This window comes from Diprion similis, chromosome 6 (assembly GCF_021155765.1).
Source record: "Diprion similis isolate iyDipSimi1 chromosome 6, iyDipSimi1.1, whole genome shotgun sequence".
Classification (NCBI taxonomy): domain Eukaryota; kingdom Metazoa; phylum Arthropoda; class Insecta; order Hymenoptera; family Diprionidae; genus Diprion; species Diprion similis.
The window spans coordinates 13,669,670-13,813,848 of record NC_060110.1 but is presented as its reverse complement, the minus strand read 5'-3'; the positions used below and the strand labels follow the sequence as shown (position 1 = coordinate 13,813,848).

Genomic DNA, 144,179 nt, shown 5'->3' with positions numbered 1-144,179 from the left:
TGCGAACACATGATTTTGGACCGAACGAAGCAAGATAAAAACCCATGTACGTATTTTCACAATGGATATCAATCGCTGACTGAAGATATATATTGTCATCAACGTTCTCTATGATTACGTAGATCCATACCACCTCTCACAAGTATACCTACTATTGACTAATATTCCGACAAACCAATTTACGACTCATTCTTCATCAATTTCAACTCCTTTTATTTTCTAGGTTCCAATGACTCTGGAAGTGTCAATTCGTACATACAGCAAACCTCAGGATCGACTTTCTACGGATAACAATTTCACACTCAGCAGTGTTTTCTCGAACGTTGAAAGTAAATCATTCTCATCAATTTAAATTATTTTTTTTCCTCTGATACGTCCATTCCCTGCGTAGGGAAAGGGAGACTGGAAATTTTTTGCACGAAAAAGCAAGCCCAACCCGTTTGTCAGTCACAATTTTTACGATTTTGGATGATGTTGGAATCAAATCTTTGATGCGCTACATCAGAATCATTTTGCAAGAGGAATCAGTTGCGCACAGTCTTGACTCGCTACGGACAACGGATTGAAGGTGAAAAAACATGAAATTTGCGCACCAGGTTATTGAAGACATGAGGAAGTAAAGGGACGAACTTGTAGCTACACGGTTTCATTTCAATTTTGTTTCGGTATGTTTGATCCTGGTACAAGTGTTTGAGTGTCAGTGTATAGTACGTGAATGAGGTGCAAAATGATATGAAAGTGAAAACAAGGAAAAAATATAAAAAAATTATTGTACATTCTATAACGGAGCTGAATATTTTATAAGCGTGAAGGAGTATAATACATTGGAGTGATATCGATTTCGACTTTTCTTTTTTATTGCCCCTAAACTTTTTTTTGATATGTCGAGAAAAAAATTCGATAGGGGTTGTAGCCCTGAATATTCATATTAGGGGCTTTCCCTGGGCGTGAAAAGATTTTCCATTTAAAATGCACGTGAATCAATATATTTTTTTTCAAAATTCAACTCAGTGAAAAATTATGTTATCGCATTATTCTTAGTTGCGATTTACGCAGAACTGAACAATCTTCGAAGGCGTCTGAAACGGTTTGGGTGCCACTGACACGAGTGAGATGGTACAGGTCAATAAATTTGTTTTTTGCCCGAATTCTCGTTTTTTTGCTGTTATCTCAGGAATGATCAACTTCTTCAAAAAAATGTGATGGAAGAGTATAGATACACGGCACTGAATGTCACCAAATTGTAGAATTTTGAAAGAATGAATTTGATTTACCATAACTTGATATGGAAAATCTTTCCGCACCTATAAAAAGTTATAATTAATATTAGGATTGAGGGCCATAACTTTCGGAGAAATTTTTTTTTGACACATCCGACATAATTGTGGGTGGTATCTGGAAAAAAAAGATCGGAAGAAGAGGTAGATGCTAATATGTATAACCAGCAAAACATGGATGAAAACAGTCGGGATAGTAATAGGAGCAATGCGGATCCGCGGGATACAATACGCATAAAATTGTTTTGTTTGATGTGACCTTGATTAAAATACGCAAACAAATAAATTTCTCTTTTCTGTGCATTTTTTCTGCTGAAAGACCTACGCTTTTTCTCTTGTCTTTGTTGCGTTTCTGGGTGTCGTATTAGCTGAAACAGGGTGATAGAGATTCATTCCCGGGCGAAAGATTTTGGACGAGAAAAAGTAAGGCTCACCCCTTAGGGTTTGCATTCAGAATTTCGACGATTCCGGAAAGTGCTGAAGGTGATTTCATAGCGCGCTATTCCGACGTAATTTTGCGAGAGGAATCGATTGAGCGCAGTCCCAATACGCTGCGAGCAGCGCCTGAAAAGTTACAGTCGAAAAGCTGCAGATTTTCGTCGTCATTTCTCTGCTGTTGGTCCTAGGCCCTTTTTCATGTGTTTTCTGAGTTCCTGGTGGTCGAATTACTCTGGAAAGGGTCATACGAATCGATTCAGAGTCGCAAAATTTTCGGCTTTGAAAATCAAGATAAAACTAAGGCTAACCCCTTTGAATTTTTGTCGAAAATTTCGACGATTTTGAAAAAGGCTGCGATTAATTTCTTAGGGCACTATTCCAAAGTAATTTTGCGAGAGGAATCGATTGAGCGCAGTCCCAATACGCTGCGAGCAGCGCCTGAAAAGTTACAGTCGAGAAGCTGCAGATTTTCGTCGTCATTTCTCTGCTGTTGGTCCTAGGCCCTTTTTCATGTGTTTTCTTAGTTCCTGGTGGTCGAATTACCCTAGGATGAGTCATACTAATCGATTCGGAGACCCAATATTTTCGGCTCCAAAAATCGATAAAAAACTAAGGCTAACCCCTTTGGATTTTTGTCGAAAATTTCGACGATTTTGAAAAAGGCTGCGATTAATTTCTTAGGGCACTATTCCGACGTAATTTTGCGAGAGGAATCGATTGAGCGCAGTCCCAATACGCTGCGAGCAACGCCTGAAAAGTTACAGCCGAAAAACTGCAGATTTTCGTCGTCATTTCTCTGCTGTTGGTCCTAGGCCCTTTTTCATGTGTTTTTTGAGTTACTGGTGGTCGAATTACTCTAAAAAGAGTCATACTAATCGATTCGGAGACGCAAAATTTTCGGCTCCAAAAATCGATAAAAAACTAAGGCTAACCCCTTTGGATTTTTGTCGAAAATTTCGACGATTTTGAAAAAGGCTGCGATTAATTTCTTAGGGCACTATTCCGACGTAATTTTGCGAGAGGAATCGATTAAGCGCAGTCCCAACACGCTGCGAGCAACGCCTGAAAAGTTACAGCCGAAAAACTGCAGATTTTCGTCGTCATTTCTCTGCTGTTGGTCCTAGGCCCTTTTTCATGTGTTTTCTGAGTTCCTGGTGGTCGAATTACCCTAGAAAGAGTCATACTAATCGATTCGGAGACCCAATATTTTCGGCTCCAAAAATCGATAAAAAACTAAGGCTAACCCCTTTGGATTTTTGTCGAGAATTTCGACGATTTTGAAAAAGGCTGCGATTAATTTCTTAGGGCGCTATTCCGACGTAATTTTGCGAGAGGAATCGATTGAGCGCAGTCCCAATACGCTGCGAGCAACGCCTGAGAAGTTACAGCCGAAAAACTGCAGATTTTCGTCGTCATTTCTCTGCTGTTGGTCCTAGGCCCTTTTTCATGTGTTTTCTGAGTTCCTGGTAATCGAAGTACTCTAGAAAGTGTCATACTAATCGATTCGGAGACGCAAAATTTTCGGCTCCAAAAATCGATAAAAAACTAAGGCTAACCCCTTTGGATTTTTGTCGAAAATTTCGACGATTTTGAAAAAGGCTGCGATTAATTTCTTAGGGCACTATTCCGACGTAATTTTGCGAGAGGAATCGATTTAGCGCAGTCCCAACACGCTGCGAGCAACGCCTGAAAAGTTACAGCCGAAAAACTGCAGATTTTCGTCGTCATTTCTCGGCTGTTGGTCCTAGGCCCTTTTTCATGTGTTTTCTGAGTTCCTGGTGGTCGAATTACTCTAGAAAGAGTTATACTAATCGTTTCGGAGACGCAAAATTTTTGGCTCCAAAAATCGATAAAAAACTAAGGCTAACCCCTTTGGATTTTTGTCGAAAATTTCGACGATTTTGAAAAAGGCTGCGATTAATTTCTTAGGGCACTATTTCGACGTAATTTTGCGAGAGGAATCGATTGAGCGCAGTCCCAATACGCTGCGAGCAACGCCTGAAAAGTTACAGCCGAAAAACTGCAGATTTTCGTCGTCATTTCTCGGCTGTTGGTCCTAGGCCCTTTTTCATGTGTTTTCTGAGTTCCTGGTGGTCGAATTACTCTGGAAAGAGTCATACTAATCGATTCGGAGACCCAATATTTTCGGCTCCAAAAATCGATGAAAAACTAAGGCTAACCCCTTTGGATTTTTGTCGAAAATTTCGACGATTTTGAAAAAGGCTGCGATTAATTTCTTAGGGCACTATTCCGACGTGATTTTGCGAGAGGAATCGATTGAGCGCAGTCCCAATACGCTGCGAGCAACGCCTGGAAAGTTACAGCCGAAAAACTGCAGATTTTCGTCGTCATTTCTCTGCTGTTCGTCCTAGGCCCTTTTTCATGTGTTTTCTGAGTTCCTGGTAATCGAATTACTCTAGAAAGTGTCATACTAATCGATTCGGAGACGCAAAATTTTCGGCTCCAAAAATCGATAAAAAACTAAGGCTAACCCCTTTGGATTTTTGTCGAAAATTTCGACGATTTTGAAAAAGGCTGCGATTAATTTCTTAGGGCACTATTCCGACGTAATTTTGCGAGAGGAATCGATTGAGCGCAGTCCCAATACGCTGCGAGCAACGCCTGAAAAGTTACAGCCGAAAAACTGCAGATTTTCGTCGTCATTTCTCTGCTGTTGGTCCTAGGCCCTTTTTCATGTGTTTTTTGAGTTCCTGGTAATCGAATTACTCTAGAAAGTGTCATACTAATCGATTCGGAGACGCAAAATTTTCGGCTCCAAAAATCGATAAAAAACTAAGGCTAACCCCTTTGGATTTTTGTCGAAAATTTCGACGATTTTTAAAAAGGCTGCGATTAATTCCTTAGGGCACTATTTCGACGTAATTTTGCGAGAGGAATCGATTTAGCGCAGTCCCAACACGCTGCGAGCAACGCCTGAAAAGTTACAGCCGAAAAACTGCAGATTTTCGTCGTCATTTCTCGGCTGTTGGTCCTAGGCCCTTTTTCATGTGTTTTCTGAGTTCCTGGTGGTCGAATTACTCTAGAAAGAGTTATACTAATCGTTTCGGAGACGCAAAATTTTTGGCTCCAAAAATCGATAAAAAACTAAGGCTAACCCCTTTGGATTTTTGTCGAAAATTTCGACGATTTTGAAAAAGGCTGCGATTAATTTCTTAGGGCACTATTTCGACGTAATTTTGCGAGAGGAATCGATTGAGCGCAGTCCCAATACGCTGCGAGCAACGCCTGAAAAGTTACAGCCGAAAAACTGCAGATTTTCGTCGTCATTTCTCGGCTGTTGGTCCTAGGCCCTTTTTCATGTGTTTTCTGAGTTCCTGGTGGTCGAATTACTCTGGAAAGAGTCATACTAATCGATTCGGAGACCCAATATTTTCGGCTCCAAAAATCGATGAAAAACTAAGGCTAACCCCTTTGGATTTTTGTCGAAAATTTCGACGATTTTGAAAAAGGCTGCGATTAATTTCTTAGGGCACTATTCCGACGTAATTTCGCGAGAGGAATCGATTGAGCGCAGTCCCAATACGCTGCGAGCAACGCCTGAAAAGTTACAGCCGAAAAACTGCAGATTTTCGTCGTCATTTCTCTGCTGTTGGTCCTAGGCCCTTTTTCATGTGTTTTCTGAGTTCCTGGTAATCGAATTACTCTAGAAAGTGTCATACTAATCGATTCGGAGACGCAAAATTTTCGGCTCCAAAAATCGATGAAAAACTAAGGCTAACCCCTTTGGATTTTTGTCGAAAATTTCGACGATTTTTAAAAAGGCTGCGATTATTTTCTTAGGGTACTATTCCGACGTAATTTTGCGAGAGGAATCGATTGAGCGCAGTCCTAATACGCTGCGAGCAACGCCTGAAAAGTTACAGCCGAAAAACTGCAGATTTTCGTCGTCATTTCTCTGCTGTTGGTCCTAGGCCCTTTTTTATGTGTTTTCTGAGTTCCTGGTAATCGAATTACTCTAGAAAGAGTCATACTAATCGATTCGGAGACCCAATATTTTCGGCTCCAAAAATCGATGAAAAACTAAGGCTAACCCCTTTGGATTTTTGTCGAAAATTTCGACGATTTTGAAAAAGGCTGCGATTAATTTCTTAGGGCACTATTTCGACGTAATTTTGCGAGAGGAATCGATTGAGCGCAGTCCCAATACGCTGCGAGCAACGCCTGAAAAGTTACAGCCGAAAAACTGCAGATTTTCGTCGTCATTTCTCTGCTGTTGGTCCTAGGCCCTTTTTCATGTGTTTTCTGAGTTCCTGGTAATCGAATTACTCTAGAAAGTGTCATACTAATCGATTCGGAGACGCAAAATTTTCGGCTCCAAAAATTGATAAAAAACTAAGGCTAACCCCTCTGGATTTTTGGCGAAAATTTCGACGATTTTTAAAAAGGCTGCGATTAATTTCTTAGGGCACTATTCCGACGTAATTTTGCGAGAGGAATCGATTTAGCGCAGTCCCAATACGCTGCGAGCAACGCCTGAAAAGTTACAGCCGAAAAACTGCAGATTTTCGTCGTCATTTCTCTGCTGTTGGTCCTAGGCCCTTTTTCATGTGTTTTCTGAGTTCCTGGTAATCGAATTACTCTAGAAAGTGTCATACTAATCGATTCGGAGACGCAAAATTTTCAGCTCCAAAAATCGATAAAAAACTAAGGCTAACCCCTTTGGATTTTTGTCGAAAATTTCGACGATTTTTAAAAAGGCTGCGATTAATTTCTTAGGGCACTATTCCGACGTAATTTTGCGAGAGGAATCGATTGAGCGCAGTCCTAATACGCTGCGAGCAACGCCTGAAAAGTTACAGCCGAAAAACTGCAGATTTTCGTTGTCATTTCTCTGCTGTTGGTCCTAGGCCCTTTTTCATGTGTTTTCTGAGTTCCTGGTGGTCGAATTACTCTAGAAAGAGTCATACTAATCGATTCGGAGACGCAAAATTTTCGGCTCCAAAAATCGATGAAAAACTAAGGCTAACCCCTTTGGATTTTTGTCGAAAATTTCGACGATTTTTAAAAAGGCTGCGATTAATTTCTTAGGGCACTATTCCGACGTAATTTTGCGAGAGGAATCGATTGAGCGCAGTCCCAACACGCTGCGAGCAACGCCTGAAAAGTAACAGCCGAAAAACTGCAGATTTTCGTCGTCATTTCTCTGCTGTTGGTCCTAGGCCCTTTTTCATGTGTTTTCTGAGTTCCTGGTGGTCGAATTACTCTAGAAAGAGTCATACTAATCGATTCGGAGACCCAATATTTTCGGCTCCAAAAATCGATGAAAAACTAAGGCTAACCCCTTTGGATTTTTGTCGAAAATTTCGACGATTTTGAAAAAGGCTGCGATTAATTTCTTAGGGCACTATTTCGACGTAATTTTGCGAGAGGAATCGATTGAGCGCAGTCCCAATACGCTGCGAGCAACGCCTGAAAAGTTACAGCCGAAAAACTGCAGATTTTCGTCGTCATTTCTCTGCTGTTGGTCCTAGGCCCTTTTTCATGTGTTTTCTGAGTTCCTGGTAATCAAATTACTCTAGAAAGTGTCATACTAATCGATTCGGAGACGCAAAATTTTCAGCTCCAAAAATCGATAAAAAACTAAGGCTAACCCCTTTGGATTTTTGTCGAAAATTTCGACGATTTTTAAAAAGGCTGCGATTAATTTCTTAGGGCACTATTCCGACGTAATTTTGCGAGAGGAATCGATTTAGCGCAGTCCCAACACGCTGCGAGCAACGCCTGAAAAGTTACAGCCGAAAAACTGCAGATTTTCGTCGTCATTTCTCTGCTGTTGGTCCTAGGCCCTTTTTCATGTGTTTTCTGAGTTCCTGGTGGTCGAATTACTCTAGAAAGAGTCATACTAATCGATTCAGAGACGCAAAATTTTCGGCTCCAAAAATCGATAAAAAACTAAGGCTAACCCCTTTGGATTTTTGTCGAAAATTTCGACGATTTTGAAAAAGGCTGCGATTACTTTCTTAGGGCACTATTCCGACGTAATTTTGCGAGAGGAATCGATTGAGCGCAGTCCCAATACGCTGCGAGCAACGCCTGAAAAGTTACAGCCGAAAAACTGCAGATTTTCGTCGTCATTTCTCTGCTGTTGGTCCTAGGCCCTTTTTCATGTGTTTTCTGAGTTCCTGGTAATCGAATTACTCTAGAAAGTGTCATACTAATCGATTCGGAGACGCAAAATTTTCGGCTCCAAAAATTGATAAAAAACTAAGGCTAACCCCTTTGGATTTTTGTCGAAAATTTCGACGATTTTTAAAAAGGCTGCGATTAATTTCTTAGGGCACTATTCCGACGTAATTTTGCGAGAGGAATCGATTTAGCGCGGTCCCAACACGCTGCGAGCAACGCCTGAAAAGTTACAGCCGAAAAACTGCAGATTTTCGTCGTCATTTCTCGGCTGTTGGTCCTAGGCCCTTTTTCATGTGTTTTCTGAGTTCCTGGTGGTCGAATTACTCTAGAAAGAGTTATACTAATCGTTTCGGGGACGCAAAATTTTTGGCTCCAAAAATCGATAAAAAACTAAGGCTAACCCCTTTGGATTTTTGTCGAAAATTTCGACGATTTTGAAAAAGGCTGCGATTAATTTCTTAGGGCACTATTCCGACGTAATTTTGCGAGAGGAATCGATTGAGCGCAGTCCCAATACGCTGCGAGCAACGCCTGAAAAGTTACAGCCGAAAAACTGCAGATTTTCGTCGTCATTTCTCGGCTGTTGGTCCTAGGCCCTTTTTCATGTGTTTTCTGAGTTCCTGGTAATCGAATTACTCTAGAAAGTGTCATACTAATCGATTCGGAGACGCAAAATTTTCGGCTCCAAAAATCGATAAAAAACTAAGGCTAACCCCTTTGGATTTTTGTCGAAAATTTCGACGATTTTGAAAAAGGCTGCGATTAATTTCTTAGGGCACTATTCCGACGTAATTTTGCGAGAGGAATCGATTAAGCGCAGTCCCAACACGCTGCGAGCAACGCCTGAAAAGTTACAGCCGAAAAACTGCAGATTTTCGTCGTCATTTCTCTGCTGTTGGTCCTAGGCCCTTTTTCATGTGTTTTCTGAGTTCCTGGTGGTCGAATTACCCTAGAAAGAGTCATACTAATCGATTCGGAGACCCAATATTTTCGGCTCCAAAAATCGATAAAAAACTAAGGCTAACCCCTTTGGATTTTTGTCGAGAATTTCGACGATTTTGAAAAAGGCTGCGATTAATTTCTTAGGGCGCTATTCCGACGTAATTTTGCGAGAGGAATCGATTGAGCGCAGTCCCAATACGCTGCGAGCAACGCCTGAGAAGTTACAGCCGAAAAACTGCAGATTTTCGTCGTCATTTCTCTGCTGTTGGTCCTAGGCCCTTTTTCATGTGTTTTCTGAGTTCCTGGTAATCGAAGTACTCTAGAAAGTGTCATACTAATCGATTCGGAGACGCAAAATTTTCGGCTCCAAAAATCGATAAAAAACTAAGGCTAACCCCTTTGGATTTTTGTCGAAAATTTCGACGATTTTGAAAAAGGCTGCGATTAATTTCTTAGGGCACTATTCCGACGTAATTTTGCGAGAGGAATCGATTTAGCGCAGTCCCAACACGCTGCGAGCAACGCCTGAAAAGTTACAGCCGAAAAACTGCAGATTTTCGTCGTCATTTCTCGGCTGTTGGTCCTAGGCCCTTTTTCATGTGTTTTCTGAGTTCCTGGTGGTCGAATTACTCTAGAAAGAGTTATACTAATCGTTTCGGAGACGCAAAATTTTTGGCTCCAAAAATCGATAAAAAACTAAGGCTAACCCCTTTGGATTTTTGTCGAAAATTTCGACGATTTTGAAAAAGGCTGCGATTAATTTCTTAGGGCACTATTTCGACGTAATTTTGCGAGAGGAATCGATTGAGCGCAGTCCCAATACGCTGCGAGCAACGCCTGAAAAGTTACAGCCGAAAAACTGCAGATTTTCGTCGTCATTTCTCGGCTGTTGGTCCTAGGCCCTTTTTCATGTGTTTTCTGAGTTCCTGGTGGTCGAATTACTCTGGAAAGAGTCATACTAATCGATTCGGAGACCCAATATTTTCGGCTCCAAAAATCGATGAAAAACTAAGGCTAACCCCTTTGGATTTTTGTCGAAAATTTCGACGATTTTGAAAAAGGCTGCGATTAATTTCTTAGGGCACTATTCCGACGTGATTTTGCGAGAGGAATCGATTGAGCGCAGTCCCAATACGCTGCGAGCAACGCCTGGAAAGTTACAGCCGAAAAACTGCAGATTTTCGTCGTCATTTCTCTGCTGTTCGTCCTAGGCCCTTTTTCATGTGTTTTCTGAGTTCCTGGTAATCGAATTACTCTAGAAAGTGTCATACTAATCGATTCGGAGACGCAAAATTTTCGGCTCCAAAAATCGATAAAAAACTAAGGCTAACCCCTTTGGATTTTTGTCGAAAATTTCGACGATTTTGAAAAAGGCTGCGATTAATTTCTTAGGGCACTATTCCGACGTAATTTTGCGAGAGGAATCGATTGAGCGCAGTCCCAATACGCTGCGAGCAACGCCTGAAAAGTTACAGCCGAAAAACTGCAGATTTTCGTCGTCATTTCTCTGCTGTTGGTCCTAGGCCCTTTTTCATGTGTTTTTTGAGTTCCTGGTAATCGAATTACTCTAGAAAGTGTCATACTAATCGATTCGGAGACGCAAAATTTTCGGCTCCAAAAATCGATAAAAAACTAAGGCTAACCCCTTTGGATTTTTGTCGAAAATTTCGACGATTTTTAAAAAGGCTGCGATTAATTCCTTAGGGCACTATTTCGACGTAATTTTGCGAGAGGAATCGATTTAGCGCAGTCCCAACACGCTGCGAGCAACGCCTGAAAAGTTACAGCCGAAAAACTGCAGATTTTCGTCGTCATTTCTCGGCTGTTGGTCCTAGGCCCTTTTTCATGTGTTTTCTGAGTTCCTGGTGGTCGAATTACTCTAGAAAGAGTTATACTAATCGTTTCGGAGACGCAAAATTTTTGGCTCCAAAAATCGATAAAAAACTAAGGCTAACCCCTTTGGATTTTTGTCGAAAATTTCGACGATTTTGAAAAAGGCTGCGATTAATTTCTTAGGGCACTATTTCGACGTAATTTTGCGAGAGGAATCGATTGAGCGCAGTCCCAATACGCTGCGAGCAACGCCTGAAAAGTTACAGCCGAAAAACTGCAGATTTTCGTCGTCATTTCTCGGCTGTTGGTCCTAGGCCCTTTTTCATGTGTTTTCTGAGTTCCTGGTGGTCGAATTACTCTGGAAAGAGTCATACTAATCGATTCGGAGACCCAATATTTTCGGCTCCAAAAATCGATGAAAAACTAAGGCTAACCCCTTTGGATTTTTGTCGAAAATTTCGACGATTTTGAAAAAGGCTGCGATTAATTTCTTAGGGCACTATTCCGACGTAATTTCGCGAGAGGAATCGATTGAGCGCAGTCCCAATACGCTGCGAGCAACGCCTGAAAAGTTACAGCCGAAAAACTGCAGATTTTCGTCGTCATTTCTCTGCTGTTGGTCCTAGGCCCTTTTTCATGTGTTTTCTGAGTTCCTGGTAATCGAATTACTCTAGAAAGTGTCATACTAATCGATTCGGAGACGCAAAATTTTCGGCTCCAAAAATCGATGAAAAACTAAGGCTAACCCCTTTGGATTTTTGTCGAAAATTTCGACGATTTTTAAAAAGGCTGCGATTATTTTCTTAGGGTACTATTCCGACGTAATTTTGCGAGAGGAATCGATTGAGCGCAGTCCTAATACGCTGCGAGCAACGCCTGAAAAGTTACAGCCGAAAAACTGCAGATTTTCGTCGTCATTTCTCTGCTGTTGGTCCTAGGCCCTTTTTTATGTGTTTTCTGAGTTCCTGGTAATCGAATTACTCTAGAAAGAGTCATACTAATCGATTCGGAGACCCAATATTTTCGGCTCCAAAAATCGATGAAAAACTAAGGCTAACCCCTTTGGATTTTTGTCGAAAATTTCGACGATTTTGAAAAAGGCTGCGATTAATTTCTTAGGGCACTATTTCGACGTAATTTTGCGAGAGGAATCGATTGAGCGCAGTCCCAATACGCTGCGAGCAACGCCTGAAAAGTTACAGCCGAAAAACTGCAGATTTTCGTCGTCATTTCTCTGCTGTTGGTCCTAGGCCCTTTTTCATGTGTTTTCTGAGTTCCTGGTAATCGAATTACTCTAGAAAGTGTCATACTAATCGATTCGGAGACGCAAAATTTTCGGCTCCAAAAATTGATAAAAAACTAAGGCTAACCCCTCTGGATTTTTGGCGAAAATTTCGACGATTTTTAAAAAGGCTGCGATTAATTTCTTAGGGCACTATTCCGACGTAATTTTGCGAGAGGAATCGATTTAGCGCAGTCCCAATACGCTGCGAGCAACGCCTGAAAAGTTACAGCCGAAAAACTGCAGATTTTCGTCGTCATTTCTCTGCTGTTGGTCCTAGGCCCTTTTTCATGTGTTTTCTGAGTTCCTGGTAATCGAATTACTCTAGAAAGTGTCATACTAATCGATTCGGAGACGCAAAATTTTCAGCTCCAAAAATCGATAAAAAACTAAGGCTAACCCCTTTGGATTTTTGTCGAAAATTTCGACGATTTTTAAAAAGGCTGCGATTAATTTCTTAGGGCACTATTCCGACGTAATTTTGCGAGAGGAATCGATTGAGCGCAGTCCTAATACGCTGCGAGCAACGCCTGAAAAGTTACAGCCGAAAAACTGCAGATTTTCGTTGTCATTTCTCTGCTGTTGGTCCTAGGCCCTTTTTCATGTGTTTTCTGAGTTCCTGGTGGTCGAATTACTCTAGAAAGAGTCATACTAATCGATTCGGAGACGCAAAATTTTCGGCTCCAAAAATCGATGAAAAACTAAGGCTAACCCCTTTGGATTTTTGTCGAAAATTTCGACGATTTTTAAAAAGGCTGCGATTAATTTCTTAGGGCACTATTCCGACGTAATTTTGCGAGAGGAATCGATTGAGCGCAGTCCCAACACGCTGCGAGCAACGCCTGAAAAGTAACAGCCGAAAAACTGCAGATTTTCGTCGTCATTTCTCTGCTGTTGGTCCTAGGCCCTTTTTCATGTGTTTTCTGAGTTCCTGGTGGTCGAATTACTCTAGAAAGAGTCATACTAATCGATTCGGAGACCCAATATTTTCGGCTCCAAAAATCGATGAAAAACTAAGGCTAACCCCTTTGGATTTTTGTCGAAAATTTCGACGATTTTGAAAAAGGCTGCGATTAATTTCTTAGGGCACTATTTCGACGTAATTTTGCGAGAGGAATCGATTGAGCGCAGTCCCAATACGCTGCGAGCAACGCCTGAAAAGTTACAGCCGAAAAACTGCAGATTTTCGTCGTCATTTCTCTGCTGTTGGTCCTAGGCCCTTTTTCATGTGTTTTCTGAGTTCCTGGTAATCAAATTACTCTAGAAAGTGTCATACTAATCGATTCGGAGACGCAAAATTTTCAGCTCCAAAAATCGATAAAAAACTAAGGCTAACCCCTTTGGATTTTTGTCGAAAATTTCGACGATTTTTAAAAAGGCTGCGATTAATTTCTTAGGGCACTATTCCGACGTAATTTTGCGAGAGGAATCGATTTAGCGCAGTCCCAACACGCTGCGAGCAACGCCTGAAAAGTTACAGCCGAAAAACTGCAGATTTTCGTCGTCATTTCTCTGCTGTTGGTCCTAGGCCCTTTTTCATGTGTTTTCTGAGTTCCTGGTGGTCGAATTACTCTAGAAAGAGTCATACTAATCGATTCAGAGACGCAAAATTTTCGGCTCCAAAAATCGATAAAAAACTAAGGCTAACCCCTTTGGATTTTTGTCGAAAATTTCGACGATTTTGAAAAAGGCTGCGATTACTTTCTTAGGGCACTATTCCGACGTAATTTTGCGAGAGGAATCGATTGAGCGCAGTCCCAATACGCTGCGAGCAACGCCTGAAAAGTTACAGCCGAAAAACTGCAGATTTTCGTCGTCATTTCTCTGCTGTTGGTCCTAGGCCCTTTTTCATGTGTTTTCTGAGTTCCTGGTAATCGAATTACTCTAGAAAGTGTCATACTAATCGATTCGGAGACGCAAAATTTTCGGCTCCAAAAATTGATAAAAAACTAAGGCTAACCCCTTTGGATTTTTGTCGAAAATTTCGACGATTTTTAAAAAGGCTGCGATTAATTTCTTAGGGCACTATTCCGACGTAATTTTGCGAGAGGAATCGATTTAGCGCGGTCCCAACACGCTGCGAGCAACGCCTGAAAAGTTACAGCCGAAAAACTGCAGATTTTCGTCGTCATTTCTCGGCTGTTGGTCCTAGGCCCTTTTTCATGTGTTTTCTGAGTTCCTGGTGGTCGAATTACTCTAGAAAGAGTTATACTAATCGTTTCGGGGACGCAAAATTTTTGGCTCCAAAAATCGATAAAAAACTAAGGCTAACCCCTTTGGATTTTTGTCGAAAATTTCGACGATTTTGAAAAAGGCTGCGATTAATTTCTTAGGGCACTATTCCGACGTAATTTTGCGAGAGGAATCGATTGAGCGCAGTCCCAATACGCTGCGAGCAACGCCTGAAAAGTTACAGCCGAAAAACTGCAGATTTTCGTCGTCATTTCTCGGCTGTTGGTCCTAGGCCCTTTTTCATGTGTTTTCTGAGTTCCTGGTAATCGAATTACTCTAGAAAGTGTCATACTAATCGATTCGGAGACGCAAAATTTTCGGCTCCAAAAATCGATAAAAAACTAAGGCTAACCCCTTTGGATTTTTGTCGAAAATTTCGACGATTTTGATAAAGGCTGCGATTAATTTCTTAGGCACTATTCCGACGTAATTTTGCGAGAGGAATCGATTGAGCGCAGTCCCAATACGCTGCGAGCAACGCCTGAAAAGTTACAGCCGAAAAACTGCAGATTTTCGTCGTCATTTCTCTGCTGTTGGTCCTAGGCCCTTTTTCATGTGTTTTCTGAGTTCCTGGTAATCGAATTACTCTAGAAAGTGTCATACTAATCGATTCGGAGACGCAAAATTTTCGGCTCCAAAAATCGATAAAAAACTAAGGCTAACCCCTTTGGATTTTTGTCGAAAATTTCGACGATTTTGAAAAAGGCTGCGATTAATTTCTTGGGGCACTACTTCGACGTAATTTTGCGAGAGGAATCGATTGAGCGCAGTCCCAATACGCTGCGAGCAACGCCTGAAAAGTTACAGCCGAAAAACTGCAGATTTTTGTCGTCATTTCTCTGCTGTTGGTCCTAGGCCCTTTTTCATGTGTTTTCTGAGTTCCTGGTGGTCGAATTACTCTAGAAAGAGTCATACTAATCGATTCGGAGACCCAATATTTTCGGCTCCAAAAATCGATGAAAAACTAAGGCTAACCCCTTTGGATTTTTGTCGAAAATTTCGACGATTTTGAAAAAGGCTGCGATTAATTTCTTAGGGCACTATTTCGACGTAATTTTGCGAGAGGAATCGATTGAGCGCAGTCCCAATACGCTGCGAGCAACGCCTGAAAAGTTACAGCCGAAAAACTGCAGATTTTCGTCGTCATTTCTCTGCTGTTGGTCCTAGGCCCTTTTTCATGTGTTTTCTGAGTTCCTGGTAATCGAATTACTCTAGAAAGTGTCATACTAATCGATTCGGAGACGCAAAATTTTCGGCTCAAAAAATTGATAAAAAACTAAGGCTAACCCCTTTGGATTTTTGTCGAAAATTTCGACGATTTTTAAAAAGGCTGCGATTAATTTCTTAGGGCACTATTCCGACGTAATTTTGCGAGAGGAATCGATTGAGCGCAGTCCCAACACGCTGCGAGCAACGCCTGAAAAGTTACAGCCGAAAAACTGCAGATTTTCGTCGTCATTTCTCGGCTGTTGGTCCTAGGCCCTTTTTCATGTGTTTTCTGAGTTCCTGGTGGTCGAATTACTCCAGAAAGAGTTATACTAATCGTTTCGGAGACGCAAAATTTTCGGCTCCAAAAATTGATAAAAAACTAAGGCTAACCCCTTTGGATTTTTGTCGAAAATTTCGACGATTTTTAAAAAGGCTGCGATTAATTTCTTAGGGCACTATTCCGACGTAATTTTGCGAGAGGAATCGATTGAGCGCAGTCCCAATACGCTGCGAGCAACGCCTGAAAAGTGACAGCCGAAAAACTGCAGATTTTCGTCGTCATTTCTCTGCTGTTGGTCCTAGGCCCTTTTTCATGTGTTTTCTGAGTTCCTGGTGGTCAAATTACTCTAGAAAGAGTCATACCAATCGATTCGGAGACCTAATATTTTCGGCTCCAAAAATCGATGAAAAACTAAGGCTAACCCCTTTGGATTTTTGTCGAAAATTTCGACGATTTTGAAAAAGGCTGCGATTAATTTCTTAGGGCACTATTCCGACGTAATTTTGCGAGAGGAATCGATTGAGCGCAGTCCCAATACGCTGCGAGCAACGCCTGAAAAGTTACAGCCGAAAAACTGCAGATTTTCGTCGTCATTTCTCTGCTGTTGGTCCTAGGCCCTTTTTCATGTGTTTTCTGAGTTCCTGGTAATCGAATTACTCTAGAAAGTGTCATACTAATCGATTCGGAGACGCAAAATTTTCGGCTCCAAAAATCGATGAAAAACTAAGGCTAACCCCTTTGGATTTTTGTCGAAAATTTCGACGATTTTTAAAAAGGCTGCGATTATTTTCTTAGGGTACTATTCCGACGTAATTTTGCGAGAGGAATCGATTGAGCGCAGTCCTAATACGCTGCGAGCAACGCCTGAAAAGTTACAGCCGAAAAACTGCAGATTTTCGTCGTCATTTCTCTGCTGTTGGTCCTAGGCCCTTTTTTATGTGTTTTCTGAGTTCCTGGTAATCGAATTACTCTAGAAAGTGTCATACTAATCGATTCGGAGACGCAAAATTTTCGGCTCCAAAAATCGATGAAAAACTAAGGCTAACCCCTTTGGATTTTTATCGAAAATTTCGACGATTTTGAAAAAGGCTGTGATTAATTTCTTAGGGCACTATTCCGACGTAATTTTGCGAGAGGAATCGATTGAGCGCAGTCCCAATACGCTGCGAGCAACGCCTGAAAAGTTACAGCCGAAAAACTGCAGATTTTCGTCGTCATTTCTCTGCTGTTGGTCCTAGGCCCTTTTTCATGTGTTTTCTGAGTTCCTGGTGGTCGAAATACTCTAGAAAGAGTCATACTAATCGATTCGGAGACCCAATATTTTCGGCTCCAAAAATCGATGAAAAACTAAGGCTAACCCCTTTGGATTTTTGTCGAAAATTTCGACGATTTTGAAAAAGGCTGCGATTAATTTCTTAGGGCACTATTTCGACGTAATTTTGCGAGAGGAATCGATTGAGCGCAGTCCCAATACGCTGCGAGCAACGCCTGAAAAGTTACAGCCGAAAAACTGCAGATTTTCGTCGTCATTTCTCTGCTGTTGGTCCTAGGCCCTTTTTCATGTGTTTTCTGAGTTCCTGGTAATCGAATTACTCTAGAAAGTGTCATACTAATCGATTCGGAGACGCGAAATTTTCGGCTCCAAAAATTGATAAAAAACTAAGGCTAACCCCTCTGGATTTTTGGCGAAAATTTCGACGATTTTTAAAAAGGCTGCGATTAATTTCTTAGGGCACTATTCCGACGTAATTTTGCGAGAGGAATCGATTTAGCGCAGTCCCAATACGCTGCGAGCAACGCCTGAAAAGTTACAGCCGAAAAACTGCAGATTTTCGTCGTCATTTCTCTGCTGTTGGTCCTAGGCCCTTTTTCATGTGTTTTCTGAGTTCCTGGTAATCGAATTACTCTAGAAAGTGTCATACTAATCGATTCGGAGACGCAAAATTTTCAGCTCCAAAAATCGATAAAAAACTAAGGCTAACCCCTTTGGATTTTTGTCGAAAATTTCGACGATTTTTAAAAAGGCTGCGATTAATTTCTTAGGGCACTATTCCGACGTAATTTTGCGAGAGGAATCGATTGAGCGCAGTCCTAATACGCTGCGAGCAACGCCTGAAAAGTTACAGCCGAAAAACTGCAGATTTTCGTTGTCATTTCTCTGCTGTTGGTCCTAGGCCCTTTTTTATGTGTTTTCTGAGTTCCTGGTAATCGAATTACTCTAGAAAGAGTCATACTAATCGATTCGGAGACCCAATATTTTCGGCTCCAAAAATCGATGAAAAACTAAGGCTAACCCCTTTGGATTTTTGTCGAAAATTTCGACGATTTTGAAAAAGGCTGCGATTAATTTCTTAGGGCACTATTCCGACGTAATTTTGCGAGAGGAATCGATTGAGCGCAGTCCCAACACGCTGCGAGCAACGCCTGAAAAGTAACAGCCGAAAAACTGCAGATTTTCGTCGTCATTTCTCTGCTGTTGGTCCTAGGCCCTTTTTCATGTGTTTTCTGAGTTCCTGGTGGTCGAATTACTCTAGAAAGAGTCATACTAATCGATTCGGAGACCCAATATTTTCGGCTCCAAAAATCGATGAAAAACTAAGGCTAACCCCTTTGGATTTTTGTCGAAAATTTCGACGATTTTGAAAAAGGCTGCGATTAATTTCTTAGGGCACTATTTCGACGTAATTTTGCGAGAGGAATCGATTGAGCGCAGTCCCAATACGCTGCGAGCAACGCCTGAAAAGTTACAGCCGAAAAACTGCAGATTTTCGTCGTCATTTCTCTGCTGTTGGTCCTAGGCCCTTTTTCATGTGTTTTCTGAGTTCCTGGTAATCAAATTACTCTAGAAAGTGTCATACTAATCGATTCGGAGACGCAAAATTTTCAGCTCCAAAAATCGATAAAAAACTAAGGCTAACCCCTTTGGATTTTTGTCGAAAATTTCGACGATTTTTACAAAGGCTGCGATTAATTTCTTAGGGCACTATTCCGACGTAATTTTGCGAGAGGAATCGATTTAGCGCAGTCCCAACACGCTGCGAGCAACGCCTGAAAAGTTACAGCCGAAAAACTGCAGATTTTCGTCGTCATTTCTCTGCTGTTGGTCCTAGGCCCTTTTTCATGTGTTTTCTGAGTTCCTGGTGGTCGAATTACTCTAGAAAGAGTCATACTAATCGATTCAGAGACGCAAAATTTTCGGCTCCAAAAATCGATAAAAAACTAAGGCTAACCCCTTTGGATTTTTGTCGAAAATTTCGACGATTTTGAAAAAGGCTGCGATTACTTTCTTAGGGCACTATTCCGACGTAATTTTGCGAGAGGAATCGATTGAGCGCAGTCCCAATACGCTGCGAGCAACGCCTGAAAAGTTACAGCCGAAAAACTGCAGATTTTCGTCGTCATTTCTCTGCTGTTGGTCCTAGGCCCTTTTTCATGTGTTTTCTGAGTTCCTGGTAATCGAATTACTCTAGAAAGTGTCATACTAATCGATTCGGAGACGCAAAATTTTCGGCTCCAAAAATTGATAAAAAACTAAGGCTAACCCCTTTGGATTTTTGTCGAAAATTTCGACGATTTTTAAAAAGGCTGCGATTAATTTCTTAGGGCACTATTCCGACGTAATTTTGCGAGAGGAATCGATTTAGCGCAGTCCCAACACGCTGCGAGCAACGCCTGAAAAGTTACAGCCGAAAAACTGCAGATTTTCGTCGTCATTTCTCGGCTGTTGGTCCTAGGCCCTTTTTCATGTGTTTTCTGAGTTCCTGGTGGTCGAATTACTCTAGAAAGAGTTATACTAATCGTTTCGGAGACGCAAAATTTTTGGCTCCAAAAATCGATAAAAAACTAAGGCTAACCCCTTCGGATTTTTGTCGAAAATTTCGACGATTTTGAAAAAGGCTGCGATTAATTTCTTAGGGCACTATTCCGACGTAATTTTGCGAGAGGAATCGATTGAGCGCAGTCCCAATACGCTGCGAGCAACGCCTGAAAAGTTACAGCCGAAAAACTGCAGATTTTCGTCGTCATTTCTCTGCTGTTGGTCCTAGGCCCTTTTTCATGTGTTTTCTGAGTTCCTGGTAATCGAATTACTCTAGAAAGTGTCATACTAATCGATTCGGAGACGCAAAATTTTCGGCTCCAAAAATCGATAAAAAACTAAGGCTAACCCCTTTGGATTTTTGTCGAAAATTTCGACGATTTTGATAAAGGCTGCGATTAATTTCTTAGGCACTATTCCGACGTAATTTTGCGAGAGGAATCGATTGAGCGCAGTCCCAATACGCTGCGAGCAACGCCTGAAAAGTTACAGCCGAAAAACTGCAGATTTTCGTCGTCATTTCTCTGCTGTTGGTCCTAGGCCCTTTTTCATGTGTTTTCTGAGTTCCTGGTGGTCAAATTACTCTAGAAAGAGTCATACCAATCGATTCGGAGACCTAATATTTTCGGCTCCAAAAATCGATGAAAAACTAAGGCTAACCCCTTTGGATTTTTGTCGAAAATTTCGACGATTTTGAAAAAGGCTGCGATTAATTTCTTAGGGCACTATTCCGACGTAATTTTGCGAGAGGAATCGATTGAGCGCAGTCCCAATACGCTGCGAGCAACGCCTGAAAAGTTACAGCCGAAAAACTGCAGATTTTCGTCGTCATTTCTCTGCTGTTGGTCCTAGGCCCTTTTTCATGTGTTTTCTGAGTTCCTGGTAATCGAATTACTCTAGAAAGTGTCATACTAATCGATTCGGAGACGCAAAATTTTCGGCTCCAAAAATCGATGAAAAACTAAGGCTAACCCCTTTGGATTTTTGTCGAAAATTTCGACGATTTTTAAAAAGGCTGCGATTATTTTCTTAGGGTACTATTCCGACGTAATTTTGCGAGAGGAATCGATTGAGCGCAGTCCTAATACGCTGCGAGCAACGCCTGAAAAGTTACAGCCGAAAAACTGCAGATTTTCGTCGTCATTTCTCTGCTGTTGGTCCTAGGCCCTTTTTTATGTGTTTTCTGAGTTCCTGGTAATCGAATTACTCTAGAAAGTGTCATACTAATCGATTCGGAGACGCAAAATTTTCGGCTCCAAAAATCGATGAAAAACTAAGGCTAACCCCTTTGGATTTTTATCGAAAATTTCGACGATTTTGAAAAAGGCTGTGATTAATTTCTTAGGGCACTATTCCGACGTAATTTTGCGAGAGGAATCGATTGAGCGCAGTCCCAATACGCTGCGAGCAACGCCTGAAAAGTTACAGCCGAAAAACTGCAGATTTTCGTCGTCATTTCTCTGCTGTTGGTCCTAGGCCCTTTTTCATGTGTTTTCTGAGTTCCTGGTGGTCGAAATACTCTAGAAAGAGTCATACTAATCGATTCGGAGACCCAATATTTTCGGCTCCAAAAATCGATGAAAAACTAAGGCTAACCCCTTTGGATTTTTGTCGAAAATTTCGACGATTTTGAAAAAGGCTGCGATTAATTTCTTAGGGCACTATTTCGACGTAATTTTGCGAGAGGAATCGATTGAGCGCAGTCCCAATACGCTGCGAGCAACGCCTGAAAAGTTACAGCCGAAAAACTGCAGATTTTCGTCGTCATTTCTCTGCTGTTGGTCCTAGGCCCTTTTTCATGTGTTTTCTGAGTTCCTGGTAATCGAATTACTCTAGAAAGTGTCATACTAATCGATTCGGAGACGCGAAATTTTCGGCTCCAAAAATTGATAAAAAACTAAGGCTAACCCCTCTGGATTTTTGGCGAAAATTTCGACGATTTTTAAAAAGGCTGCGATTAATTTCTTAGGGCACTATTCCGACGTAATTTTGCGAGAGGAATCGATTTAGCGCAGTCCCAATACGCTGCGAGCAACGCCTGAAAAGTTACAGCCGAAAAACTGCAGATTTTCGTCGTCATTTCTCTGCTGTTGGTCCTAGGCCCTTTTTCATGTGTTTTCTGAGTTCCTGGTAATCGAATTACTCTAGAAAGTGTCATACTAATCGATTCGGAGACGCAAAATTTTCAGCTCCAAAAATCGATAAAAAACTAAGGCTAACCCCTTTGGATTTTTGTCGAAAATTTCGACGATTTTTAAAAAGGCTGCGATTAATTTCTTAGGGCACTATTCCGACGTAATTTTGCGAGAGGAATCGATTGAGCGCAGTCCTAATACGCTGCGAGCAACGCCTGAAAAGTTACAGCCGAAAAACTGCAGATTTTCGTTGTCATTTCTCTGCTGTTGGTCCTAGGCCCTTTTTTATGTGTTTTCTGAGTTCCTGGTAATCGAATTACTCTAGAAAGAGTCATACTAATCGATTCGGAGACCCAATATTTTCGGCTCCAAAAATCGATGAAAAACTAAGGCTAACCCCTTTGGATTTTTGTCGAAAATTTCGACGATTTTGAAAAAGGCTGCGATTAATTTCTTAGGGCACTATTCCGACGTAATTTTGCGAGAGGAATCGATTGAGCGCAGTCCCAACACGCTGCGAGCAACGCCTGAAAAGTAACAGCCGAAAAACTGCAGATTTTCGTCGTCATTTCTCTGCTGTTGGTCCTAGGCCCTTTTTCATGTGTTTTCTGAGTTCCTGGTGGTCGAATTACTCTAGAAAGAGTCATACTAATCGATTCGGAGACCCAATATTTTCGGCTCCAAAAATCGATGAAAAACTAAGGCTAACCCCTTTGGATTTTTGTCGAAAATTTCGACGATTTTGAAAAAGGCTGCGATTAATTTCTTAGGGCACTATTTCGACGTAATTTTGCGAGAGGAATCGATTGAGCGCAGTCCCAATACGCTGCGAGCAACGCCTGAAAAGTTACAGCCGAAAAACTGCAGATTTTCGTCGTCATTTCTCTGCTGTTGGTCCTAGGCCCTTTTTCATGTGTTTTCTGAGTTCCTGGTAATCAAATTACTCTAGAAAGTGTCATACTAATCGATTCGGAGACGCAAAATTTTCAGCTCCAAAAATCGATAAAAAACTAAGGCTAACCCCTTTGGATTTTTGTCGAAAATTTCGACGATTTTTACAAAGGCTGCGATTAATTTCTTAGGGCACTATTCCGACGTAATTTTGCGAGAGGAATCGATTTAGCGCAGTCCCAACACGCTGCGAGCAACGCCTGAAAAGTTACAGCCGAAAAACTGCAGATTTTCGTCGTCATTTCTCTGCTGTTGGTCCTAGGCCCTTTTTCATGTGTTTTCTGAGTTCCTGGTGGTCGAATTACTCTAGAAAGAGTCATACTAATCGATTCAGAGACGCAAAATTTTCGGCTCCAAAAATCGATAAAAAACTAAGGCTAACCCCTTTGGATTTTTGTCGAAAATTTCGACGATTTTGAAAAAGGCTGCGATTACTTTCTTAGGGCACTATTCCGACGTAATTTTGCGAGAGGAATCGATTGAGCGCAGTCCCAATACGCTGCGAGCAACGCCTGAAAAGTTACAGCCGAAAAACTGCAGATTTTCGTCGTCATTTCTCTGCTGTTGGTCCTAGGCCCTTTTTCATGTGTTTTCTGAGTTCCTGGTAATCGAATTACTCTAGAAAGTGTCATACTAATCGATTCGGAGACGCAAAATTTTCGGCTCCAAAAATTGATAAAAAACTAAGGCTAACCCCTTTGGATTTTTGTCGAAAATTTCGACGATTTTTAAAAAGGCTGCGATTAATTTCTTAGGGCACTATTCCGACGTAATTTTGCGAGAGGAATCGATTTAGCGCAGTCCCAACACGCTGCGAGCAACGCCTGAAAAGTTACAGCCGAAAAACTGCAGATTTTCGTCGTCATTTCTCGGCTGTTGGTCCTAGGCCCTTTTTCATGTGTTTTCTGAGTTCCTGGTGGTCGAATTACTCTAGAAAGAGTTATACTAATCGTTTCGGAGACGCAAAATTTTTGGCTCCAAAAATCGATAAAAAACTAAGGCTAACCCCTTCGGATTTTTGTCGAAAATTTCGACGATTTTGAAAAAGGCTGCGATTAATTTCTTAGGGCACTATTCCGACGTAATTTTGCGAGAGGAATCGATTGAGCGCAGTCCCAATACGCTGCGAGCAACGCCTGAAAAGTTACAGCCGAAAAACTGCAGATTTTCGTCGTCATTTCTCTGCTGTTGGTCCTAGGCCCTTTTTCATGTGTTTTCTGAGTTCCTGGTAATCGAATTACTCTAGAAAGTGTCATACTAATCGATTCGGAGACGCAAAATTTTCGGCTCCAAAAATCGATAAAAAACTAAGGCTAACCCCTTTGGATTTTTGTCGAAAATTTCGACGATTTTGATAAAGGCTGCGATTAATTTCTTAGGCACTATTCCGACGTAATTTTGCGAGAGGAATCGATTGAGCGCAGTCCCAATACGCTGCGAGCAACGCCTGAAAAGTTACAGCCGAAAAACTGCAGATTTTCGTCGTCATTTCTCTGCTGTTGGTCCTAGGCCCTTTTTCATGTGTTTTCTGAGTTCCTGGTAATCGAATTACTCTAGAAAGTGTCATACTAATCGATTCGGAGACGCAAAATTTTCGGCTCCAAAAATCGATAAAAAACTAAGGCTAACCCCTTTGGATTTTTGTCGAAAATTTCGACGATTTTGAAAAAGGCTGCGATTAATTTCTTGGGGCACTACTTCGACGTAATTTTGCGAGAGGAATCGATTGAGCGCAGTCCCAATACGCTGCGAGCAACGCCTGAAAAGTTACAGCCGAAAAACTGCAGATTTTTGTCGTCATTTCTCTGCTGTTGGTCCTAGGCCCTTTTTCATGTGTTTTCTGAGTTCCTGGTGGTCGAATTACTCTAGAAAGAGTCATACTAATCGATTCGGAGACCCAATATTTTCGGCTCCAAAAATCGATGAAAAACTAAGGCTAACCCCTTTGGATTTTTGTCGAAAATTTCGACGATTTTGAAAAAGGCTGCGATTAATTTCTTAGGGCACTATTTCGACGTAATTTTGCGAGAGGAATCGATTGAGCGCAGTCCCAATACGCTGCGAGCAACGCCTGAAAAGTTACAGCCGAAAAACTGCAGATTTTCGTCGTCATTTCTCTGCTGTTGGTCCTAGGCCCTTTTTCATGTGTTTTCTGAGTTCCTGGTAATCGAATTACTCTAGAAAGTGTCATACTAATCGATTCGGAGACGCAAAATTTTCGGCTCAAAAAATTGATAAAAAACTAAGGCTAACCCCTTTGGATTTTTGTCGAAAATTTCGACGATTTTTAAAAAGGCTGCGATTAATTTCTTAGGGCACTATTCCGACGTAATTTTGCGAGAGGAATCGATTGAGCGCAGTCCCAACACGCTGCGAGCAACGCCTGAAAAGTTACAGCCGAAAAACTGCAGATTTTCGTCGTCATTTCTCGGCTGTTGGTCCTAGGCCCTTTTTCATGTGTTTTCTGAGTTCCTGGTGGTCGAATTACTCCAGAAAGAGTTATACTAATCGTTTCGGAGACGCAAAATTTTCGGCTCCAAAAATTGATAAAAAACTAAGGCTAACCCCTTTGGATTTTTGTCGAAAATTTCGACGATTTTTAAAAAGGCTGCGATTAATTTCTTAGGGCACTATTCCGACGTAATTTTGCGAGAGGAATCGATTGAGCGCAGTCCCAATACGCTGCGAGCAACGCCTGAAAAGTGACAGCCGAAAAACTGCAGATTTTCGTCGTCATTTCTCTGCTGTTGGTCCTAGGCCCTTTTTCATGTGTTTTCTGAGTTCCTGGTGGTCAAATTACTCTAGAAAGAGTCATACCAATCGATTCGGAGACCTAATATTTTCGGCTCCAAAAATCGATGAAAAACTAAGGCTAACCCCTTTGGATTTTTGTCGAAAATTTCGACGATTTTGAAAAAGGCTGCGATTAATTTCTTAGGGCACTATTCCGACGTAATTTTGCGAGAGGAATCGATTGAGCGCAGTCCCAATACGCTGCGAGCAACGCCTGAAAAGTTACAGCCGAAAAACTGCAGATTTTCGTCGTCATTTCTCTGCTGTTGGTCCTAGGCCCTTTTTCATGTGTTTTCTGAGTTCCTGGTAATCGAATTACTCTAGAAAGTGTCATACTAATCGATTCGGAGACGCAAAATTTTCGGCTCCAAAAATCGATAAAAAACTAAGGCTAACCCCTTTGGATTTTTTTTGAAAATTTCGACGATTTTAAAAAAGGCTGCGATTAATTTCTTAGGGCACTATTCCGACGTAATTTTGCGAGAGGAATCGATTGAGCGCAGTCCCAATACGCTGCGAGCAACGCCTGAAAAGTTACAGCCGAAAAACTGCAGATTTTCGTCGTCATTTCTCTGCTGTTGGTCCTAGGCCCTTTTTCATGTGTTTTCTGAGTTCCTGGTAATCGAATTACTCTAGAAAGTGTCATACTAATCGATTCGGAGACGCAAAATTTTCGGCTCCAAAAATTGATAAAAAACTAAGGCTAACCCCTTTGGATTTTTGTCGAAAATTTCGACGATTTTGAAAAAGGCTGCGATTAATTTCTTAGGGCACTATTCCGACGTAATTTCGCGAGAGGAATCGATTGAGCGCAGTCCCAATACGCTGCGAGCAACGCCTGAAAAGTTACAGCCGAAAAACTGCAGATTTTCGTCGTCATTTCTCTGCTGTTGGTCCTAGGCCCTTTTTCATGTGTTTTCTGAGTTCCTGGTAATCGAATTACTCTAGAAAGTGTCATACTAATCGATTCGGAGACGCAAAATTTTCGGCTCCAAAAATCGATAAAAAACTAAGGCTAACCCCTTTGGATTTTTGTCGAAAATTTCGACGATTTTGAAAAAGGCTGCGAATAATTTCTTAGGGCACTATTCCGACGTAATTTTGCGAGAGGAATCGATTGAGCGCAGTCCCAACACGCTGCGAGCAACGCCTGAAAAGTTACAGCCGAAAAACTGCAGATTTTCGTCGTCATTTCTCTGCTGTTGGTCCTAGGTCCTTTTTCATGTGTTGTCTGAGTTCCTGGTTGTCGAATTACCTTAGAAAGGGTCATACTAATCGATTCGGAGACGCAAAATTTTCGGCTCCGAAAGTCGAGAAAAAAGTAAGGCTAACCCCTTCGGATTTTTGTCGAAAATTCCGACGATTCCGAAAAAGGCTGCAATTAATTTCTCAGGGCACTATTTCGACGTAATTTCGTGAGAGAAATCGATTGAGCGCAGTCCCAATACGCTGCGAGCAGCGCCTGAAAAGTTACAGCCGAAAAACTGCAGATTTTCGTCGTCATTTCTCTGCTGTTGGTCCTACGCTCTTTCTCATGTGTTTTTTGAGTTCCTGGTGGTCGAATTACTCTAGAAAGGGTCATACTAATCGATTCGGAGCCGCAAAATTTTCGGCTCCGAAAATCGAGAAAAAACTAAGGCTAACCCCTTTTGAATTTCGGTAAAATTTTTAAGATTCAAAAAATTCAGAAATCAATTCATCGATGCACAACAGTGATGTTTCTTTGCAAAAGCAATCGATTGTTAGAGAGGTCATGTTGTAGTCAATGTTCGAAATAAACAACAAGAAGTTTGTTTTGTTCGAATTGATAAATGGCTTTTATTTCAAACACAAGAAATCATTACATTCAATTGTAGGTACAATTTGTGTTGGCTTTGGAATCACAATGAATCGTATAAAAAATATATTTTAATTAGGATAACACTTCTTCCTCTAATAATTTCACCGTCGACATCAAATTTGAAATTTTTGCTGATCTGTAATATGATAAAATGAGTCGGGTTATAAAAAAGATTTCATTGCCTGGGAATTACGAATTTTCAGTTTTCATAGTTTGGAGATAACATTGATGAATATAGATGCTTACATTTCCTTCAGGTTAGTCTTGATTGTATCTTCCCGGGCTTTGCTAATAATTATATCTTTGTTTGCGTCGGGTTTATGGCAGCTCGCCAACTGCTCCGATTGATACTTCTCTTTGTTTTTAAGCTTCTGTAGTTGCTGGCCTAGCTCTTTTGTTCTGCTGCTAATTATTTTAAATTCGTTTGCTTCTTCTTTTTCGGCCGCCGACATCGACGGTTGTCGTTGATTCGCCAACCACAAAACTTCTTCGGCCCTGTTACGAAACGAAAAGTTTGTTCAAAGTTTATGTAAAGCATGCATTAACGTACTGAAGTTACCGTTCATTCGCAATCGCATATATAGTTATCTGATTGCTAATCTACTGCCATAAGTTATTTGAATGGACATCATGCAGTAATCATCGGACTCCAATGCAATTATCGAACAAATAACTAGTAATAGAATATCAAGGCCTTTCCGTACCTTCGCGCGAGATCTTCCTGCTGATCTTTCATGTCTTCGTAGCGTTCAGCAAGACGTTCAGCGACTTCCTGTAGCTTTTTTTTCTCTTCTGCCAATAATTCCAATTCTTTGAGCTGATGAGTCTTCAGAGCCCGTAATGTACGGACTCGCTTAGCAATTTCTGTCCGCACTTTGTCGTGACGAGCAAAATGGTCACTGCGAAATACTTGGGTGGATCGCAATAACAGCTGAAGAGAGAAAAACCGTAATATTCAATAGAACGTGACCGAAGAAAATAATGCGACAGTATGCTTATCATATGTTAATGCAACAACAAAACTGTATCTGTATATAAAATGTTCAAATGATTCACCTCCAACACTTCCTGAGGCATCGATTCCGTGGTTGATCCCAACTTTAAGATAGGTTGCGAGACATCATGCCTGAGAAGGCTTTTGATATACGTGTCGAATGCTTCCTTCGTCATCTGAAGTACGTAAGTGATTTAAGTGAGCTTTGTAAATTTTTTATTACTGACAGCGAGTTTTTCCTGTCTTACCTTTTTACTGGGACTTGTGAGTGGTTCAATGGGCCTAGGATTTGGCAAGTAATAAAGATCCACCACAGATAGACTGATTACTGTTCCGGTGTGAAGAAGCGCAATCATGATACATGGTTCTTGGAGTAGTCCGAAGCCCAAAATGGGGGCAGGTTTTAAACTGCTTTTCGTCTTGGTGCATATCAGATACTGGGAGTTAGACTGTATTGATAATGACGGAAGGAAAAAGTTTGCATCATCTGCGTGAATGAGAAAACAGGTTCATATGAATCAACTCTGATTATTTACACGATTACATATTATATGAAAGAATCAAAGCTCTAAACCATTGTCTATTTTATCACTGTGCTAATGTTGCGACTATCAGTGAAATATACTCCGATTTTAAGAAACGGTTATATGTGACATAGTGAATTATGTAAATCATTTTACCATCTGTAGCCTGAATGAAGTCCGCCAATTGCGATACCATTGGCAAATTTACGACGTGAATGCCTGCGTTGTGAGAACAGAAGTACCTGCAGAACAAGTAATGATGGTAATCAAGAGTAAATAATTTTTCACCCTACCACGTGATGATGTAAAGTGTGCGTTATACAAGTTGCTTTCTAAAAAATTTCCAACTCATCTTCAAAGAAGACTTTTTTTGAAAACCACTACAAATATGGTCGTAGTGTTGGAACTAGTTGGCAAGTACAGACTCTACCCTACTCCATAGGATCAGTCTGTATTCGACATATTCAATGAACTCTATCATACCTCGAGCTGTTGCCACGATCAACGTGCAAGTGTACAGGGCATGAGTACTTCTTTTCAATATCCCAGAAGCCAAGTCCCAGCTCCATTTCCACACATTCGTATACGTAGAGAGCGTCTTCCGGCGTGTGAAGACTAAAGGTCGATCCGTACTGTGACCATGACTGTATTGACTAAAAAAAAGAACATGAGTGATATTCTTCCCAAGGTCGATCAATGGTTAACTGTAAGGTGATTCTTTTGATTGATCGAATCTAGAGACTATGGGCGAAGATTTTTCGTACCGTTTTTTCATCGTCTTCAAATTTTTCCCGAAGTAAGATACTGTGGTAGACCTTTCCGGTACTAGTAGCCACAACAACGAGTGGAGGCGTTGTCTGCAGGCACATTATTGAGCAAGAGTCTACGCCATAGTTGTCATCTGTCCTAGGGTATATGGACAACGGACCTGTGACCAGTGGTTTTTCGCCTCTGAAAATGCACGGAGATATTGTTAATCGATCATCTAGGAATGTCGGGCAATCATGCAGCGAGCGCTTGGTATACCTATCGTATAAAGAATAATACTCGGAACGTACTTCCCGGTTAAAGTGTTGCCGTGTACAGCATAGACATCTCCGTTGCCCTTCAGTACCAAAACCGGCCATTCTATATCATTCCAATCCGCATCTTTGCTCTGTAATAATCATGCATTACAAACGTGAAGGTATGTTATAGCGAACAAGCACAGAATTGGTTTTGGTACGGATGCAAAATTTTTTGTAGACTTAAAAATGGGAAATCGTACTTGAATGTCTTTCGCATCAATTCCCGGTCTAAGAGTCGGAGTTGCGAAATCAAAGTCCACTGCAGTTTCACCCAAAGAAGCAGCACCAGGGATTTTTGAGGGCGAGCTAAATGCTGGACCAACAGTCCAGGTCTTGATCAGGGATTGTTTACCATTTGGCTCACATTCGTACAAGCTGGAAAATCAAGTAACGTCTTTGTGGTATTGCATGATACTTTAGACGAGCGTATGTGTTTAAACCAACGACTTACTTGAAAGCGTTCTGCGATGTCAGCACGAGGAGGTGACAGTCTTTGGTGGAAGCTGGATGCCAACGAACACGTCTCACTTCGGTCACACCCGAGCAGTGAAATAACCTTTCATCGAGACTGTGGCTCCTGTAAGATACAAACGATGATCTACAGGTGTTTAGTTGCGGGTTACGCATTTTCTGCTTATCAATTGTTAAAACAGCAATTCTGAATGCTGTTGAATTTCTTCGAGTCATAAAGTGCATAAATTATGAATTAATTAATTTCGAGATAGAAACGCTGATTATAGCAGGAAGGGACAATTGGAAGCATATATTCTTCGCCCCTTCCCCACACGTCTACCCTCTGCGGAGAGTCGTCGTGATACGAGGGCGTAAGCTGAAAATAATAATTATTTTAAAACACAGCGCGCATACGTTGTCCTCGGGCCTCAATTACGTGTGTTTTATTTAAAATTCTGGACCAGTTCTGATTATCTCGCCGCCATACTGCGACGCCGTGTGGAATTCTAATGTTTGATTATTCCCGCTTAGTCTGTTCTCGTCAGTTCTCGCAGTACCCTCTTCCATCAGCACTATGCAGTGCATTCGCTACCCGAATACTGTATTTCGATTTCAAATCGAAAAGAGTATTACGAGGAGTCAGCATTGACAAATACTCAATGTAGAATTGATTCAAAATTTTTGTAACACTATGCACCGAGATTAATTAATCTTTGAGTGAACTTGCAATAATAGTGGAGAAATGAGAAGCGGATTCAAGGCTGACTATAAATATTTGTATGGGTGAGTGAGTCCTTACGTGAGACGTAAAAAAATTTTGAGAGGATACTCTGTATACGTGACAGCATATTCCTGATACTATTTTTCAACATTACGGTGCACTCGTGTTTGGAGTTATTAATACTCGTAACATTGTACACCGGGTATGCAGCACTCACTGGCTATCCGAGTTCTTAATAATTGATAAAAATGAAAGCGTGCATGAAGGGCGGACGCAATATACTCGTACTTTTTATTCGCGTGGGGGGAGAAACAGCCCCGGAGGGTGACGGACCGCAGAAAGCGTGTTTTCCTTCGATCCGTCACAATTTCGGGATTATAAATATTCATATGTATACCTAATATTATTTCAGTATAACGGAAAGATTAATCTCGATCTTCCTGCCACAATCAGTCGAGGACAGTGCTATAAGCGTAGTTTTCCGTTCGGAAACAATTCGTATTAAGTCTAGCATGCGCGTTTACGTATATATTGTGCTTAATAGGGGCCAAGAGACATCCGGGGACTGAAATTTATCGCAATTGTAGCGCTGTTATAAATTATAAATTAGACAAAGGCTGAACAAGTTCGTATACTCGACTCGTACGCCGGCGTTCTATACTGCGCTTCATATGCATATACTTCCATCGCTTTTGCAGGTTGGGCGCATTTACGGTACGGAGTTTTCGTTGGCATACGTAGCCCAGAATTCACGTCATGGTACGCCACTCAGGGCTTTGTAAGGCGAATCAAAGAAACTAGTAATCCAAATGCATGTACGTACATATTTAACGATGGTGGGCCGTGGGGATTCAGACAACAGACGTTGACAAACAAGCTTACAAGCAATCATACAAGCGTGTTTCTATTGTGGGGAAATAATAAATTTTCAACAATTATGTAGTCAAAGTTCCAAAATTTTCTGTTAGGCCGTGGCATCTTCCAATTAAGATTTGAAAAAATTAAGTTTAGGAGTTTGTGTAGATAAGAAGCTTGGAAAAAGAGAAATCGAGGGTAAAGAAAGACGATTGACGGCGAGAATCGTTGGTTCAAATCCGTTACTACTTAAAATAAATTCTATAGTCTGTAGAACATTTCACAATAAAATAAAAGCAACAACCTTGACAGCTCAGGTATTATAATTAAGGACTTTTAACACGGTTGTGTCGCGCAGGGCAGTTCGTAGAAATTAAGAATAATATTCCCTGACAAATACATATATATATATATATATATATATATATATATATATATATATAGGTATATTCTAAGCCAAAGGAGACTTTTGAGTCATAAGTATGATAATTTTCATAAGTATAACGAATGCAAAATAAAGTGTGAAAATTTATAGTAAGACTTGAGGGAAATGTCTAGGAGATGGTTCCAAATGAACTCAGGCTTGCGAAGCGCTAAGTGAGGTATTAAATTTTAAGTCGAAGAATCTCGTTAACTAATGTCTGAAATTACAGAGGCATGGATGAAAATGGCAGAGGCGCGTCTTTTAGCGATTTCTCGAAATGAAAGATTAACGAGTTGATTAGCAATCAGAGAAAATCTTTGCGCCTGAAACTTCTCTTCGAAACGACAGCAAATATTTAATGTCTCAAGCGGTTGAAATTACGTGTGGAATATCTACAGGTGTAAATAGCTACTACATGCGTTTGTTTGACAATTCATATGTACATACATATAGGCAATAGTGACACATCGTACTACCCATAATGACGTTTCGTCCAAAAGATTTGTATGTATTATGTGCGAAGCGTAACGACGGGCTCGATTTGTACAGATATAATATGAACCAAGTCGAGCGGGACGAAACGATTTCAGTGAAACGAAACATTTCCCGACGAATCTTGTGCGGGGTTCTGAAACTAAACGTAAGAAACCGTCATTGAAAAGAATTGTTTTTTGAAAGCGGCGTTGCTAATGATCAATGTCCACCACCGTGGAGCTGTGGAGTTATTCTTTCCCTCTACGACGCACATTCGTCGTATACCTTATATGCATAATACCTACGTGTGCAAATGTGTATTTCTCTGTCTATAGGTGTATGTACACACGTATAGTTGCATGCAAGGGACAGGGATTAGGGATTTGAACGAAGTGGGAAATCGCTGGGGTGTGTGTGGGGGGTTCGCGAGGCGGCGAACAGTTAAGCATTAATGGATTTATAATCTAATGAATTTTTAGGTTACCTCTCGAGTCCCGCGGGTGGACTCCGGTATTTTCGTGGGGATTTATTGCCGTGCGAGAAAATCGTTTATCTCGAGTCTCCGGCGGCGTCGTCGTCGTCGTCGTCGTCGTCGTCTCCCCCCTTATTCTCCACCCTCGCCGACGTGCCTCAAACCGACCACTCGCCTCTCTCTCTCCCTCCCTTTCTCTCTCTGCACGCCAGAGTGCCCACCGTTCTCATTCCCACGGAAATCATTTTCCATATCCACCAAAATATCAAATCTCTCTGAATATTTCCCCAGATTTTTGTCCGCGCGATTTCAGGCTACGTTCGTACCGCGTCTTCAAATCTCTTCCTCAGTCTTTTGACGGATGCTAAAGTATGCCTGAGCCACGTTTGATGCGTCGTGTGTTCAGAGGTCATTACATGGAAGACCATGTAAGATTTTCATACTTTTTACTCGTTTTTTCTTGCGCACATAAAAATGTCAGTCATTCTTCAATTATATGATATAACTGTTGTATGGGCACATCGTTTTCCTTTTTTCTAAATTTTTTTAATACTTGGAACAGGGACCTCAGAATATTCAGGTCCTGTCCACTGCACGGTTGCACTGATGCAAGTTTGATATTTCAGTTCTTTTTTTATACAACTTGGCGCTTTTTTCTCGAAAGAATTTCGCATTCGTTAACCGGCGGTAATGTCACGTTAAATTTGGTCCTCGTTTCGGGAACACTTGGAAGTAGAATCGATTCAATATTTTCTTCGATGCTAATATCACGTTCAAAATTTCACCGCGGTGACATCAAATGATATCTATGAAAGTCTCACATAAGGTACAAGAATTTAATGCATATCGATTATAGAGCGAGTATAAATGCAACTACTTGTGATATGATAGGAGACAAGATAAATTACGGAGAAGAGAGTTTCTTGCAGAGCGGTCCAGGGGTGTTTCAGTATACCTCAGACGGTTAGCCGTATTCTGAAACGTTCTACTACAGATGAAGGTACGTTGCGATGTAGAGCGGTGATGCGGAAAAAGTTGAATTAAGTAACCAGTGAGCGACGAAGAGAAGGCGGGAGAAGATGGAGCGGAAGGGGGCGGTGGAGGGGTGGAGGCAAAGTTAACAATTGAATAACTTTATAATTTTTGGTTTTCTTTAATTCCCGCGATAATTTTGGTCCGCTTCATAATTCTCGTCCGACCAGCAGTCGCTCCTCCACCCCCCTGAGATCCCCGATCCTCGTCTCCGCCATCATCGCCACCGCCAACCCCGCAGTCACCTACAAGGTATGCTCTATATACATGGAACTGTAAAATTTTGTCGCCATTCGCTCCTCCTCCGCTTCCTTCACTTTGCTTCGCCGCTTTCTCTCTCCGTCGCGTTCGTATATGTATATACCTACTCACACAGCGCATAGGGCTGCAAGTTTTCATTCTTTCGAATATATATGTTTTTGTTCTTTTCTTTTCTTTTCTCATTCTGAAGATTTTTATTATTATCCCAAGCACCGAGAGCGGTCCGTTTCTTTTTGTAAGTTTTTGGTTAGGGACGAACGAATCACCGTCGGAAAGTAATTAGAAATATGGCTCGCCGGTGGTAAATGGGCCGTGATGCCTAGGATAACCTCGACTCCTCGCTTCTCCTCTTCACCCCTAGACGGCCACCCTGCAGAGCTCCGAGCATCCGCGGGGTGCATCTTGGATTTAATTCGGATTGTGCAACATACTAATTTCAGTCGCTGCTTAAATCGCCCAAAACTGAGTCAGACAAGGCATCGAGAAAGCTGAGAGAGACATCAGGTAAAGCAGGCTAATTACCAATTTTGGAGTCAATCAATTTACATCGATTGGTCCGGTGAAGTGAAGGACTCGTGGGAACACGATGGGCCTCCAGGTTTCGTTTGTAATAAATTTCTGGTCAAATTCAACCCCAGATTTCGTACGGTTATCTGAAAATGGATCCTCTCGAAGAATGCTGGAATACGACACCACCGCGCCGTGTTCAACACATTCGAGTGATAGTATAATTGACAATAGCTCTAAAGAAGGTGTCTTCGAAGTAGCCCGCAGAGTTTAATTAAAACAAAAGTAATGCCTGCGGGAACAATTGGTCGAGACGCGGTGCAAACGATGCAGGCGCATCCAGATGTAGTTGGAATTCGCGTATTTGCTGTGTCACATTCAGAGAGTGTCAGAGAGCCGTTCTAGCTTCGCCCGGTCGGCAATCGGCCCGAGGGAGCTCTGATATTGCTTCAATTTGTCCGGTAGGAGGTTGCACAATGCTGTTTCAGTATCTTGGCGCTTCGAGGTCCCACGTCTCTCGGCAGGGCGAGGCATTTTAAGGCCGCATCTGGATGCATCAGGGTTTGGAAGAGGCGATGTACATGCCTGCAGGTATACGGGGTACGAAATTCACGTATGAAAGTGGTATACATATAGTCGGAAGTAATAATCCCGCGTGTTAAATTTAATGATCTTTACTTTCGTTGTAATTGCGTCCCCGGCAGACCCCGAGGGGAGAGGATGGGGCGGGGTTAAATCCTTGAAATACGTTAAATATTTCGGTCTAAGCGATAGCTCTGCCTTTCGTACGCTCGCGCATACCTGCCTCGGAGGCACGCGTGAGTGCGTGTGCTCTCGTACATAGCCACGCGCTTCCGCAGGATCCTATTTTATATAAGCAACCGCAATCATGGTAACAAGAGCGGAGCAACGGCAAAGGCAAAGGCAAAGGCAACAGGAACGACAACAGCAGCCAGCAGCCAGCAGCAGCAGCAGCAGCCGGTAATGTAAGATACTAGCAAGGGTGGTCCGCGAGCGTTAAAATACCCAAGGTTTATAATACACACACATATTACAATTATGATATTAGGGCCCGGTATAACACACGCTGAACTCGTACCAGCGGCATATATATAATTGCGGTTTCTAACAATTACGCCACGTTTTCGCTGAATTTAATTATATATGTGAAATGCTCCGCGTTTCGCGTACGTCGCCATCCATGCAACCTCTTCTATAAGGCTTTAGATTTTATTAAGATCTTTACGATCCAAAACTCCAGCCAACCTAAAACCGGACTAACAATAAAGGCACGTGCATACGTGCTCTGTTCAATCCGCACAGTATCGCCAAGTATTATTCGCAGGATCGTTGCGGTCGAAAGATTTATGGGAAAAAACAATCGTTGTACGGTATGATTGCTGGATGCACAGCTTCTGCGAGACTTTCATGATGCGTCATTACCGTGGTTGAGGAATAGAAAAAGTTACCGCGCGGTTATTAAAGAACGTCTTCGTCGAACGTCTACTGTGTTCGCTGTATACCTAGAGACTCGGGTATCCGCTACTGGCCGCAGTCGCTAACAATATTACATAAATATAAAATAAAATATGAACTTTCTTGTGAAGTTTGCGCATAAACCCGCGGAGTGGCTAAGCACTTTCTTTGTGGGGATTCTTAACTTTGTCACCTCTTCCGGCCACTGAGGAAGGCGAAAATTTTGTCCGCGCAAGGGTTGTTCGTGTTCTCTGAGACGGGCTACGCGCCTTAAATCGTCGTCTGCTTCGAATTTTCGCGAAACTAACTCAAGACAGCATGAGGCGAGGAACGACGACCGGAAGTCGGTAAGGAAGTTCGCCAGGTCCGCATCTGTCGAATCGTGAGAAAACGATAAAATTGGACAAAACAATTCCAGTCGGCTGCAGCTTAGCAGAAATGGTGTGAGGGCTGTTTTAAGGCGTAATTTAACATAAATTTGGTGAGCAGAAGGAACGGGGGATGGGCGAATGGGTGGGTACCAGGATGGCCACCAGGATCACTGTGTATCTTTGTACCGGGCGACTTGGCCCTCCGTAGGGAAACTTTTTGATTGTATTACCAACACCAACCTACCGCGGTGTTTAATGTGTTTGCTTTTTCGGTTGGAGAAACTTTTAATGCATTGTAAGCGGTAAATAATAAAGTTTCGTTCACTTTCGGACAAATACCGCGTCTTCTCGTTAGGCGTCAGTTGAGTACCTAAGAATCTTCGTCCAAGTACCTATCCGTTATTAGAAGTCTATCCAATCGGACAACGGACCACCTTAGCAGCGTCTGCTGTAAGGTGAAGTTATTATTCCCCAATTACGCGGATATTCGGCAGAATGTTTCGAGATTTGATTGGATAACGCCGGAATTTAATCAATCCATTTTATTAACAAGTGAAACGATGCATTGGCGGAATAGTATTTGGGATTTGACATTCGCAATGAATGATTCAACATGTACAGGCACTAGTAGCCGATGTTTTAGCGAAAAGTAAAAAAGAAAGAGATGAGAAACAGATTGGATGAAAATCGGAAACCAGCTTTACCGAGGCAAGGCCTGCGGCTCGAAATGTGCTGAGATGTCACACGCAGGTGGTTTAATGAGTTATGTCTAATCTATGCATCGGATTATCATAATGGGTCTCTCTCATTATATCTCGAGCATCCCCTTTCTCTACCGTCTTCCTTACTCCTCTTGCGATTCAAGGACGATGTAATATATTCTAAATAAGGTGATATTACGTTAGACGGCCGCGTACGGCAAACTTAACTTCGGCAACTGTTGTCTCCAAGGGTGAGTTACAGGGCGCCTAAGTAATCGCAAAGAGTAAAAACCACATAAAGTACAGGTGGCGTCCTTCCCTTTCCTCACGCCTTTCTCACCCTCCTCGGCATACTCCTGAAGGACAGTAGTGTAACCCACGTGCCTACACAAAATGGGACAAATAGCAAGTAGATCATTCGCATTATTATAAACAGTAAATTCATTCACCTTGCACAGCAAGAAAATGATGGGGAATCAGGGTTCTTAATTATCATATCAAGTTGTAGCTACAGGATTAACTTCCAATCGATTGTGAGATATCTTGAGCATCAGTCAGTGAAAGTATACCTGCCATAGAATAAAAGGTGATAAATGTCCTGTCACTTAGAAAAAAAATATCGAAGTGACGTCTCTTTTTGGCAACGAGTTTCATTGATCTCACCTAAACTTCTGATCAAACTACAATTTTCCAGGCTGACTTTATTGACACATCGAAAATATCCATATCTATCATAGAGAAAGTTTTCAGAAATGGACTCAGCTCTGTGTTTCATATATATATATATACATATATATATATATATATATATATATATATATTTTTTTTTTATTTGAGACGCCACAAAAATGTATAAACGTGTGTTGTATTACAGGATATGTCGGTAATACGAGGGGATCGAATAAAATCCCGAAATATAAAAAGAGAATGATATTTAAACGCAAGCGAGGATCTAGGTCTGCAGTAAATTGTCTGAGCTACACCATCTGGGACGTGATCAACGCTCTTCGGAGGAGTTCTGCAGTAGTTTGAACTCGGGTCAAAGGGTAAATCCTTTGGCTAGTTACAGCGGTTCCCGCATTGCACTTCGGTGGTATGGATTAGTTTATACCTATACATGTACAGGTACTCACAGTGTGGGTCGTTACGCATCTAGTTAATTAGCAAGTTACGAATAAGTTCTACGAGATTTTCGTATTCACGACGGCGTGTCCTCAAGTTCGTTCGCATCATAGCCATAAAATCAGGATGTTGCACAAAATATAACAGTTACCCTCAAGTTAAGACCTGTTCGCCGAGTTTGCCATAATTTATCCGTGTGCCCGCGTCCTGTGACTCTCGCGTCGTACGGTGGCGGGTTCGCCAGCGTCGCCTGCGACGTTCCCGTCGGCCCCGTCGGCAACTATGCCCGTTAATCCTGCCTAGCGTCTCCGGCCCCTATTTGCAAAGTCCCAGCGGCCCTTGTTGCTTCCCCTGCCCATACACCCCACCACCCCCCTTCTTCCTCTCACCCCTCTGGCTTCCACCTACTGTCCCGACGCCTTCCTTTACACCCCGGGCATGAAATACACGTACGACTTTCGTGTATTTACCTGACCTCTCGCAGGTGTGTATAGTATACCTGCTCTAATTAAAACTCGAGACTTTTGATTTTGTGGACACTTGTCCGAAGTTGTCAGCGATACGTTTTCCCTGTAGGCTCAAAGAATGCGCCCCTTATTGTGAGACGAATGTACGCAAATTCAATTCTCAACGCTGTTCAGTCCTAAAGTTACTGACTCAAAAAGCAATGCAATGTATATGATTAAGTATGGTATTTTTGCCTGTTGATAATATTTTTCCACAGACATCTGGTCATTTTTACCGAATTATTTTTCGTCCCGCGATAAGGATAAAAGCTGAGCATTTATTCTGGAGTGATTTTTAAGATTTCTCGTTTGAAACTTTGTCCGATGGTCTGTATTGCGAAAATAAATCTTCTTCGCTTCACCACTGCAGGGCAAATGGCAAGTGCGCACTCGAGGGCAGAAAAATGATCAAGTAAATTATCACGCTGATGAAAGATGAAGAACGTTTCAAATATGAAAGTCACCATAGTTGCAGTGTATAATCACGATACAAGATGAAAAATAAGTGTCATTGAAGTTTTTATGGACTTGCAAAACGGAAATAAAACTTCCACTCGTTGCATATCATCTGCGGTTTTGATATGAGGTTACACGCGAAGGTGGTAGGCACAAATGTGAAGTATTCTACTCTGTGGAGCGAGGAATAGGGGTTCGCGGAAGGTTGAGTGCGATAGAAATTGAGATAAAAGAATAAAGGTATAAAGGATGCCCCTTTGCTTTCGAAGCGTGCGGATCGCACGTAGGACGGTAATTAAAAGAACCGACAGCTGTCTCTTTCGTCCTGGTTGGCAGCCGTGGTTTGCTTTTATTTCGCTACGTGCGAGGCATGTCTCGTATTTAAATTTTCCCTCTGTCTCTGCGGATTCTTTGATTAGAAAAGGCCGCCGGAGGTAGCAATGAGCTTGTGCATGTATATATATATATATACCTCCGTACAAATACATTTCCGCGAGAGCGCGAGTCCGGCTATATGTATACGTCATGCACACCAGCTCCTGTATCTTTCGTGTCCCGAAAAACCTATATCACTTTTGTATTCTTCCGACGTCCGCGAGGCCGCTGTTGACTCCCTTTATCTACGTGTACTTGTCCAGCTATATCTATGCATGCATCCGCGCCTTCCACTCGGAAGCTTCATATGCAGGATGTGGAAAATTTACTACTTCAAGTATCGAAGGGGAAATATGGTTGTTATTATACTTAGGCAGGGAACGCATGATTTTACAAATTCCGTCATTATTCGATTTGAACTGAATAAATATTTTGGATGCTTTAAGCGGGGCTAGTATGAATCAATTTTGATACAGAGAAAATCAGGTTTGGCTGACGATGTACTTACGGGAAAAATTATAATTTCTGTAAAGCTGTAGTGAGAAGAAAAGCAATTACGGAAGGAAAATTCCAGGCTTTCGATAATGTATTTCGGATTATTAATCACCGACACCAGACGAAAATTGAATCAAAACGAACAAATGATCACTTTTGCAAAAGTTAATTTGCCCGGGAATCAATCGGCATTTGCACGGAAACGTAAGTTTGTACAATTAACCGTTTTAATTTCATGAATTGACGGCGGTGGTGGTTGACTGAAAAATTTCTTTATGTTCATAGAAGCGTTTTTGAGGTGCAGAGAGCTGCGGGAAAGGTGAATGCGGAGGCGGGTTGATGCAGCGCGTATAATATAATATACATACACTCGCGTATGCAAAGTACTTAAAGGCTGCGCCTCTTGAAAAATACGAATTATTCAACGACGTAGAAAAATGTAGACCCGCCGTTATACTACGGCTGTTGCGGTGTGCGTGAACGTGAGGTAAAACCGCTCGACTCACGTTTGAGTCTTGCGGGTGTCAGCCTCAGTACATCAAGTATGACGTTTCGTTGCCTTGCTTTGCTCTTCTTTCCTTTGCGAAGAGTACAGTGGCGCTGTAGACTGCGATTCCAGCTCCGGAATTCAAGTTTGGCTCTGATGTGAGCCGGGATTTAGCCCGGAGTTGGAACTCTGAACCAGCTCAGCCGGTGGTGGTTGGGAGTCTGGCGCGATGAACCGGCTGATTAGCTCGTAAAACTTGCGATTGTTAACCGCGCCGAGATACTGAAAAGAACGTATAATACCGTGGCATCTTCTCCTCTCCCCGAAATCCCTCCCTCCGTCCCTCCCTTTCCACCCTCCAATCTATGTGCATCTACATACCCCGGCATGTATGCGTCCGTGAATGTTCACCACACAGCTACCACCTCTCCAAATTTGACACCCTGGTACTTCGTTCCAAACTTCAATCTGTCGCCCCGAAAGCACGGATCTTATTACATGCATCATATATTAAACTAGAAACTTTTCTTTCACTTTATCTAGTACTCGTGAATTCTGCGCAAAATCTTTTCTTTGCTGTTCTTCCGTTCGCGATCTAGCTATTTACCAATATTTCCTTATATTCGTTTAGATCGGACGTGTTTGGTTGAAATTAGCGGTTTGGGTTTTAGATTTCGTTGGCAGCATGTTCTCGTTTCGATAAGAGACGGTTTTGGGTGTACCGGAGTAATTTCAGGCGGGAGGGTGACGGCGCGGGGCGGCAGGACTACTTGACCACGTGGCGCGGGTTAATTTGGCGAAGCTCGTAAAGAGTGTCGAATTGGGCATCTCTGTAGGTCGTATAGCAGCATCAGCTCTCGGGCTGCGGGCGACTTACAAGAAGATACGGCCCAATCACCGTCCTCCGGCATCCGCGCCCCTCCTTCACGTCCACCTTGTATACCTACGACCCGGCAGAGTTTATTTATTCATTAATTAATTTGTGGGAGGATAGCTGCATATCACCTTGTCGCCATACATACCGGAGGCCCGGGATCTTCGCTGTTCGCCGAGATAGTTACGACTTGCAAGTTGAAGAATATTTTTTAACTATCTCCGCTCTTATACGTGCCCCCACGTTGGATGAGAAGAAGCCGGATGGTTTTACCGCGTTTCGTATACACTTGCTTTATACAGGCGTGTGTACGCGAGAGTACATCCGAAACTTGTATGGGTGCTTGAAACTCTTTCTTCATTCAGGGTAGGTAGTATAAAAGTCGTGCGAAACCACCGGCGACGCGAGAACGTCGGTGAAAATTTAAGAGAGAAGTTAATTTCTCCTTAAGAAAAAAAATTCTTCAAGACCACCTGCAAGAGTAGTTTTACCATTTTTACGCAAGTATTCGCGGTAAAGAATTTCAAGCATCGAATCGCAAAATCTGCAGCGTCTTTCGTCCGATGTAAAGTAACCAACGAAGCAGATAAAAATATGGTCACGAAGTTACCGCTCTAAAATTTTTCCAACAATTGAGCCAGACTCTTAAATAAAAAAAAAAAAAAAAACAATAAAAATTCACGTCGTATGTTATAATTATATAAGTTATTTCACCCTTTCAGGATACTTTGACTAGAACCAAAGACCATCCGCGACGTCACGCCGGTGTTTACTGAATTTTTCCAAATGCGTAAACTTAGTAGCGAAGCGTAGGTGTGCAGAAATTTATCTCTAATCGTTCGAGTCAAGACTTCGAGAGGGTTTAACGAGTCCCGATATTTCACATAGGGCGGAGGTCCCTTCCCTGCAGCTACTTGGTATAACGCGTTTATTTAAAAAATGATTTAACCAAACGGTTTTACATATGTAATCTAACGTAAACCTGGGCTAATCTCGGGGAACCACACGCCGTTGCCTCGTATATTCCCTCTGATAATCCATACGCGAGAGGGAGTCCCGGGCATCCCGCCCACCCCTCCCAGCACTCGCCGTTGACACAAACCCCTTTCACTCTGTCCCCCACTATCTGAACTTTTACCGCATTTTTTTCGATGAGCAAGCAGAGAGTAAAAATCGTCGTGCTGGGTCATTGTTTTGGGTTGTTTGCACACCGTGACCGACACGCCGCAACCCCGTGGGAGTGGCGACACCGCTTTGCAGTCGGCCAGCCGGCGATACAGAACGTGATTTAGTACCGTCGAATGAATTTTTCGCGTGTTCTTTTTCCTTTTTCATAACGCGGAGTAGGATCACCAAATCTGTGTCAATGGACTGGGTTCGGACGGGAGGCCAAAGAGCAAATCCTTGTTTATTCTTCTCTCTTCTTCATTGAGATTTATATCCTTTCGAAATTATCAAATGACGAGCATCGCCCTTTTTCTCCGTAGCGCCGGTGTCCCAAAATAGCCAAGTAGAGAAATTGTGCCGAGCAGTTTACGTCTGCGGCACATCGGATTTCGAAATCCTTCATTTTTTTTACACACATATTATATATGTACATGTATATGTATACATACGAACGATTTATGAATCAGGAATTTATCAGAAACGTACAGAGATTTTCCCATTTCCTTTTTTCTACAAGCATGCGCAGCTTGCACGGTTTGCTTGTGGGGGTTGAAAAATGATAAAAGCAAATAAGAGCATGAAATATCGGCGCAAGGTGGTCTATCTTGATCTCCCATGCGGACAGCTCGATCCGGCAGGGCGACGCCGGATTTCTGGATGCGACCTCGGCTCTCGAAATTTGTCGCTGCAGCATCCAAATTTCCCCTTTCCCCCCACCCTTTCTCATTCGCAACACCTATGTAATTCCTACGAGTGAATAGCTTTGATACGAAAGCGTTTTATGACCGATGATAAAACTCCAATTCAACTAGGTATTTCCGTATACGTATATGTATATGTACAATGCGCGAAGAGCTTCGAACAATATTTTACTATCACGTACAATTAAATATGCACCTGTAACACTGCAGTGAATTTTAATTCGCTTTATTTACTAGCCTGCATGCCGCTTCGAGCGATGCACGTGGTAGGTAATACGGGTATGATGAAATAAAAATTTGTAAAATTTATTAAGGATACAGGAAGTGAGGCTACGGAGTAAATGCATATCTGCGTATCAGAATAAGATTTTTCTTAACCAATGACCGATCGAGTCAGGAGATTTAGTGCACCGATTACAATGCGCTGTAATTCGTTGATATTTTTCATGTGGACTGACATGACGAGCAGGTCCCTTATAGGTTGAAGGTGTTAATCAGGATAGGCGGTTAACCACGTACGTGGCTTTTGCTTTGTGCATGGAATCATCGTATTTCCTTCAATTTTTTCGCGTCGCGCGTAACTGCGCGTTTATAATGAGGTAATTTGTAATGCAGATCTAACTTCTAGGAGGACTGTAACAGCCTCTACCCTACCTTCCTTACAGTCTCCTGCAACCGCCTATATACGTATATTTACTTACCAAGTATAGCCTACGAAATGAAATCTCGCGCGACTAAACCCAACCGCTGCCACCACCTTAGCCCGTAACCCTTCAAGATATTCCGCTAATCTTTTAATGGCCTCAGAAGTAGAAATTAGTCGGACGAGGTCTCAACGCTTCGCGATATGAATAGTTAATTCTCGAGAACCAAAAATGAGAACATTGAAAAAAAAATTACGAAAAACTAAAATCAGAAACTGATTATGCCTTTCGCCAAGGATTATAGCGTTACCTACAGTCTGTACGTCACATCGTCGTAACTGCAGGTATGACGTGCAGAAATCGGATGCGAATTTGAAATGAAAGAAATTAAAAGCAATCCAATAGCAGACGTCGAAAAGTTTTGATAAGAAATAATTGATTGATGTGGTTCGTGCGATGTAACTTACACTCAGTTTTGAATTCTTTTCCCGTGTGCCAGAGAAATGGATGATACCGACGATGACCTGGTAGGCGATCCAGGGGAAGGACCAGACCGGGCCTCGTTCCCCTCACGCGCTCGGCTCATAAACGTACAGATGAAAAAATAAAACGACGCCATCGAGAGAGCGCCATGCATAAATGAAGTGGGACCCCCGCGATTCCCGTCCTCCGACCATCCGCTATGCCAGGTCGAAATACTTTTAGCTCTTTTTCTTATTTTTCCTTTTTTTTGTCTTCTTTTTTTTCACCTTTTTGATCTCTTTTTTTCCTTCTTTACCTTCGTTCGGCATTATTGTGACTTAGAATGCGTGGAGCGGGCATTACGGTTTACGAGGCGAACTTTCGGGGGTTAGGAGAGGCGCGAATTATTCATAAATGGCGGAGGCGAGGTGAAGGTGGCTTTGCCTTGCTATACACTCGGTGAATGCTACCGAATATTACGCCAAGCGTCCTCGCATAATAAACACATAACAGTAATCCTTAAAACAATAATTAGCTTCAAAACCTCGCCCGCCAAACCCCGAGAACTGTTTCTGTATCCGCTAGCAGGTGGGGGGAGGAACGAAGAGCGGATAAGGTGGTGGATGGGAGGTGTACGTCCTCTCCGAAGGGTGTTAATTTCCTATTCGTTTAAATTAATCCGCGTTCGCTTGTAAGCCACTCGATATAAGCCAACCGAGCACGATTCTTTGCTTAGCGCTTCTACGTTTTCATCGCTAGAACTCATACGTATACATACCTAACCTGTTGATATTACAACAAAAATAATTCCAGCTATGAGAAAATTCACAGTTGTCAAGTTATTTTTGAAAAATGATTTTTTATCGGAAAGAATTAATCTATATCTTTTACACGTTTTTTTTTATACAAAAGATTTTCATGCGCAAGAAGGTTGTCGCTGAATATAAGGCTGAAATGGAAGACGGTTCGAATAACTTTTATTACTCGACGATACAACGGTTGATATACCTATATATCGGAGTATTCGTCAAATGGAAATTTTTGGTTTCAATAAGACGTAAAAAATGGAAATGTAAGCTTGGGAGGTCAATATCAAGAGACGATCTGATTTTGAAAATCGTGATTTTGAAAAATCTCTGCAAGAATAACGAATCCTGGTTCCCACTGTACGGAAGCTTGCCTCTGCGTCGACGGTGAAATGGCGGATGGAAGTTCTTAAGAAGAGAACGGGGTTGGGGATGAAGCGGTGATAGTTTTAATCCAGTGTCTTGGGGTCCGCGGATTCCGCAAGCGGTAGTTAGTGGCTGGCAAGTCGCGCACCCGCACTTGCCGCGCTGATATCATAAGCCGAATAATTGCCATTATTGCAACCATTTTGCTAATCCACCGGCAGCCTGGTGCAAGGCGCCGCGCCGCGGTGTTCTTCACCCGGAAGTCAAACTAATGTTTCACGGTTTAAGTATAGATATGTTCATCCGAAGCTCGCTGGGAGAACGCGGGGAAGAAAGATGCATCGTAGCTGTGAGGTTTTCGTTTGTCTTGCAATTCTGAACCTCACTTCGATATCCATCGCGATGTAGTTAAGGATTACGAAACCTTTTCCGCCTTCAGAAATCCCGGATACTAATGTTTGATACTTTGGGGTGAGTGCACCAGTTTATGCGCGATACTCCAGTCACTGCTGTGATCATCGTGCGATGATGGTGCTGGAAATTTCCCGTCTTGCAGCTAAAGATTTGTAGAGCGTGTACGAGAATTAGTACGAAAAAGAATGTTGTAATACTCGGACGAAGCCTCGAGCGCGCGGATCCAAGGTGTATAAAACAGCGGAGCAAAGTGTGATTGTAAAAGTGTGCTCTTTCGCTAAACTGCATGCAGTAGCTCCGGGACAGCGGACCTTAAATCCCTGAGATTTGTTCTAATGGCTGCAACTTGCTTACGAACTATTCGCGTCCTGCACTCCCCTTCCATGTTTCGCGTATCACGTGTATTTACCTAGAAAGTGTATCCCAAATATGTATATGTGTGCACGTTCTAGGTTACAAGGGTGCCTGGGTACAACTGCAGCGGCCACGAGCACAGCGTCGGGGAATATTATACGTCCGATTGTGTAAATTTGGCGGAACACTTACCGTGGCGCTAAAGGAAGAGCGAGTCTAGTATGCAAAAATTTCACTTCTGAATCCTACCTTTGTTTTGTACGTTATGAATTCTTGTGACATGCCAAGTAATGTAATTAGTAAGAACAGTCGGTGTTATAAAAACTTGAAATGACGAAGTTGTTTGTTACCAACGTTTTTGATTTTTGTCCTTCAAAGCAAAGGATACACAGATCAATTAATCAACGTTTCTCACAACATGGTGAAAATATATTTAGATACGAAACTGGAGTGAAACAAAACAATAATGAGACACGAAGGGTTAGAAATATTATAACAATAAATGTGAAATGTTGAAACTAATGCCTAAGTAAGTTGGAAACGTGCGACACGTGAGCGCCGTCAGCAGGATCATGTTCGCGAAAAGATTGGATACCGACAGCATCGCAAGTTGCGGACGGTTATCTCTAATAAGGCCACTAATTACGTGACATTATAATTGCCCGAAAGATTAGATCCTCGGGGGTTGGCCTGCGGGTGGGTGGCATGTGTTGTTGATGAGGCGGTTAGTATTCAGGGCTGCACCCCGCGCAGGACTTTTCAAAACTAACTAAGTAAAGCCCCGTTAATTCCATAAGAGGCTGCCTTATACCTTACATACCTTACATACCTTATACACAGTTACACCTTAGACCTCGTATACCTTATACCTCTCGCCCCGCCCGACGAACCCGACGAGAAGGGCTAGGCGGGACGAAAGGAAGGAAGGAAGGAAGGAAGGAAGGAAGGAAGGAAGGAGGGAAAGCACGGTTTTAAGCATTATTATGACACCCCCGTAATTGCTAGATATTAGAACGCATCGCGAGGCGGTGCGAGAAACGATGCTGTTTCCAATTACGCTTTGGTGTGTTGATAACGCAGCAAACGCAGTTCATTCATATTTTCCATTCCTAGCAACAACCCGGTTAAAATTTCACCTTTGCTCGTCAGCTATATTAATCACGGTTAAAGTGCCATTTTTTTCCCGTCCACTTTCAACTATTTTTTTCTTATTCAATGTATCCAATTAAGGTGCGAATAAAGATCTTCAATGTTATAAACCCACATCATGAAATGTTCACAAGTTTAAAAACGTGAAGACGTGTTAAACGATACGAAGGTGTTGAGACTCACCGGCAGGAAATTTCTTCTTTGCCTCCTTGAAACAACGCGTCTTTTCCCCATCGTTTTGGCAGCTCTACGACAGCTATGCCGCAGTTACCCCAGATTGCAAGTTGCGTTGTGGTCTCATTAATCTGCAAGTTTGTGACTTCAAACGTGGGTGGATCTGTGAGCAGTAATCTCTGAAAAAATACAAAGAAAAGGACGATTATCATTCGACGTTACTGTTGCACTACATAGGGTTGAATCCTACTCGTTTGCTATTCTGAAGTGGAAAGTTTATTTGGAACCAGTGTTTTCGGGACCAGTGTTAGTAGGTACTCGAAAAGATTATATACATTTTGATATTCCAGGCCATTATTTTATGAGTATCAATCGACACGTCGGTTTTCTTCGTCATTCAGACTGTTTTATTACGATATGTCCATACGGACTGTGAGGGTTCGGAGAAAAAAAGGAAACAAAAAACATCAATTAAGTGTTGAAATATGCATGCGAGGTTGCAGAGGGTATTTCTAACTCCGGAATGGATTCGCCGTCTCTTCAAAGATGTACGGTAAGGAGAGGTATACATATACATGTCTTACCTAGCGACGAACGTAACTCACAAAATATCTGCTCAATTATTCACTCTGAGGGGCGGGAGACGTCTTCATTTTAAGAAGAAGTGCACCGTTGTGTGTGTGCGTGCGGCCTTTTACGCGAAATCATATTAGGATATATCTTACTTGGGACTTGAGTGGAATACAGTGAGCTTTGTGGCTTTATTACGAGTAAAAATTTTCCACAGAAGTATGAGCGTTGATATGACGATATTAATACGCGTTTGCGTCTATACGCATTATTATTTGACATAAGATTTCAACGCGCCAATTTGGGGTGAAAAATCTCGTCGCCAAATTTCGCACCAGCAGATATAAATATATTTTATTACGTTATTATTTTTAGCAGGTGGTCTGATAATAAGTTCCAATAAATTATTTTCTAATTCAGACATACGGTATGCTGATATTACTATTACAACAACAACAAGAGCGTTAATAATAATGAAAATAAGTGTAATAGTAACAACAATAACAGTAATGAATAACACTTGCAGCAAAGAAACAACTTAAAAAAACAACAAACAGTTTACTTTCAACTCTTCGACGAAACTTATCGGCAAAATTGAGGCTTGTAAGCCGTCGACGGTTACCGAACGAGAAAGTTACCGCAAGGAATTCGATGTCATTCTCAAAACAAAGTATATTGATTAAAAAACTTTATAATACGAAGTCACCACTTATTCGTTCATTATTTTGATTTTTATGTAGTCGCTGGCGTCTACTTGTGAACATTGTACCCACATCCTCGATATTTAATTTTGCAGAAATTCCAACGTTACCAGTTTCAAAGTAAGTTCGGAAAGGGGCGTCTTAAAGGTATCAGCCGATCGAAGCGCGATTGCTTTTCAGAGCACGGAACTTGCGCTGAATTTATTACTTCCGAGGACTTGAGCAGCCTTTTTCGTTTTACACTCACAGAAAGTACCAAATACGGTTTACACACACGGTATTTTCGCATGAATGAATCGATTCCTGTATCGTCATTAGACTTCGGATTGTGATTGCTTACCTTTGAAACCCAAAAATGATAGCCTAGGCGTTCTATCCAACAACAAGTGTGTAACCCTGCATCCAGACCCGAATTTGCCCGTGATTGGTACTACAAAGTTGAGGAGGTGCTCTGGTCAATTTCGCCGTTGACGTATCTGTCTCCAAATATGTAAGTGACGTATCGCAACTACGAAAAAGGGCATAACAACGCGATTTTGTATGCAATTCCGATCGAAAACACTCCAATGCAATTTCATTTGACAGAGAAATAAAGAAATAATGAAAGAAAGCATGACATTTCTGTTCTGTGATACGTAGACTTAGATATTTGGAGTCATGTACGCCAACGTCGAAATCGAGCAGGGTACCCCGATAAGCCAAAAGCTGGGCTGTGCAATGTTGGTATATCTTCGTGAATATATGAGTATATGAAAATTGAGGGGGAAAATTGAAACTGATACCGTATAGTAATATAATAAGGAGACGAAGAAAAAGTTATTAGAGCTATTATTTCACATTATACTTCGCACCATCCGTAACGTTGATTGAAAATTGAAAAGAGAATCTGATAGACTGGAGGGACCCACGAGCTCACCGCACCGTGAAATTATTAATATTCCGTCCAAACTCTCTTAAGACGGCGAACAACGTACTAAAGAAAAAAAAAAAATCACAGTTTATTATCACCGGGATAAAGGGTCGCGAGACAGCCACCCGAACTTCAAGAACGAACGAGTTTATTACCGAGTGCTGCCAAGGCCCCGTAACCAGACACGATTGTTTTTCTATGTTATCATGAAAATCGACAATCTACATTCTCAAAACCTTTAATCGGCAGATCGCAGTCTGTGTGAGCTGTGATAAATTAAAACTCTAATCGGATCAAATAGCAATATCACCCTCAGACCGATTCCTCATTGAGTTAGGCAGGAATCAATCAATTTCGTTGGCGATCACACGGAAACCATATTTCGCCCTCAGGCAAATTGTTAGCAACCTGATATAAGCAAAGAGCAATGAATTGCTGCTCTCATTTGCCTGTTGGTAAAAACTGACGAATAGATCACGTAATTCTTTCAAATAGTATAATCATTGTATATTATAAGATACGTTCCTTTGAATAAGAGAAAAGACTGCAAGCATATTGCATATTGATTTCATACCCATGATGCTATTCAAAATTCAGTATATAAGAAAGTGAAGTAAATATATATATTTATGTATATGTTACCTCTCAATCGGTCCGTACTATTTGGTTTCATCAGATTCATGAATTAAGCTCTGCATGGGTTAAGAGTCCATGGCGAGATGAATCAATTTGCCTTGAACAGCTGCACGCAGACAGTGTTTGTAGATCTTGATCGCGATGGACTGCGAACGTTGTTGGAGTGCATTTGGTGTTGCCGAATAAAGTTTGTATTCTCAAAAGAGCTTCCCTCGTTAAAACAAATTCCCCGGAGCCAAGAAACAGCGAGCAACGAGCAAAGAGCAAGGCGCAAGGAGACTGTGGATTACCAAGTACCTTCTCTCAGTGCGACGAACACATTTATTAACAGCTTCCACCCTCTGTATACTTTGGTAGCTGTCTACTGTCTTGTCCGGGGTTGGAACGAAAAAAGACGTCACATTGTCGACGCCTTATTAATCCGGAAGCGAGGATGGGAGGTGAGAGAGGACGAGCTTTGAAGAAATTAAAAGAACAGAGCGTATAATGTGAATACATCCATCCACTCCCTCCGCCAGCGCCCCTAACCATTTTTACTTCGCCCCAGCCAAGTGTGAGGCAGATAGACATCTTGAGCCTTGTCACGGTTTAAATGTGATGGTATGCTGGGGTATTTTTAGCGGCAGAGTGATTCGATTATTTCTCACGTCGACTTTCGAGCTCTCGACATTTCGCTTAACTATGCATGGATAGCATGTCCTTGGGGAAATTAGAATTAGGTAAGTACTCATCGATTATTGGCTGTGAATTTATTCGCACACTCACCGTTCTCAAGAGTAACGATTGTCATCTTTCTATCCGCTGGATTCTTAGACTATACGACATTTTATGAATTGAATGTGAACCGGCGAGGAATAGTTTTTTTTTTTTGATTTTTACAGTTTTTCGTATTATACTAAATTTGTTACATAATATGGTGTGAAAAAGTTGATAGCAGGTTACAAAATGAAAGATACTATGAGAGAAGGAAATATGAATGATGGAGATTGATTAGGAGAAGGATGACCGAAGACGAGGGTTGCTGGAAGGAACTATTATCCTAGGGTGTCCAAGGACCTCATGGAACTCCTTGGCTGTGATTGGAGAGGCCTCTTCCACGACACACAAAAGGGGTGCATCGTGGTGGATATTACTCGGGGTTGGTCCCAAGCACTTGGTCCGGGGCTTCGGCACCGGCATGGAAGGACCGCAAAATTTATAAACCTAAGTCCCCGATGCCCGGGCGCTTCCCAGGCTACTTGAGAAGCAGTCCTCAGGTCCTTGAGTCCGTTATCTGTTATTATGCTTGTTCTAAGTTGTTTTAAATTATTCTATTTATTTAGAAATATTTTCCGAAGCAGAATGCCGTTTGGGCAAGGTTTGGCTAGGAGTCAAGGTACTTCAGTCACTCTATACGAACACAAGGGAAAAAATGTTTGTTAAATTTAGAATAAAAAAAAATTACCCCGTTATAAATAACTTACGATTACATTAGATCTACAGTAGCACATGACAACAAGCGGGGAATTAGTTTTCACCTAGATAGATTGACAGAAATACGATTGATTTTTTTCAAATGCATGTACAATGACGTAAATGAGCAAATGCCTGTATATAACTTAAATAAAATGGATAAATTACAAATAAATTTTTCCTTAACTAATATATGAAATTCACAAATCACTTCGTTCCATTCGACTAGGTAAGATAAGACTTTTCCATATATTTGTGTAACACTTCGACGGTACCTGCAGCTTTGGTAATGATGGTAGATTTTTGAAACAGAGAGACATGTGCCAGTGATTTTGTCAATTTTGAACTTCGGCTATAATTCTAATCGGCAGAAAGATAATACAACCATCAAAGCTTTTGCATTCTAAGTGTATATTTTATGAGGACATTTATTTGTGATTTCCTCTTCTTTCAACATTTTATTTGTATACATTGTTCGAATAACGTCGTAAGCAAAACCAAGTACAATGCGCATGCTGGAAGTTGCTCGTGTCTCCATGGCATCAATTGAAGATAGATTATCTTCACTTTGACGATCTGTTTCACAAAGTGGTATTAAATACGATATAGCATTAAAGATAGCTTCCATCGAAGTTCCGGATTTATCAATAGCTTCGATTTCTACGCTATGAGTATCGCATTCAATATCGGTATCGGTTTGTCGATGTATTTTCAATGGAAGAAAAAGAAATTTCGTCATAGCCTGGGCTGCGCAGACTACAACTTTCTGCACGATTTCAGTTTCATCTCGTATTCCAGAAAAATGTCCTTGCTTCATTGATTCCACGACACTATAAGTGAGCGCGATCCATTGTTTTGTTGCGACGATTGTTGAGTACATAGCAGGTTTCACGGCGGTCGAAGTTTCGGGCAGAACTTGTTGAGTTACTTCAAAAAAAGTGCTAATCGAAATCTCGAAGAAACCAAAAGTTTCTTCTATCCAACTATTAATTGGAGAGGTGTTATTACTCGTTTTCTTCATGTTACCAATCATATTCCGGAATGCATTATTGGTCATGGAAAACGATTTTTCCCGGCCCATTTGTATTACAGATAAGCCATCCAACAATCCCGGTTTTTTTCCTTGATTGGATACGGAAAGAAATTGCAATGGGTGAAATATATTAATCGTTAGACTTAGCGCCATGTTGTAGGTTGTATTTTGGGCGATGATGATGCGGGTTGAAATGAGATCATTTTCCATTCGAGTCAGTGGATAGGCTTGATTGATAACGGCGTGAATAGCGCTGTATACTGGGTTACATGCAGTTGCCATTGTCTCAACTGTTCTCGTCTCATATTCGTTAATCGTACTTCCGAGTTGAGTATTGTTTTTTTGGCCAAATGCATTGAAGATATGTTTCATCGCAGCCGTGAAGTTCGAAGTTGCTTGTTCCTGGAAGTCTCTGGCTTCAGGTAGAATTCCAGCACAATCTTGGCAACATACCAACGCGATTGTCTGGTAAATAATCTCAATCGCATTGGTAAAATGGTAATGTATTGCTGACCGTGCCGTTTCAACTGTCGCTGAAGCTTCGGGATTCGTGGTTAAAAATGTATCGATAATCAGGTTGCTTGCATCCATTAATTTATTGACTATTTCATTCACGGTGACCTCTGGAACTGCGATAGAGTAATTCGTCGGCAAATAATATTTACTTCCATTTTGATTGGTGATTATAATCTTGTCTAAGAAATTTTTTATCAATTCGAATATCATCGCGAATGCATTCCGAATATCAAAATATGCTTTCACTTCGTTGGTTTGAATAAGACTAATGGAACTGACTTTAGCCTGGTCAGGAGAATTTTTATTCACTAGAAGAAGCCGTATTGTATTGAAAAAATATTCAATGAGGCTTTGAAATGCGGAGCTTAAATCAGAGCGTGCTATTGTAATCAGAGCTGAAAGTTTCGCATAATTGACGTTGGTCACTGTATAAGCTTCATTTACAAACTGAAGCACATGGTACATACGAATCAATAGATTCTCAAATCGTGAAGTTGCGTTCACTCGCGATTCGTCAATCGCAGTTTGAATTTCATCCGAAAACTTTTGGCCGTTCTGAATGGCTGTGAACACAGCGTGAACTACATTCCGGGCGGTGGAAGGTATTGAGTTATGAAAAGTTTCAATTTCAGCTGGGGATTTGACTGCATCAAAAAAATTACCAACCATTGTTTTCAATTCAAAATCTGCCATGAAACTGGATATGATAGCACTTGAGGACCTTCCGGAGTTGGTTATTGTAGCCATATGCAAAACGATGTTAATAAAGTCCTTGAAGTTCTCGAATGTTTCATCTTTGCCATTATCAATTTTGCAAGAGTCCGATTCGTATACAGTTGTGTTATTGCTAGCAGCTTCATTTATCTCGGCCATCGCGGTATTCGCGATACGGACAGTAATCGCTTGGGCAGCAGTCGATGCCATTTTCTGACCTGAGTCAATGACAGAGAACTCCCCGAATAAGTCAACACCATTTCTGTGAGGAGCGATATATGTCAATTTAATTGCGGTATGGATCAATTCTATCCATTTCCTGCAAGAGGCTTTTGCTTTTCTCCTGTATTCTTCCAGCGCAGAGCGATAATCCTTATTTCCATGGCTGATTCCGAAAGAAACGTTGGCCAACATTTCCATTCCACTAAAAATACTTTGTTTCTCAATCGTAGATTCTGATATTACATTTAGATGGAGGTTCTTAAATAAAGCTTCAATTTGAGGTTCGTACTTTTGGGTGCCTTGTATTTTCATGAAAAGTTTCTCAATCATAGCATAGCTTGCAGAAATCGATGCATGTAGATTATCTTCTAGTTTAGCCGAGACCGCCGAATAGCTGTCACTACAGTGGTTTGAAGTATCTGTTATCATGCGCATTGAGTCAAAAATACAATCAATGGTAACGACTGAGTCGTAGTCGACGTATTGTATGTTTGTGTTCACAGAGGATGCCTCTGATTGCGTTCCAGCAACTGTATTGGACAGAATCAGACATGCACTATTAACGGCGGTAAGTATTTTGTCTTTGGCCATTTGAATTTTATTCGAGACATCCTCACTCAAGTTTCCATTTCCGTCAATAAACCTAGTCAAAAAGTCACCTAGTAGATCAAAAATTTGACGGACTATTTTTTCAAGCAGACGAGCTGCTGTCTGTAGTTTGGCTTGTTTTACACAATAGTTGGGGTCCAACGAAGATTCGGAAGCAGTAATTGGTTGCACTAATTCAAGCGAGCACTGTGCTATCACCACGAGCACTACGAACATATTTCTTTGGCCTTTCATTCTTACTGAATGAGTTTTTTTTGTACTAGGCATAGCTTATATAGGAGTTTATATCTGTAATGTATATTGATACAGTTGTTGTCCAACCGTTCAAACAGTTTTTCGAAAAACTAGGCCGACTGTAAACGTCTGAACAAACCATCGCAAGTATACTCAGTTTGTGTGTTCATATTGCTATGTAATTTAATCGCTTGGTTAATTTAGTATTTAGAGCGTGACTCGATTTATTATTAGTCTCAATTTGGACCGTATTTGTTCAATATAAATAAAACCATTATGTTTTTTACAAGCATTTTTTCAGCTTTTATCATGTACAGTAAACGTTCAGCGCATACGTATCACTAACAAGTTCCATCAGTGTTTTTATTGTTAACATTTTGTCACTTGACCTTACAAATGTATACGAAGATCTTTTCTAACTTCAAGTTACATACATGCAAATAATATTGAAAAAAATTTCCTTACTGAGATGCCTATGGTGGACAGTATAACGTAACAAACGCTGCTGTAGAAAATTTTCTATCCGACTGCTTGAAATAAAAATTTTAGAGTTTCGTAGACATTGATTTTTATTTTTGTAAAACATAAAATTTATATGATCAAATACCTATTATAGAGCGTTTAATTCGGTACAATGCGTGTATATATGTGATGGAAACATAAAAATCAGTCTCGTAGTGATAAACCATTACATCACGCAATTTTCAATTGCGGATTTCACTCACTAATATAAATTGTGACTTGTTAAAATTCGTGAGTTTACGTTAGTGGAAAAAAGAATTATCCAAAATATTTTATAGCATAAGTAATTTGTGGAATGTATTAAATTATTGACTAAACATATTCATTTTACCAAATTTATTTAAATGACACTGTGTAACGCGTTACGAGTAATCAACCGTTGAAGAATCAGGTTTGCGTACATTAGACGTGATGAATGTAAAAAAAATAGGTTACACTCATCTAAATACACTATATTTGTTTTTGAACGCAACTAGGCAGCAGACGAGCACTTCTACGGTATTACACAAACTTCGTAACGGAATACGATTTTATCCGAATAAATTTCAGTTAAGAAGAATCGATCGTTCGTTATATTTCTTACACGCAGTTCTACATATTTGGATATTATTCTGGTGAATTCTTCTATAATGACGAGGGTGCGAGGTTTCTTTGTTTTCGTGGTTTTGAAGATTAACGACTAGCAAGTCATCTTGTTTCGCAATGTCTTTGAGTTTAATCTTGACGAATTCATTACTCTAAGCCTCGGTGATTTTAAAAATGAGATCAACCTGTAATATATGTGTTAGATTCAAGTATTATTCACCATTGACTTACAAGGAAACGGTAGGGTGGTCGGGTTTCAGAATATCTCTATACTTATGATTTATTTATCGTGGGGGGAGGTTACCTCTTGACTATTAAGTTCACAAAGCCATTGCGCTAGATAGCGAAGAATATCCGAGAAAAACGTCTTTCTAAAATATAAAATCACTTACAATAAGACTGAGTAGCCCAGACTGTATAAAAAAAATCGACTATTTTTTCAACATTTAAGTCGGAAATAGTATTCCAAATGACGAAAAGTCATTTCATTACAAGTTTCAGCTCGTAATATTAAGATTTAGAGGTGCCCCATCGCGATTTTCTATTTGCCATTTAAATAAACTTTCTCTTAGCAAACAATTGGGCTCAGAGTATGCAAATTTTCCAATTGATTTATCGAGCGGAAGAACTTGTCTTTCACGTGACCAATCCAAATATACTTAAGATTAGTGTTGTTCTGGAATTGTGGTGAGCCAAGTTTTTCATATAATAATATATATGTTTCGTGGCGTCATAAGCACTACGGCGTTTCCAGAAGTTCAACGTTGAACCAGATGATAGGCTTCTAGTGCATTGTTGTCATATTGTTTTACATCATGAACGAGCTCCTGTCGCCTGAAAATTTCCTCGTTAAAGTGTGCCATTTTACGAAAAGTTTACTGATGCAAAAAGGTTTTCCCGGATTAGGCGTGTGCTTTTATACGTCCCTAACCCCCTGTCGGAAGTGAAATAAATTCTGAATTCGTACATGACAAGCGGTAAATATTCAACAAGTCGGTAATTCCATATGCAACATTAATGCGAAAATGTTGCTATTAACACGATGCCACATGCAATGCCGTAAATTGCTCCAAGAAATGTATTTTCTGACTACAATAATTGGTCATCATACGATTTCATTTCTTGACATTATGTTGATTAAAGCAAAACTTTTTTTCGTCATAATAGCCGTAAAGTTCGGGAAAACGTTCATGTTATACCGGCGTACAGTTGGTACATGAATGTTTTTCCGTAATATGCGTCTACTATGACGAAAAATATTGTTCGTATCTCGGATATATACGACTTTAAACCTTTTGTGTGATTGTGCTATTCTTGATACAAAAATAGAGCAATTGGGATATTTGTATAGGACATTGCATGTAGAAATGCGCTATAGGTAAAGACTGTCTATTCTACCTCCTTGAAAAGGTTACTTTATTTGATACTGCATACATTTTACAAGTGATTACAATCTGAAGTAGAATAATAGTATATTGTGTTACAAGTGGGGAAAGTGGGTGATTTCCGATGAGTGCGAAGTTTGCAGCGTGAGTTCCAAAGGCGAATATTGGTGTGAACGCAGAATAAGACAAGGCGAGCATTGTGATAACACAAGACAGATATCGCCCATCGGCACGCGTGATACACGCTACTTAATGAAACACCTGTGAACGAAAGTTCGCTTTGAGAAGCACCGAAAGTGGCACTGATAGCGCGTACAATTGAGTTTCGGTAATTTACGTTCAATTACATAGTGTTAAATATCGAATGACTTGAAAGTGCGTAAGAGCGAAAAACAACTCTAGTGTGTGAATGCGCATGCGTCAACATTATTCTACTACACTTAATATTTTATATGAGAAATATAAACATTTTGTCTTAATGACAAACCTATTTTTGTTTATCTTGGTTAAATTATTCGTTTGAAGTGTAATCGGACATGATTTGGTTTCAGTTAATATGGTTCGCACAATGTAACATAATGACATTAGTACCTACCACGGTGACTTTCAACCAATCTCGGATGCTCAAATTCATTTCTCTTGAGGTTGTTTTTATTACAAAAATAGGTCTTTTTTATTCTATATATACGATAAGAAAGTATCTACGACAAAGTTATGTTTTAGGGTAGTAGAATTTCACTAAGTGGAAAAATACTACAAAATGAATGTATAAATCTTCTTTTATAAACTTGCTTGTAACTCCGGTTTCAGCTATGAGTTACTGGAACCAGATGTCTATTCAGCTTTCGTGTCAAGATATTTAGCTGACTCTCGCACCAAGTAAATAAGACAAAAAATCTTTATACGTCGGCGGGGTTATTCATGATGATATTCATCCAACAGTTCACCAGATAGCCAAAGTAATCATCACACACAGCCTTAAACAGGGATTTCACTCTCGATTCGGCCGCTTCCATTAAAAATGAGTTGTATTGAACATAAGAAGATTCTTCGGCATGGCGGGTCTTTGTATGTTCTTTCAATACATGGAATATAATTTCAAATGCAGCCTCGCTATGGTTACGTGCTGTGGATTCTGCGTTATTGAGCTCACGTGTGGATTTATGGAGGTGCAGGTCGATTTTCATAGGCATAAAAAAATTGTTGACCAAAACTTCGGATAAGCAGATGACTGTTTTTTGCATGATTTCAATTTCACTTTGGATTCCAGAAAATAGTCTTTCTCGGATCAATCGAACGATGGCATAAATACTTGAAATGAGTGATCGCAGTACGACATCCGTTGGGATCCGGACAGTGTTTACTACTGGAGTAGTTTCGGGGTAGACTTTTGTTATTGTTTCTTGCATAGCATTAACTGCTCTCTTCATCCAGTAGTATGTCATGTTTTGGGCGCGATCAATCATAATGGTCACATTAGATTCTGGAGTGGAAGCGTTTTTCTTCAACATATCAAAGATGAAGTTCATTCCTTCGGAAAAACCATGGTATGAGATCTCTCGTTGTGTTTGCATTTCATTAATACACTGCAAATCTCGAGCCTGCCTCGTAGAAGTGAAGATGATGTACACATACCAGGCTTGTATACCGTTGTACCCCGCAATGACTTCTTCTCTCTTATGGCAATGGAAAGCATATCGTGAATCTTGAACAAGGGTTACACTTTGTTCTTTATCCACCCTGGAAGATGAATTCACTTGCCCGAGGAAAACGTGGATCCCAGCAAACCCAGTCTTAACTTCACCCAATAATGCTGTCTTGGTGTCATTTTGATTTTGTCCAATTTTCATTTTGAATTGGCTATTACTCTGTAAGTCATAAGTCAATGGTTCGAAAGAAGAATTGCTGAACTCAATAGAGTAATGTTTTGCATCCTGTAGGTAGTGTGTAAAGTTATCTTGGACGTTGGTACAGTTTTGACAGCAGTATAATTCTATTGCTTTCATCACTGTCTGAAGTAAATTCTTCGTTGCCTCGTGTACTTTAACTCGAGCTACTTCGACTTCGGGGGAAAGACTAGGTTTGATTTTTGCAATTAGGTTAAGAGGAATTCGTACTGTGTTGAAAATAGCACTGGACAATTGCATATTCATGGCCTCAGTTCCGCTAGAATTAGTGCACTGCAAACGAGTGTTCTGTCCAGGTCGAGCTGCGGCATTAAGTTTTTTCAGTAGTTCGATAATCAAGTTAAAGAATTTGTTGAATTCATTGAAATATTGAGAGTAACTCACGTTCTGAGACGCTTGAATTTCCAATATTCTATGTGTGTATTCAGATGGACCGAATACATCATATACCGCAAGAACTCGCAAATTGTTAGTCGTGTATTGCAACAAACCCAAAACTTCCAAGTATGCACGATTACAAACTAATCTTAGCGCAGCTAAGACATCAGATCTATTCTGAGAACCTCTGCATTGAAAGATCTCAAGTCCATCGAATATTTGAATTATTACATCCTGGTATTCTTCGATCGCATTGTCTTTGGAAGTGTCGAACGCATGTTGCATTCTTCCGGAAAACTTTTGGTCGCTCACAGGTATCATATCGTAGCTTTGTTCCACCGAACTTTTGGCAGCAGAAAGTGTGTCGTTTCTCTTGTATTCGATCGTACCTTGCGATACAGTACAATTTGCAGTTTGGCTCAATCTAAGTACTGAAAATATATTTTTGACTATCCGCTCCGACAAGTCGGTAAAAAATGAAGACTGGGCAGTCATATAACAAGTCGATGAAGATTCTCCGAAAAGTGATGAAACTACATTGAGATACACTAAATCCGCATGCTGGAAATCGGCAATTGTTTTATCTTCAGCAATATCAACTTTGCAGGATTTACAATCAGATGAATTTTTCTCATTCCAAGAAGCTCTGCTCATCTCCGATTCCAGTGTATCAAAAATAGTAACAAGAGCTGATCTAAGGCTATTTGTCATCCTTTTTTGGGCTGAATCAATCATGAAGAAATTATGCATCAAGCGATTGTTACTTTCTGAATGACTGTTAGATATTATTAGAAGTGCACCATACATATATTTCATCTGTGACTCAAGTGGCAGCGTTGACCTCTGTTGTGTTTGTTTCAACTTACACAAACAGTCCTCCTTTTGAATGCCATGTTCGGCATTATCCATAAAAATTTGAATTCCATCATAAATATAACCAAGTGCATTATTGCATTTGGCAGCTGCTTGGATTATAGCATTTTCAACAACAGCTTTCATTCCAGGTTGGAGGGTTTTGCTGGGTATTAGCATGAAAATTGCTTTCATCATATTCATGCATTCGGAATGAGTGGCATTGCGTCTCTCGGCGATGTTAGCCTCCGTCGAAGAATCGTCTCGATTACCTTGTAGATTTGACACTTCTATGATTGAATCAGTTATGTTATAAACAATGGCAGTCATTCCAGATCGTACGATGTTTCGGGCGGTACTATCCATCGAAGATGATTGTGTGCTTGAACTTGTGGTTGCACATGTGTTCATAACGTTATCCATGGCCATCGTGAATGCATTAACTACTTTGTCTCGGGTCATTATGATATGGTAGAAGTCCAATTGACAAGAGCTGTGATTATCATCGGATAATTTGTTCACCATATCTTTGATAAGGGTAAAACAAAGATTGAAACCTTCTTTCATCCCTCGCAGCGAAAAATCTTTGTTCTCTTGAAACACATGCGACAATTCACTTTCAGATCTATACTGAGTTACAGCCGTAGTAGGTGATATCACTCTAAAACAACCAGATACTACTATTGAGAGCACGATAAAAATAATACGTTGGTTTTCCATTTTGTTGAAATGTGGCTCTGTTCATATTCCTAACCACTTTATATACTGCTCTATGTTGACAATATGTTCGAATTTGTGTCGATACAGGTGTCGCCAGGTCAGTCGTATAATTATTTGACAAGCTGGACTGGTTTTTAAAATTTGCACAGGCCATGCAGTACTTCAAGTCGGTATGTTTGTATTAAAAGTTCAAAGTAGCCCAATGAGTTGATGTGGCAGAAGTAATATAACCTAGTTTGATCTAAATTCGCTGTGTAATTGAGTATTACAAATGGGTTATCATAAGAAAATACGAATTTCATACATACATGTATGTATTCACCCTACAAGGGAAATTAAGGCTCGCACCTGCGTTGCGCGTTGACAAACACTCAATATTAAAATAAAATACCAAAACAAACAAAATAATGAAAAAACAGAAAACTGAGAATTCACAATGAAAGACAATAATGCAAGAAGTGTCGAGTGCCAGGCACTAATTGTAAGTGCCACGAGACTAGAAACCGACAAAAACGAACTACTGATAAATGAAGAGATATTCAATAGACCTTTATAATCAATATATGCTCGGTAATCAGTGTGGGGTATAGAGGAACGTGGGGGTGGGGAGTGAAAAGGTTACACACGCAAAACGAAAAGGTTAATAGAAAGAATAGAAATTTATTTCAAGACAGGAAAGGCAGTCCTCGACTATACTACCTTGTACAAGCGGTCCCGAAATGGTCGAAATGACTGCGGGTCGAAACTTGGAAGGTTTAATATCTCAAATGGTCGATATATCGAAATTTCAATCATGCAAAAATAAAATAAAGTATTGTGAATTGTTCGCAATCTTGATTTTTTAATTAGCAGTCACTATTGATTAGTAGTCATTCTAATCAGTGACACTTTCTACTGCTACTATACTACAATTTAGGGTTATTTTAACACTACTTAATGTTAATCTAACACTTGTTATTGCTAAATGTCCAGATTGATCGGAAAAGTTGTTTTATAGAAGTCAACATCGCTCAATTTTGATACATACGTGACCGTTCAAAATTGCTATCAATGATAAACGGCCAGTAAACTAAAGCGAAGTTCTTAAAGAATGAACTTATGTATTTCCTTGTTCTTTAAATTAACATAAGAAATGACGTTTTTGGAAAACGATCATGTGAATTTTTTGGAAAGTATTTCGATAAACCAAAGAATCTAAAAAAAAATATACAGAGTTGATTGAAAACATTTTCAATCCCCTTTTTCTAAAATTACTCTATTCAATTTCCTACAAATAAAATGTATGAGAAAAAGAACTTGAAAGAACCTTGCAGCAAACTATCATATCTCGCAAGAAGATTGTGTCAAGTACTCAGCATCATAGGCAACCAGCGATACCGCCGCGTATACCCGGCTGCCTCTTCCCCTTATAATCACACGACCTGCGAAGAATTAGAGGGAAAATCACTAACTCTTACAGAGTGCGTGGTTGCTGGCGGCGTTCGATCATCACAATTCACATCACCAGCCGCGCCTGACTCGCGCGGAAAATGGAATCCGGCGCGTGTCTCTCGGCTGCAACGACAATCTCCGCGGTTCTTTGTTGTTCAATAAATATGAGCGTGCCTCCGCAAAGCTGTTACATTTTCAGCGATGACAAATCGCTGCCGCCGATCTATCTTGCCGACGAAACGCCAACTTTTGTCGGGAGAAGCGTCGCCACCCAAATAACTGACATTAAGTGCTCCAAGCAGCAAGGTTAGTTTCCCTTTGACCATAACCTCGCGTAACATGAATCTAAACACTTTCTTGCTCTCAAACCACTCAACTCGAACCCTGTACGCCTGTGTCACTCAGCAGAATATTTAATTCGATAAGCAGACCGTCAAGTAGAATGGAGAATTATGAACAAATCGTACTTATCTCATAATCATTGTTTCAATTTTTTTTATTCATTATTTTTGACAATAGGCTTATACCTGGTGAATTATTATTTTTTTCATGTGACTTCACAAGTATGGCTTTATGCGAGCTACGCAGATAACAAAGTGTTTGTCAAACAAGTCGGCTCTCACTCGTCCGGTTTCAACGGCTTCAAAACGCAGAAGAATGTGAAATATATCGCCAAACACGGAGACTGTTTGGAAATGCTTTACAACAAGTACAAATATCGTATAGAGTTCAATCCACCGCCGGAAGAGAAGGCCGAGAGCGAGAGTCTCAAAAAAAGAGTTTACGAATCTAGTTCCGATGACGGAGGCGATGGGGTGGATCCGAGTAGATTAGCAAAGGCTAAGAAACCTAAGATCGTAGGTGAGAATATCGACTCAGATGTGCGAACTCTGGAAGATCATGTAGAAGATAACGAGGCAGCTAACGGTAGCAGAGAATTAAACCAAACGGAAGGCTTGGAATCTTTGGCAAATTCAAAGCCGGCAGAACATGAACTTTGGGAAGACATTGATAAGGCGTTACTAATATATACAAGCAAGGGCGTCATAGCACGATCTAAAGTTAGTACGTGATTAAATGAATTTCATAGCCGTAGTTGTCATTCAGTCCTTTAAAGTTCTAAGAAAACAGAAATGAATTCGTTAGGGTTGTTTCAAATATAGAATATCATCTGAAGCTGGAGAATTTAGATTATGCGATGAAAACTTTGAAATTAGGAATATAGTTATGATAATCTCGTCAATATGTGGGTTAAACGATTTTTATTTTGTGTACAATTTTTCACCGCATAATCCCCAAAATGTTTATACAAAACCGTATAAAAATGATGCATAGTTCTGGTATTGAAAATTAGTTGATGCCGTACATCAAAAGTCAAGGAATTTCCATACAAATGAATATTCGACACTCGATTTGGACAGTAATAACTTTACGTCAAACTATAAACAAAGAAACCTCAACTGCATTTTATTTTTTAAAAGATAGCAGCCTATGATATGGATGGTACTTTGATAAAGACACAGTCGGGGCATGTTTTTCCCAAGGATCATAACGATTGGCAATTAATTTTCTCTGAGGTGCCAGGAAAATTGAAGAAATTGCACAAAGAAGGGTATAAAATAGTAATATTTACAAATCAAGGATCACTTAGTCTTGGAAAGTGGAAACCCAGTGATTTCAAAGTAAAAATTGAGAGGATTATCCAAAAAATTGGAGTTCCGATACAGGTGAAGTTATGACTTTCATGACCTACATAACGAAAGAAACTCCAATACGATAACCAAATATAATTGCAAATATTTTTATAAAAGGTGTTCATAGCTACTGGCAAAAGTATATACAGAAAACCATTGACCGGGATGTGGGATACTCTGGTTAACCATGTATGTGCAAAAGATTAAATATAATATACACTGTGGTTGATGTATTTTAAAGCATTTCGAGGGTTTAATATTAATGTAATATAAATTTTTAGAAAAACGAAGGAGTACCTGTGGACAAAGATTCCTCTTTTTTTGTCGGCGATGCAGCTGGAAGAAAGAAAGATTGGGCGCCAAAGAAAAAGAAAGATCATTCAAGTGCCGATCGATTGTTAGCTTTGAATTTGGGTTTAAAATTTGAAACAACAGAGGAACATTTCTTGGGACATAAGCCAGCGCCATGGGAACTACCTAAATTTGATCCAAAGAAATTAGTCGAAAATACAGATATAACAGATCCTCCTACGGCTAAGCTAAAATCAGAAAAGCAAGAGGTATCGCGTCGCTTCAACTTGTCATTTCAGCTATCATACGTTTTTATATTCGCAATTTTCAACGAAATATTTAATTTTTGGCCAACTGACAAAAAATTACCTTCTGAATAGGTGATAATTATGGTCGGTAGCCCTGGTTCAGGTAAATCACATTTTGCTAAAGTACACTTGCCTACCTACCGTCGGATAAACCGAGACACCTTGGGTAGTTGGCAAAAGTGTATTTCAGCATTGGATCAAGCACTATCCGAGGGAAAGAGTGCCGTCGTGGATAACACTAACCCAGATCCAACTGTCAGGCAGAAATATATCGACATTGCCAAGACACGGAGGGTTCCGGTGAGATGTTTCTTAATGGGGACGGAACTCGAGCATACAAAACATAACAACAAGGTACTGATTATTAAATCGTTGGTAGCATAAGTTATGCAAAGAAATTTGGAATCGATTCATGAGAAGACGTCGTAAGATAATTTTAAGGAAGTGAATAAATTATTTGTTTTTATTATAGTTTCGGCAGCTGACAGACAGCTCACACGACACAATAAGCGACGCAATAATCCACGCGTACATGTGAGTAGACAGTCATATTCATTACCTTCTATTGACAGATATAACTGAAAATATAAATCAGGTGACGGTCAATGTAGTCTTATGATATAAAGCCAATTAATTGCATGTCTAAAATTTGGTAGTTTTTTTGTTTTCTTACTTTCTTGATAATTGATGCGGTATGATAGATTACATATTTTATTAAGGGTAGTAGCTTGCTTTTCTGGTCTTAACACAGGTGGTTGGCAAAAATGGAACAGCGCCGTTATTATAGCTAGCCTAGGTATACTTGAGTTCTCACGTCGTTTCCTTTGTATTATTAGTGACACAAAGTCGCAGGTAATATGGCGCTGTGTCAGATTTGTGAAGCTGCTGCTACTGTTGATCTTACGATTCTGCACGAACTTCGTCCTCATGAATGATGAACATTACAGAAAGAATTTTAAGCCACCAACGATGGACGAAGGGTATACCGAAATCGTCAAGATCAACTTTGTGCCAAAGTTTAAAAACGAAAAAGACAAGAAACTTTACAAAATGTACCTGCTGGAAAAGTGATTCCTCAAGAATTTTATACTTATATAATTAACACTTAAGTTTTTTCTAGTAATGCGGTTGATTTTTATGCATACGATTATTATTTATATAATTAATATTATTTTTACTGTTTAAAAGTTGAACAAAATTTGTTCACTTAAATTTTCTAAGCAATGGCTATGCGGAATTATTAGCAATTTCAGTGTGTGGCTCAGCTGTTTTATAGTATTACTCGAGTGAATAGTTTCTACTCATTCCATGTACATTTCCTTTTTTTTCCGAATAATTGATTTTATTGTGAAGACAAAAACAAAAGTGATATCCTACAATGATTTTAGTTATTGATTAATGATCATCATGTAAGATCGTGCCGAATAAAAAAAAAATTTTGTATAAAAAATGTTCTCTATTTATAGTTACTAAGTTTGCCCAATCCTTTTCAGGTGTGACATTAAATACCATAGCGGAGCACCGTTTATATTTATACTGTCGTAAGAAACGTAACTTAGAAAAAATTGTCTTCTGCAACTTGAATTGATTAATACGATTCTTGAATTTTCGATGAATCGTTATAAAGGTACACAAACTAAACTTTCGTTTCTAGTTTATATTGTTTTCATGAATTTTGTAAATTGTTTCCAAAATTCTCCACGCAAGTGACTCGGTCGATTTCGCGATTAATATCGGTTGAGAAATCATGCATTATATGGTGTGGCTATTTTGAAAGAGAATCAAGTTGAGAAAATAAATGAAAAATAAAAATTCTTGTATTCGGATCGAAGTTTACTTTCAATCAAAAGCAGAGCCGTATACAGTAATATTTAAAGTATTGAAAAAAGAAAGTCTCCGAGGTCTCAAAATACCAGAGTTAAGTTAAGACCCTCGGGGTACTTCTGACGTTGAATTCATGTCGTATTCATGCTAATCAGGGTTAAGTCTGTAGCACGATAATGGAAAGAAACATTATAAAAATACTGGGCGGCAGGGTAGGTTCAGTCTTGATATAAGCAGGCGATGCTTCGGCGGCGAATAACTGGAAAAACGCTGGAAATACAGGAATTACGTTGAGCCTGGTAATTATTTTTCGTGCCCTTGGGTATAGGGAAATAGACAGGAGTTTTTCCTTCCCATTCTCCCTTCTTCTCGACCGCCGGCAAGCCCGAGCGCGGATAACGACGTAGCAAAGAATTATAAAAAGAGAAGGGCCAAAGGGGGATGAGGCGAGATGGGGATGATATTAATGCATCAGGATTTAACCTCCACCCTCGGCCGAAGCATGAATGTTTATTAGTGCCAACATTTTTGCCCGGGGCTCCCTCCCCCCCCCCTTCCCCCTTCCCCCTTCCCCGTGATATGCTAACGGCGCTCGATCTGCGAATCTAATCGTCTTCCAGTAATATTCCCTGCCAATTTTGCAAGCAGCGTTTACAATTAGTTAATCTTTATAATTACCTATCTTCCAAGTTCAGAGCGAGACAAATCAATAGCTTTGCTATTTTTGTTTGGAAAATTCATAATCAATTTACACAGATTTATTTGCTACTAACTGACAAATTTAAGTTCAATGTACACTTAATCACGTAAGTGTCTCTCAGCTTGGAACTTGCACGAAAGATGGCTTTGTAAACCCGAAACTAAAGTTATTTATCACATCACACTAATGTTATATTTCACGTATGCGTAACTGTTTGGTTAGTGCACGGCGATAAATTCTTTTTCTTCCGACTTAATTTACAAGTATAAAAAATTCAAACTGAAAACTTATTTTTATGAAAATGTATTATAGCTTACATTATTCGGGGATAGTTTAATTTTTTGTAAGTGTTCTAGAGATTAACCTGTACATACAAATAAACAAATTTGACCTCATCATACTATTAGTATAGATTCAATTGTATCCGACTTCATTCGTTTTGAGAAATTCTTGTACGCGAGATTTTCAGCGTTAATTTTGCTCTGATTCGTTTTCTCATTATTTGCATTCGAGCTTTTATCAAAGATATATTAATACATATACATTAGGGGCATTATTGCTACGGATTGTTCAAGTTCTTGATAGAAGGTAAATTTCAATTTTCAAAGTAATTATTTTGACAAATACGTGCTGCAGTGGTTTCAATATCCCGAAGTTGACTCGATATGTAGATACAATGCAATGCTTGATTAATCGTCAGATTTCGCAACGATATTTGTCTGTCAAAATTGTAACAACAGCTGCGTCTGCGTCTTTCTCAGCTTGAATATACCGTATAATGTGTACAAAGGAATGCAGTAATAAATTAAACCGCTCTGTGTGTCAAATAAGTGAACATTAATTCGCACGTAGCAAGAAACGATTGTAAAATGCATATTGTAGCCTTCTTTCGGAGTACATAGTGAAAGGCATGAATAAGAGGATGGGAAGGACCGCCCCGTATCCTCGCATCCCTTGTCTTGCTTGTCAGCCCCGTCGTTCCTTCCTGGGTGTCTAAAGGTCGGGCATATAATGTACGTAAGGATGGCAAATGAGGATGTTAGGCAAATAATGCAAGGCAAACCCGTCCTGAGATATAGTCCGGCATTTGTCCATATTAAGGCAGTGTCAGCTCGCACTGGGTTGTAGGGATGGACGAAAAGAGGGGTGGGTGGGTGGGCGGGTGGGAGGGAGGGAGGGAAAAGGGGGGGAGGGGGATGAAAATTATATTGCCACCACGTCACCTGGTATTAGTCAACCTCGCATACCAACGATAACTATGTGTGTTTTGAGCACCCGTTATATCGCTACGTGTCACATTTCTCTGTTGGAAGATAAACGTAAACTCCGTGTGTTGTAATTTCGTTTATGCAATGGGCATTGTGCCACCGGGTACTCAGAAAAGGGCTCGCCATTTCGTACGGGAATTACGTCAAAATTCACCAATTTGTAATAGTCAGCATATGTACAGCTCTTAGTTCAATGTACAATTTGCCTTTAGGCAGACATTCGACATTTTTTAAAATTTGCCACTCTATGAACAATGCACGTTTTGTAGTATCAAAAAAAAAAAAGAAAAAAAAAAATCAAAATTACATTTTTTCCGCAATTATTTTAATCCATAACTTGTATGTACATGAAAAACTCCGATTTACGAGGGTTCTGCAAAGATTTTCTATTTCTTGTATCAAGTACATTTCGTTTTAAATATACTTGAAACATTTACCTTCGAAGAAACACCAATTTTTAACGCATGAAGCAAAGAAATAAATCACTTTGATATGCGTGTAGCTAATTTTTTTTATCCGACAAATTTTTCTATATTTATATTTTTACCGACACCCTGACTTGAACAAGTTTAAGTGATACCGTATTTGAGATTTCCAAAAATTTTCGATACCATCACCTGGCAGATGAGACGGATTTCAGCGCAGCAGGTGAAACGAATGTGAATAGCAAACGAAGTAGCCAGTCGGGCGAATAAATCAAGAGTTAATCACGTAATATCCTAATGCTCTGTTAAGTTGACCGAAGGCGGTCCTGATGCTACATCCGATAAAATATAGTACCCTGGTTTTCGTTCTAATTTACCATATCGTCGACTCGTGCGTGCTTGCCAAAATGTTTTTATGATAAGATTACCTGTGCCAGATTGGCGATAAATGCTCTTCAAATTTTGTACATTCGGTACAGCCCAATTTACTTTATGGTCGATCTTATCCGAAAACAAAAACTTGCCAACCGCGCTAAGTGTTATTCCCTCCGTTCCCCCTTTCCGTCAAACCAACCGACCTGTGGCGGGTGATTTCAACGCGTTTCAAAGCTAATCTAGTTTCTACAAACGCAGCCATCAAGCTCGTTGAAATTTGCTTATTATTTATTCATAAAACCACCCATCGTAGCTACAACGACTTATAACCTTGTAAATAATTGATCAATTTGAAATGAAAAAGGCCAGTGATGAGTGGAGACTGAAAGCGAATGTGTATCATTTTATATCAGAATAAATAAAAGTTTCCCGAAGTATATATATATATATATATATATAATGTACTAGCTTTCTGGTAGGTGCGCGACAATGTGTTAACAATGTGAAAAATAAGGTAACAAAAAATATATCTATATAGGTGTAAATCATCGTCTGGACAATGCAAATATATCGTATGAATATGATCTCAATCCATCGAGTCGTTCAGAAGTTAAACGATCGCAACAGACGCAAAACCCGTTATTAAAATATCGACCTCTTTTTTCACTAGCAAACTACGAAACCTCCTTAGACAACAATAAAGACAAGTAAAAGCTAAGTAAAAACAGAAAAACTGTTATTTTTGTTCAAAGGAAAGACCATTCACGAAAAAGTTGTGGAATTTATATATAGAAAAGGCGTATTTTAATATTGCGAACGAATGAATGATTAAAAATAATTCATTTTTTTGTGTAAACGGAATATTTCTTGTAATGGACAACAACCGTTACAATCTGCAGCTGGGACTTGCGAATGTGAAGCGCAAAGCAAGTCCATTACAGATACAACATAGCAGATGGGTCTAATGTCGCGAATGGGTCTCTACTAATATGGCAAAAGCCATTGTAAGACCCTTGAAACATTCACGTTCACTTAGACTGTACAACGCCGCCAAAGTTTGAAGCCTGTCAAATGGTCGCCAAGGTAGCAATTAATCCATGCAACGACACGCGTGGCGATATTTTCGTGAGAAAAATCGGTAAGTCGCACTTGACCGTGTGTAATGCATAAGAGGGTTCGTACATTTGGCGGTGGTTAGTTTTCGGGGTTGGGTCAACCGGGGGTCACTGGAGTAACGCCAAACAGCGTTGTTGGGATTAGCTGTGCCACGGGAACAAGTTCAACTTTATAATGACCGTAGTAATACGTCGAGTCCTCGTGTACGTTCGTCACCTCCGGCGAGTTGGCTTGAACGAGTAAACGTCAAATTTTCACTTTTCTTTGCATATTCATAATTCTACCCTACGAGATGTACTTTATCTATTTCGTACGCTATTGCAGAAAATAATTTGCTATTCTATTTTTGAAAGTATTTCTATGTCGTATTTCCCTGGCACGGTTGAAATTAAACACAAGAAGAAGCGAATTTCCCTGCACTGATGCTGCAGTCATTGCGTCATTCAGAAATTTGCAAATAAAGTAGGTATGGAAAAAACCTAATTTTTACACCGACACGAAATTTCCTATAAATTATATGGAAGAAACAAAATTAGTCGTTTCTAAGCCTACCCGGAAGTCAATATAATGGAACGTTTTGTACATAAGACTCGTGTCTTAAAATCAAGACATCATTTGCAAAACTGTGAACACTTTTTTTTTCGTGAACGTTAGTATCGGTTTACGGACAATAACTGGAGGAAGAGATCTTATGGATGATTCTGCACGTGTGACGAATGAAATTTCGTTGTTGGCTTACGCGTGTACTTATACGGTTAAGTAGGTACGATGCGAGATCTTTTTCCCTTTTAATTCCTGTGGCAATAACTCCACGCATTCTTTTAATGGGGATGAGCCGGCCTTTGTGCGTTTTTCACATTCCTGCAAAAATTTGACCAAATATCTTTCGACCAAGGTGGGGTAATGAAAAAGTCGGCTTTAAAACACGTAACAAAAATCTTCTGTGACTTGCCTGAGCATTCGTGTAACACAAGAAGGGATAAACATCCTCACATTTTTGACTCACCTGAAACAGAAGAAGAAAAAAAAAGAAATTAAAACTTAACTCCGGGTGCAACGTCCGCTCATGTAACCAATTTGAAAATCACTATACACACAGTATGGCGATTACGTAAAATGTACATAGCTGAATAAATGAAGAATGAGATCAATTTTTCAAAAAAACATCCACTCGCTGAAAAATATTTAAAAATTTTTCAATTCAAATATTGTTTCATAATCCAGAAAGTACGCTATTAGCATAGAAACAGATGTTTTCAATTTATAATTATTCTGGGTCAAAAAAATATATTTATAATATATACACACTGATGATCGCATATATTTGATTAACACGTATTAAGAATTTTATACAGAATATAGTTTGAACAGCTAAGTGCACAAAATTTTTCGCAAAAGTTAACACGTCGATTTTGAGCATAGACCATAGCGGAGTACCTACGGTGTACCTACGGTGGTGGCATAAATTTGAATTGAACGAAGCAGGACGCTATGGCGCATTCCTGGCTGAAGTTAATAGCTTCACAACGATAAACCGTTGCGTTCTCTCTCCTTCTCTTCATCCGCGCTCTCATCCCCATTACTCTCTCTCTCTCTCTCTCTCTCTCTCTCTCTCTCCTTCACTCTGTACACCGTACACTCCAACTACTATCCCCTGATAATATATGTTCGAAAGCGATGTGGAATAATTGACTCCGTTGAGGGATGAAGAGACGGTATCGCGACGTTAAGCTTTCGTCGAATAATAACTTGAAACCAAGAAGCCAATCGGTTCGCGGTAAGAAATTCTGACTGATCATTGGCGAGTAATGATTTGAAAAAAGGATCGCGTGACGGCAGCAGACGACGCTGCTGACGCACGAGCCAATAGTTTCTAGGCCGGAAAAGGCGTTATAGGGGTTATAGAGAATAATTTAGTGGACAGTTTGATATACAAACAATCTTTAATGAAATTCTTGGTGTTCATTAATATCGCATTACACCCGCTCGCCGCCAGCCACTGTTCGTACCCTCGAGTCCCCCCCTCCGCACCCTTTCTCCTCGCTTCGCCATCGTTTTCACCCCTTTAGCGTCGAGGACCACCCGCATGTGTTGACAGCGTGCAATGATCACCCGAAATTCCTGAACACCACCAAAGCCCATATTCTAGGTGTGGATGTTACCGGAGTTCGAGCCGGTTTCAGCTAGGCGCAAAATTTACAGCCACCCAAGGCAGTTTTGTATATATATATATATATATTAGGGTGGTCGTTAAATGGGAGATCACGTTGGATGGTCATAAGTCGGCTTCAAATGTGGAAAATTACAAAAAAAAGGCCAGCGGAGATTCAAGGGCTCGAAACAAAAATCTGAAAAAGTTGGACATTTTTTTCTTTTACATTTAAAGCCGATCTATGACCATCCAACATAGAAATTCCCCAAAAAACAAGTAAAATAAAAAAACTACAAGTATAGAGCACAGAACGCCATTCGGGTGATTTTTGCTAATAACCAACAAAAACAGATACAGCAGGAATTTTTCTCCCGTTTTTTCAATCTGATAACAATTTTTCGCAGAATCCAAAATTTTTGGCACTGAAGCGTATGCATTTTGTTGAATTGCAATATTGCTGTACTAATATTCTGACATACTTTTCATTAACGTGGAGAAAATTGTGACTCCAGTGCCAGTTTCCTGCAGATTTTCAGTGATGGCACGTGGATTGACCACGTGGTAGTTCCGTAGTGGGTGGAGCAAATCGATGAGGTCACTACGCGAAACACGTGGCTCTTTACGACCCTCCGAAAATCTATCAATGGACGGACTAAGCCGCATACCGAATGAACTCTTGAGTCACAGGGTGCGGTTTGCTCTTTGAAGTTAAAATTTAAGTCATTATAATTGTATAACGTATAACGATATTGAAGGATGGTTGATAATTCTGACTTGTTCACCTGTACCTATATCTGTGTATATACATCGCGCAGGCGATAGAAGTGGGCGAAAGACTCGCAGAATTCTTTTTTTTTACTCAATTAATAAGTAATCGTGCAAAGAATCGGATTATCATTAATCCAGTGGTACACACCGTATCTACTTGAGCTATAGAAACGAAACAAATTCATTAGGAAATTAGAGTATACCGACAAACCTTCTGGGAGCGTTTCCATACTACCGCAGACCTAACTGTATAAGGTAATTTTTTTCCTCATGTGTTATGAAATTGCGTATAATAAAAAGGTGTACACAGTATAAGGTGGTCTTGCGTTGCTCCGTGTCGTAGAATCACTGTACAAGCATTTATCACTGATGGTATACATAGATTCTAGAGCTCGGAGGCACGCTGCTTAATTATTTAATTAATTATATAATTATGCCAGTAGAGCCTAGAAGCACGCAGCATTTTGCCCGTAAATTTCTCTATACCCACCAGCCAAGTATACATGTTCTCACGCAAATTTTATCGGCTGTATCAATGTTCAAAAATTTTACATCACATGAACTCAAAAACCCGCGAGTTTGAATGAATTATACCAACATACGAGCCACGCCCGAGTCCATCACACCTTGTTTTCTGTCCAGGCTTTGAAGAATGTGCGATACGACACAACGCGATACACGCCAAACTTGGAAAAATATTTTACAATTAACGAACAGTTTTTCACGGGTCTGCGATTTCGTTTTCAACTTTATGCTGTTTTTTTCAGTAAGACTGAACCTAAATATATGATGTACCAGCTGGGAAATTCAAGTCCCGCAATATTCGTGATCGATAATAATTTATTCAACTGTCATAAGTCGACAATAATCTTTTCAAGAGCATTATTTAATCCTGGCCTTTTTTGTATCGGTTTGAGAGGACGATTCGAATTTCGAGAAATTTTCGTGAAACATTAAGGGTATTGTCGGATCTCCGTCAAAAAAGGCACATCGTATTTTGATAATTCTTTCTTTTCCTAAGTAATAAAAACTCTTTAAACTTTGGGAAAATTGTGGGGCTGACGAGTGTGCCTGTGTTTTGGCTAAGAAAAGTTCGTAAAATTGACACATAGTTTTCACTCAATTTAAGATTATAGTAGGTACGCTAATTCAACTGAAACAGATATTTTTTCTAAGTCAACCCATTAGCGCAACCATAAGCCCTCTATCATTGGCCAAAGTTTAAAGAGATTTAATAAGTCAGAAAGAGAACGGTTCGCCGCACTTGACGGATATCCGACATCCCCTTAAGTTGAAATAGAATTTATTATCTCGCATTAATGCATGTATGTCATCTTCAAGTTCTATTTGTAGGACGGGGAATAAGGAGGGGAAAAAACAGGAGTCAGCAAAGCGACCCGTAATGCATTTGGTCATTTATATTAACCCTGCTAGGCTTTTATTCTGAACCTGACCTCGAGGGATTCATAAAGCAGCGGTGAAATATCGCGGCAGAGTAAGTTACGTCGTTTAGTATGATTTGAGCTTGGCTAATATGGTTTAATAATGTATTTTATGTTTCGGGACACCATCACCGTACTGCCGCGGTCGAGGATTGTAATAGGTATAGCGGTATGCAAAATGGGGAATTGGGGGTGGGATTGGAGACCCCCGCACACAGACACGCGCACCGATAGCCTTGTTTTCGTTGCAGGTGACGAGAATGATTCCAGGTCCATGTGGGTTTACACAATTCGCTACTCAGCGAGTAGGTCAGCAGCGTATATTGTGACAAACGATAATTGATTAAGCCTAGAACAGTAGACACAACTGTAGAAAAGAAAGGCAGCTTACAGAAAACTTTTACGAATGCTTCACACCCGAGGCAGGGTGAGTTTAAAATTACAGACTACAATTCGCGGTGGCTCCCGATTCCCAGGGGTTAATCCCGAAAGCGACGCGGGAAATCGTTGCGCCGTAAATAATGAAGATTCTACTTTTCATTATTGCACTAATTCTGGTTATAATAACACTGCAGAAGTGCGGACGGGGCAGGTCCGTGTATAACGGCGATATATACCGGCCTCTAGCAATTATCATAAATTACTCTTATTTTATTATAACGAGCCACCCCATTGTTGTTAAATCTGCCTTTTTTAATATTTCTAAAACAGCGCGGATGCGTTCCGCCATATAAACTACCCCCTCTTCTACTCAGCTCTCTTGGACACTTTTTCGTATTCCCTCCTAGGTCGGTGTACGCGTTTCCCTCTCGTCTTCTATCTCGTTTTGCAATTTAATTGCATTTCCACGGCGCGTTTCTCCTTCAGCCCTGAAACGAATTCACTGCTGAATTCTTCTCACATTGTAAATCTTGTTACGGGTTACGTGTATGACGCTTCCTACACATATTTCGTTTGCAAGGTTCGTCGAATGATGATAAAATCTTGTCGCGTTATAGATAAAATATACGTTACACCACATGATTTCCGTCCCATTTGCAGAATTTTCAAACCACCGGCGCCCCCGTAACACCTACGTGAAATATTGGATTTCAGCGATCTAAGAAGCAGGAGAGAAAATAGCGTCATATATTTCTAGGTGATACGAATTTGTACAATTGCAACATAGCAATCCTAGATCCGCATCCTCTAGCCATTCGCCACAACAACAAAAAAAAAAGACGGTTTCGACTACTGCACGGAAAATTAATATTGGTTCACGTCTTCTCGTCATTTCGATCCGCAGTATTTAACGCGAAATGTATGGTCATCATGACGTTGAGAATTGGTAAGGGAGTTGAAGTCAGAGCATGTGTATTTGGGCAAGAAAATTCTTTGCGTATCGCGGGCGTGAAACCTTACCCATGGGATTAGCTGGCCAGTTCGAAGTTTGACGGATTAAGGGGGCAAGGCGACAGGCCTTGCATGACGGTCAAATAATGGTAGTTCGTTAGCCGGGTCTTCAGTTTAGCTAATGAACCGACAGAAGCTCGTATGGACGGTCAGCCGGTCAGCCGGATATATGGAGGTGGACAGCCGAGCGGAGGAGGCGGATGAAGCGTCCGCACGGAATGACAATCAAGTTTTATATTAATGTTTGTTTGGGCTGCACCCATCTGTATATGGTGATGATTATTCATTTAATCAAACCCTGGACAAGACTCTAACCTGATTACTTATTGCACATTTGCGTTACCGACTCCTCCGCCACATCCATTCACACAGGCACACGCCTTGGACATGATTCAACAATTCCCCAAATCTAATTGCGTTATGGACACGGAAGTTATGACGAAGTCGTCCGCACCCGGTCAGAGCGCAACGATACAATCAATTTTTCGTTTGCCCCTTAATGTGGCGAAATTTGAAGAAAAGCATTTATGCGTAGATATCATATCCAGCTGCATTGTGAATAAAGAAAATAGATTGAAGTCTACGCGACAATCGGAATTAAACGTGACGCCTCGACGTTCCGAGGAGAGAGAATTAATATAAAATATTTCGGAAGTAGGAAAGAATTAGAATTCTATGGAAATCAAATGGGTTCCGCGTGCCTCCTCGGGCCGAGGCGTCGACGGCAAAATGAGTTTGTTATATCTGCAACGACGCGAATTGAGGCTGTATATTATTATTTTATTAAGCAATAATATAGAGAGGCGACCGAGATATTAGAATACTCGGGTAGCCGCTATGGTAATACGGGTTATCCGTTCCATGGACTCCCATACTCACGAGGAGGGCTGACATAGCGCCACGCAATTCCATGAAGTATGCAGATCTAAGAATTCAAATGGCCGCCTATACCACCCGTAAAATGGCGGACAATCGCGCTCGTAAACCAGTATATTAAAATTCTATACCATGGTCAGGGGCCGAGAGGTCTCACCGATGTGGCGATGGTCTACCTTATAACTTACAGAGAACTAGAACCGTTTTCTCTCTCTCTTTCTCTCTCTCTGTATTAAATGAATTTGGCCACTGCCAAGTCCAGCACGATTCGGTGAATTAAAAGTTAGCCTCGATTAAGGCGCCTCGTTGCTTTTGCGATCATCCAGATTTTTGGCTCAGTATCAGATGACTGTCGAAACATCCGAGAAGAAAAATAAAGGCGTGTAATCGAGGAATGAATCTTTTTGAATAAGAAAAAAAAAAGGTGCACAGAATTCCCATATCCAGGTTAATATTGGGATATAACCAAAGCGAAGGGGGGATTCAGTCAGTTATATCTTTGCATGGAACAGGGATTATGCGAAACACCGGATTAGTTCGGAGTAGCAGCGCGCGGGAAGTAAGTTCATGATGGCGAAAGGCTCAAAGTTTAGCATACTAATGCGAATCGGTGCTATTAACGATTTTATAACGTTTGAACCAAGTATTTAGAAGGTGCCACGTTGCTGTCACTATGGCAACGCTCTATAGTTGCTTAGCATATTAATTAGCGTTATCCCCCCCCCCCCCCCCCCCCCTCCTCGCGCTCTGTATCAACCGAAAATTCCACAACTGCCTTATTATCGTCACGTCTAGCTTCCCTGAATTAAAACCACATCGTGAGAAGAGGGCAAGTGTGAGCCATCAGGTGATTCCGGCGATTCGCCTTTCTGCCCTGAGTGTACCTAGTTACGTCTCGCAATGAGAACCTTAACGTAGGTATTCCCCATAATCGAAAAAAAATTTGTCGAGCGTAACAGTAAGATATCTGTAAAGTGAGGTGAGATCGGATTTTTAATTGAAAAGAAAAAAAAAAAAAAAATTATCCAAATTGCGTTCAAGTCTAGCGAGCGCACGTGCATAGAAGATTCTATAGATGGCTGGACATGGTGTTTTAAGGCCGAACCGAATTACGCGTTGATCGGCAAATATGTTGCGAATAAATACAAATGTAGTAACATTTATATACGGTGGGCATCGGAAGAGGTATGTACCTACCCACTTGCGTTATAGGTATGGTAACACCCAACTAGTCTGGTAACGGGTGCCGGCCCATAGCGTAGTAGACTGACTTAACTTGGCTGGCAATAATAAAATGATATAGGAGGCGGAATATGCATTTAAATTATCGCCCCGCGATAATAATTTGCATACCTCTACCATCCCTACCTCCGTGGGTTTCATACCTCTCCTCCTCCTCCCCTTTCCATCCTCCCCCTATTCGTCGAGCCGGGCTTCCTCTGCGTTCTCCTGCCACCCATGGCTCTCTTCTCTTCTCTTCTCTTCTCTTCTCTTCTCGATGCTTCGTTCGCTTAGTTTAGCTCCGTTTAATTTAAATAATACTTCTCCGCTCTGAGAGCGGCAAGATATACATAAAATAGCCATAACATTGTAAATTATAACTGATACGGCTTATATCGCGTTTATGCATTTGCGCAAACGATTACCGACTCCTAGGGCCGCCGTGGGCGCAGGGCTCGCACTCGCTTCGTTCCCCTTCCCCCCTTACCGCCACCCCGCCTTACACCCATTGCGGAGGGATGCGAAATTAGGAACCGGGGATGATACAGGCTCCAAATTAGTTCCGTATTTGACGTTCTACCGCGTACACCTTATACATGTACCAGTAATCAGGTATATTCTCCGTGCACGATTACCTCGACCATTCATATCCACGCATGGAGAAAGGAGCAGAGCGGTTTGAAAAAAAATACGCCCACCCCGAGCTTGCTTCTACCTTCTCATCTGACGTGGTGTGGGTAGAGAGCACGGAAGAGGGTTGGAATTTTAACTCAGGGGTAGTGGGTTTCGGACGAGAAACTGAATAAAGAAGGGTTGAAACCTGCGGGTAGTATTTTAATGCTCGACCGTTATCGCCGCGGGTTCGGGTCAGTAACGAAAGATACATGTAAGTTGACCCCGCCTTTGGACCTCGTTGGTCGCTTATGAATATTAATTTTTCGTTCGCACTGAGGGGGTGGCCGAGACCGACCGCTACAACGCTCGAGAACCCCGACAAGAACAAATTAGATCTTCCTTCCATATATTACCCTTTTATTGCGCTGGTGCTCTTAAAATCTGAAAACCCACCTGCGACCGCGCACCTACCACCCTGCCTAACCACACATCATTTTTTCCGTTCTTTTAATTCGCCTTCCTTTTTCCCCCTCTTCGTTTTTACGCCAATAACGACGTTTTCGCGACAATGAATGGTCTCACGGGTCAAACTTAACAGCGCTAAATCGGACCACCGCACGTTGGAAATTGTATACCTACGAACTAGATAGAAATACCGAATACCGAATACGTTGTACCCAAAGTGCGATCCAATGAAATGAGACCCGATCAACTTGAATCGGAACTTTATACGTCGAATGAATCTCGCGATCAAATCACGTCGGTAACTTTCTTTCATTGCCAGTTCGATATAAGATCGTTAAGACGAAACAAAGTATAAGAACGAAGCGTAGACATGCAAACGTGTGGAGAAGTTACGGGAGCAATACCCACCCCCACCCCCATTTCAGGTGAAGGTAGGTTGGCGGGTAGGTACTTGTTTTAGGGATGAGATTTAGTTTGGTAATAAGGTTTCCCCTCGCCTCGTAGTAGAAGAGAATGGGAGGCTGTTGGGGCTTCTAAGATACGACATTCGTGCTGTGGTTTTAACTCCCGGCTATATCTGTAGTTATGAAACTGCTGGATTCGCGAAAGTAGATGCGAACGTGTATACGTGTACGCGTCGGTGCGTGGAGATGTTGGAAATATCAGGTGGAACACCTCCTCCATACACGCAGTGCAGCTTGCTGGTCTTTATACTTGCCACCACGCTTTGCCAGCCCGTGAGTTGTATGGAAATTTACATTACACACGTACGTAACACCAACGCGACTCGTAACAGGGAGCCTCGAATTTCATTCCGCAGAGGCCGAAGTTCGCCCCTCGAGCACGTGAACGGACCACCACCGACCCGACCACGCGTATAACTTACTCTCTGGCGATAATTGATACCCGTGATTAGTTTATTATTATTACTTTTCTCTCGCCCGATCCCTCAGCTGGAGTGAAAAAAATTGGTCATTCGCGGTTCAACACGTTGCTTAAATAGTCGATATCGTCGATGTTCGCTACGCCAGTTTTGAAAATGTTCCCGCCACAAAGAATTGACCGAACTTAGGAAAGGAGAGGGAGGGAGAGAGAAAGAGTGAGTAAGGAGATAACGCGCGACAATAATCACGAAGGTTGCCTTTACTGGCCGAGAGTTGTCCCGAGGTGTGGTAGTCTCGACAGAAGAGAGGAACTGAAGGGGGTTACTCTTCACTTATAACTCTCAACTCCGTCGAGTAACACGCCCTGGTTCTCTTCTGCACCCTTTTCTCCCTCTTTCTCCCTCTTTCTCCCTCCCTCTATCCCTCTTTATCCTTCGCTCTCACTCCACCATCCAATCCTTGCACGCGTAATGCTGAGAGGATCTCGCTGTCTTAATGGATTTTACTATAATTGTAAAATATTGTTCAACTTGCTAGGCGGCAAAAGTATACACATACATATATAGGTATATTAAGAGGTATTCCAGCTGAAACCGACCCACGTGTAACCCTCACCTCATTAGTAATTTTATTTATTTCTAATTGTAAGTATGGTGTAGAATTTACAGCAAAAACAACAAAAAAAAACATCTTACATGAGTTTTAGATTTTTTGGACTACGAGTTTGATTTTTATTGCTCACGAAAACACAAAAATATCATTTTCGAATTAAAAGACTAACCGATTGGGTTCAGATTTTTCTTATAAATTCTTTGTTAAAAACCGAATATTTTGAGAACATGATAGAAGTCAGCAAGCTTTTGGTTTAAAAGCAACAGGTAAAACGAGTAATTGAAAATTAAGAATAATGAATTTAAATATAAATCGAAAAAATACAAATTTATATTTTATAATTTTATCTCACTTTTCAATTACTTGCTTTGCTTCTAAGCTCGAAAATGAGAAAAATCAAATAAAATATGAATTCGTACTTTTTAAATTTATATTCAATTCGATTTTTCTCACTTTACGACTAGTTGTTTCGCCTATAGTTACTAAACCAAAAGCTTACCCACTTCCAACTTGGTTTCAAAATTATCCTTTTATAACAAAGAATTCAAAAGAATCTAAAACCCGGCAAAAATTCTTTTTTCGTACACTCTACACTATCCATGAAAACAAGAAAAATCAGGGTAAAAACATTTAATAGTTTTCGCTGAATCACAAATAAATGACCAAGTTTCAGGCTTGATGAGGTATAATAAGTGATGACGTTTCAAATATTTAACCAAAATTATCTGTTAAATTTTTTGCAATTTCAGTGTAGCTAGGTTAAGAATTTAGCAATCGATTCGCGAACAAAGTGGGCACACATAGTCACGAATATTATTTCTCTTTTCGTGACAACCTATATTATCACCCACCCACCCATGTATAACCGCACACCAGCAACCAGAGCACTCGGAAAACTCGGCGACGAATAACGAGTGTGGCGGTGCGATAACGCCTCGTTTGACAACCGAAAAATAGTTCTACATTTAAGTACAACCCCCTCGCGTCCTCCAGAACCCCGGGAGGCCGAACCCTCCATCATTACAATGACGGAGTTCGCCCGCTATATTCAATTTGCCCGGGAATATTTCAACGGTGGTCATATTTATGGTTGCGAATTTTACGCTGACATTTTTCACTCTTATACGTTCTCGTCACTGCTGCAATATTTGCCTATCGAGTATTATACTCGCAGCCTATCGCATTTCATCGCCAAGTTAAACCTAAAGGAAATCGGCATTATTGTTTTCAACAAAAGAGTTGTGGGACAATTTTTTTTTTCCTTTTTTTTTGTTACGTGTTACAAGGAATAATTTGAAATTTTTTCAAAAGGTGCACGCCTTCGGTACAGTTAGATTCTCGTCGAGAAGAATATTCGGGGCAACGCGTCGCGCGCGAGAATAAATTCTAGTAAATTTATACTTACATCTACATCTACCTGCGTGTGTGTGTGCGCAGGGTGGGAACGATAGGTAAGAGAGTGTAGGTGGCACGGTATGAGGCAAAGTGACGTCACACGTTGAGCGTAATGCCTCGGTAGGAATGCTCCTCCATCAGCCACCATAAAGTGGCTATTTGTTAAATTATTACGCGTGTTTGATACATCGCGCCGCGGGCAGAAACCGTATAGTCCCGCCTCAATGTGCGCAAATGTGTGTAAATGCGTAGGAACGCGTAGAAGCACGCACGTGCTTAGAGAGCTCTCCGCGCCGAACATGTGTTCCTAACGCGAGTCGATTTAAAATATAAATTTTACGCGATATATTACCGCCGCTCTTTAGAATTCGAAATCGCAAATGCTCGCCGCCACGTGACGCGGTGCACGCGACAGAAGGAAAGGAAAAGGAAAAGGAAAAGAAAAGAGAAGAAAAATAAAATGGATGGAAAATACAATAGAGCCGAGTGAAAAAAATATTATACGCGAAATAAGAACGACTGGTCCAACCGAGCCTAAATCCATCTCCGAGTTTCATTATCATCGGGTTAGCTGTATGAAAATATAGGGGAGGGTGGGACAAAGTGGACCCCCTGAAATTTTTCAAATAACAAGGAATAAAATGAACCGCGTCAACTTTTTATTAAATATGACTTATTCGGAAATCATTATTACTCTAAACATTTTATTTTAATTTTAGGCATTATTTTATCAAGGGGCCCACTTTGAAATGTCATTTGGAATCGATGGATATATTTACTTTGATCTGAATTGGTCACTATGAATGAAGTTAAACAAATTTCAGGAAAGAATATTCAAATTCTTATACAACTGAGTAATTACCAACTTGGAGAATCTGAAGCGAGCATCTTCATATGGCCGCCATTTTTGAATTAAAAAATTTTAGACCCTGCATTTTGATTAAATATCCCAAGAGGTTCCAAGGAAAAACTTTGTAGTTCTGACTTTTGATTCTCTACTCGCAATGTCGAAAACCATACAAAGTAATTTCGCGTAAACTGAATTTATTCGGTACGAAAAGAGTCTGGAGCTAAGGAAAAAATCCAATTTCAAAACTTTGAGACATAGTTATAAACACGCTTATACGAAGGTTAAAAAAAGTAAGATTCTGGTAAGCCCAAAGATTTCAGAGCGCCGAAACGAGATAGAAAATCAGAGAAAATCGAGCGTATAAAGTATGTCTTCGATCGATGAAATCGGAATTTGACATCGCGGTTGGTGGTCGGTAACATAGTTGTATAAACGCGTTCATATACATAGCATGACATAGCTGCAGTCTACGCGTGTGTGAGATAGACTTACGTGTATGTTGAGGGCGGTCCTTCCCCTCGTACGTCAAGCTGTCGTGGATGAGCTTCTCAAACAAATAGGCAGGCAATCGGAAAAACGCCGGTGAAATACCGAATCGGATTGTAGGCTCACATTATCATATTCACAATTTACTCAGAGAAAAACGCGCTCCATGGCCACCGAGTGCTCTCTATAGGTATACACGATGCATTATATAGGCGAATGTCGGCGAATATATGGCATGTAGCCGAAGCAATGTATCACGCCGAGCAGGCAATACTAGATATCTGTCTAAAGCCCCGTCTTATATAAATGGCATTCTTGGAGCCAGAGTGGCACTAGTCAAAATCTAAGCTCCTTCCACTGTTGCCACCTACAACGCGTGCCGGTTGCACCTTCAATCTCTGAAATGAGATATACGCACGTACCTCGCAATTCTACGTGTGAAGTTTTATTTCATTCCAGCCGTGTGGACGTCCGTAATATTAATAGAAATCGCAAATGCTCGACGGAGACATTTTAGGAAAACCGTTCACGAGGTAGGTACCTACAACGTAATTAGATGGTTTTGAGATGCTTTCCCTTTCGAAAAAGATACATCGATGCAATAGATTATAAAAAAAAACAATTCGACGGTTTTCAAGATTTCTGATTAAAGAAAAAAAAAAAAAAATTGAGCACCTAAATTTTCATTAGGACATATAATCAGCATATAAAGAATACCTAATCAAGCTATAGCTCGTGGAGAGATTTTCTTACACGGCTCTGCTGATAATATCTATGAACCGCGATACGGGCGTGACGATTATCGTGCTTACTGTGTTATTCGTAAATTAAGTCTATGCTTCATGATGTAAAAATTTTGTATTTAAAGTATAATTTTGACAAACTGAAAAATATAAATGAGAGCACGATGCAGCGGGTGTTAGTCGGAATTAGGTGTGGTTTTGTAAAATCGTGGGATTGTAAAAGACTTAAATAATCAGTCGCGGGGGGAGTTATCAATGGTAAACGAGTGCAGAGAGAAAGAGTGAAAAACAAACGCGGAAGGATTTCGCACAATGGGCGCAAAATTGCCGGGAGCAGACGGAGAACGGAGTATATGTCTTTGACAAACGACCCCGACGGTAGATACAGATAGAGGCCAATGCAGACGACGGACCAATCAAACCTCTCAGATACACTCGGGCGCACCCTGGTAAGAAATATCGCCGTTTGTCAGCTATGGGTAATTTATAACCGATGGCAAAAACTCCCGGCATCGGGAACTAACTGCGGGGTCGAATAGTTAGCTACGAATATGAATGGCTTCTATTTATTATCTTTAATGATCTTTCGTTCTCCATTGTTTACACGATACAGGTATAATAAACGTTTGGAACATGCTTCCACAGCGTTGTCCGTATCCAATTTAGAAACGCGGATAATTTCATGTGAATTTATTAATCGACATCAATCGCGTTCCCGGTTGCATTGCAGTCAAATGTCACACGAGTCGTTTTGCGACGAAACGGTGTCGTTTATAACGGCTTGGCTTTAACAACGGCGAATTGAATTCGAATTGTTTAAACAGCATGTGATTTTCAAGCAGGTATAGAAGACGTAATCCTCTTTGTGAGAATCGGAAAAAAACTCTCCAGGCGTCCCTTCGTTATGCCGGTAGAGCGAACGAGTTCAGTTGGATTACGTATCAAATAAGGGGGAAGAAAATACATACATAAAGAACGAAGTAGGTACGAATCAGAATGAGGTCAGGTATCACGAAATGCCGTTTTGAAAAAATCGAGCAAAGCGCCACTCGACTTCTTTTCTTTTCTTTCCTGTCGTTTCACCCTCCGCCTCCCACTTACACGCTTTACCCACTCAGCCCCAACAAATTTTACAACGTGCGAACCTCTTTGAGAATTTTCATCCCATTTTTCACTTGTTCGTGAAAAATTGTACTTCAATTTTATGCTCCGCCTCTAAAGTGACCTAACCGACGGTTAAGAAGAGATTTTTTTCATCGATATTAAACTGGGCTCTGGAATTAAAAAAAAAAAAAAAAAACGTATGTTTCACCTGGTTGGTATAATTTTCGTAAAATTATCTGTTTCCTCACTGCTCATAAGTCAAATATCAAATAATAGGCTAGTAAAATGATGCATTAATTATTAGACACGTGATAATTTTTGGTTTCACCTACCTAATTCATTAAGAAAAAAAAAAAATTCTATACATCCGCAGGATTTTTCCAAGTAGCTTGTTCCGAAACTTCTATACTCAACCATCGACTTGTCATTTCTCCTCGTGGTTCCCCCTCATTCAAAATGCGGTATATTATTTAAATAAGGAACGTACCGGAGCTACTAATATCTCCTCAAAGCGAAGCTGGCTGGCGGCATGTTTTCAGAATATTAAATCGCATGTTATCAATTATATAAAGGCGCACCCGTATTTGCTTTGTGTTAACACAGTATTGTCTTTAAATTACAGAATCTGACGACATCGAGAATCACGATTACACTTCAGCAGATGCTTCAATAAAACTCGTTTAAAATCGCATCAAGCAAATCAATTATTCGCATACCTTGAAAATTGTTCGTCTTGCATATATACCGACACACGAATGTGAAAAATTGCTAATTTGAATTAGTAAATTGGTACATTACGTCATCACTCCCCTTATCAAGGGGGTATTTTAAAGAATGACAGAGAAAATTATTGCTTGCATCGAGTTGTGTAATAAAGCTGATATCGCGAAAGTACCTTATAGGGTTCGAATTTTTATTCAGCAATGCGGTGAAGTTGAGTTGAGTTCGGTTTAAGTTAAAGGTGAGTAATGGTATCCATTTGAATTTTACGAGCTACGCGGCGTTATCGAGTGTGGGCAATTCAAATTATATCTGTACATAATTTATACCCTTGTTTTCTCGCGGCACCCTATATCAGTGTAAGATATTTCAACGGACTCGCGCCCGTCCCTGCAGATATCCCCGAATCCCCGGGACGCCGGAAAGGAATTGATATATCAATTTAAATTATCCTGAATAATTCTCGCAATATCCGATCTTTATGGCACGGAAAATGCGCCCGTCTTTCGGCTGCCTAATGGCGATTTCCGGGCGTAATGGACTTTTTAAAATGGTAAACTATAACCGCAATGAGTTACTACCCTCCCTTCCGAGAAAGTTGCTATACCAGTAGATATCGAATTTTAATTTTCTCGACGAAGGAGCAGCCAAGAATTTTGCCATTAATTCTGCACAGTTGTAACGTTAAGAAAAAAAAATCCTTATTTGTAATTTTCATTTCTAATCTCTGACATTTATCCGCATATTAGATGTGACACACGTTGTTTTTTTTTTTTTTAACCATACTATTGTTCAAACTCGTAAAACGCTTGAACTCAATTTCATCACTCGTTTTAAAAAAAAGTTTAAATGCACTGGAATTTCCAACACGGCATTGTAAATAATACATTTTAAATTTAACGTAAGTGTACCGGTTATTGGCATGTTTAGACCCAATCATTAACCCTTTTATTTTCCAAAATAATAAATTTACGGCAGGTTGGCTTTGCGGGGCATGGAAGGCCCAATACAAAAACCTGAATGTGAATCATCGAGCTCGTACAGCCGCCAGGGGATGAAGAAAAATCGCATGAATTTGGGGCAGTGGCGCGGGTTCTGATCATTACGAGGCGAGTCACATGCGGCGACGAGTTAGTCGCGGATTGAGCACAAACGGAATATTTGAGGACGTCGTTGGCGTCGCGCTAGGTGACGAAGAGGGAGCCGGATCGAATGACTGACACCTCATCCTAACGAAGGGTGACTCCTGTCACCTGCGATCCACCCACTTCGCTTTGATATCATCCACCATTCCGAAACGATCCTGCGACCCCATGCGATCTGCCTTGATCGCCTTCCCCCACCCTTCATAATTGCACAGCAGACAAGAATTCTTCGGCATCGGAATAGAAAGAATTGTGCTGTTAGAGTTTCGAGGGTGATTTAAACATCGACCCTGACCAGCTGAGATTGGTGTTGATCATGAACAATGGCATGTGGGAAAAATTATACTGTTGCACACGGTTTAAAGAAAGTGAATAAACATGTATGAAAAAACCTATGGAGGTAAAAGATTTTGCGAATAAAAATTTTTTCATGCTTAGATTCTTTCATGGAAACGAAAGACCAAGAATAGACTGTTAAGTTGAACACGATAATAAAAGTTCTCAATATTATTCATAAGCTCGTAGTAAAACTTTCACGTTTTCCAAATACTGATGTTTTTCCAGAATTAAATACCTGATCATCGTTGATTACGTTAAACGTTCAAGTGACTCAATTGACGAATTTATAGAAACGAGCTGCGGATATTCAGAATACGTTTCACAGTTGGCTATAAAAGCGAGGGTGAAATAGAGTTAGGAGATGAGTAGAAGACCGAAAATAAGAAGAAGAAAAAGAAAAAGAAAAAGAAGCGGCGTGCGCGGGACGAGGTAAGAACTAGACAACGATATCGCGATATATCCTCGTAAGAGTCCAATATTAGAGTTGATGTATGACTGGGTGACGGGCTGGTCGGGGTCTTGGGGTCGGGGGCGAAGATGTCCCCCAAAGTAACGCAATACGATCCACTTCGCCCTCTTCCGGCTGCTTCGTGCCCGGTATATTGATGCAAGCTGATCTGTACCCTCGAGTCTGCGGTCCTGCGTTTGAGCTACTGCATTTGTCTCTCGTCGTTGCGCGAGATGCATGGCGTGTTTGTACCAATCCTACTCAGAATTCTTGAGACGCGAGTATATATCTCGCGGCTTTGCGCAGCCTTTACTCATACGGTCACTTCAAATTCACCCTCTTTCCTACGGATTCGTAAGACTTGCCAAAGGCGTCGAATGTGAAAGTATGCATCGATTATGATAAGTGCAAGCCTCACTATTTTCTGGAGGTTTTCAAGAGTTGAGATCCTATTCTACAACACTCGGCCTCGATGGTTATACATCAATAGTTGATGCATGGCCTCGAGGTGTGCGAGGAATGTGCGAACCACTTACGCGATCTTACACTTACTTGTGATTGGCCTTCGTGAGAACTTTAACGATTCAAGTGGCTCGCGAGAGTTATCCTGAGATATATATAATTGACGGCCTCTTATCGAAATCATATTCCAGGACACTTCAACTTTTCCATATTCTACCAAGAGAAAAGATATACAGCCTTTGTTCTTTCTGGAGGGTTAAACGTCCGTCTTGAAATATACAAACTGTTGATTGTTTTTGGAGAAGGTGTGTGTCTGTGTGTGTGTGTGTGTGTGTGTGTGTGTGTGTGTGTGTGTGTGTGTGTGCGTGTGCGTGTGCGTGCGTGTGTGTGTGTGTGTAACTCGAAAAGAAAAAAGTCCGAGAGCGTAGCGGAAGATTGTCAAGTCAAATATCAGGAGATGGGACACACGGGGATTCGGGTGTCACAAAGATGGCGAACCTGTCATCCCTCGTACGCGTTGGGACACTGTAACGTAACTCATTCCGGATCCGATTCGGCTCGGCGAACGGTTAATTCTAGTCGACGGGAAAAACGACGCGGGAAACAGATCCCAAAGGGAGGAGAGCATGGCGATATTATTTACAAGTATAATAAACCGATGGACGCAAAATTTTTATCCAAACTGTGCTCAAGGAAAATGTAATCTTACCAGAATAGCTGCTGTCAAGAAAGAAGCCGAGCTTCTTTCAAGCCGGGCTGTTATTTTCGTATAATCTATCAATCTCGTCAAGGGGCTGTTTTATAGGTTATATAAATCGATATATCGAGGCTACGCAAATATCATAATTACCAGCAATAAAGCATCGGCCCCACTGTCTGCATAAATCCATCAATCAATCCCGTGCTGACAATGGATAACACTGAAAAAGAATCACGAGGATGAGGTTACTCGAAATCAGCTTACACGTGGATCGGAAGCCCACTTCCATAATTGATCAGGTTGTTTGTTCTTTGAAGATCAACAAGCACCGGCGTCCGATTTTCGAATTAACCGTGGTGTGTTGACGTGGGATAAAAAATGCTCTCAATGTTTACGAATATTTGTATTAAAAAAAGATGAGCCTTTCATTAGTACAATATTTGTGATTTTATTCCAGCTATCGCAGCACCGCATTTTCTGCTGAAAAGGAGGAACATTCTCTACCGGGATGAAGTCGAGTGAATAAATATCGGATCGCGAGGCAGCAGCTCCAGCAGCTTCTTTACTATTCAACGAGCGGAATTCTTGCTTGTTGTTTCTGCGGGTAGTTCGATTTTCCTTCGCATTAGGTTCGAGTCCCTTTTAACCCCGGCTCCAGCCAGCAACCCCTCTTGCCTGCTTGTTACCCTTACCGAGCAGCCAAGCCCCGATGCTAATGGCTTAATTGAATTCCGATTATCCAAAGATGTTACTGACTGCGGCCGTCGCGTCGACGGTTAACTCGGGCGACTGCAGCAGCAGCAGCAGCAGCAGCAGCAGCAGCAGCAGGCACGGTGTACCTACTATGAATCAAAAACAGCAAGGTCTGCACGTGACATAATTATTGAGACTTGAATTTCGATTTCATTCCAAAGACGTATCCACTCCGGGGGAGACGTATTTAAATATTAATGGTTTTCGCATCAAAACGTCCGCTTTTGCGTTTTCCGGGAACTTTGTGAAATACTCGGATATACACAACCCTCCCACCCTTCCGTCAGGAAACATATATTCGTTCATGAACTTTAGCAAATACCTGATAGGCATTAGAATACATAACCACCGATTCACAAAATTGTAACGCTTGGTACTGAAATGTTACAACAATATTACGCGTTGAATTCTGAAAACTGATTTTCGTTGAATCAAATACGGTCGACCGAAGTTGAAACGGTTGAAAATATTAAGTGGAACGGGATCGAAAACGGTCCTCGGTTCACCTTCTCACTCATTTTCACCCTTACTCGGTCGAGTAACAATTTGTCAATTTCACCCTCATTTCCTGGTAACAATAATCTTTCAAAGAACCAGCAGCACTCTGAAGTCCGTCTCACCAACCCCTCACTTTTCACAGGCCCGCTAGAAGTCGAGCCAAAGGTTTGATTCGGTGGCGTTCATCAGTCCACGTCAGAACCAGAAACAACCCTTTGACTTTGAGGACAATCAAACGATTTAAATTAAAGATGAAAATAATAACCGCACGAGAAACGTGAGGGTTGCGGCGGTATCGTTTCCCGTTCTGCGATCTGCCCCCTCGTCTGGGCTCAAGAGGATTCGGAACTGGGGGAGAGATAAGCTTTTTGGTTCACTGCTCAACGATTTGATTTATAGATATCGCAACACAAGCCTGGGACAGGGAAGGAAAGCGAGCTACGTGCGGCTTACACCGACAATATCAACGATCCGTATTGAAAGGCGATTCACATTCACGTTCTACCAAGCCTAGATTGAGTTTCGCGACGAATACTTATTTCGCTGCTTGGAGGAGAAGTCAGGCATAAGAATTGCGCCAGGCTAACGTGATCAAGTTTTAATTAATCAAACCCCTACGTAGGGGAAGGCAACGACCATGCTGGCGATAATCTATAACGCAGTTAGCAACCACGAGATTGTCTCGTTCCTTAAGACTTCAGTCTTCTTCTAGTTGCAAAACTCAGACATAGCGTAGTGACTGTTGGCAATATCACACCCAATGTTGATTGCCACGATACGCGATGTTTTATTTTCTATTAAAAGTTTACCCAAGTGTCTCCAAGTCGAGTTTATTTGTATGCCGAGATCAGAATGCCAAGTTTTCGGTGAGAAGCTAGTTGTCGAGTCGAAGCAACATTCGAACTTCGTTCCGACAAAATAAAAGATTACGTCGGTCTGAATGTAATCAATCCTCGCTGGATTCAATCCGCGGTGGCAACTCGAGAAGAAGCGCTGGTATGGCAGAAGGAGAACTCTACAGAGGTAGAAACGTGGTGAGAAAAATCGCCAATTCTATTCGCTTCCTAAGTCGGGCGGATCAAAACTTTTGACTACGGGTCTCAACGGAAGAAGTTCCGCTAACTTTTTAAGTCTGTCTGAGGTCTCGGGGTTTCCAAAATTCATGATCCTTATGGGCATCGGATTCTAGATCAACGTGCTATACCACCGTAAAAATGAAAGATAATTTTTTTCTCAGAAAAAAAAAAAACTTTGCGAATCGAATGAACGGTGCGAAAATAATCTTCCAAAATCTTTGTTTCCGTATAATAAAACCACTCATTCATCCCCGGCCTTAGATTCTGGGATAATAACAGCGTTGAAACGGAAACGCAAACCGTTCACGGCTATCTATTATCCACGAATCGTTCTCCTCGGAGTGGGATAGTTGTCCGATATTACGCGAAGGGGATCACCTGTTGCTGGGGTGCACGGACGGGATAGGGTATGGCGAGAGGTTAGAGTTCGAAGGCTATTCGCAGGCTATTCAAGCATTCAGGGTGATCCGGGGAACTCGGGGGAATTTCGAACCGCCGGCTACCCCTCTCGGTGATCGGCTGTGAAGTGGTCAGGGCGTCGAGTTCCCACTACAGAGTGATAGAAGCGTGGCTGTATGACAAAGCAGCCAATTTCTGCAAAGTGGCGTATAACGAGAATTTGGTTGGATTGACGGATAATTAGGCATTTTGTCTTTGATGTTGAATTTAACACTAATGACTGATGACTGATTATAGTCATACAATTCAAACGACTTTCTTCACTGATGATATAAAGTAAAAGAGATAGGATAGTCGGAAGAAACTTAAAGAAGAAATGGTTAAAGTGGCGGGGAATTAGGAGGTAAGTGGAGGGTAGGATCCTATGGGAATGCCGAGATTGAGTCTGGAATGCTTCATGAGGAAGGAAGAAGTTGACCGTCGGTTTCAACCGTGAAGTAATTGAATCTATGTCTCCGGCAGTAAAATAATGTCATTGATAAGAATTGACAGAAGCCGTTATCACTTTTTTTAACTTCTCGATCCACGTGAGACAATTTCACATTTGTAAACGATGCATTAATATCGGAATTATTCAACTACCGCTGAATGGAATGTGCGAAATGCAAATATTGTAGCCCATTCATCCCATCCTTGTATGCAGGAGAATCCGCTGCAGAGGGTGTATCATTCATTCCACTCTTGCCACTGCGTCATTTCCAACCCTGCGGTGCGGATCATATGGTTCGCACACTGGATACCCACTCGGATCTACCGGATTATCGGGGATTCACGTACCGGAGTCCACTCGATGCTCGGCTTCCGGATTTACGTGCTGACGCGGTTCTACCTATTTCTGCAACCTCTCCGTTACCCTGCGCTCAGTTGGCGTGATACGCATTGATTTGCAATTTAACAGCAAACGCGTTGTTCGCACATTCGCACATCCTGCGAAGGTTCTCATTCGAATAATCTAACTGTTCTTTATGGTCACGAACTTTTTTTTTTATAACACGACCGTCGTTGATTTGTTGTGACAACTATCAGCGGTGTCAAATTTTCATTGCAAAAAAGATTTTTGAAAATAAACTTGATGAATGATTGAAAATCAATTACAGCTGTGTAGCTTAGGAAAATTTTCCAACATGGAGGGCTTCCGTGATTCTACATGAAAAGAAATAAGGATTGGAGAATGAAATATGAAACGAAATAAATTTGTCTAAATACTCAATTGAGCCAAGAGAAATTGTTGCAATTTATTAGCTCACAGAGGAAAAGCCGCTGAGGCATAAAAACCCCTTATTATTACAATAGTAAAGTTGTGTCAAGAGCGTATGAGGTCTTAGTGTACGATCAATGGTTGTGTCTCGCAAGTGGAGAGCTTCCGTGAGATTCAGAGGCCGAAGGCGTGAATCTACGGAGGTTCGATCGCATGGCGAGAATCTCCTGTTTTTCATTGGAGAGGAGAGGAAAAGAACAAGAAAGTTCCGAGCGCGACTGGAATGGCCGGAGACTCGAATCAGACTGACTAACCAAGCGTTGATTCCCGGTCAGTTATTTATTCTTCCAACGATCAGCGCCATCTTGCGGTTAACGACGATCCACCCAATCGCGCCTACGAGCGGTAGAGATTTCGAGTATCAGATGGGGTAGAAAGTACGCGCGGACATGGGAAAGGTAAGGATTGGTACGGTCTGAACAAGTGTTTAAAATGATTGCCCGAATAACATTAGTACGCATGTTATGAAAGATTTGAGAATTAGTGAGTTTCACAGATGACGAAAGACTTTATTTTCTAGTGTAAAACTGTAAAGAAATGTGTGATTTGTAAAAATACTCATAATAGGTATACGTACCGCACGCAACAGAATTATTAAATCAGTAACGAAATCTCCAAAAAACGTACTATGTGTGTAATTTATATAGTTGAAAATTAATGACAGTCACTGGCATCAGACTGTCAATATGGAGTAGGCAGTAAAGCCCTGAACTGTGTTCACACATTTAGGGGCGTACAGCGTATTTACGCTCAGCTCGCATTGATCCACCTCAAATTACCCTTAGCCCAGCGTCAACCAACCAACCAAGCTACCCCTTCGCTTGATACTCCATATAAACCATACCCCACAGTGATCCACCTGTTGGTTACCGATAGCCAACCGTACGAATTGAAAGTAAATGAATTCAAATTCAGTTACTTCGGACGATACACAGCCACGTGGTATGAGAAATGACGATTTAGGCTCAATCGATTGTTCGTAGTCACTCGTGAATGAGTTTTGTGGTGAAAAGTTTGATATTTAAAATGATTCTTTGACATTCGTCAAGTATGTTTCGATGAGAATTAGTTTTCTGTCACTCGCAAAATAGAAAACACAATCAGCTTTTCTGTAGTCCTTTGGTATAAGAAACAACATTGTGATTCCGGTCGCCTGCCAGCTGCTAACGATCCACTAGCGCTGGGTCTGGCGACTTCTTAGCCAATACCCACCCTAGGTACCCCACAATTAGCTTATCCTGTTAAGCTCAAGGCAGACTGCAGACTCTTGTCGCTTGGTTAAGCTCGTTAGAATTAGTCGTCGTCGTGTCGTTCGGTCAGAGACAATTTTGTAATAACTTTTTATTCGCTTCGGAAGATCTTTTTGCCCGTTGAAGAGATGGGTACACACCTCTACGTAGGTACCTGGATGGTCCGAGTCGACGCCCATCCGGCTTCATTTACAAGACTCAAGAGGGTCCCGAGGAGCTTGATTAGCAAGACATTTTTAGTGAACCGCCTAATGCTTCGCCAAACTCGACCTTAAACACTCGGTTAAGACTTATGAAATTCTTGCTTTTCTTTCACTGCATCACGTTCGAAGATCCCAGTCGCGAAGAAAAAGACTTGAAATTACCTATAAGCCGGAAAGACTAGGTCTTCCGGTGTGTTTCTGACAGTCGATAACTCAAAGGGAAAAAAGGCCAAGCCGAATCTCTGGAAAAAGACTGAGCCTATATAGGGTGACAAAACTCCAAGGACAGGGAGGAACGAAGGGGGGTGCGATGGGTACACCGGGCTGTCCAAATCCCCTCAGTGAGCCTTATAGAGTGTTGGCTTTTATATAGGCAGCTATATATAGGGTCGCATTATCAGAATGAGCTCATTTCTTTCCCGTCCTATTGGAATGTCCCAGAGTCTGGTGTATACCTATCGTCGGTGTCTTACTTAACGAACAATGGCGATTATCCCTTGCAGCTCAGTGTTAATAAATGCGAGCTCTGTATTATATACGTAAAAGTACATACATATATATACAAGTCTGCCATGACGTGAGTGAAAAATACTTTTTACCGTTTTTCCACGGGCTGCTGGGTGTTTTAATCAAAGAATTTCTCCACCCCACTTTTTCGCCCAGTTTCAACAACGTAGAGGCATTCGGGTATAACTATTCATCAGAAGTGTCGCCAACGTTACATATCCAATGACCAGAGTCACGATACGACGCGACTCTAACGACTCGTTCATGTGTATTATACAGTAATACGTCTAAGAGCAATACAATTGATTGTGCCATTAATCTTGGCTGGGGTCGCGCCATGGTATTTTGGTGTGCCACATGTCACGTTTGAGAGAACAGCTAGCCCACCTTAACCACTGTTAATACCTGTCCCACACCTGCAAATCGCACACCGCTAACGTCCTGGATAAAAGTAGGATATAATGTGCTGTCGTCCACAACAAAAAAGGATGCCCATTTATATGTACGTACATACATTGGGGAACCTGCATATATACGTAAGTATCGCGTATGCGGCGGGTATAACCATCCGACTGAGCACTACGTGACTCAAGCTACTCTAATGAGCGCTGGCTCACCCAGCTATTATTTTATTACTCGAATGATAAATTGCTATGCGATATAGACACCGTGTACACTTCGTCAACTGTCAACGTCCGCATGGGTGTTCCCGCCTTTCAACGCCGGACATTCAGACGTACGTATATTATACCCACACTCATACACGAACGGGTTCACCTCCACGACGTGATCATTATCTCATTTTACTTGTTCTCATCAGATACAAGGCATGGGGTGTAAATTACCTGCAAAATATCGGACGGAAGACTTCCGACACCATGAAATTATAAATTTCGAATATCAGCTGCTATTTACTCGGTAAGCTTTGCTGGTAAAGTCTAAAAATTGGTCGCCCAATGCTTGCGGTGATTGGGTATGAGGAAGGTTTAGCCTATGCAACGAAGTTAGAAATGAAGACGCCGCGAATATTTAATGGAAAACGTATTTGGGATAAGAAGTGTCCCTGAACTGTGTGGAGCGGAACTGTGCGATTAGATTCACATCTGACGACCGGTTCACCCAGAGTTGTCTTCTTTCAGGCTCAACTTTTATCCCTCCCTTCGTCATTTTCTTAACGCTCATCGCCGTTTCTTTTTTCTTACTTTTTCTGATTCCCTTTATACCGTTCGTTCGCTCAAAGCGACGGTTTATTTCTGAGGCTTAGATTAAGTCCGTGAAGAAAAATTTATCCGCGCCCATCCCGAAACGAAAGAAAGAAAGAAAGAAAGAAAGAAAGTCAGTAGCGTCGCAAGCGGTAGCAATATGGGTGTTGTCCTGCCCCAGGTCTCTTACCTCCACGGGTATCCTCGGGGGCGCTCCGAGCCCTAACTCAATTTAGATCGAGTGGCAGACATTTGTTACCAACTCGCGCGTCTCCTCCCCGGGGCCACCCGAAGCTACTTTATCCACTGTAGGATCGAGTGCTTTTTCTTTTTCTACGTATCTCCTTTTCCTATTATTTATCCAGATAAATAAGTCACTCGACTTGCCCGTTCGTTCCCTCTTTTTATTATTGACCGCATCCCGTAATCGAGACTTATGACGAAATTATCCGGATTGATTCCTTCGATTACATCGACTGACCGAGCTCTCAGTTGTGTAGTGACTAACATGCATAGAGTTAGAGGATACAAATTTCACGAGGATATATTTGGCAGAACAAGTCACGGAAGAACTCGCAAGAGAAAATTATTTCCATGAGAATGATGGACAGTGGCAGAGGATTTTTCACGAAGACCACGATATATGTGCGTCTGTAGTGGGCGAGAGATTACGAACATTCCCAAAAGTCGCCAAGAGATGTCCGAAGAAAAGCTCCCTTACGGAGGATCATCGGTAAGTAGATCTCTCGGTCATTCTAGTCTGCACCCTCTACTCTGGCCTCTCGGTCATCCGTAAAAGCATCTGCGCGAGGGGCCTGCAAATGGCCAGCTATTAACGCTGTCCGACAATGGAACGTGCCTGTAATTGCTCGGGATCACACGTCCCTGTCAGTCGTCCGCGAATTACCGGGTTCTCAATATATATACCTATACATATAAAAAGAAAAAAAAAAGAAAAAAAAAAACAAATGTCGAAAGCTCAACCCAGAATGCTGTACAATTTTTCACGCGTTTGAAATATGTGCACTTCTGCACAGGATGAGCCCCTCGAAACTGTGAAAATGGAAGTGGCCGAATTTTTCAAAAAAATATACTTCTCTAACCGCTACAGATTTGTTTATTGCCAGATGATAACGTCAGGGAAAACGACGGTAGTCGGATAGTGAGTAGTGGTTGGCGAAATAATTGGAAATCCTTGGAAATGAGAGTTGGTGGAATGTTTGCGATGGAGAAGGTAACAAATGCGATGTCTATTAGACCGGTCCGAACGTCTGGTCTATGTCCACTTCGAGTTGGATATTGCCAGGATGGTAAATGGTCGGTCACCTCACCTCACTTCTTCGACATTGCCCGCGTCGCTTCGTCTTCGCTAGGCTTTATTAGACAATAGGTTATTTATCAAAGTGAACGTCCACCGGAATATATCATTACGCCGGCCACACGTGGTGATGCTCGCCCCATTTCAGTATCGAGGATTCACTTCCGAGAAGATATTCCGAATAAATACCGAATAAAATTTCACCGTACGAAGACGCAGCTTCATAAATCATACTTATGATATTATTTTTCTTTCTCTCTCTTTCTAAACATCGACAGAAGCTAATCAGTCGACTCTTACACCGATGTGGAAACGAGAGTGTATTTTCGATTTTAAAAGCGAATGAATTATATGGATAAAATGGAAGGTGAAACGGAAACGAATCACATCAAGTCTTGGCAATGAAGTTGGACGACGTTGACCATCACCGCATCTAATGAAAACAAATAAAATCTGAGTATATTGTTTGCCCCTCGCCATTTCCTGAGAGGGAGAAGCGCCTTGGGATCGGTAAAGCAATTCGTAAACCTTTCACTCGGTCCACACGGTACAACAAAATCTCTGTTACACAGTTTTATTGCTGATTGTTTGCGGACTCATTCGGTTAAGGAGACTACAGCCAGATACCAATTAGGTCAACGCTTCTGTTTGCTATATGCGATGTTTCTTCGTCACCAACTCTTAAGTAAAATGAAATATTGCTATGGATAGGCTTACTTAAATTTCCACTTGCCACATATACACATTTTGACCGAAAGAAAAAATATTGAATTTATTTTCTGTTAGTGAAATAAGAAAAAAAAATAACGCTTTCACAAAAAAATCAAGTTTCAATGTTTTTCGCTGAGCGTATAACACAGCTGAATATATTTCCGAATAAATATGACAAAAGTTTTTGAACACGTGTTGAACTGTGCTAAGTTTAGGGGGGAAATTCTCTCGGCATTTGATTCGAATGTCACACTAACTAAGACTCCTGGGATGATTCAAATGAGGACTTTAATCGTACAACCGTTGTTTGTAATGACATAACAGAACGTTAGCGACGTTAGGCCAAGATTGCACCTCATATGCTAACTAATTATTCGAGTTTCTGTTAACGGCAACGGTCCTTACGTTATTATTCATTACCAAGTGAAAGTGCGAACCATAACGGTTCATCGCAGCCGTTGAGGAGCACGTGAAATCTGACAGAGAGCTGGAAAACGCATAGTAATTCCCATAATTGTCTCGTAAGACTTGTAATTCTGCACTGCGAACAAGGCGAGCACAGTCTTCTCAATACCATGCTGCTCGTCCCCCACATGACAATAACCATGGTTTCTACTAGGTGATCACGCATGAAGACATTTACTCATTCCCGTTACACGTTATGTGGATATTTTTGGTAAAGGATTAGACGTGAGATTTGGCCATGAGGCACTATAATAGACATTAGCTGGGCTTCATACGGCGGAAGATTCACTCCCGGCGTGGCAGGTCCAACCACCTCGTCACTAATACGAGACATCGTGTAAATTTATAGGGTCACCATTACCCTGGATTCCTAGAGATAATGAATGAGCGTCCTGTACGGCAGCCGTGGAGGATGCGTTGGTATATCCTTGCCGAGGCGTGATCGCCGACAATACCGAGTTGACAACTTGTAGCATTGTTCGTCCTGAAGGACGGTTTATCACGTCGACGTTATGGACATTGTCCAAGTAAAGGAGGTCGGGGGTGTCTCTGTAACGGCTCTGTGTCGTGACACCAAAGCATAATACTCAAGGCTCACGTAAATTGGGTAGGGTATGGGGCCACGAATTATGGCAATATTAAAAATAGGACAGATTTCGTCGTTCCCGTGTCACCGGACGCCCTTATATAATGTCTTCCGTAATTTAAGAGGGTCAACGTTCAAATACTCGTTCCTCCTTTCGAGGCGCGTCAGTTACAATGCCTTGCCTAGTTCCGTGGGATTTACAGCAGCGGGTCATTTTCGATTATCTCCACTTCTATTGTCACCGTAAGAAACGATATCCCGGGGTAGTTTAATGGCCAAAACGTTTACCAGTTTCGCCACCCTCCAATTGACGAGTCAGCGCAGGCATGAAGTGGTGATAAGATTAATTGCCAAAGAGATTTTCGTAGTCGTCTGATCCGTGGAAAGAATAGTTGATGATACCTGATCAGTGATAAGATGCAGGTGATAAGATCCTATAAGAAACAATGAAGGGTTTCATTCGAGTTTTAAATACCTGTTCATTTCCGCAAGCCTCAAGCCTTGCTTCCTCACCATGCTGCTGGTACAATGCAAATTTCGCGAGCGCACTTGACATGCAATTGAAAGAATCTAAGAGGAAGTAGAAAGTACCTACACGAGAGTACCGGTGCATTTCTGAAGCGGCGACTTCCGTGTTCAAGTGGAACGCCACCAGCATTGTTGGGGGGAACGAACGACGATGGCATAATTACCGCGAAATAATTAATAACAATTAATCTCTCGTACATAGAACTGTAGCTGTAGTAATTATGGTTGGATTATAAAGGTCGAGCTCGAGTTCTGAAGGGCTATTCAGTTGAACAGTTGAACAGTTCAACTGTTCACTTGGAATTTCCATGCGGGCGCGAATCGTTTCTCCTACCCGCCTCCCGTTTACAATAGAAACAATAGTAGCGCTCTTTTAGCATTTTCGCCGCAGTTCTTCTGCCCCCCCCCCCCCCCTCCCCCCTCCCCCCACTTTCGGCCCGACGAGGTGGTCCACGCAATTTTTCGAGGATCGCGAGTCCCGCGCCCTTCACGATACTCCGTATCGAAATACATGTACATGTATATCAGATTTTTTAAAGAGATTGGAAATGAGAGAAAAATATAGCCTGCTGTAAACAGCATTATTCTATCGCATAATTGGTGTCAGAAAGATTGTCGCACGTTCACGGAGTCTCGCTCGGCTCAATTTCGAATTTCGTTCTTCCCTTGAGAGGGATTCTGAGTCGACAGATCTAAAAGGTGGGGAAAAAGGCGGGTAGGCAGTGAGGCGGTGGATAATGCCCTGACAAATTTTGGGATAGAATCTACGAAGCACCTGGGTCGAATTTCGAGTGTCGGTGAGATCAGTAGTTAATCGTACAAGGTCCCTTGGAGGCCGGCGGTTCTAATTGCCGGCATTGTTACGATAACGGGGGTCAGCAGTAGTGTTGTTGGTTTCAGATGGACATTGCTTTCGAGAAAGGGTGGGGGAGGGACAGAGGTTTAGTTTGCGAGTAAGCAGGGTGTCGTATCGTAGTATCCTAGTATCCTACTAGCGGCGTATGTGAAAGACGATTACTGTAATGCTCGGACGAGACCCTCTTGTCCTAAAGGGAAATCGGCTGACAGGTTTAAGAGGACTCCGGGTATCGTATACACATTCTGCAGACGGCAAAAGCTTCGACTCTTATAAACCTCTGAAATTGGCGCAAAGAAAAAAAAAAAAAATACAAAATGTATCGCTGTATTCTGTGCCGTTTTGCCCTATACTATACACAATACATCAACAAGAACCAGTGAGCCAAGTAGATTCAAACGATGAAGACATTTCGAAACTTGTCCTTTGTACTTGAACAAACGTGTGGATCAAGTGATAAATTTTTATTAGCTAACAGGACGAAAAACTTGTGTGATAAAAAACATATTCCGCATCTATAAATAAGATATTTAGTGCTTCTTACGCTCAAGAAGTTCTAGTTGATCGATGACCGTAATTGAAATTCACTTTGTAGACATTTTCGAGATACCATTGGGTATATTCCTTGAATAAAATTTCCCACCACCCATAAGTTCACTAAGTTGAGCATTTTGAATGTTTTCCCGAAAACATAACACGGAAAAGATCCGAATTAAAAGTCTTGCACGGTGGGTACCATTGAGCGGGGAGAAGCTAATGGTCAGCGTCCTCTCCCATATCCCTCGGGATGGAAGGGAGTTGCGGGTCTTGAGAGGGGAAGAAGGGCGCATATGGGAGGCACCACGGTCCTGGGAGACTGTCATTGTGTTACCACGGTAGTTCCATCGCGATACGTATATGGGCGAAAGCACACACGGTCTGGGTAGGAAGTGGCGGGCGTGCGGGCGGAGGGTGCATGCAGAGAAATTCGTGCGGCAGAATGAGAGTAGAGGCTACCCGCAATTAAAATAATTCCCTTTCCGCCGTCAGCCGAGCGGAAAGAACTTACCAAGGCCCCTCGCCATACCTCCTCCTCGACGCGACGGGCGCAAGGATCTCCTTCTCCGCTCTCCTCCCTTTTCCCGGGTGGTCCTAACCGTGGTAAGCATTGCTATTTTAATTGTATCATCAGCATCTGGCCGAGTGGTGGTCAGCGGGCGATTCTCGCGATGTACCCGGCTGACGACTGGTGCTCATATCCTGCTCCATCTCACCCTGGCCTCGTCTTCGCGCGATAGGCGTTTCGTTCCCTCCGAGCACCCGGGCGAGAGAAGAGAATTCTTGCGTTTCACATCCTCGAATTGCTGAGCTGATTGCGTCAACGACTGGAATTCGCTCCGTCAACGCCAAGAAATTTGAGTAACGGGTGTTTGTCGAGGGGCACTGCCTACACGTGGGAATATGAAACACTCGACGCCTGCGTGACTGTGACACGCGGAAAGTCAACCGGTGTACCAACGTTATACCTTGGAAAATAGGTTTTAGCGGGGACGATTAATCTGATACTACCTCTCGAGATTAAGCTACTAGAAACGCATACGTAAATCCTCTTTGGGAACCGAATCTACTCCGGTGTCAACGTTCAGTCCCCCCTTAACATTTTGCATCATTTTTAACTCATCAGATTTGTTCATTCCCTGTTTTCTCACTCCTTTGATATTCCGTGGCTTCAGGTTTTCCCCGCGTCGCGGAATTCTCAATCGTTATCTGCTCTTTTGAACCGCCACATGCAGTCGAGATTGAGATGCGAAAGGTGTAACTGAAAGAGTCTTTCTTAGCTCGTTAGACGTCAAAGAGGATTCCCCGCTCAGACCGTCCCTTTTGTTTCTTAGTATCCTTTGACGAAGAGGCAAGGCTGACACGCAGATTACCCTTGCATAAAGGTGCGACGCACATATCGAGAATGAGCGTACCCACATATCCGTGAATTTATGCAAGTTTGCCAAGCATTCGAGCTTATCGTTAGCGTTTCGCCGCGGCATTCAGTGGCTCCTTCGTTTGAAAAGATTCGGATTTCGGCCGAACAACTTCGCTCCAAGCGACCGCCGCACCGGACGGACGAGCTGCAGGTGACACAGGACGAAGAAAAGAGAGCCGTGCCATCCTCGCATTAAGAGAAGAGACATTACGGAACTCCGCGCACTCTTAAAGCCACGGCCGACGCGATGTTGATATAATGGGTGGCGTCTTACGCACCTTGCTGAAAGCTACGGGCGAACAGTGTGAGCCACAGATGTTATACGCGCCTTCAAAACGGTTTAAACGTCTTCGCCTAGCGGGCGACAAAAGTAAAAACAACGCAGGAAATAAATTTTTAGCGTAGTTGAAAATTATTCGATTGAATTTAGAAAATTTTGAGTTTTGATACGAAACAAGAAGAGCCAAAAGCGTGTCCATGTTCAGTAAGATATTGCAGTATATCGAGATCAAGTCTTGGATGGAAGAAAGAAATGAAAACAAAAAGTGAATAGATAACGATACGCATATCAAAGCAAACGCCTGGCGTATACGCGGTGAGCATGATGTACAAAACCTATACCTACCTATCCCGGCGATAAAATAAATCTGAAGAGAAGCAAAGTCGCCGCGTATAAGCAGCCGGTTAGGCACCAATTAAAAGAGCGCGCGCGGACTGCCAAAGATATTAGACTCATCCAAGCCGCTCGCGCCTGCAGAGAAGCCCTCCTCGCGGAAGGAACGAAGAAATAAGTAATTAAAAATACCGCATGGATAATATATGACGTAATTACGGTCGAGAGAGAGCCATCTAGCTTCTAGCATCGGAGGTCTACACCGCTCGGGAGGTGGAGCCTACACCCAGATGCGGATTCATAATTAAACACGCCCTTAAAACAAAATCATTACGGCTGTGCCGCCAGGGTAGGGTGGGAGGATTGCCCCTGGACTAGGGGGTCGCAGGGCACGAGGAGAAGTGTGGCTTCCTCCGGTGCCGGTGTTCGGGGATGAGACGCAAGCCCGGCGGGCGGGGGCGCCTCCCCCACCCCCCTCAACCCCCATGTATTAATGCATTCGCTACTACGGTACAAATGCGAGTCCGCGGTGTTCCCCGGTGTAGCGGAGCTCGGAGGGTAGGGATGGCGGCAAGGATGTATGGGGGTGGGGGTGGGGGTGGGGGTGGGGGTGGTTGGGTACGAGTATGGGTAGGTAGGTACCGGCGAGAGCGGCGCCCGGTGCGAACATACATCAAGCTCGCCGCCGACTTGGTGCCAAGGGTGCGGGCGTCCCGGACCACTTCTAGATTATGCCCCTAATTCGGAAAATACCTGACTAGAATCTCATTTTTATACCTACGCGTTACATTGTTCGTTATATACGGTATACACATATCTAAGATATAACTACGCGATAGCGATGTACGGTTTCGGGGAGAAACTGATAGCGTCAGATGTATGTATGTATAGATATGTGCAGCATCCGCGGAATAATCCTGATGGTGAGCTGCATTCTTGGTAATTGAAGAAGGGCGGGTACGATCAAATGTAATCAATGGTTGGCTTCGTTATACGGGTGAATCGAGTCTAAATCGAAATACTCGAAAGAATATGATCTCCGTATTTATATGGTGTCTGGAAACTAGAGTACCTGTATGTAACAAAAAGAAGTCATCTGCGCATTTAAAAAAAAAAGACGACTTCTGATCACGTATAGGAATTGTGAAATGATTCAAATCGGGAATACCTACAGTGAAGAGGAATCACATAAGGAATGAGAATTATCTTTCAATCAGTCAGTATGAGGTGGTTTCAGTAGGATTAAAAAGCAAAGAATGTCAACCCCAATCGAATAGGATTTATTCTCATTTCGTATCCATTTCATTGCATATGTGGTAGTGACTATGTATAATCAGTTATTTCCTCCTGAATTAATGGTTTAACTGACAAAAAATATATTATTTGTCAATATTTGAAACTCTTTTGTAATCCAAAAATTCAATTAAAGGTTGCGAATACATGCTAGTATATTTGTCAATTATTAGATATTCCCAAGTCCAAGTTTCTGAAAAATTTCAAATCAATTTACGATTGAAGAAATATCTTTAATCCGCGAATCTTGAGTACGTCACGATATTAATTGATCGGGAGAAATTGGGTTCCACTTCACTTGAATATCGAGAATCGGACAATTCAATGTCTAAACGATAGTCTGTGTACTGATACTCCTCAGGAAAAACCATATCTCGGTTATTCACAAAGCCGAACGGAGAGTTGAATATCGGAGGATATCGATGCCTGATAGGAAAGTGCTCTCTGAAGACGGCGCTCGCGTATTGCAGAAATATCCTTTGTACCCTACGACAAGATTTTGATATTTCAGGGTCTACGTTCAGATGGTCAAGCCTATCCATCGAACACATGAAAGATTTGCAGAATTCATTTGTGCACAGTTTATTATTTTTTTCTTTCTCTCTACTAATGTGAGTGACAATTAACTATTGAATGCCGCGGTCCGATTGCTTGTGCCGATTTTCGGCTGACCAAACGATGATTTTACTACTGCCGAAGGTTTCACCGGGTTGCAGTTTTACTACGCGTATCCTGGAACCGACACGATTTCGTGACCGCGTAAGTGAGACGAATTCCAGTTTAATGAGCTGCACTGTAATAGGCAATAAAGTGATTGACAGTAAAACAGAAGACGCGTGATCAGTCAAGGTGAGTTACATTGCAAGTGACCTTTGGCGGTTTGAGTTCATTTCTTGTTTGAAGAATCAAAATGACAATAAAATACATTCGTGATTCGCTTTTTTTTACGATGATATTTGCGTTTATGACAGTTTTGATGACACAGTGATTCTTCGAGACGATGATTAGCAACTATGACGAAATTCTGTAGCAGATTAATCAAGTTTTTCTCAGAACACCTCTGAAATCATTTACTTTCTTGGTAAATGTCCTACAAATTATGAGTTGAACATTATGCTTGGTGGGTAAAAGTCATCAAATGACCAGAGCTGTCACTGAGATATCCATTCGAAAATATGATCAATATATTAAGTAAATATATCATTAATTACATTGCCACATCATCGGAAATCAATTAAAAAATATGCCAGTATAGTAACGAGTGAACAGCTTTGACGCAGAGGTGACGTTGGATCGTTCTCACCCATACACCTGTGATTGAAAAAAACGCCAAAGGTGTAAAAAGACGAATCGATGGGGAAAAAACGACAGTCGTAAAGCGCGTCGTTTGCGAAAGCGTTTGAGGAACACCTGAAAACCGGGGTTCTTTTCTGTCTAGCCCAGCCGGCGGGGTGGAAAGCGTTGGTTAGAGAGCTTAGAGGTATGTCTGAGGGTAGTTTTGACTGGGAGGGTGGATGAACGGGGTTGGACAGCGGACGTCGGGACGTCGGGACGTCGGGACGTCGGGACGTCGGGACGTCGGGACGTCGGGCCGCGAACCAAGGACCCTCCCATCGCGAGCACCGCGCCGGTCCGTAGCCGCCGAACGCCCCGCGCATTAGTTCTCGTTGCCGAGGACCGAAGCATTCGAAGCGGCGTTTCTACCACCTCCACGACGCGGCCAACCTCCTCCAGAAGAGGAGGCCACCGATGAAATTCTAACCATAGAAACGTGCCGAGGACGAGAGGCGGGGAGGACGATATAGATACTACAAAGACGCAGATTATAACCTACCACCTTTACCTCGCACGATTTTGCCGTCTTATTTCAGGGCGTGTCACATTCGACGTAACAGATATTTGGTTAAACTCAATGTTACCTTGTGTATCAAATTCCGCCGATTGAAAAAAAAAAAAAAAAAAATATTACACTAATTTGGAATCAATATAGTAACATACTGATGCTGTATAGCCAGTAAAACGATACAGTCGATCCATCCAGTATAAATACGAATACAAGATTTTATTCGAAAAGATCAGAAGGGGTAACTGATACTTTAGGATTGCAATAATAATTGTGTACGCGTGAGAATTATCATTATTTTGCAATTTTGAAATGACATTGAACGTGTGGAATATGAAAGACATGACCATATTTGGATTTATTATGGTTTACTATGAGTTTCATACAATCCGTTACGGAATAAGCAATTTTTCCAAAAATGTACAGCAACGTTGACATGCTCGAAACTTTAGCCTGATTCATTTTTTATATTTATATTGTAGCCTGGCACAATTTCTTTAGTGAATAATTGCATGATGTCAACACAAACTGTCATGCGATGTGATCTAATTTTACCTAAAATGTGGGATGGAAAAATTTGGAGATTTTTTCACAAGACAATTCTAATAATTTAACGAACTTTTTGAATTAGATACAAAGTAAATGTATGTCTATTTTTAATCAAAACGTTCAGCAATCAGCCGAATTGAATATAGAAACAGTGATAAGAGTTATTTCCAGAATGACGACTCATCAATGATTCGATGATTCTACATCTTAAAAAATTGGTACATAGTTGTTATAAACATTGTTGTTCCTGTTACAAGCAAGATATTGTGAAAATTTAAGATTATCGCAACGAGAAATTGACCTGAGAAAATTTCAGCTTGTATCTCGGTTACAAAATCCTGGAAAAATTTGAAGGTAATTAGTAAAAGAATATGGGGAATGACCGTATGATGACGAAAAATAAAATCATAAGAACGAAGAATGAAAAACTGAATAAAATGGTTAGCAAACAAGTCACGATTTTCTAATTAGGCGGCTAAATACCCACGGGGTTTTCATTTCTTTTCTTTTCTTTTTTTTTTTTTTTTTTTTAGTCGTGGCAATATTATCATATTTAGTATGCATACTTAGGAAGGCAGCTTAATAATAACCAGACCGGAGACTCAGTAGCAAGCAAAAGTTGCGAGCGTGTAATAAGTTCTGCGCTGGCCAAGCGACTGCACAAGCTCTTAGAGTACTTTTCTCTGGCTCAAAACCGTTGCTCTCGACGATTCGCACCTTACAACGGATCTACTGCAGTCACCGGATACCCACGTATACATACTGGCATTATGACATATATGTATATATATATATATATATATTTGAATCTAAATTCCTCAGATAATAGCGAAACAGATTTATTGTATAACTTGTGGTCGATAAGTGAATATATGCAATAGGGATGGATGGAGAAGAGAAATAAAGGGAGAGAATAACAGAAATTTGAAGAGAATATCAAGTAACAAAAATAAGAAAATGTTTTTTCAGTGAAAATTGGGCAAAGCTATGAGTGGTTTTAATTTAGCAAGTCGGTAAAAGAGAGTTTGCATCTGAGACCGTGGCTACTGTTAATTTAAGGGTTAATTCCTTGGAAGACAAGTTGTCAGAATTATTGCGAAAATATTCATGGAATTATGCAGATACATATATATCTGTATATATGTATCTGTATATAGTTATTTATTTAAACAGAGGATTGCTAATAAAAATTAAAAGTTCTAATTAGAAAATGGTTTTGGCAAAGAGCTGAAAGTTGTATCAATTTTGTGTCCTTTGCTTTTCGCCATCCCCGACATTTGGCGGGGTAAAAAGTTCCAAGTTACTTTTTTAGAAAGTATATACTTACTTTTGACGTGAGTGAAATTTCGCGTTATCAAATATACGTTGCGATGCCGATTCCTCTGCACGAATACGTGTAAATAACGAGTGAAAATGAGTTGAGAATGTCGCGTAGCGTAGCGCGAAAGGTAGGCGTTTCAATTTTCTCTGATTCACCGATATTTCAAAGGAAACATTGACTTCACCACGGGTTACGTCGTGCACAGACGGACAGAGATACGACACTCCCAGACTGCGTCTGCAGTAAGGCACATAATATGAAAGAAAATAACTCCAAGGGGGTGAAACAGCACGCTTGGGTAGCGTTAGAGTGAAATACTACGAGCCACGTTTTTCCTGAGATTTTTCCGAACGTCTATATCGAGGATAAATAACGCGATACATGGAGAAGACGCGTGACGTCGTCTTATTTCAAAAGTTTACCTTTGTCCACCTGCAGAAATAAAACCCCTGACTTGTGGCGAATAAATATGAATGACCGTTTGGATTCTACAACAGGAGAAACGGACCGCGAGATGAGATGCGAGTAAAACCTCGGGGCTGCTCCCCCCCCCCCTCCCCCCCCAAACACTGACTAAAAGACTAAGTGATGTCATTTACACTTCGTAACTTTCTCTTGGGAAACAAAAGCCGGTGGACTGTGGGTTCGTCTCGGAGTGTAAGAGAGGGCAGAGGCTGACGTAGGACTGACAACCAGATTTGTACTTTTTAAGTACGTTCTTCTCCGTGCACTTTACGCCTCCTACCCAGCCCCCAATAAACAAGACTTCTTCGCGTCGTCTCGCAAACAAAAAAATGAAAATTTTCAAGTAATTTTTCTTCTTTCTTCTTATCTACGACCGGCTGAAAATCAAATTTTCAAACCGACTTCGAATTTTTTTTTCTCCGCAACGGAGGTACGTATAATAAGTAGACAAAAAGGAAAAACGAATTAATGCCTATACTTAATTCTCGTGAAATTGACGAGTCGGTGATAAGACTACGTATAAGAATAATGAGAACCATGGAGATTGTTTTTGGGTTAGGATGATCCTCCGCTCCATATATTCCACTAAACGATTCTATTAAAAGAAAAATTTCGGTCGGTTTCAGCTGAAAATTTTATCGGAGAAGAGGAATTCACTATTTTTCGTAGCTCAGAAAATATTTGAAAAAAAAAACTGAATAAAATTTGACACAACAGGGTCGAATCGGCGATCCCGGTATTTAAAACTGCGGGTAATTCGCGAGTTTCCTTTACGATTCCGGCTTCTCTATAAGGTAACGGTGTTCGTATAAAGGTGATAAAAAAAAAAAAAAAGAAAGAAAAAAACACGGTTAAAGGAAAAAAAACGACACGAGGAAGGCGGAGGAAAGACGGTGAAGAACTCTAATTCCGACACCCACTTAACGAAGTCCGGGCTGTCATCGTTAAAGCGTACATCAATTCCGACTCGGCCCCCTTCCTCCTCCATGCAGTAACAGGCCGAAGAAAACTCGCGGAATAAAAATAAAGAGAATTTATTTGCGTAATTTGAGCAGGAGCCGCTCAAGGAGGGTCGCGGGGGTTGCGGGGTGAGCGTATGTTCGAAGCCGGTAGCCGCTGCTAGGTAATCATCCTGCAGAACGGGCGCAAGCCGAGTGGCAATATAGTTTCCCTAATGGTGCTTAAAAAATCTTAAAAAGACGATATTACGAATGTGACTACGCGCCGCGGGGTAAGAACTGCAAAAGGAACTCGCGGGGTTCGTGGAGGGGGTCGGAGAAATTGTTGTCGGGTTCGGCGAGCAGCTTTAGAGGGGGCGAGAGGAGGACAGTCTGGTTAATCGCCCTAAGACAAGCGGAGAAATGAGCGGAAGCCGAGGGTGATATTTAAAGGAGTGTCAAGCGGCGTAAAAAGAGAGGCCTAAGCAGGAAGAAGCGAGAAAACGAAGGGGGGAAATACATATATATATATATGTATATAAAAGAAACGAAAGAAGATATGTAGGTGGAAAAAAGAGGGAGAGAGCACCAGAAACAGAAGCAAGAACGCGAAACACGGAGAAATTAAAGATGAACCTTTGCCTCCTCGGTGAGAATTCAAATTTTCACTCTCGCAGCCGTCGGGGGCGAATAACGCTCCGCACTTCGCTCTAGCGGTTTTGATTAAGTCCGTACGGCCTCCCGGGGATGAGGCAGTTTACATCCGGAGAGACGCGACGGGATACCAAGCGACTTTTACAAGTATCTCTTCTGTGTAATACTATACTGTACGTATACGTGGGCCAGAGAAAAAGGCCGATGGAACACAGGAATCAATTTCAATCGAGGAAGATTTTCTATAATTGTTCATATTTACTCGAATAAAATATCATAAATAAAAAATAGAACGATCGTCTATAACACTGTACTAAGGTAACTTGAAAGGATTTTTTTTTTTTTATTTTTTTTTTTATTTCATTAAACTGTTTCGATAATTGACTGAAAGGTAAAAATGAAAGGGTGAAAATAGGTATGAAATGTTGAACGAAGAGAAAATCAAATTAAAAAACAGGTCACATTGTGAAAATTTTCAAAGTACAAAAGATGAAAATATAGAATAGTTTGAACAAAAAGGAATATAGTAAGTCAAGCTATAAATTCTGACGACTCTTGAAATTCTGTAAAACAGATTTTCGGATGTTTTGAAAAATCCAATATTACGAACCGTAAATAGGCACGAAATAAAAAAAGAAAAGTCTGGCACTATTTACTCAGGGTGAATAAATAATCAACTTATCCCGTAACGACGGGCACTTCAGCGAAAATTGAATAATTTTTCTCCGTTCAAGTTAAAACGTGGGTTAACCTCTGGAGACCTCAGAATTGTCGTTTAGACCGATCAACTCTCGATGCCTAAGGTCGCGGCGCTCCAAAACCTCCCTCAACCCCACCCCCGCCCCCATCCCCAACTCCATCCCCGCGTCGTAATCAAGACAATGAATATATTTGCGCTGCCGGCCGTAATTACCGAGTATTTTTCACGCTCCTTCCCCAAAAGCTGATTGATATTTTGTATTCAGGGCACCTGCAGCCTCGGCCCTCGTAGCAGGAGAATTTCGAGGCTTGTAGACGAAGTGCCGGCGGGTGGCGTCGGGGACGTGAAAGACGGGGGCAGCCTCCGTCTGACACCCGGGTGTCTAAGGTCGAGACGAGGGGCAGTGAGGTGGAAAAGAATTAAGTGATTGGAGCCGGAGGGAGGGAAAAAGCTCCGCGCTTACGTAATTAGACTTTATACTCGAAGGACGAACGCTTGTTTACTTCGGGATTGGATTCGACGGGTGCAGCAGCCCCTCTTTCGACTTCGATCCTGTGTCAACTACATGCGCGAGGATTAGTTTTCGTGATTCTTCTCGGACGATTTCTTTAATCATCGTGTACCGCGTGATTCGTTTAGCGAACGCGATTTACAGGGGTAAAATCGAAACACGAACACCGGAAACTCGCGATCGGTGTTTATCTGGTTGGGGACGGTTTTGGATAAACGAAAAAAGAGGGTCAAGCATCCGTTGATATGTTCGTGTACCCAAATCCCGTCACCCCATGAATAAAGCAGCGGGTTTACCCCGGAAGAAGTGCACATATAACCTACCAGGCGGAATAATATAGCTGCCATGCAGCATAGACAGAGATGATGTATAAAACATTAATGCCTGGGACGGAATTAATCAGAAACAAGAAGATTTACAAATCCCGGCGTAATGAATCCTTTTCCTGCCCCTACTTCCGGTCCCCTCCGCGTCGCGACGACGCAACCCTGCCAGAGATCTTCTCTCGTCGTCGTCGAGTGTGAGAGAAAGAGAGCGAGAGAGACGGAGACAAAGGGAGGCGAAACGAATTCTCGGAGATATTAAAAAGAGGATCGTCTTTTTTCTTCTTCTTCTCCTTTTTTTTTTCTCTCTCTCAACACTACCTCGAGTATTCGCACCCGGGTAATTACGAAATTCAAATTAACTAGAAAAATAGCGGCCAACCATTTTTAAGAATCTCCTTTTTTAAGGACCGGGACGTGACCTATTCTTCTTTGCTACATATATATATAGACACCGGACTCTCACGCCGTTTCTTTTCTCCTTGTTTAATTGGGTACCGGAGTGAAATAATAATGAAATTTAACGTTTTTAATTTCGACATAGATGAGCTGCGCGCACTTAATAGATGGGCGGAGGCGAGACGGAGAATAAAAGGGGTTAGCAAGAGGGGAGAAGGGAATCTCTGAATGCGTGTATCTGAACTTTCCGAAGTAAAAATGATCTCTCACACGTAATTTTGAGGAAAGAAGGTTAGCAAAAATTCCCATGATTCCTTCCTCCTTCTGCGAGTCGAATAAGGATCAAGCAGGAGCGTAAGCACCGTGTAAATATGGCGTGTCCATGACAGCTTTGCTGCTCGAACGCAGAGATACAGACCAGACTGCAATGCAGATCTCGAGATGGAATGTATCGCATTATGGAGCGATATAAAAAGTTATAGTTACATTATAACAAGCCGCATAAAGTTTGAAGCCAGTCGCAGTGCGAGAACGGCTTTACATTAAAGTCACTATAAATATAAACGCGCGAATCCTCGTATAAGCTGTTGGTAAAAAGACCGCCACGGCGTTACGCGGTGCGCGAATTTATCGCCGTTTAAAATTTAAATTCCCGATTATTGGGCCGTTTAGCGGAGGGGCAGATGGTTCGATTTGCAACCCCAACATACCCAGCCACCTACTATACCGAATCCTAAATGTTATATGCCCCGTAAAAATTCTACGGCATCAAAACCAGCCGCCCAGCGACGCTGCGAGTATAATCATGCGTCAATGTTACATCGCACTTATCCGTATAACATCTGCATATTCGTGCAAAGTTTTGGCAAATAGAATTGTGTGGTCAAGTGTATCGTAGAGTTCGATTGGCGCATGATTTTTCCGCAAAAGTATAGCGAATGACGTGCATTCGCGATAGGTTGTGCATGTTTCGAAGTGAGAGGATTCCCAGGCCGCGAAATTAAGCCTGTACGTTTTAATACTGATATTTATTTTTATTTTTGCCTATAATTTTCCCCATTTAGAGACGAAGTTGGAATAAACGGAAATTACTGGGGCCATCTTGCAATTATACGGCTAATAGGAACGCAATTTAGTGGCTCGAACTCGAGTTACCAGCAGCGAAGAGCCCGGAGAGCAACGAACCAGTCTCTGCTGAAAATTAAAATAATAAACGGCATCGTTAGGATTCATCATCTGATTTTCATTTCCATTTCAAAATGATTGCACATTATCTCTCCTTCGCAACCGCGATGAAATTAACCGTCGTAAGTATATAACCGTGTCCTCCTTTTTAAAAACACGTCAATATTAGTCAGACCGTGTACAGAAACGTTTACATACATTCTGACATTCTACTTCAATTGTATATCAGATAATACGTAAAAGTTTATCTTGTGAAAATGTCACACAATCAATTTAACATAGGTTAAACCAAATCTGCCTGTACTTATGCAATTCAGACTACATTTTACCGGTTGACAACATTTAACGACATGGTCCACGATTCGAAAGAGCGAGAAGTGAGATGAGACAAATGTCGATCGGTAAAATCTGCTATCAGTTGCCGAAATACATGTATATTTACCCCGAATTGCATAAATGCAGGCGGACTCATCTTATGGTTTCCCGTATAAAATTTCCATGAAAGAAAATTTTAGGGGTAGGTATTTTCACCCTTGGAAGCAATGACGAAACGAATGAAACAATTTTTTACCGAAGAGAATGAAACGAGTAGGTATCCTAGGGGAATCATCGACACGTTTTCTTATAATTCATAATATATGTATGTATATGTGACAGGTGAAAAGTGAGGATACAACTGTTTTCGACATTTGCGGTAAAAATGCACAACGTGTTGGCAGTATCACGAGGATGGTTGAACAGGCTCAGTTTATTTCCCCGGGTAACAAGTGCGTAGGTGGTGGTGAAGGGGGAGGAGGAGGAGAAGCGGGACGAGGTCGTAAACGGTCTTTATATCGGCAGCTTACGAACAAAGTTGTCCCGAGTCTGCCAGCGAGCAGGCTCCGAGTCACTTTATCGACTGAGCAGCGAACCACCCCGAGGTTTTATTGACACACCGCGACACCGCGGCTTTTATTAGAAACCTAAAATGCCCGGGTCCAACTTTTTCAATACCCCCGTAAGAATCGTGAATCCCCGGTTTACCCAAGCTTGTACGACACCTCGTTACATTTATCGAATGAAATTCGAGATTTGATTAGCGGAAAAACACTGTGCAAAAGATTCCGAACTTTGCAATAAAGACCGGAAGTCGGCGCAGCAACGCTGTTTCCAGAGTTGAAATTTATAGAAATTCACAATGACAGTTAGGGGGAATTCCTCGTTGCTCTTGTGTCTTTGCAGAGGTTTCATTTCCTGAATCGTTGTTCCCCGTGTCCGGTGGATTATTAGTATTATTACCCTCGTTAATTACAATGAATGGTGTTATTATTTTGCCAATTCCAACACGTAAAAGAAGCGAGGGTGTGTTTTGAGACATGAACTTTATCGCTTTTGCATCCATTGTCGAGCGTGCGGTGCAAGTTTTTAATGTCGATTTGGAATAAAGCTGCGGTGAGGTATAATAGACCTGCTGGAATGTAGATTTTTATATTTTGACGCGTGAATCCGACTTGCGCGAAGAGGATGAGGGAAGAACGTTACGAAGAAGATTTATTTGTGTTCCGACGAACGCAGCGCGGTGCAACGCGTTCAATATACCGTCACCTCTCAAAATGTTGGTTGACTTATAATTTCCACGGAACTTATGGACACAGGTTGTTTATAGTCTTGCCGGCGGAGCACCGAGTGCGTAATAAAATTAGATTTTCGGTCTGTCTATGGTCAAACCGCGGATTTCATCGACGGAAACTTGCTGTTTTATTTTGTCACTCTATTTCAACCTTCATTCGTTTCCTGCTTTTTCTCGTTGTCTGACTAACTGACGAACGAACGTCACTCATTTGACACGTGATTAGCACGGTGACCTTTAAATCAGATGTCTAATATACCAAGAGTTGATGGTATTAAAAAAATTTTGCTCGATTTTGCCTTAAATTGAAAATAATTGAAAACCACAAGTTTCAGCTCATCATTCGCGTGTTTATCAAAATTTTTTAGTTTCAGTTCACCAGTTTTCGCCCTTGTCAATATACCGTGACGACAAGTGTAGAACTGTAGCAAAATACTAACAACTCATTGCCCTTGAATATCCGGAACAGGTATGAATCCTCGGAAGCGTTGTCTCCGAGAAGAGTCTAGTTCAGGCACAACCAGGACTCCAAGAAAGTTGGAAATACCATGAGTCGGTCGAGGGTATAAGCGAGGAGTACGATTGTCTTCTAGAATCTAGTAGGTATACATATATGTATGATGTATGTATAGGTACGCGTGTATTGTAAGTGGCTAATTAACATTACAACTAGCCGCGAGAATCTCCAAGCTAGTTGTTGGGTAATTTAAGTGTGCCACCGAAGACACGTATTACCGCATTTCATGCAAACCACAACTACGTATTATCATGGTAATTTGTTAGAAACAAACATTATAATTCTGGCCACGGGGCGAGCGTAGCTGGTACAAGGAGGGGTTATGGCGATAGAGGCGGCGGAGGGCGGGAGGAGCGACTTGGTACCCAACTTAAAGGCGTAAGATCTGCGCTGTTTTGGACAGTGTCCATTGTCTCGAGGATATTTATTAGAGACGGCGTCGCGAGGTGGTACCGCCATCCGACGCTGAGATGGCGGTTATAACATAATAGTAGATTTATTGCCACCCAACAAGACGGCATTATGCGCCAGGACCTACGGGGACCAAGTGGATCTTAGGAGTTGGGACCTCCGGGACCCTGAGGTCACCTTTCTCGTTCTATGGGCGAACTTTGAACGGACCAAAGGACGGTTGAACGGTCCGAATTCGCGGCGAGAAATCGCGAGTGCATCGGTGCCAATGAATCACGTCACGTCGGACTGCAAATGCTAACGTTCCAGCAACGGACCCTTGTTCCGTTAAAAATTTGTTCACTGCAGCGAAGAGAAAACGAGTCTCGCTGTTCACCGTGACGGATTTGATCATTTCCGTGAAACTTGACATTCCCCGATCGGTCCTGACTAATGGGGTGAAATTCATGCGTCTCAATGGGCGTGACGCGCGTTCAACCCTTCTTACGCTCTATTTTAGTCCTAGTGTCCTTCATGGATTATGCAACTTGGATATCCGCAAATTTATTAACGCGAATTCCCCGCTTGTACCGGATCTATTCTTGCGTGACCAATTACAACGAACGTAACCCCTTCGCCTTCGCTTCTTTGTCTCTCAACGATCCAAGGGCGAAAATCGCCGCATCACGGACTGACCATTTCGTCGGAACACCCTCCGGGCCGAATCATACGAGTTATTAATAGCGCGATGACATAATTGATGGAAACATATCGCTTTGTTATAGATTCGCGGTGGTCGGGTGACCACGAGTGTTATTCATCTTTGAAGAATGGTGCAAACGCAAAGCAATAAAGTACTTCTACCCAACTTCTGAATCACTGGAAACCACATTGGATGGAACCTTGGTATTATTATAAACAAGGACAGCTCCGGTGAATGGCGGACCTTTTCCATCCGGCGTTATTAAACTTAGTTATATACGAATGCCTGTTAAAACTGGTGAAGGAAATGCATTAGCCCACCATCCGAGATCGCACTCGGCGATCTTTGACTCAACAATGCTCTCGCATTGTACATGCGAGAGCCATCCGCCATTCCATCCCTTCTGGCACATCCGGAGGATGAACCGCTCGGTTCTCACACCTCCTTGATTTCTCGCAACGTTCGATATTTCTTCAAAAATTCTTACCGATTTGAGATAAATGAAAGCTTTCAAAAATTCCGCACATGGCACTTGCCAATTTAGATAACTTTTTGAACGATCAACGGTGGAATAGTCGGAACTACATGGAAGTACATAAACGATGGTCATTCGATTCCACCTAACATGACCAAATTTCTCTTCATCTTTTGTGCGAAATAGATAATAAAGATAATTCTCACAGCGCTGAGGTTAATTCGGCAACATGACAGGTGATTAGCTTTTCAAGACTATACGCAACGTCTGAAGGTGATAATGAAGTTGTTAAATTGGTAATAAACTGCGGCGTCAGTAGTAAGGAATATGCTTCGGTAGGGTTATTAGCTGAGAATTATTATCACTTCGAGTGTACAGTTGTGTACAGATCCCTTTCTGCGCTTATAGGCTATACCCCGGTAATAACGGAGGAGAGGGAGGAGGAGAGGAGGCGGCGTAATACATCGAGAGTTGGTGGGTGGTGCCGAGCCCGAAGAAGCACCGGCAAAAGGGTAAGGGGGGAGAAAAGGGGGCAAGGAAGCCGTAAGGGTGTCCCCGTATTTTAATGGCCAGGTTTGACAATAGGCGGCATTGTTGTATCCTGTGTCTTGAGAGATAAAGGCGCCATCCCTCTACTATCTTCCAGGTAGGGAAGAACACACCGTGCTATAGTAGTTATAGATGCTCGACAGTATTGTGCTCCACCCACCCATCCAACCCCCATTGCTGTGTATATTTCTTGAGAGATACGCCGAGCGAGTCCAATTCGCCAACCGACTTTATGACCGTTCCGTGGATCCGCAAGATGTTAATTTCTAATCGCCTTTCAGGGAGTCCCACAACCCCGGCCGGCGTTGCCGTTCAAGTTCCGCATTATATTGCCTTCGTGGTATGCGTGTTAGGTTATATGTATGTGAGAGCCAAGATCTGGTTTTCATTCTCAACTGAGGGCAGGCTTATCTATCGTGCTATTTGACACGTTGACGCAGGGGATGTTTTTCACGAGTTTTTTGGATTTGCTAATTTTGAGATTTTGAATTTTCCAAAATCTGCAGTTTTAATCAGAGCGAAAATTTTATGCCTTCTGCACTGGCTTTGTCGTGATAATTACTTGAAAATAATTGTCAACTGCGTCAATTGTGAGATCTGTATCGAAGATTTTAAATATTTGAGTTTATTAGGAAGCAAATTATTGAATTATTCATACAATTTACAACCACGATAGACTTTTTACTGACAAGTGGAATTCGAAGCGGAAAATTTCCCTGATAATGACGACACCGGGCAATCTCACAAAATAATTATGACACTGAAGCGGGCAGCTTATAAAGTAACCCAATTTTTCTGAAAGAATCTCTAAAAGTAAGTGAGAAAATGAGAAGATCCTTACACATAATTTCCACATGATTCTCTTATCTTCCTATCATTCAGAGTGATCAGTAAAACGAAATAAATATATATTTTCACCATTGCACTTTTTCTGCACTCAGGCTGTCAGCTTGACGCAATAAAAGATGCTGTTTAAAACCGCAGCTGCGTGAACCGCGTGAAGAAAAAGTAGGAATGAACGATCGTATAACATACCTATATACATAGATAATATACAGCCATGAGCCTTCGGTCGCCAAAGCGCTTTATTCTTTCTAATTTAAAAATTTACGAGGGCAGTTTCCGACTTGTGCCTGCACGGGATTCTCCCCCACGGGAATTTTCGTAGATTTTCACCCAATACAATACCTTCGGGGATGCCTCCACCTCCACCTCCACCCCCGCCTCGGTAACCTGCAATTCATTTTCGCCGGTATTCTCTTCGCCATCGCGTCACTTGTCCCAGCTTGACTTCCGTCGGCAATTACAAACTTCGCGACTCGAAATTTTTTCCATTCCCTCACCCGGGGATTCAGCCGCCCCTCGAAGCACGCGCATATCTTTACGGGATTTTTCGGGCCTTCGCGATACGCAACGTCGCTCGCTTGCCCCGAATCGGGGGTGGAGGTGGAGGAGAAGGAGGAAGAGGATGGCACACTCGAAATATGGAAGTTTCGGGCGCGAAAGGATGGGCTTATATAGCAATGTGGTATACGGGTTATTGAACACGGTAGCGTTGGCAGTTTTATGGCAAAGTGCGTCACACTTCACACCGTATCGAGTCCTCGGCCTGCCGCCTGGGCGAGAAAAGGACGAGGGATGGGTTTTGGTATTGGCCCCGTTCGCGCCCATTCTCGCCCCTTTACGAGCCCAGCACCGTGTCGAATATGAACTCGTCGAAGATTATTGCCCAGCGAATGGACGAGTTCGCAGCATTGCACGGCGTATACCTAGCCATTATACACGATATTTATGGGCATTGTTCGACATTTGTGTATTGGTTCGTACGGCATGCAAATTCGCTAAAGTTCTTTTATATCTTTTTACCTGATACCCTTCTGTAATCGGTTGCACTTTACTAGAACTGCGAATCCTGAGTGTTTAACTACACTTTGTCATATTTACTCAAAAATTGAGTACATTGACTATATTTTTTTTCAGTTAAATAACGTTTTAACGCGAATTTATCGTTACACCGAAATCAAATGGTCGTTATAGTTACTAGAAAATATGGTAAGAGCGACCATAAACAAAGCAGATATTAACCGATACGATGTTTTCTGGTTACGGTTACAAAACTAATTTTCACTTGGTATCCAATTGTTTCCGCAGCCGAAAAATATAGTTACTGGGGAGTAACTGAAACTAAAAATTCCTCTCGGTTCTCTCATAAAGGATTTGATTCATCGTAAACTTTCGGTGAGTAATTATTACAAACGCAAATAAAACTACATTACATGTGATGATTAGATGCGTGATTAAGGCCTGTTGTAGAAATGCACAACAGAACTAGATTTCGTTAGATCATTGAGCAGTAATTTTAGTCTGGCAAACTGTCGGTGAAACGTCAATAAATTTTTCACGAAATATTATATTTCACTGAAAAATATGATATTGCAGTACTGCGAGCTGGAATATAACAATTGATTCGTGCGAAACAATGAAAAAAAAACAGTTGAACTAACGTCGAATACCGAACTAAATTATTTATCAATGGCGCGCCAAATAATATCAATGTTTTTTCGACCGTTCAAAAACGAATAAATATTTATTATAAACATATTCCTAACCGTATATAAAGCGGGTTCGGCCCAGGGAATTTCAGTCTGAAAAAATGAAAACGCAAAGTAGTATCTTCATCGTGCTAACAGTGGCAGCACAGTGCTGTTTGTCTGCATCTGCGCAGAACTCTGATACGTGCATGTATGAGACCGCCGCAGAGACAATATCAAATGACTTTAGAAGTGCAGCCAAGTTGTGTTTCGATTTTCTGATGGACGCGATGTACAATTTTGAAACCGGGAAGGAAGACGATAGTAAAAATTACGTTTATGCGTTGAAAACGTTGGCAGACAAAGCGTCACGTCATCTTTACAAAGGATTCCAAACTGTTTTCGATACAGTTGATGAAACACGGCAACAAGACTCGGAAGGTGATGCAACTAATAAACAGGCTGCACAAAAAAAAGAGAAAATACTTATGAATGACATAGTGAGCATAATGATTGCTTTATCGAACGCGCGCTACCAGACTGGAGATTATTCAAAAGTTTTCACAGAAATTAAAACGCAACAGAAAAACATCAATTCCGCATGCAGTTCTTTGTTGAAAAATGTTTTCACGGTTATTCGAGATTCCCAAACATGCTTATCTGAAATACAGGAAGATGTAATCGACGAAGCCGAAAATGAAGCAGTTTCCAAATGTACCGATGGTGTTGACAATATATACGTTGGGATAAGGATCGTGGCCGAAGTCTTTTCCGGAGCTGCGACCAATATTGAGAATTCAGTCAATTCGTTGCAAGCAGCCGAGTACGATTCACTCCTCGAATTCGATGCCAAAGCAAAAATTATAATCAATGCAATTAGACTGTCCTCCGGATCTTTTTAAAATGATGACAGCTTGATGTACATTTATTTGACATTGAGACAGGTGAACGAATGGTGATGTGTCTTGTTCGAACAGCTGTTGGCATTCATCATTATTGTTTATACATATATATACATATATAAGAAGAATGCTTACAATAAAATAAACGAAAATAAGTAGTGAATATGTAGGAAATTGATCTAATATATACTAGATCAATTTCTTATATATTCAATACTTACTTTTTCATTTATTTTCTTGTAAACAAATTGTGTTAAAGCGTTAATGTTCACTTGATAGCTATTGTTGATGTATTTGATTAATTTTTCATGTATTCAATATTTATTGTCACTTACTTTCTTGTAAAAAAGTTGTGTTAAAACGATGTTTCGCGTGATGGTAATTCAAAATAGATTTCGCTTGAACCAAGTAACCGTTATAATATTAAGTTCATACTTGCAGATCTTATAACTATTCGTATTTATTAAAATGTCTATATTTAATGTCAACGTATACCAAACCTATTGTATTTAAAGCTGAATAAATTACAGTTTATCAAATTTATATTACCATGAATTGATATGTCTGTTTATTTTACTTTCATAAGTTCTTTACAACACATTATTCCCCAGATATTTACCGACTAATTTTTCCATACTTACGTATAATATTAATTCAGTGGTATAAGTGGTAAATTTTTTCGACTGTGCATTCAAATTTTACTGACGCATAGTGTGTTTTCCGAAATACTCCAACAATATCCACCGTCAGTTTCCTTTCAATGCAAAAAAATTTAAGCGTAAATGTGTGGTGCAGAAATAAACGGATGCGCTTATCTTTCAAGAAAATTGAAAAGAGTCAGACGTTTACAATTCATTTGATTATTCAAGTGAGCGTATCAAAATGAAAAATTGTATCCGTCCAAGTAGTGGCCAAAAATAACACGCGACGTCAGTCTGCCTGTCAGACTTCCGTCGATCTCGAACGTTATCGGTATAAACCCACGTGCATTTCAACATAATCGTCAGCGCAGTGCTGACATATCTCGTCGAGCGTAATAAGCCGAATCCTCCGGGTGATAATTAAAAAGTAATTTAACGCTGACATTTCTCATTGGTGGACGTTGCTCTTCCCTCGGACTCCCGCGTGGTCCAGCCCGAACTGCATAGGCGTGTAGGTATAGATATACATATATACAATATACACGTAAGCCGAGCGAACAATAAAATCCACGGAAGTGTTTTACATTGAAGGCAGCAGGAGGAGAGGCAAAGGCGGGGGTCGGCGTGCCCGTGAATTCACTAAGTGGCAGACAATGGCTTTTGTGGTAGACGTTGCGACCGGAGTTATTCGCATTTCGTATTTCATGTTTCGCATTTCTGCGGGAGCGCTAAATTTTAACTGCCCCATTACCGCAGCCAGTCGACCTCAGGCTGCAAAGTGCGTACGGAAACGTTCAACGTTTTACAAGCTCGATCGGAATTAAGGGAATCACGGATGCATTATCGTGTACGCACACACGGACAGGTGTATAAACTCACCCCTGTGAAAAGAATTCGACATACGCATTTCCGTATCATAAGACATGGTCTCTTGTCAAAAGGATAACTATTGTAAGTGCCTGAAAAAATTAATGATAATAATAATAATTTCCAAACTGAAACGTTGCTTCAAAGCTATAAGCAAAGATGCGTTGACGTGAGTCGTTATCGATCAATGAGATAAGGGTTATCAAGTGTGTCTAGTATAAGAGATGTAACAATTCAGCACACAAGTAATTAATTATAAAAATGAGGAAGGTTAAGCTCAGTGGCTGGTCGAATGCAGTCGGGTGTCCCGAGGTCGTGAAGAGAGAGATTTTCCCTTGGCACTGAGTTAAAATGACTGAAATATTAGTCATAAATAATAAAAGTTGCTCGGCTTTCCCGCGGCGAAGTTGAAACCGGAAGATAGGTATCACAGCGTGTCGGGGGTGGATGAAGAGGATGGGGTAAGGGGGTAGCGGGAGGAGGACAGGATAGGAGAGAAGAGGAGAGAACACAAAGACGCCCCATTGTCACCCGCGCCGCCATCGGAACCGGCAGCCCACCGCGGGAAACTTTGAATCATTTTTATTGCATCGAGTTATCTTTGTTATCTTTGTTATCTTTCTTTATTACCGGCGAACGTCTAACCGCGCCTTGACTTCGTGGCGGCCTCAAGAGGTCTCTCTCTCTCTCTCTCTCTCTCTCTCTCTCTCTTTCTCTCTCTCTCCCTTTTTTGCGGGAGGCGAGAGATAATACGAAAACGTTCACACCCCTTTGACTAACGAAATGGGATAAGTTCTTTAATACGGAAATTTAGTGCAGGGTGAGAAAGAAGTAATTATTCCTACGAAGATCTGCGACACCCTGCTGCTGGTGCTGCAGCCTTCGGAAAATGAAAAAAACGCCCACGTCGCCACCGACACGAATTATACGGAAACTTTCCATAAACAGTTTTATCGTCAGAAATTTTCACCCCAACAATCAATGCTGCATACCGTTGCAGAAGAATGTTTCGAAATTTTTGACAAAATTTTACGATTCATTCACGTGTGTTCGATTTCTATCAGTTCTATGATTATGTAACAAAGCTTAGATCTTCATGTTCCCAGAATGCATTATGTAATGATTGATTGTTTTTTTGTTTGATTTTTTTGCAAATTTTGTTACGTCTTTGGAAGACTCATAAATTCAACCTGGCGAATTTCAACGGTAAAATTTTTTATTTTAAGCAGAAAAACAATAATAAAAAGAAACGAAATTGCTATTTATCGTATGCCTCTGATTAAATAATAACCCGCACGACAGATCACGACTGATCGTTAATTTAAAAACTGGCCCTTCTACCGTGAAGGGATTTTCGTACAGTTGTATATGTATATATTATATATATATATATATTATTCACATATATATCTACCTTCGAAGAGATAAAAATTGCGGTCCGCCTCAGCGAATTATTTGCTGCGTGTAAAATTTCATGAAGAGAGAAGAAGAGACAGAGCTAAAGGGGGACGAGGGAGACGAGGGGTTTGGCCAAAGCGTCGATGAGAGGCAAACGGAGAGAAGTAGAAAGCATGTAGGTATGGAGGCAGCCTGCACCCCTGGATTTCGACCATCCCTTACAGCCGACGGGATATCGCGGCGAACGACCGCAAGGCTGCACGGCACATTTACGCACATCGGGTGTATACGTGCAGTCGAATATATGCCCGCACATACGTGTCATGTACCTACACGGAGGAGGGAAAAGGGTCTGAATTTGCATTTTATTTGCCATGGTGTTGGTTCGCCTTTTCGCGGACGACATTTATTTTAATTAAATTACATCTGAGCGTCGAACAACCCATTTCCTATAAATTATCATCCCCTCTTACCAGCAGCTTTGCATGTACAGGGGTTTTAATGCGCTCCACGTTTTACGCAGAAATTGAAATCGAATGAAATACTTTTATCGAGATGTATGTATAATAAGTTTGGATAGGAGGCGCCCTCGTGACCCCTTTGGTCCGGTAAATTCGCGTTAAAGCTTGAGCTTCCTCCGCACAGTTGCATCTTCACCCCGGCCGAAATCGCTATCGAAAAATGGCTGTAATCACACGAGAATAACACGAGAGATATTATGCACGTGGGGTAAAATATGCAACGAGTGAGTATTGCGGACGAAGGTAGAACCAAACGTCGCCGCGTCGCAGTCATTGGCACGAGGGTTTCTTCGATTTCAAGATATTCACATATTCTTATTATATCCACTGTACTCCCCCAGCTCCTTCTTCGTCCCTATTTTTACGGAACCCCCCGCGGTCTCCAGAGATGCGTGCGAAAACATATCGGAGTTTGATACAGTGTGGAGCACAAAGGCGATAAATAAGGGAAATAGTCCATTCGGTGCGCCCCGCTGGGCCATCCTCGCGAATTTGCGTATTGAAAAACTCACGTGGGGTGTAGTCTCGGATTTGAATCCGGTTCAAAAGACTCCCACACAGAATCAACATTCGACTTGGCTCGTCTATCGTGAGAAGAACAATTGGCGTGCGATTGGCAAGCCTGAGAATGACGTCGTTCGCGTCTGTCGTGTGTAATTTTTGAATTCTTTTTTAATAACAAATCTACGGTATGAATATAAAATACTGAATACTGGATAGCAAATCTTGAACCACCCCTGTCTTGGTAATATGTCTAATTGGTTGGGGAATAAAAGGTAAGACCGAAACGGAGGATAACGTATAATATGTTACATAACGTGAGGAGAATTTTGTATACCAGCCAATTTCCACCCTCCAATAAATGAAAATCTAATAAAAGATGCGTCGGAGTGTAAATCAAAGCATAAATTATGATTTAACGTTTCAATGTAGCAGATATGTAATATTCAGAATATTTCGAACAGAGGCAATTCCAATGGGGAGATGTCGACTATATACATTCGTACATATAGCAATATGTACATGCAGATGGGAGCAATTTATCACCTTCTTGAAAGAAAAAGAAAAATAAATCTTGAACGTCTTTACATTGAAGTTATGAAATAGCTCTATTACTGCAGCCCCGTGAAAAGCACTTCATAACGTGTCTCAGAAATATCGAAACAATAATCTATACTGTGGATTATTATAAATATGATATACATTGATAGCTTGTTAACTTTTGTTGTACAAAATAAAAGTTACTTGATGCTCTGTAGAGGTATTTATAATATAATTAACAGATTTATTACTTGCTCAACAGAATTTAAAAGTGTAACAAGTTTTTCGATAATCATTCATTCACCATCGAAAACCGTGAATATTATATACATACCAAAAAACTTGGGATTTGTAAATTCCGAAAACGAACGGGAAGCTCATAAATCGGTAAGAACCGAAAAAGAAATTTTAATGTTATAATATTGAAAATACTGCTTATTAATCAAAATAGTATTTCAACTGAGCAAAACGATGTCTTACTGGAAAAATACTGGTATAACAAAATTAATAATAGATATCATTGATGAATATCGGCAAGCAAGTGACATGATAAGAATGGTTCAAAAACGACTGAAGTTTTTTGCTTCGCAAACTGTAGACAGCTAATTTTCTTCCGCCAGGCTTTGCATGCTGTCGTCGATTCCCACTGAAATAATTACAGGCAAGCAATAGGCCATCGATTGTGTCGAATAAACTTTAGTCATGTTTTTTAACATTGATATTAGTGCCATAGGCTTGTCGATAACTGATGTTAAATTTTCCTTGTTGTCAGTTCCGGACCAAAGAACTGCTTTCCACACTGATTCCTGCATTGAGGCTACGACGACATCACAGGCTGTCTGCAGTCTCGATGGTCCCTGGGTTCGGTATACCGCATTTCATGTTTCTGACTCGACGGATGTTTTATACGCAGCGATATCGTAATCAATGTGGCTTATTTGCCATTCCTGTCTCTTATTGAGCTTTTTGTACCAACAATTGTGTTTAATGCGTGTCAATCAACCGATTTAACGCATACAAATGATTCGCATAAATACAATCAAGAATTTTCAGTCAGCTCAAGTTTCTCTGGAGTTCTTAAAAAGCATCAGGTTTCTGTCCGGAGAATGAATCCTAAAGCTTTCTCAAATTTCAGACAAAAACATAGAGCGAAGTGGTGAGGAGTATTAACGTGAGCGACGGTGAAAAGTAATGAAATAGAAATCACACAATATAGCTAGTAAAATAAGTACCAGCCGTTGAAAGAATGTCACAAACTACAAATCGAGGTGAATAATCAACTAACCTCAAACAAAATCTCAGCCAAAGTCTACTGACGCATTCCGCACTCAAGAGGCATGAATAAGTGAGGTTAGAGAGGTTAGGAACCGCGGAATGTGAGAGCGGATCACAATTCTTATCCACAAAGAATGATGTTCGCGCTTTAGATTAGGAATACACAAAATAATCAGCCTCATTGTCGAAAACAATGTCAAAGGATCGATAAATACCTGATAAACAACATCGTCGCCGGTCTTCCCGCGCGCCGCTCCGATGTTCAAGGTCAAGATGCAGCTCTCGTTGCTATTCCAGACGTACAAAACGTTGTCCCGGATCTCGATGATGTTCAGAGTCTCCGTGCCGTCGCCTGGCACCGTTTCTTTTATCACTTTAAACAATTTCGTATCGTTGAGACGCAACGTGTCCGTGCTCGACTCCATGATCACAACAAAACACGGCTTCTCTCTCACTCGCGCGTCTCACTCACTCACAGCTGACTGAAGTAACTAGCCAGTTTGGCCAACGTGAGAACGCGCAGCCGACCACGTGACGCGCGAGCAGCGAACGTTCGAAATTCAAAATTGTCTTCGTAGCGTCTGTCTTGGCGTGATTGGTCGCCTCGATATCGATCCTCGCGCTTCTATTTCGAAATATGAATGCAAATGTTTACTAGATCGAAGCAAAAATAAAGCGAAAAAAATTAAGGATCCAAGTAGAGGTTTGAACCAGGCCCCGGGGGGATTCGAACCCCCGATCTCCTGTTTACTAGACAGGCGCTTTAACCAACTAAGCCACGGCGCCGTTGCGAAGGTGGTCTCAGGTATTGCACCAAAGCTATTTTTTGCGCAATCGTTCGAATTCAGAAATTCGTTTTGAGAGAGTGTTTGAGTCGAGGGATTGCGAGCTTCGTTCGACAAGCGTTTTTGCTCTGAATGAAAGAAATTTCTACCGACCGGCGATTTACTGTCATCTGCATTTTTTGTGGATAGTTCTAGAGACGATTTGTGAAACTGAATGGGGTGATCTAGTAACATTATTTCCAAAAATAATTCCGGAATAATGACTTGATACGGATGGTTCCTTGTTTCTTCTTACCGAGCTTTTATTTGAAAAAAGGGCAAAACTAAACGCCCCCGGGTGGGCTCGAACCACCAACCTTTCGGTTAACAGCCGAACGCGCTAGCCAATTGCGCCACGGAGGCCGTTGTCTAAGATGCCGTAATAAAATGTGAAACATACTAGAATATTCTATGGAAAATCTCAAGTAATTGATCAATGAAAACTTCCTTAAACGTTGATCGAGAGTTTACTGGAATCGATTGGAATAGGTCGATGTATCTTCCAGTCGTACTATTGATTATTCAAGACATTTAGGGTTTACAAAAACCGTTGTTATCAGTTTCAATTAATTAAACTTATAATTGGGATACGCAACACTCGATGCTAACTCATCGTCAATGACGTTGACGCAACACGCGTCATCGATCTGATAACGTAGACAGATTCTATTTGATCGCACACAAGCATTTATTACCTACTTGATAAAGTGTGTTCAGACACACTTGTCAGGTGTTCCATGAATACAGGAATCAACAAATTATACTGCTGTGAGATTCGCAACGATGCATGCATCAACTCAATATGTCCGGACATGTGCTAATTACTTGAATTCTAAAAGTATACGCCTAGAATTTCATTCTAGGGCTTGTTTTTCGCGTTACGAGCCCACCATTACGACAAACTCGACGCTCGAAGCTGCACTTCAGTCAAGTCTTAACAACCCTGAAAAAAAAACACGGCGATCACGTGTCCCTGAAAACTACAAGGTCCACAGCCTTAATTAAGTTCGATGGCTCGATACCGCGTGCGTATATCACAAGTACGCGAAGCAAGGGATGAAGGGAATTCCGGTTGTAGCGTTAGACAGACGAGAAGGGGGGCCAGGCGATGGCCTCGGGTTCGAGCCCGCGGACATTAACGGGGCGTTTAAATTGTGTGTTTAATTACAAGTAAGAGACAGTTGCCGCGAAATTTATTGGTCAGTGTTTTCTGCCTCCGTGCCCTTAGACCTGGTGCACAGTACCGAGCAACGGCTTTCTCCTAAGTCCCAAGACGACGCCACGTGTCCCCTTCCGAATTTAACGCTGCACAGGCTGCACTATAAGGTCCTAGGCTTGATCATTGAATTACTTATTGTTTTGGAATTTGTCAATCCCATCGTGGACCCCAACGACAAAGCTTCGTTGTATACCTACACATGACATATAATACTTGAATGCGGGGACTCTTAGAGTTCGAGTCAATTTCGAGTTGGAGTCTTGAGCAATTAATGCTGCATGGATACGGTGGTAAATTAACGTCGCCTGGGTATAAAGGCATGCCAAATATGTGCATTATTACACGCGGCATAATATAACGAGCGGAAGGTCATTATTGTTATGATTATCATCAGCATGATCACCGTGTAGGTGAGTCGGCGGTATAACAGGGTGGTGGGTTTTATAGTAGGTAAAGGTGAACTCGAAAGACGGTGGGACCTTGGGCGAAGGTGTAGTGGCTGCACGATGGTGGTTGGGTACCTCGAGCTGCTCCGTTTACTTCTTATTAGGTCGAAATTTATGGCCATAAATCTACGCGGGTGCTGAGAGGATGAATCTTGGCCGACGAAGTTTACTCCGCTTAGGTCGAACCAGGCGTCTCTTACGGGGGGAGGGGGGCTGTGTGCCTATACCTGTGTAATACCCACCCATAGGCACATCCACATTGCATCTGCCTACCAAGCACCGGAATACTCAACCAAGCTCACCTAAAATCATCCAACGGGTGTTCAGACCGTTCTAACTCGAGTTCCTTATCTTTTCAGAACTGCACCTCCAGCTGTGACTACATTATTTCAAGTATTGACTTGCTATTTCTCGATCTGAGGAAGTCACGCTATTTTCAAACGACAAGAGGAAGAAGAATTACCGTAGAGGATGTTGAGGAATAAATATGTGTGCCTCCTCCTGCTTTCTTCTATAAAAATCATGTAAAATCTGTGTTTCTGTTAATATCAATAAAATAAAGCCACTGTTCACGTGTTCCTTTTCTGAAGTATTTCTATTATCCCTGATCGAAAATTGAAATTATTTTAGTCAACTCTTTCGAACACTCATTAATTGTAAAGAAATGTTCGGAAATGAGGTCAGCTATGTTTTTCCTGATGCAGATTTGTGAAAATCGGTGCATTGATACCAGTTTTTAATGTATGGTTGGTACAGATGCTCCAGTGGAATAGCCGAAGGACTTTTTCTAGGACTCTGTATGATTAATATTATATGTCTAATTGGAAGGCACTGCGTATAGACGAAGCATGCTAGGCTCACACAGATTATTGTGGCGTTGAAAGGGACTAACTTATAGGAGCATTGGGGATTAAGTTTACTATAGTTTATTATTAGGGAGATACCACGGCAGTTTGAGATCAAGGGTTCCTGTAATTCTCCTCACACTTAGCTCCCGAGAGGATACGCCTGGCGTTAAGATTTCCCACCACTCTTGTGCTCCCCCCCGCCCCCCAAAGCCTTAACCGTCGGTCGGCCGCGCTGCAGGGTGCTTGCAGCCCTTGTTTAGCCTGAATCTCTTCGGCAGGCTCGCGACGCAGACTGTCGTTGATTAATTGGTAACTAGTAGTGTTAAAATTTGAAGATTGTTGAAAAGCTGCCGCCGTGCGCGTGTACGAAAATCCTTTATTCCCTGCAAAGTGGGAAGATGGAACCGATAGATAAATTGAGTAGACGAGAAAGCAGAGCAATCTGCGGCCTGCCAGGTCGATGTGCAGGATGGTAGGTCTTCATTTATAACTGGGAAAGGATGGAAGGATTGGCGAAAGATGTTGCGCGCAGGAAGACGAATCGACAACATACCGTAGCATCCTTCTCCTGGCATCTTCCATACATCAAAGCGTTGCCCATTTCCTACCATGTGGTTAGATGCTCCTGCCAACCACATGCGACGCGGGGCGTGAGGCTCGAGGAGTGGAGAGGAGAGAAGAGGAGATCTATACATACGTACAATTTTCTTCGCCCATATGCCGAACTAAATTGCCCGAGGAAATTAACTCACTTTTGCACAACGTTACAGTCAAAGTTTCAGGATTGGTATAGGTTACATTCGTTTCATCGCACGGTTCACGTCTAGTCGGAGAATTTCGTTGATTGATCCCGAAGGTCGTCAGGCATTGTTATAAAAGCGTTTGAAAAAATGAATATAGGTGTGCCTTACGTTACACGACGAAGAAATATCGTTTATCAATGAAAAGGCTTTTAGTCTGGTGGGCGAGCTGGCTGCAGACTGCCGAGTCCGTCGCGCGGGCAAAGTAATCAGTATCAATTAATGTTAAAAGTGTGAATAATTACTGGGAATACGTCAGGCGTCACTTAGGTCAGTGCAATGCCGTCGTTTACACCCTACTGTACAAATACAGCGCAGGAATCCAACCGGCGTTAGTTCCGCGCGTGTTGCTCTGTACGGAATATACGAAAACGGTATATTACCATGCAAACTAGTGACAACAAAAGGATCATCTTTGCCGATATGACTTAATGGATGTTCCAAGTGGGACATTTTTCAATCAGGCAAAATGAGAATGTCGTCATATATATATACAGAGGTATTAGAGGTATGCCACAACCTCGCGTGAACGACCAAGGCGTGAAACTATTTTTTTCATTAATAATCCAACGGTTAATGGATCCTTTGACAGGTCTCTCATTAGAAGGTACAGAAATAATTCTCAGTTTTCGCGCTCTGTCCTGGCAGACCGTTAATCGCGAGTAAATAACATTATTCCAAAGTTTTCCTGTGAAAAAGATTTGATATTTCATTCAGAAAGTATGTATACGATATATTTCTAAGAAATTTATATAAATTCACTTACCTAATACACCAAACCAATTTTACGAACAAATATTCATATGTAATATATCCCAACCATTTCAATGCAATTTTTAGTCTTTTTTACGCAGGAATAAACTGCCGTGCCTGAAATCCTAATTAATAAAGGATTCGTGGACATTGGAACGTATATAGGTATGATAAAAAAAAAGGGGGGAAAATACCTCTCAAAGGTCTCGAACCAAACTAAAATGGAAAATAAACAGAGGATACGACGCTGCGGCGAAAAATGGCCTCGTAAAAATATCAAGATAAGGGCGGTGAAACCAAGATACGAGAATACCGGGTATCATTTCACTCCGAAAAACTACCTAATTACAGAAATACGAAGAGAAAGAGAGAGAGAGAGAGAGAGAGTCGAATGGACTCGAATTAGACGGTGATACGCTCTACAGGATCATATGTCGAGGGTAGGACAAACTATGTATCTTACTGCCCATCAAAATATATGCCTACGCCAGGCATGATACCATCTTAAAAATGTCACTTTTTCCAATATGCGTTACCGGTATCAACGCGTGCTGCTCATTGTGATAGGTATGCAACGACCGGTGGACACGCTGTTGTCATGTGCATTTGGGTAATTCGACTCATTAAACGCATTGCGCCGGTGTAATAAAATTTTATGTGTCATTGTGTGTATCCTACAATCTTATGTACAGCTGGGTGAACGTAAATGTGTGGGAAGCGAGCTAATGATTTGATCGATACGTTACACTGACAAAAGATATGCTCAAGCAGCTTGAGCTTGGTGGTTTCACTAATGGAAATTATTATTACAGAGGAAATAATTATTCGAATTTTTGACATTAGATGCGATTTTACACATCGAGTGGACTAAGCTTACCTGCTTAAGTATTTTCTTGGGTCAGAGATATTTTTGTACGCAATAAACATTCTGTTTGATTGTGACGGTTTAAAGTGGAGGAAGAAACTTTTGGAGCAACAAATGAAATTTGTTGCGTCCATATTTTCTCCGTACAATTGGACGATTATATATTATAATAGTTACTTAATTTTAAAATCGTTCTTCGCTGAGCCAATGAAATTCCTCCAAGTTACGATAAATGTCATTAATTTTCTTCGTCCGTACAATTCATGAAAATGATAAACGATTTTGAGTGTTCACTTTGATATACTCTATTCTGAAAATATCGTTTTCTTAACAATTTTAAAAGAATCACTCGATAAGCAGTATTTGGTACAAAGGTCAGTATAACGACTTAATATGTATACCAAAGTCGGTTCGGTAATTGACGTGTGCGTCAGTCCCTTACGGAGAAAGAGTTAACCTTCCCTAATCGTTAAACAAGCTTGACAAAATACAGACATTAAAAGAGCTTCGCGACAACTCCGTTATCTGGTTATAGCGGAGCCAATAAAATGAACAACGAACAACTAACGGCCATATGGCGGTGGCGAAGCCATTCGTGTTGAATCTTCTCCGTGAGTGGGTACGGAGTGTCCTCGATACCTAGGTGTAATAAGGTGGGTTGGATGCCGTTAATACGCGGCTTCCCTGCCCAATTCAACACCCCACTTATCCACCCCACCTCTGGCGAGAAGGGCATGGATCGTATCTCGCGATCTCATTATTCGTGAGTGGTTTTGCAAAATCACCGAGGCAATCAGTAGCTAATCAACGATTGAGCCCAACACCTGGACGCCTCTGTTCGAGGTGCCATCTAATTAGTTTATTGCGAATACATCACTGCTCCAGGGGAGGAGATAGCGAAAGGTCGGTGAAATATTTTGACTTGTAACGAATCCCCGTGTAAAGCTCTGTCCGTATTTATAACGCGTACACCATGAGTCTACGTAGAATAACGAGTAATTGTAATGACTGGGTGGAGTGGCGAGCCCCCGGCCGTCATGGCGGTGTTGATCCGTTATCTAAAAGTTTACGTATTTGATTGCTTCTGTCCTCACAAGATCGCTGGATTGCATTGCGGCGGTAAGCTTTTGTGTACGCGGTTAATACCTGCTAAACGATTCGTGCAATCTCGATGTATATACATGTATATTTGTTTCAGAGACAAATGCTGTTCATTATAATCTGCTGGAGTACAATCACTCCATCGTCCTTATGTGGGTTTACTTGACGGTTGTAACGGTGGCGTGGCTGAAATCGTGAAAAACCATTCTATAAATGAACAAACAGTCATTTCGATCCATCATTAAAGGGAAAACGTCTAACAGACGAATTTCTGAACTGACGGAAACGACACAAAGTTTCGCCTGTTGTAAATATCTTTGCTGCACAGACGGTGGAAATTTTCATGGATGAATCCTCTTTCCTGATACACCTGAATTCAAAATAGGTTGGTATTATTTTCATCAATGTCGAGAAACGCAAGGTTTGAAGTAGTTCAAATGATAGGCTTGTATTTCGTCGAGTATGTTCATGAAAAAATGATTATCTTTTTTTCGTTCGAGAGTAGCATGCCCGACTATGCCGATTAAATTTTTGCTCCGCACGACAACCGGAGAGATTAGAAATGGGCTCAGTGAACCATGGAAAGTACATTCAGCGAGTCTGGAATGTTTGATCTATGGCTCGTTGATTCGGATTACCCATTGTTTCGTAATTAGGGTAAAACAGTTCTCAGACACACATGCTCCTGATGCGCTGGACTAGATATCCGTTTTATAGCTCATTAGAGTTCTACCATCAAATCGTAACGCGGGATAAGGTCACGTTAGGACTCTTCGCTTACATTTAATTAAATTCTATGCCGAGTGTCGCAGGTATCATACATTTCTCAACTTTGCACGGACGACAAACGTGATCCTGAAACCAGCGACGGATTTATTATTATTATTATCATTATTTTTTTTTTTATTATAGGTATAAGTCTTGCGCGATTTGTGGAACAGCAAACTCTGGCGGATGAAATAGGAGGGACTATAATTATTTTCAAAAAAATAGCGTGATGTGAAATTAACTAACCTTATGGAGTACGTAAATTTTACCAGTTGATATCGTGCGAGGATTTCTGAGGACTGAATGACCGAAGGGGTTGGAAAGTTATATGACGACGTGCTTTCGTAATCGGTAAAGTTGCGCTGATATCCGAGGCGTTTTTCCTTTTTAATCTCAAAAAAAAAAAAAAAAAAAAAAAACGAAGAACGTGAAAAAAAAAAAAATTATTATCAAACTATAAATAAGGTCCGTTAAATTACAGAGAGAGCATCACTCCGGACGATTAGGAAATGCCAACGACGTCCATTTCATTCCGTTTCATTCCGTATCATAAATTCCAAGCTCTGACCCAAAGTCATTCGTTTGATGAGACACATGAACAATTCTTTAAGCGGAAAATAAATAACATCCCAGGGTTGGGTAGGGCGAGCATGCCAACCAGCAGAAGCCGGCCAACCTACCCTACAATCCCTCGTTCCGCCACCCGCCGTAACGCTAACAAGAAAAAACCGAGGGGGACACATTTTAATGTCAACAATTAAAAATATTACACATACATTACTCCCCTCCCCTTCCCTCCCCATCTCACCCCTCTTCACCTCTCTTCGCCCGCCCCCCTCCCCCTTGCCACCCTTCCCCCGACACCAACACCCATCTTTCTCTGACAAGCATACATGCTCTCACGTGATATGATAATGATACCAAAAGCTCTATATTACCCGCCCACCACCCCGCGGCGCATACCCACTCACAACTTGGATACTATTTTTATTTCACCCTCGTGTTTCGAGGGTGTGTTACATTAGGCCTCCGGGCTAACCCTTTCTTATTACCGGTCGTCATGTCACTGGAGCTTTGCTGTCATGTGGAGATTATGCCCGCCCGCGTTCGTAGGAACACTCGTCAGGCGGGGTACGCGTATCCTACATACTCCCATATAAGTTTGCCTTTGACTTTTGTTTGCTCTCGACATCGCGCGCCCGTAATAAGCCCTCGAGTTTCTGGATGACCAGCTATGGTCTACCCGCCATTTGTATACGGTACCGTATTACATCTCCATGTATGATCGTGAATACAGGCGGGGGGTTGAACTCGTCAGACGCATATGACATCTAAGGGATGCCTGTAATTAACGATTTCTTTGGTTCTTGACTCGAACGGATTCCGGTAATCTGATTGTTTTGATTTGATATTCTAGATTCGGGAAGAGACGAATCAACTAGGTTTCCATGAAAAACTTGACGAGTATCATTTTCCAATATAATATCGCTAGCACGAATTTTTCGTTCGCATTTACTCGCAATTTTCAGACGTCAGTTTGACTGTTTTAAAGGATCCAAACCCCGTAAGATGACTCACCGTTTTACAGGTGAACAAATTTGAAAATTCAATGAATACCATGAACATCGTGCAGGATGTCGGCTAATTTCTTCAAGCAACGATACTCCGGGATTCCGAGGCTTACCCTGCGGGAATAAATCGATAGCGGTGCGGGCAGCCCCTCGTTTATTTTCATCGCGGAAAAGTGGACGGAAACGTATGGCGAAGATGGAGGCGAGTATAAGACAGAGAGTAGGTATGTACATAGCGAGTTCGTATGAGGTGGAAACGTATCTATTAATGCTTTGTATTCCGCGTAAGATGTAAGATGCGCCCCAGGAGGACCGGATTCATTTATTTATCAGCCTCGCGTGTCTGGCGTGCCGATACTCAATCAACTCCAGGACCATTTGTCACCCGTCCAGATCCGCGAATTCGTCTGTGCTCCGACTTCCAATCGTCAGTCTCGTTACGTTCCTCGATCGTCGTGCGGAGGCTGGTCTTTGCCTGGACATTATCGGACATGGGAATAAGAATAAGAATAAACCATCGACCAGAATGAAATTATTTCGAGCGATTTCGATCGATTGACGCTGGCGCGTCCTCTACGGCACTGAATTGACATTTACATATGCCTCAGCGTCTTACTCGTCGTATAAAAAGTGATATGCTAGGGAAAGAACACAGATCCTTCCTCCCTTCCGACGTATGCAAAACTTCGCGTCTGAGTGACAGAACGCGTATAAGGAATATATTCTCCCTCTAAACCGTTGTGTATTTTTCTATAGCGGCAAATAAATATGCGAATACTCGTACTTACGTACGTACGTGTGTGAGGGTGGAAGAGGGTGGAAGAGGGTGTGTATGCGGGGGAGACAGACAGACAGGCAGTCAGACGGCGGAAGTAGTACGAGACGGCTTCCGATGGCTTGCATTGTGCTCAAATCGCATGCAAAACGGACGAACGCGAATATAATGCCCGCGCTTTTCATACTTCACATTCAATCGGAAAGTTTACCAGCCGCAATGGATGTCACGAACTTTTAACCTTAGCTGCAAAAGGATACACGTATAATATCGGAAGATTTACTTCAAATTGCTGTCTATTTTCTTAACCATATCATCGCATTGTAGTCAATTTGGAATAACTATTCCAATCATGTGAGAGGATTTTTTTTTTTTTTTTTTATTATATTCCGAGTACCTAGGTGACGATGAAATCATAGCTGGATCCACAATTAATTTTGACAAATGATTTCAAAAGGAGAATTGCGTGTATCCATACAGAAGAAAAAAAATTGAACTTTATTTTTTTAACGAAAATAATTTGTATACGTATTTCGTGGCTGATTGTGAAATCGCAACGAAATCTTTCGAATTACGGTATCAAACTTTTCCGTTATAAAAAGGTCTTAAATGTAATTGTTTGGCGAGAAGAATAATAATTGGAGTAGATAGTAGTTTCTTTGGTTGCATCGATGCGACGTTTTCAGAGTTGTATATTTAGTTATCTTATAAGAAATCGCAGAGACGTGATAAAATAATTTTGGCTGTCAAGAGTGAATATTATTTTCCCCGCATGTCGTGTCAATATTCTGTTAACTCTCTGCTAACTTGAAATTACTTCTTACTTTGTTTTCTTTTTCTACCACTGCGCAATTTTCCCCGTCAAGAGATTGTCGAGGGTGTTATTACATTACGGTATCGCCTTGTGGAACGAAGGGTAATAAATTTCTGATGAAAATCTCAGCGTAGTTTTAAAATATAAACCCAACGCGCGGATATCGATACGAGATACAAAACTCGCACGATACCTACGATATTTCTCATAGTCAACGATCAGTTATAACGACGCGTGTAAACGCGTAGTAACACACAGGCCAGTGGGTACAATGTATTTGCATAATGATTGCAATTATATTGCTCAACTACCGACGCCCCTCACTCGCAATCTATACGAAGGTATATACATATAACCTTATATACACAGTCGAGACGATAACGCCGCAATGCAACGGAGACACGACAAACGACCGTTAAAATTCTCTCGCGAAAGCTTCTCGCTTCTCGCTTCTCGCAAGCCCCACGAAAAGGGGTGAGAAGTCGAACCCTCCTGTCGGTAGTGCAGAAAGTTGCGAAAAGCGGTGATGCGCCGATGTCGGACTCCCTTATCGACTACGCTCGTTCTCCACGCCTTACCAACTCTCCCCGGTAGAAAGGGGTAGCTGACAACTGTGCCAGGGGACACTTTCTGACCGTATCCGAAAGGCTGGGCTAACCCGGACTCTTTCGCGTCGTGATTTGCCTCTATCGAGAACGGGGGTAAGTAAATGTAGCTCAAGATAGGGGAGGAAATTTTTAATCATCACTCATGCCTGCCGGAGCTGCAGTAAATAACACCGGGTTGCAATTTCGAAATGAACAAGTGTCTGGCCTACGGTGTGTGGGTGTGTAACTCGGCGTGGGCATTGTATAGATTTTTATGCAAATTTCATTGATATCTGATCGCGGTTACGATACTGCGGCGAACATGCAGTACACAGCCGCGATACGTTTCTCGGGAGGCTTGCCAAGGCTCCGCATGCCTGCCCTTTCGTACCTTCGATAGCCCCGTTTTGATTGGCCGCTGTTCTTCGAGCCGGTTTTTCCATTGGTCTGCAAGTGCCGGCGAAGAGCTTAACGAGACCTGCAAGTTGAATCGCGATTATCGCAAGCGCGGCTAACCTCGACTCGAGGGGTTGTTTAATTAAATATATGTGTTTTGGAAATTATGGGTACCAGCCGGGAAGTGGGTAGATCGAGTTTATGAGAAATCCATACTTCCATACGCCTCGAGCATAACGTACCTACCGTAGCCGGTGCCCGTTAAAACTGTCAGGGCCTAAAGTGCATATAGCACGAGATGCAAAAACCCTCCAGACCGCAGGCGTGCAGTTTCGCGGATTCTCAACCACGACTAGCCTTGGCTGGTATTCCTCAAGGAATTTTTATCTTTTCGAAGCTTGTGTATTACTGTGTATTAAGGACCATAAATAAATTTTGAAAGAGTAGATTTATCATAAAGTGATGAGACCTTTTTTGTAGAGCGTTCAATTCCTCACAAAAATACGTTCTGGTCTCGAGATATAAGATTCCAATGTTTAAAAAAAAATTTCCAATGTTATTTAAATAAAAACTATAAAACACGACGTTGGATAGCTTGAAAAGTGATTAAAAAATAATAGGTATATTAAATCGAAGCACCCACGACTCGTGTGAAATATACAATCTACACGAAGACCGAGGGCTGAGAATAAAAAACCAAAAAAATTAGAGAGTAATTTCTTCTACATTTGGAACCGATTTATAACCATCCAACATAATCTTCCATTCACGACCTAATAAACAGATACTAAATCGACATCAATTTCTAAAACTCTTTGCATCTGGTCGTTTATTTTACAGTCACTTTTTCTTTTCGACAACAATTTTTAAAACTCTAACTTGTATTTCTGATTTACAAGGAGGTGGATTTTTCTTCATCCTTTATTACAGGAACCCCAAGATTCGGTGTGGCAGACTAGCAGGGCGCGCTAACGGTTGACGCGAGATTAGCGGTCGTGGTAAGTCGGTTTCCCAAAACCTTCGAGATCCGTCTTCAGCCACAACTAACCACGGCGTTTGAGCACGAAGGGAATTGTGTGCGAGATCTAAGACGTTGTCTCAAGCTGCAGAATCCCACGCACTTAAACACGGGCCTAATTAAATGCCTACCCACAACGGAACGCTCCGAACAATGTTTACTTTAGCCTACTTATACGTTAACAAGAACGAGAAGTTCCGGGAGAGCCGAGGTTTCGCTTCCCGAATCGGAGGGAAAGGCGGCCGAGCGTTCTGCTCAACAACTTTCGAAATAAAACTGCCGCCCGGTAAAATTCGGTAACTGAGAAGGAAATAAGGAGAAGGAGAGAGAATTCATGCTCTCGACATGATTGCAAGTATTTGACAAATTTTTTTTTTTTTTTTTTTTTTTTTTTTTTTTTTTTTTTATAACTTCACGATAGTGACGAGAACTGTTGGATAGCGCATTGAGAAATCACTTGACTTATCACGGATCTACCAAGATTGCAATTCTTCTTTTTTAAGACAATTTTCTATTACTTCTTGTTCCTGGCTATGAAATTTTTTGTCAAATTCTGATATCCGCACTTTAAACGATGGCAACAAGCAGATGCTTGATAAATTTCAGATCCCTGATAAGAGGATTTTGGTTTTTGACCGAATACCGATACTTTATATTAATATTATTACGAAATAATCGCGCATTGAGGGAAAGCTTAGATACCGAGGTGAGGTTTCAAACTATTTCAACATGGTTAAAAATTTGATAGATTTTTTGGACTTTACTCTACGATGGCTCATGTTATTCAAAAGACTACTTTCTGCGAAGTCACTAAAATATGTTTTCCGCGATTTGTTGATTTCAATCAATATCGTTGAATTATTGTAAAATCAAATATTCAACAACGCGTCACCAAAAAATAGTTCAGCGACTTTGTCTTCGGAATAAAATCCACCATCATTGACTTAAATCTCGAGGAATCCTCCCTATCTTTAAACCATTATGTAACAATTCAAAACGAAGTATCGATGTGTATAAAAAAAACTTTTGTTTATTATTCTAACATTTTTTAATTTAACATTTTCACAGATATCTTCGTAGCTTAGGAATACTAAAACTTCACGAATACTCACTGTACGACTATCTCGTAATAAAATTAATAATCAGTATGGATTTTTGATCATCCAACTCCCTTCAATATCCAAATTCATTCAGGTATCTTCTTGCATCGAAAAACGCGTTCAGTTTAGATACTCACAACGCAGATATGCATAAGATCATCCCGAGGATGATCCGAGCAGTGTGAATACGTCACAGTGTCATATCGATATATGCTGCAGTACGAGTTTGACGTAAGGAAGATACGGAATAAACGTATAAGGCAATATGTGTTCCATGGGCATTAAAAATTGAAAAGGCAATTGCGTCTTATACGCATGCCGGCTTGGGACGGCGGCTTTTTCGTATGGTATGGATAAATGTGACGGGACGTCGCATCTTCTTATACCGGAGTTCCCTATACTTTCAAATGGAAAATACCCCTCCTGCCCTGACTTATCACGTGTCATTTATACTTTCCCCGCTGCCTACGGTGCGCAACGTCGGCCGTGCCTCGCTTTAAAATTGAATGTGTCTCAATTTCGCGTGTGTCAACACGTATTGGGAAGAAAATGGATGTTTCAAAAGGGGACGTCTGATGAATATTATACGAACTGATCTCGGAGAATCGGCGCGTTTCGGCTGCACTTTTCATATCATCGAGTAAAGCGTCCTGCGTGAAAAAAAAATTCCTAGCAATATGCTGTTGACTGATTAATTAATTGTTACAAACAAAGCTTCGGTTTCGGTATTTCTTTTGTATCTTTATGCGTTCTACATCGCAATGGATTTCAAATGATATATTCACCTTTCGCATCAAAAGGTTGTTTCAAGTTTAAAAATATAAAAAAAAAAAAAAAAAAAAACCATGACCGTCAAAGTAAAACCAAAAAGAATGTTCCTTCGAATGTATTCGAATGGTCAGGACTTCACGGCTGCGCAGAGATGTAAGGCAGTATTGCCCAGCTGGCTCAATACCTCGATACAAAATTCTTTTCACGGCACTTGAATGGGTATAGGAAATATGTGAAAAGCTGAATTCAAACTTTGTGTGCTCAAGCTTTTCTGAATGTACGAAATAGGTAGTCGTGCTTGCAAAGAGCCTATAGGCTTCCCCGTAATGAAACATTAATTATTCAATCGAAATCCTCTCTCTTACCTCACTCTTCCACCCCTTTCGTTCAACGGATCTCACTCTCACTCTCACTCTCTCGCTCTCTCTCTCTCTTTCTCTCTCTATTTCTCATCAAATATTTTTGCGAACCCTTGGCGATTTAGTCTGTTATATTTCTGCCGGTTTTATAGATGGTATCAGCTTTTTGGGAACGGTTGACAATAATACCGCGAATGAAATAACGTGAAAATTCAACTTCACATCAACTTTCTGTGATACTTGAAAATTCTGGGATAACAATATCGACTTTTTGAGCGCTCGGTGAGTTTTATTGAATTTAAAAATTCATCCGTTTCGCACACACGAATTTATCGCACACATGGCAAAGTGTCGAATGCCGAATTCTCGTCCGATTCAGCTTTGGCATGCATACCACAAGCCATGCACGTGTCATTTGCGGCTTTCCCCTGGCTTTTAAATCGAGGTAAAAATTATCGGGAATTTATCGAACGCCAAACAGGAGTGCAGAGGATATATGACGGGCGTAAATCAAATCGGAACCCGGTGTTCAGCTAACCCGCTGTCAAATCCACACTCGACGAGCGTGTATTGATTGATACGAATCGGCATCAATTTGCTCCACACAATATCTCTCAACGCGTCTGTTGTCGCAGGGGAGCGAACACATCTCGACACGTTACATATAAAAAAAAAAAAAACTCTGTTTTTTTTCCACAGCTATACACGCCTTGTCATTCGAACATTTTTGAATAAGCGAACCTCCGAGATCGATTGATCGAACAGTCGATAAGTTGTCCATTAATAAACGGTGTCGATAAAAAGGTATAAAGAAGTGCGATCCTGAGACGAAGCAAGAGTGATTAACAAATTTAATACAATTTATTTCCTCACGGTAGTCGTTTAAAAATACTATTCGAGAATTGAATCAGAACTGGGTGACAAAAGCTTCGGGAGTTTAGTTGTTTGAGTTAATAATTTATGAAAACAATTGCGCAGTTTTATCGGTGTCGCGTGCGAGCGTTTTAGGTCGGTGTATAAAGTTCAGTGGTAGTTCGATCAATTCTGATGGTTTCAACGCAATTCCG

At 41.4% G+C, this 144,179-nt stretch overlaps 2 protein-coding genes and 2 non-coding genes across 5 annotated transcripts; 1 reads left to right on the top strand and 3 right to left on the bottom strand.

Moving 5' to 3' along the window:
• Window positions 1–27,173: 27,173 nt before the first annotated feature.
• On the bottom strand, window positions 27,174–128,551 carry LOC124406907 (nuclear pore complex protein Nup88). Its single transcript, XM_046882584.1, has 13 exons — window positions 128,313–128,551; window positions 48,070–48,239; window positions 30,213–30,338; window positions 29,962–30,136; window positions 29,753–29,850; window positions 29,459–29,645; window positions 29,178–29,338; window positions 28,851–28,936; window positions 28,419–28,657; window positions 28,233–28,346; window positions 27,881–28,107; window positions 27,423–27,671; window positions 27,174–27,312 (listed from the first exon to the last, which is right to left on the bottom strand). The coding sequence occupies exons 1-13, from the start codon at window positions 128,520–128,522 to the stop codon at window positions 27,249–27,251; spliced, it is 2,106 nt and encodes a 701-aa protein (XP_046738540.1). The 5' UTR covers window positions 128,523–128,551; the 3' UTR covers window positions 27,174–27,248.
• LOC124406908 (uncharacterized protein F21D5.5) lies at window positions 63,509–67,164 on the top strand. 2 transcript variants are annotated; one of them, XM_046882585.1, is made up of 8 exons: window positions 63,509–63,743; window positions 64,002–64,498; window positions 64,919–65,164; window positions 65,249–65,320; window positions 65,413–65,691; window positions 65,803–66,084; window positions 66,203–66,264; window positions 66,567–67,164. In XM_046882585.1, exons 1-8 carry the CDS (start codon window positions 63,536–63,538, stop codon window positions 66,799–66,801), a joined length of 1,881 nt encoding a protein of 626 aa, XP_046738541.1. In that variant the 5' UTR covers window positions 63,509–63,535; the 3' UTR covers window positions 66,802–67,164. The 2 variants fall into 2 exon arrangements, with proteins under 2 accessions (XP_046738541.1, XP_046738543.1); XM_046882587.1 differs by having other exon boundaries at window positions 66,678–67,163.
• Window positions 128,552–128,809: 258 nt separating the features above from the next.
• On the bottom strand, window positions 128,810–128,883 carry Trnat-agu. Its single transcript has one exon. It is a non-coding gene; the product is annotated as a tRNA-Thr (tRNA).
• Window positions 128,884–129,210: 327 nt separating this feature from the next.
• On the bottom strand, window positions 129,211–129,284 carry Trnan-guu. The gene has a single exon. It is a non-coding gene; the product is annotated as a tRNA-Asn (tRNA).
• Window positions 129,285–144,179: the final 14,895 nt, after the last annotated feature.

Excerpts from the sequence above, each read along its gene's own strand:
- LOC124406908 (XM_046882585.1), top strand. The coding sequence starts at position 63,536 with ATGGAATCCGGCGCGTGTCTCTCGGCTGCAACGACAATCTCCGCGGTT. Across the intron at positions 65,165-65,248 it reads AAATTGGAGTTCCGATACAG|GTGTTCATAGCTACTGGCAA; the intron begins GTGAAGTTATGA and ends TTTTTATAAAAG. Across the intron at positions 65,692-65,802 it reads TAAAATCAGAAAAGCAAGAG|GTGATAATTATGGTCGGTAG; the intron begins GTATCGCGTCGC and ends CCTTCTGAATAG.
- LOC124406907 (XM_046882584.1), bottom strand. The coding sequence starts at position 128,522 with ATGGAGTCGAGCACGGACACGTTGCGTCTCAACGATACGAAATTGTTT. Across the intron at positions 30,137-30,212 it reads ACATCGCAGAACGCTTTCAA|CTTGTACGAATGTGAGCCAA; the intron begins GTAAGTCGTTGG and ends TTGATTTTCCAG. Across the intron at positions 29,851-29,961 it reads TTGATGCGAAAGACATTCAA|AGCAAAGATGCGGATTGGAA; the intron begins GTACGATTTCCC and ends TGATTATTACAG.